A 136887-nucleotide genomic window follows, 5' to 3' on the forward strand; every position below is an offset into this window, starting at 1 on the left:
AATTGTAATTTTATTATTATTGGTAGCCTTTGTTAGTTTTTAAAAGCTTTAAGCTCATGTGGTTTACTTCTTGGGTGTTTGGTTTCTCTTGGCTTTTTAGTTATATTTTTATACTTCCAACTAAGCTCTTGATGCTTGGTTTTTCTTTTACTGTATCTTTTGGGCCTTGAGCCTCTCTTAATATTAACCTTTCATTTCTATCGATCAACATCAAAAGGAATAAAAATTAAGTCTCTATTAGATTAAATTGAAAATTAAAGTATTAAATTAACTAATTAATATAAATTTGAGGACATAAGTATGCATTTGTTATTTTAAGTGCTAAATCCTTATTCTTGTCATGCATGTTAACTAATCAAATAAAAATGGCTGGTGATAGGCTAAATTGTGTTAGCTACAATCTAAAGCAGTGTACCTATCGATGCAGTCTAGCACTAATGGCGAGTATCAAGGTCGTATTCCTCGGAAAAGTGAAAGCCAGAGTTACTTCTTTGTTCTTTGTAATATTAACCTAAAATGAATGATGAATAATTTCTAAACTAACTAATAGCTACAAGCTAAGTTCTAAGGGAGATGCAGGAATGAATGGATAAATGAAATAACCAAGACAAGAAAGCAAATCCAAAGGGAACCTAAACTAGTTGGTGATCAAACAAAAGATAAAGGATTGATGAATCCAATTATGCTACCCGTGGAAGAATTCTTAACTGAATTCGATTTCTCTCTCGAGATAACCAAATTCCTAAACCTAATAACCTAAAGTTGGAATCTCTTCCTAACGATTGATTCTTAAATTAGCATTAAACTTTAATCCGCCTCTATTAAGCTTTGTTAATTCTTAATCCGGCTAGTTAATTATCCTTATCTCTAAGTGATTATTAACCAGTTCTTGCTATTCAAAATTTCAATTGCCAAATGGACTTCTCAATCACACAAAGCAATCTAAACACCACAATTCACAACGTCTCATGAATAATGTTATCTTATTAATACTGAAAGCAAGAAGAATACAAAACCAACTCAAACAATCCAACAATATAATATTAAGCCAACATAGTAAAGAAATCCCAATGGATTTAATCAGTCTAGCTAAACATGTTCATGTTTAAAACAATCTAGGAAATCAATTACAATGAAAGAATAATGAAAATAAAACATGTACACCATTTTCTCTCAAATTGGATGAACAGCTCCAAATCTGGATCTACACTTTGATTAATCTCCCAAATTGCCTCTTGAATTGCTCCACTACTATTATGCACTCGGAACCTTGCGATTCCGGGATTCTTCCTCCCTGCAACTCTCTCTTGCACTCAATACTGTGCAGAAACCGAACCAGCCGCCAAGGCTCTATGTCACTCCTTTCCCCTCTTTTTAAAAAATACGTTTTCCTTGTATATTTAATTCAGCACGGCCTGGTCAATACCATCTTTGGTAAGCACTACCGAGTCCAGGAATCTCACACAACTAGGGTTTCACCACGGTGTTGCCCGTCTTTGGCCACCGCCGGAGGCCGTGGTGGCTACGTAAACCGTGCTCAAACCATTGTTTTGAAGACCAAGTTTCGATGGTTGGTAACGGCCGAGTCTAGGCCGTGATGGTCGATCGGCCTTGACTCGTGCCGTGCTCAATGTGTGCAACGCGGGCTCTTGTCCGATCTTGATGAATTCTCGTCCGTTTCCGCACGTATTGATCTATAATTGCTTAAACACCGATGACGGTCCTATAAATGTTCTTGAAATGCAAAAGAACACAAAACATGGATAATCTAGGAATAAAAGTACAATAATTACTAAAAACATATGCAATAATATGCAAGCAAATATGTGTAAAACTATGCACATCAGCTGGCCATAAATTGTCATGGCTACATTAATATAGAAGGGAGAAACTGCACAAATCCATTGAGAGAAAAATCATTCACATATTAATTACTTTAGATTGCAAAGTTTAGAAGCCTATACACATCATCATTTATTTATTCAACAAGGTGATTTGTTTTTGTTGATTGGAGATTATGTATTTGAGATTATTGTTTGGCATTAATAAGATATATTTGAATTTTTTTTTATTTAATATATTAATCTTTTTAATTTTTATAAACTGCTTTTCAAAATAAGAATAGTTAATTTATTTTTTTTCAGATGTAATTTTTAGTTTATAAAAAATTAAATTTTGACAAATTAAATGTTGAAAAATGCCAAACGATCCCAAAATTATTATTTTTTTCCTTTTTGCTTAAGGTGTCTTTATCAGTTTGTTTGCATGAAAAATGATTGAATTAACAAAACAAAACATTACAAAGCAAATTGTCCAGTTCAAGCGGGGGGAGAGGAAATCCAGATAAAAGGAAGACTTCCAGTGTTATGCTTACAAGCTAAACTATCTAGCAATTTTATCACCAGAGAACTAATACGATAAAGGAGCAGTTCCATTACAACAAAAATGTATCTCCCCCCTGCTTAAGGAATTGAGTAAAAGATATCCAAGGAATCTGACTGTTAAAATAGGCTTTAACAGATTAGGATTTTTAAAATATAAAACAAAACTTTAATGGCCATCTTAGAGGAAACATACGTAAAGCAAGTTGCTCCATCAGCAATAGCACTAGATCTACTCCTGGAAAATAACAACAACGGCTGGCTTTTATCGGACCAGGGATCCCATTAAATGACCATAAACATAGAAATCAAATGAGAGTTCACGCCAACAGTGGACATGGCAGCAGGGCGAGGGGAAGAAGAGATGGGTAGATATTTTGTTGTCGACCCTTGTTTAACCCTAGCATATTCATCATCAACAGCTTGATTGGGCAGATTGTATAGTCTCATAATCTTCTTTTTCCATTTTTGTTTTGAGAACATCGTATTTCTGCACTTCCAAATTGTCTAAAGCTATTATTATTTTACACGAGTCGATAAAATCAGGGAATGGCATTAAGAACAGAACTTACAAAAATCTCTCTCCCACCATAATAAGTAAAGGAAATTCATCTTCCAGTTCTCAATCTTGCTAGCTAACCTTGAGAGTCTTTCTCTTTTATATTTTCCTAACAAAAATTGGCACCCAAAGATACTAGTCATCCTCTTGAAACTCTTAATTTTCAAATGCCAAGTTTATAGACTTTTCAATAATAAAATTATGTTTAGCAATGAAATTCAGTGTTGAAAAAACAGATTTATAATTTTTTTATTTGATATATTAATTATTATGCTTCTGAAAAAAATATCAATTTTTACATATTTTTTATAAATTTTTTTGAGTAAAATAAAATGAAAATTAAGGTTACTGCCAAAGACACCAAAGGCCATTTTTCAATTTAATTCCAATACACAATCGCAAATTGCACGATAAAAGTTATAACTTTGGTTACAATTGACTAGTAGAATAATTTTCATAACCCAAGATGCACAAAACGCGAAATATGCGGTGTCTGAGCAAATTGGTCGGGCAGAGCCATTCAAATGTTGTTCAAGATTAATACCAATGACCGGTCCCGCAACAAAAATTCACAAAAGTTGACGTGGACCCGCTACCCAGGTTACGTGCCAAAGAAGAAGATGACGTTTGCCTCTCACATAACACAGTGTCTAGCTAACGCAGAACTAAGTCCGGCGTATGATTGGCCAACTCACTCCACAGTCAAAACCAAATTATTCGACTTCAACTCTCAAGCGAATAACTTCCATTTCTTTCTTCGAGTTCAAATGGTACCGACCTTATTTGATGACCGCCTTCAAAAAGCGCCAGAGGGAAAGAAACTAGTATTAGTCACACCAATTTCTCAGTGCTACTTCTTGCTTAAGGCTTTAGACTTGGAGCAATACCAGAGCGACAATGGCGGAATCATCTTCTTCTACGTCTTCATGTAGTTCTTCGCGTTCTTCTCCATTTCTGCAACGCGAGTTCGCGTCTCTACCAATAATGTCGCTTAGACAGAAAATCGTCGAGAAAGTCCTCGAGAATCGCGTCACTCTTATTGTTGGCGATACTGGCTGTGGTACTCTCTTTGACCATCGTGTTTCAGTTTTTATTTCTTTTTTGGTTTTGGTTGTTCACGATTAATTTTGAGGCAGTGTTTGGCTGCGGAAATACTGAAAGGGAAATGAATTCTGTTTCGCGCCTTGCCGTCTCAATAATCTTGACATTTAAACCGTCGTGTGCTTTTTCTTTTGTGTTTATTTTTATGTTAAATGCCTTTTTAAGTGATTATTCTTCTAAAATAAAAGTGATTAACAGAACTAAATAACTTGTCGTTTCTATTTTTCATCTACTGTACTGATATGACGCGGTTTTATTTTTTCTTTTGAGAAAGAGTTTTTAGATGTTAATTGCAGAGAAAGTTAGTTTCTCGGACTTTATAACTTGGCCTCTCTGTTTGTGGCTTTGCAAAATGTTAAAGAAAAAATAAATCGCTATTTGAGATTTCTCTTTAGAGTTAACCAAATAAAAACCTATAGAAGTTGAAGTGCTCACTCAACTGGATGGCTGAATACATGTCGTTCTTGGACATTTGAATTTTTTCAAAAATCAGATATTAACTGTAAACTGCATGCTTTATTATCCTTTTCTATATCTCTTTTTCCTTTCCTCTCTAGTCAAGTAGAATTGTGAAATGAGTTTAGAAATGTATAGAGTAGGATTTTCATTTTCTTGTTTAGTTCACAAGGCAAAACCCAAATGTCTTATGATATTTCATATTTGAATGACTTGAGTTTTATGGCAATGACATCTAGTTTTCCTTTCTTTTTTTAGAGTAACAATGGCATCTACTTTTGAGTATTAATAACCGGTGTAAACTTTGGAGTATTAATGGGTGTAGACATTCATTTCCAATGCAAATCAAATATTGTCGCTTTACTTGGAAAAATGTACTTTTGAATTTGCAACTTGCAGAACATTACTTCGATATTTGTTTGATGATCCAAGCATTTGTATTCACGGAAGAAATTCTTTTTCCCCTTTATACGTCTTCCAATTTTAAGGATGGTTGATCACTTTGTTTAACCTATGCTGCAAAAGCCCCTGAATAATCATTTCTTTGTCTCTTATATTTTCTGAATCTGTCTCTGCCTGATATTCATCCATTGCTTTCTAATTCTGCTTTCAAGGAAAGAGCTCTCAAGTGCCACAGTTTCTTTTGGAAGAAAACATGGAACCCATTCTCTGCACACAACCTCGGAGATTTGCTGTTGTTGCTGTTGCTAAAATGGTAGCTAAAGCTCGTAACTGTGAACTAGGAGGAGAGGTTGGATATCATATAGGCCATTTAAAGCACTTGTCAGAAAGGTACTTATTATGAACTAAATTAGTTTACATGTTTATTCATCATTATTTTTTAGCTCTAGATCATTTCTTCTCACTTGCGGTACTCTTGTCTATTACGTTGCTTCTTTTGTCTATTTCCTTGAGCCATCTTCCTTATCTACATTCTGTACTTGATATTCGATTTTGAGTTGAATTTAGGGAGTCACCTGATGCTGGAGCTTGTACATAAATTTGTTTTGACTTTTGTTTTCTTCATTTTTCAATTTTTTCCAATCTCTCCCCCCTCCCCAGTTTCCCATTCAGGCTGAAGACTGAAGATGCAAAGACATTTGCCTCATTTTTTCTTGGCTTCCTTTATTTTCTTGCTGGCACATTTTTCTAGAAATTTATGTATAAATCACTACATGTCTTTATGCAAGTTTCTTTTATTTAATTTTGCAGGTCAAAGATTGTCTTCAAAACAGCTGGTGTCTTATCAGATGAAATGAGAGAGAAAGGGTTGAATGCGCTCAAATACAAAGTTATCATTCTTGATGAAGTACATGAAAGATCTATTGAATCTGATCTTGTTCTTGTCTGTGTCAAGCAGTTTCTGTTAAGGAACAATGACCTGAGGTGGATCTACTACTTTGTTTATGTGCAGTTTATTTTCCCCCTTTATCTGTGAATGCACGACATTATCTCTTATCTTTCTATGGTCAGTTCTGTGTATCCATGCCATCTGATGGTTTGATGAACTTTGATTTCTTCAGGGTAGTATTGATGTCTGCAACTGCTGATTTTGGAAGATATCGAGATTACTTTAAAGATCTTGGTAGGGGTGAAAGAGTTGAAGTGCTTGCAATCCCTAGCTCCAACCAGCAAGCACTTTTTCAGAGAAGAGTTTCATATCTTGAACAGGAAATCACTTGTTCCCGTGGCATTGTTTGACTAGATTTAATTCTTTATACTCCTATTGATTTTCACTATACTGGCTTTCTGCCTGTGAGAGTTCTTCTAACACGGCAATTTAAATTCTGCTAACATAAATGTCTTCTGCTCTAACTGTTTTTATGATTCTCATGGTTTTGATACAGTAAAACTATACTGAATCAAGTGCTCCAACTCATTTTCTTTACCATATGGGACTGCAAATAATATTTGATTTGTATAACACAAGTATAAGATTTGTGACATTCTGAACCTGAATATTGGAAAATTGAAATAATTAGTTTAGCAAAAACCATTTACAAGTTACTAGGTTGCTGCGTATGCATGTTATGATGGTGGTAGTGGAGACCTTTTTTTTCCTAAATAAAAATTTAAAGTCACTACTTAAATGTAATTGATGATATATATATATATACATTATTTTTTTTTGTGAACAGATGACTGAGTTTCTTGGAATAAGTTCAGAGGTACTGGCTACTAAATATTGTTCAGGACCAAGCCCTGCTATGGTATCTGCTGATATTAAACCAGAAGTGCACAAACTTATTCATGATTTGGTAATGCACATTCATGACAATGAACCAGACATTGAAAAGGGCATATTGGTTTTCCTTCCTACGTACCATGACCTGTTGCAACAGTGGTACCTTCTGAAGCCACTCGGTTCATGTTTTAAAGTTCACATTTTACATGGAAGCATCGACACTGAACAAGCTCTTTTGGCCATGAAAATCTGGAAATCACATCGTAAGGTATGCCTTTAATTGTTTCAGTCTTGTGGAAAGTTGTATTCTTGGTATTTGCACTAAGATTGGAGTATGGGAAAGTGAATTTCTTTTTCACATATAATAATGGTTGAAATTTGTTTCATATGTTGTTCTCTTTATGTCATAACATGGCCGAATCCTTTAATATATTCCCTCAATGATGGAAGCTCAATATGAGGTGCATGATTCCTGAAGCAACTTTCATACATGAGATGCTGGAAATTGATTTGGATAAATGTGCAAGAGTTTGACTCTTCGCTTGGTCTTTTTTAGTTAATATTTAACACATTACTCTCTTAGTCAACTGTGGCAATTAAAGATTATATCCTGGTTGTAGCTGTTAACTTGAAAGTACTTTGCATAGGTGATATTGGCCACAAATATTGCAGAATCTTCTGTTACAATACCAAAGGTCGCATACGTGATTGATTCATGTCGTTCTTTGCAAGTATTTTGGGACGGCACTAGAAAAAAGGATTATGCAGAGCTAGTATGGGTGTCTAAATCTCAGGTATTTAGAGGATTTTACAGTTTGATATTGATCGTTTATTACATTATTCTTTCACTCTTTCAGTTCATGCTTTAGGCTGACCAGCGGAAAGGGAGAACTGGTAGAACTTGTGATGGCCAGATATATCGATTGGTGACAAGATCATTTTTCAACAAGCTTCAGGAATATGAGTCTCCAGCTATACTCAGGTTGTCATTGCGGCAACAAGTCCTTATGGTTTGCTGTGCTGAATCAAAAGCCATTAATGATCCCAGGGGTATGATTATAGACTCTAAGTTTGGTTTGAACTATATTGCTCAGCAATTCTGCTTAATTGAATTGCTAGAATATCCTTTCCAAATCAGACACTATTAGTTAACTTCCATGCCACTGGGAAATGGGTACTTTAAATTTTATTTATACTTCTGAAGAAGCATGAGGCATAGATCATTCTATTTGAATGAGGCTATGTGGAAAAATCCTTATTCAACGCAGGGCTTTGGTATTCTATTAACTTATTGGACTGGACCACATCTCTACTAATAATGCCATTTATATCAGTTTCTTGTTAGAACTTGTTCTAATGCTTCTAACGCACTGTATGCAAATCCATTTCTTGGTTCTAATGGAATAGAATGGCATAAGTCAAGCTAGTTAGACCATGCTTCCAAACCTTGTTATTAGACTGAGTCTGCTGGAATCACTCTTTGAGTTGAGCACACTCCTTGTACCTGCTTTAGGATAACTGCTGCACGGGCCTCTTCAACCCTGTGGTTGACTTTTAGCAGTTCCTGTGCACTATTTCTGTGCCCAATCAGCTGGAATTGCATTTTGAGTTAATCTCGCTCCTGAAACTGTCACGAGTTTTTGCAATTTCTGCACAACTTTGGCTTTTAATTTTAGCTGGCCTGTACTAGTTGTGCATCTTGAATTGAGCACAAGCTGAATTCTGGTAGGTTTGTGTAACTGCTGCATGGGCATACTTTATCTGGTGGGTTGAATTTAGCTGGTCTTTGCACTAGCTTTTGTAGCTGACTTCTGTAATAATGACCTTATTTAGCTTCTGTTACTCTCACTCACTTTCTCAGTTGAGGCGGTTCTTTTAATAGGATGATAATTTTAGCTACAATGTTTATTTGGTTATATCTTTAAGGTTTAAATGTCCAATTGGTTGCTTGTCAGCAACTAATGTAAATTAGTGATACGGTTAATGATTAGGCTACTGTATTTGGACTGAACTCTAATTATTTAGGATAAATATCTGAAAATTGAGTGGGATCCTAATTTATGGAACTTTGATTTAGTTTTGTTACAGAAGACTCTGGACCCTCCTGATCCTCGAGTTATTGAAGATGCATTAAACTTGCTTGTTCACATAAAAGCATTGGATAGAACCTCTGCAAGAGGCCGTTATGAGCCAACATTTTATGGACGGTTGCTTGCAAGTTTCCCATTGTCTTTCGATGCTTCTTTTATTGTACTCAAGTTTGGAGATGTTGGATTGTTGCGTGAAGGCATTCTGATTGGTATATTGATGGATATACAACCTCAACCAATTCTTCATCCTTTTGGAGAAGAACATTTGGTATTGCCTTGTTTTGAAGTTATTTAAATGCTTGCTGGTCTGAAGCATTCTGTCTGTCTCATAAGTCAATGTTGTACTTCAGTTTGCAGAGTACGCTTATCATTACTACGGTGGTGATTGTAACAACATGGTACGAATTGGTCGAAAGGAGATGATATTAATGGGAAACTTATGTGCATATAAGTTTTGGCAACGTGTATTCAAGGTGTGGTAGCATGTTTGGAAGAAGGTTTGTTGCATAGATTTTTAATGGATGATTTCAGCGTTCTTTTTCTTTTTTTCTCTATGCAGGATAGGCACCGTCTTGAACACCTAAAGCGACTTTCTACATTTGATGAAATGAAAGCTGTAACTTCACTGCTGCCGAAGATTGAAGAGGAATGGTGCTCGTTCCATAATCTTGTCTGGTCATCTCTACATCAAGTGTCTGAGATATGTATGGATTTAAATGTGTTTTTATTTTTCTTCAAGTGGTTTTACCTTATTGTGGCTGGAAACTTCTGTGGATCTTCCAACTTGATTATATTAGATTAGCACTCTTCTTTTTCTCTGTCCTTTTTTGTTTTAAAGAAGAATGCAAATAGTACCATGCTACCCTAAAATTTTATTCCCTTGCCTATTAGATGAAGATATACTAAGTTCTCTGCACCGGTTTCGGCCCAGATTTCTTGGTAAATGTGATGGCCTACCTACTTATTACGATCCTTATGAATTTGGGCATGTCTGTCTTCTGAAAAGTCAGCAAAATGAAGATATAGTTGTTGTTGCTGCGGATGATGAGCACCACGAGCCATCTTCTGAAATAAAAAAATGTTGTGCTGTACCTTTTGTTGATTCTGGTCACTTTCAGACCATTAATGTGGCTGAGAAGTTGTTAACTATCGTGAAAGAGGTAAATAAGCTTTGCAGTCTTGTTTTTTAATTCAGATAGTTATAAACAGGCTAATTGGTATTTCATTTAATTGTTATGCTGGACAGATAAGATCTCAATTGACAGATGATGCAGCTGGCAATGATTCTAGCTATGTTAATGGCGATCCATCTGGAAATGATGCTGGCTATGTTAATGAGGACGTGTCTCATGTCAATGAGGAGGCTCCGTTATGTGTATATTTTGTTAATGGATCCTGCAATAAGGGCAGTCAATGCTCATTTTCTCATTCACTTCAAGCGAAAAAACCTGCATGCAGATACTTTTTTACTTTACAGGTATTTTACTTCTGTAGGTCTAATTATATTCTATATTGCTTTAAACCATTTAAATGTCTTCATTTATGGTAATTAGCTTACTAGTATATCACACTGCTCGCTTAGAAGCTTTGGTCATTTTGCTACTTTATGACTTTAACTACCATCCAAAAGGTCTTAATTTACTATAATTGTTGTTATTTTTGTCAAACGTTAGGAGTACAAGTAGAAGTATGGATGAAAATACAGCTGTACTCCAGGCAGCAAGTACAAATCTGAAATTATACTCTTTAACTGAGTTTAGAATGACATAAACAACTGAAAAAGAATGCAAATCACAATTTTCAAATTACAAATGATCCCGTTAGAAGTTGTATTTATCCCATATCGCTTAGTTACTAGGCTGTTATGATGTATGTATTTGGATTGGGCATCTTCTTTCTTTGAGCTAGCTTTTGGGAATGAATTCTATCCAAGATATGGTATCAGAGTCAGCCTTTTGTCTGCGATGTTGGGTTTGGACCTGGCCCGTTTGTATGTCACGCTAAGCGTGAGGGAGGGTGTTAGAAATTGTATTTATCCCATATTGCTTAATTATGGGCTGTTATGGTGTATATATGTGGATTGGGCACCCTCTTCTTTTGAGCTAGCTTTTGAGAATGAGTTCTATCCAAACCCATTTATCAAATCCAAACAAAAAAATACCAGCTACAGACAGATCCAAAATGTCACCTGGTAAAATGCAGGGTGGAAATACATCAATTCATGGGGAGGTTGGGGAGACTAGAGCCCACCCTTGAAGGGGCATGATCAATTGAACCATGGGCATGACCAACTGAATCTAGCTAGGCCAGTGGATACCTACCACCATCCGAAGGTTTGGTTTAAAATCTATGTTTTTTGCGTGGTGATTGGTAAAATAGATTGTCTCAGCTGGACCATTGGTACTTGTTGAACATTGTAGAAAGCTTCGATTCAAATGTAGAACCTTTCACAAAATAAGAAAGGATTAGTGCAGCTAACACTGAATAAGATTGGGAATCAACTCTTAGTTGAGTTGCTTGATGATGAAATTTACTCTTTTTTGTTCGGCACTATCATTAATCCATAAGAATTGGAAGCATAAATCATTTGATTTTTTGGTAATGTATGATTGAAGTCTTCCATAATTATATTCAACAATCTGTGAACTTGTCTCATCATAGACTTTTTGCTATATCACCTCTTATTTTGATCAACCATGTGGGTGAAATATACCTTTTCTTTTCTTTTCCCCTTGTTCTTAATATGGGAACCTGTAGTTAGATAGCGGATATTGTAATCGCCTGGTTTACTTACAATGATAGCATGGATTAATTTGGCAGGTTAACAATGTAGCATAATTTATCATACAATAGGTGAGTAGAACTTTCCATTTTGAAGCATTTTGGATCTCCTTGTATGTCTCAATTATCAATTAGGGCCTCTTTGAGAATGTTGTGTTAGTGTTATAAATACCTTGCTCTCCGAAGTTCATTAAAAAACTTAAATTCTAATTGCTGATTGATCTTATGCCAGTTTTGTTTGCAAAATTGTTACGGTTGTGAAAGTGGATATGCAGGGCTGTAGAAATGGAGAATCATGTTCCTTTTCCCATGATATTGGTTCATCGGTATCATCATGTAGCCCAGCTCCCTGTCCCCCAGAAGATGATGATGTAAATGCTGTATCCCTTCTACAATTGTTTCCAACATCTTCGGATGGATGCATTCTCTTATTAGAAGACAGTGACTTACATTTTTCCTTGAATTTTGCTTGCTTCTATGATCCGTCTAAAATAATATCCACAACCTGCATGTCTGAGACCTCCTTAAATGATCCATCGTTAAACGGTGTCCGAATCCTGTGGGAGTTCCGTGACCCATGCCGGACAATAATTTCCAAAGCAGGGAGGAATCTGATTCCGTGGAGTGAAGTTAAGTGCATACTATGGTTCCCTAGTTTTGCTAGCCAGAGTGAAAATTTGGAGGGACAGAAAATTCTTGTGCAGAATTTCTTTGACTATTTGGCCAGCAGAATTATAGCTGATTCCTTGTATGAGCTGCGAATTATCATCACCATGAACAATGTTAGATTTGCGCAATTACAGGTAATTGTTTTTCCATGGATCGATCATTTTCTGCTGTTTCTAACACTTACATTAGCAAAGTTTAAAATATGCATTTTCTATTTGCAAATACCAGCATGGCATATTTGTGCAGAGTTGCACGTTTCTTTGTTTTTTTAACTACCAGTATTATTTTATGTTATTGTGTCTTAATAACATAATGGTCTTTAGTATGCATGGCAGAAGAAGTTGTTGGCACTGATATTATTATATATGATGATGTTTATGATGTCAATGTGATTTGATGCATGCATGATATTGTGGATTTAGGTGGAAAAGTTGGGCAGAGAAAGCTTTTTTTTCCTGGGAGAATCCTTTCCATTTGATGAAGCAAGCTTTGGGGAGTTGGCAGATGGAGTCAGGACTAGAAAGCCAATGCCGGCATCAAAGGCTATATCATATGTTTTTGACTTGCAGCCACCTACTGATATTCAGTTTGATGACTATGCAGCCACACTTCACAAATGTCTGCATGATGTCAACGGATGAAGGGAGAGGATTTCCTGCTGCTTTATTCATAATTTCACCTCTTATATATTTTCTTAATCTAAGATTGTAACTATCAGAAACTGCTGCATAGTGCTGCAGTAGCATTATGACTTGAAGATATACATGAAAGCATTCTGAAATCAGAGATGCTATAAGTAGGGGTGAATCATGTTTTGAACTTGGTCGGTCCATAGCAGGACAAAAATGGAAAAAGGAAAATTTGACTGGAAAGAATTACTTATTTAATTAATCTAAACTGAAAAGAAAAATACGAAATAGTTAACTCTATTGTGGATTATAAACCTTGTCTATAAGTAAAGAATATCTATTAGTATCCCATTAGCTTCTGATAAAAAATAGTACAAAAATTCATTTTCAAGAGGCTATGAGTTTATGTCCAATAGTTAAATATATTTAATTTTTATTTTTTTTCATAAATAGGGTTTTGAATTTGTACTCATTTAATTTTAAATTTTTCTAAAATCAAATAATTAAAAATAATCTATTTGTATTAAATTTTAATTTTAAATTTTACCACATTCTTATATAGCATGTTATTAGATTTTATATAATAAATAAATAAAATAAATATTATTTTTAAATATATTTAATTCTTATACATAAGTTCAAATAATATTTAGTATAAAATAGATGTATTTGACTTTTAAATATAAATTTTAAAAATTATTTATTGAAAATTTTAAATTATGTATATTTAATTTTAGATGTAAAATTAATAATTATAAAATTAAAAGTTAGTCGTAATTTAAAATGATAAATTAATAGAAATTTTTGAGAAGTATTTTAAAATTAATGAAAAAATATCAATTTTTATTATATATATGTTTTCAAAAGTATTGTATTTTTAATTTTTTAAATAAGGTACGACTTTTTTATTTTCTTTTCTGTTCCTCAAAAAACAACTAAAAAAAATAAAAAAATAAAAATATTTTTATAATCTTTTCGAATAGAGAAGATGGAGAATAAAAAGCCGAAAGAAAAAAAATCTGAGACGACAAAAAGATACATCATACATCTGTATTCACAAGGGGGATTGATGAGGTATGGAAGTGGGACCGACACACTGTGTCCAGAATCATCATCCTCTACCTCCTTTTTTTATTTTATTTTTTTGGTTTTCTTACTGTCTCTCAACTCCAAAAACTCAACCAAAACCATTTCTTCTTTTACTTTCCAGCACTTCTTCTTCTTCTTCCTTAATATCTCTCTATCAATCAACTGAGGATCAAAGCTAACTTAAGTGTAAATTTCCTTTTAATTCCAATCTTAAATCCCCAAAACCTCGCATTCTAAATGTCACACCGATCCCTAGATTCCCGCCATTCAATTGACTCTTGCACTTTCCAGCTCCACTCCTGGAGACCATTCCATCTCCAAACCCTAGACTCTGACCCACCAAAACCTTACTCCTCCACCACTAAACGCCCTTGTCTCTCCGATCGCACCACCTCCTTTCCCATCGATTCTATCGACATTTCCAAACTCTCTATCATCGACGACGACAAGCCGATTTCCGTCTCCGCCGCGACTGCCTACAACAGTCGCGGCAGCTTACGTCTTATCGCCCGTAAACGCCGGCGTCGGGGGTCCCGCTCGGTGTCCGGTAGGAGCTCCGATCGAAGTGGGACCCGACGGTGTTGCTCTGTCGGAGCTCATGGAACTTGCTCTGATTTCCCAGTGGCGGTTGGGACCGATTCTAGCGGCGAGCTTTTCGGAAATGGGGACAGTAATTGGGGGTCAGATGTGAGTGAAGCGAAGAATTCAATAAAGAGGGAAAAGGATAGGGAAAGAGAAGAGAAGGAGAATATGGGGTACGGACAGTTTGGTACTTTTGAAAATCAAGGGAATGAGTCCGGGTATGGGAGTGAACCTGGTTATAGAGGGGATGCGGAGTTTGGGTATGAAGATGAGATTGATGAAGAGGAAGATGATGCTAAATTGTTGTTTTGGGGTGATCATTTTGGAGGTAATCTTTTTCTTTCTTTTTTCTCTGTACCTTGCTTGTTTTGTGCTTTTATAGCAACAGCAATCCATATTAAATTATAATGCTCTGTTCCATGCCTCCTTGCGTGCTGGATCTCAGCACCCTTTTGCTTTATGTGATTGTCACCGTTGAAACACTTAGAACATCTTCAAATTTCATAGTTTATGCTGTTGCATATCTGTATTTCTGGATACTTGTACTGATATAATTGGTAGAAAGTCTATTACTATTTTCATTTATTCAACTGAGTTTCATGAATTTCATTTTATTCCACAAAATGGAAATAGTTTTGGTAAGAAATTAACAAATGGGAAAAGCCTGATAAGAAAAAGAATTTAGCGGAATCTTAAAAAGAGTGTATATAGTGTTTACGCTGAATTCTAATATGCTGACTGTTGTGTCCCTTCATTGCTATAGGTACAGGTCCTAAAATGGAGATGGTTGGGGAGAACTCATTCTCCGATCAGAAGTCCCATCACAGATGCCGCCGGAAGAAGCATGATAACAGGATGCTGGATTCAGTGAGATAAGTAATAGCAGTATACAATTTGTGTCGCCCAGTTATAGAGATTTGCAACTCAAACATTCAGAGGGATGTGCTGTACATCGAACAACAAATTTATTAAAGAAAATGGTATTAAAAATGTAAAACTGATGCAGTTGTTTGTTTTGTGACTTCTGGTTGCCGAGTTCTAACTATACTAAATCAGTCATCCTCGTATCTAACAACATTGAAAAATCAACATGTAATTTATCTATTTGTTTTGTTTTATTAGTTTTAAACAAAGATTCAATATAAATAAAAAATAAATTAAATTTAAAAAAAAAAACAGAATGTTTCACCAAATTCCTATAAGCTATTTGAAACCAAATTCTTATGCTTTTGATCTAATAAATAATAAATAAATAATTTTGCAGGCCAGTATATAAATATGAGAAATAAAAGGAAAAAATTCAAATATAGGAACGGCAACGTAGGATTGGCAATTTGGCTGATTTGGCCTTTTTCCATTCCAGTCCTACTACGGACCAGATATGTGATAAAAAAAAATATATTTTTAAAGCAGGATCCAATCAGGTTCAAATAACACTCAATATTATTTATTTTATATATTATTATCATATGTTAAAAATATATTTTTATTAGAATCTTAAATATATTTATTTAGTATTTTAATTATTATTAAGTATGATTGAAGAAATAAAATCTAAATTTAAATAATATTTAATATAATGTTTAAAAAATTATATTTTTACTTATATTTTATAAATAGTGTATATATTTCGGATATAATTCAGAATAGGTTATAAAGTAGAGTAGTTTAAATCCATCTTTATCCCATCGCAGCAAAGCTAATATTACTCGTCGAGTTATGCTAATATTACTCGTCGAGTTATTTATGAGTATGGAATAAATTGCTATTTTTATAAAAATATAATTAAATAATTTCATATGATATTTATAATTATCATGTCTTCTACATCTCTTTGTTTCCTAAAATTGAGTTAGGGTAGCTAGATTTTAGCGGATTCATTTAAAAAATAAATAAAAAATATATAAACTAAACAATATCATATTTTTTTTAGTATTTATTATTAATCATATGCGTATCAAGTTGAAGTGAGCAAAGGCGGTATTAATAAAGAATCGTTGAGAAAGTTAAAGAGAAATAGTGAGAGGTGAAGCACTGATAGCATACAGATCATTGATGCGAGCAACTCGTAAATCTATTTTGATAAATGAGTAATGATAATAATGCCTTTTGTATATATTAATTCAATCAATTTTTTTGTAATAAGTCTTTTGAAATGGGGCAAAAGGTGTCGGAACTAAAACCAAAGGTAGAATTAGGAGTTAGAATCTTGATGAATATAATAATATATGAACTTCATTTATTTACCAAGTCTAAGGATAAACAAGGAGCCACAAAGGTGAGTCTTAAGTGTAGTGATTCGGATAATAACGACATTTATTAACTCGCTCTGTTACTCTTTGTCAAATGTCAAAAGGCTTTAGTACACGAGTAGTTCATTTATTTTCCAACTTAGCCTTGCCACTCTCTTGCTTATTAAGCTGTAATTTGAGCTCTCTTTTTATTTTATTTTAACTGTTACTTTTTAATAATTTATTTAAATTAAAAAATATTTAATAAGTTTAATTATAAAAAAAAACTAACTAAATTAGACTATGTTGTAAAATTATTACACCTATTCAAATGTAAGAATAAAATATAAAAAAATATTAATATTACATTAGATATATAAAAGTTACTAGATAATTAAAATTTTTTATTTGAAAAAAATAACAGTTAATATGGAATAAAAAAAAAAAGCAACATTCAATTAGTCAAGTAATATATTACATTTTAATTTTTATATAATTGTCTTGAAGTTCCGGAGTTTTTCCACATATTATTGAGTTGTCTAAAATAATCTATATTTCAGATGTATTTAAGTAGTATATTTATTTTATTATATAAAATTAAAAATAATAACAGCTTTATTATATATATATATATAAAAAAATGATTCCTTGCAAATATCTAAGCTACCTTAGCATCTCTAAGGATTAGTTTAAAAGTTTAGCGCATATTAGGAAGGTATTAAGCATCCCAATTTATACTAAGTTTAGTCGTAAGTACAGTAATTGCCGGTGAAGTCAACAAAAATCGTTAGACTTTGGTTCTTTTATTATTTTTAATTGGTAATAAAAATAATCATTACATTAGGTAACTAAAGATCAGTCCGTTAACCGAAACATCTATCCTAAAAATTCTACAATATATAAACCTAGTTATTTAAAAAATTATGCAATAAATAAAACTTTAGTAATTAAGCAATTGTAGAAAGATAAAAATTATTAAAAAAAATTACTAATTCTATTGCCTATTAATAACTATGCATAAAATATGTATATTGGTAATATTAATCTGAGCGGAGTAAAAAAATTCAAATAACTCAAATTAATGATAAATCATTATATAAATTATATTTGAATAAATATTTCTGAGAAATTAAAAGAATCAGACCAGCATATTAAAATGAAAACTTGTTTCACTTTAGTTATATCGAAATAATATATTATTTTATATAAATAAAAAATATTTAATTAAAAATTATAATTAATCTTATAAATTTAATTATATTAAATTCTAGATAATTTTTAATTTATTATATATTTAAAAGTTGTAATAAAAATAAATAAATAAATAAATAAATATAAATATAAACAAAAATATTTTTATAGAATGTGCGCATGAAATTGAGATGGCACAAAGTTGAACACAATTAAACATCAATAGGTCACAAGTTAATTATTTCTCAATTATGGGTTAATTATTTCTCAAAAAAAAAGAGAAGAAAACTCAAAATTCAAATGGGAAATGGCGATGGTATATAGCTTAAACAAAACCGAAAAGGAATAATTGAATTTACTCACACTTTGAACACGAGCCATCTTCTTCAAAGACCAGCGAGAGAAAGCTTTTGAGTCTTTCTGGTTAATAGCTATTGGAAATTAACCAGCAATAAACACGAGTACAATAGCGTTAGGGTTTTAACTGGATTGAGGTTTTTGGGATTTTTCTTTTGTTTTTTGAGGGGATGGGTTTTTTTTTTTTTTTTTTGTTTAACTTGGGTTGGCACTTGGCGGAAAATAAATAAAAATATATAAATTAAACGATGTCGTTTTTTTCTTAGCATTTATTATTAATCGTATGCGTATCGAGCTGAAGCGAGCGAAGGCGGTACCAAGAAAGAATCGTCGAGAAAGTTGAAGAGAAATGGTGAGAGGTGAAGCATTGACCGCATACAGATCGTTGCTGCGAGCAACTCGTAAATCTTTCGCTGGAGATACAATGATGCTTAACGCATCTGCATCTGAGGTCAGGAAGAAATTCGAGGAGAATCGTCACGTGACCTCCGACACTCAGATCCAAAAGCTCCTCGAGGAAGCACGCGAAGCCTCCGAATTCATCTCTACCATGATTGTCCAAGCCAAGCTTAATGATCGAGGCGGCTATGGTATAATATCATTACTCTTAACCCTTCCTTTTTTCCTCTCTTATTTTGTTTTATACCTATGACACTCCTGATATATAACGCACACCGCGTGCTCGTTAAATTGCTTTTGTTCCAAATATGATTTTTCTGCATTAGCAATTAACAAACCAAGAAATTTAAAATATACAATAACAAAAGATTGATCTGTTAATTAGGAATGAATACTAATCTAATTGGGAATGCCAATGCTGATTGCTACAGAGGTGAAGCTTGATAAAGAGCACGCTGGAGCAACACTTGAGGTTCCGTCCGAAGAGATTCTTAAGAAGTCGGTATAAACTAAGCAAGAATGGCTGCTTATACATAAGCTTTTAACGAACATTCTGTTAGGAGCTACTTGAGAAAGATTTGTCAATTTTTTTGAGTTATTGAGGTCTACCATTGAATCTAGTAAAGTTCCATTTGTATGCCATTTGTCTTCTGCACTAGAAATGTTGTTACGAATAACCTTTTCATTAAGAGTTTTAGCTTTTGCCTTGTGTTCAGCTACTTCCTGTTTGTGGTACTACCTGTTGCACTTTGCAACCCTCGCCATTGACATTCGCTAAAGGCAGTTGGTTTAGGTCCAATTCAGTGCACGCCTCTGCGTTCATCTCTACCATACCCAGCGCGTAATGCCTTTATGACCCTCCCCGCTCCGTCTCTATTCTGCTTTTCCGAGCATTGATCACTAGGACCATTCTTCCGTATATTTGGCCTCAATAACTACAGAAGCATTTTTCCTAATTTTATTATCAAAAAAATAACAGATCATGTTTGCAAATTATATAAGAATCGAACTTAAATTTAATTTTTTAAGAAATATATAATTTTTAATAAATAATAAATCTCGACTATTAATTTTGAATCAATAATCAAGGTTAGTATATAAAAATGAACCATCAAACTTAAATTGGAAACTTGAGAGATGCCTATCAATTTTCAATTTGCATACAGCACTTGGCGACCAAGAAAGTATGTTTTTCCTATGCTTTTTTCTGGGCATTTCAAATTACAAAAGGTTACAGCTTTCTCAGTACCATCGAGAAAGATATCCCGAGGCCAAGCATCTTTTCGCAAAGTAATTAATCTATGTAAACAAGATTATATATGATACCGCAGCTCTATTACTATTTCAAAACCTTAACGAAAAAAAATATATCCCTCTGCACGACAACTGCTCATCTGGGCACATTCATCTTCTGACCACATTTTTCAAAACCACCAACATTGACGTCATTTATGTGCATGCTCTGGAAAATAATTTTCTTTAGTCCCTGTGTTCCTCGTTTTCTTCAAGATCCTCATCCTCATTATCATCACTGTGATTCTCTTCAGAGTCCTCTTGATTTTTATTTTCATCTTGCTGCTTTGTCTTGTCACTGGTAGTGCCTGAATAAGTCAAATGAAATAAAGACCCCAGCTTGATAACCAATTCTTGGTAGAAATAGTTTCAACAGCAGGAAAAAAATATTTAAGATAAACTATGGCTACAATTTAACAGGAAAGGAACCAGTATTCTCAAGTAGAACCTAGTAGCTAACCAGCAAATGCAACCTCTTCCAGCTATCTTAAGTAAGTCACTAATTACCTAGTGCATGTGAGGCCATAGACTTTACTATTTCAGGAAAGTAGATGGAAGATAAAAGGGCTCCAGACATCTCAGTAGACATAGAAGAAGAAAGTAAAACCAGAGAACTGGGAGTGAGATGGAAACTCAAAAACTGGAGGAAGATGAGCAATGATAATGGAATGGAGCTAGAAGTAACTTTATCAATATGAAGCAGAAAAAGTAGAAATAGCATTCTACTGGATGAAAATTAAGAAGAGTAATTAAATCTCATTCACTGAAGTTCAGAAGCATGCCAGTGGAACTCATACGTGAGACGTATTTTGACTTAAATCACATCTATGTACTCTGTTGAGCATACTTATATAAAGAGATAGTAATGCTCAAGAATGGGGATAATTAACGTGGTTTAATATTCAGGATAGCTGAGTTCTGAGAAAGAACGAGCAGTATAATGCACACACCCACTAAAGAAAGAAAGAGCTGAAGGAACGGTAAGCCAAAGAATGTCGAAAGAGGCACGCATAATTAATATCATCTCAACAAATAGGTATCTGATAGATAGCCTATCGCTGATCACAGCAGAAACTATTTTCCAAATACCCAGCTGTAATACAATGCAACAGGCTGCAAAGTAAACATACCATATTCATTAAAGATGAGAGCACCAGAACACAATCCTTCCTCAACCTTAATGAGTTGCAGAGTCATTCTGGGTCCGAGTTCCTGAAGTTTGACAGCACTTTTTGTAGAGGCTCTATTAACTCTACTAAGATCATTAGCCAGGGTCACTGTTGCTGCTTCCTCATCTGCTTCACTTTCTGATCCATAACCAGACCTGGAAAGAACATACCAAAATCAACAAAGAAAAATGACAATCCAGAGTTGCCAATGATCACAAGCATCACCAACTATGAGCAGTTTACATCCTTGTTTACCCTGTTCTTTTTTTTCTACCAGTTTGATTATCAGTAGATTATAGAGATACAAGGTTATAGTTAATCAACAACAGTTCACCCATCACTTAAAATCTAAAATACGAAAAAGTTCACAGCAATCAAGGGCTCCCAACTTTTGAAATCCTTGTTTCCATTTATCACATAATGGCAACGACAACTGTAGTGACAAAGGGAAAAGAATGCAGTTTGATATCTTAGTCAAAAACTTGTGGAGGAAATATCACCTCTTACTTTGCTTACTTATTCTAGTTAAGCTGATACAGGGCAGTTCATGATCATTGTCCATATCAAATATAAACTACAAAAATAAGTAATTTTAGAGGTTGTTATGCTCTATTCTATATGTTGCTTTATGCCTCAACTCCATAAAATAAATAAATCAATAAGCATCCTTACTTGGTGATAAAGTCGCTCACATCTTGGTGACCACTGAGATTAGGGACTTCGTGGTTCTGCACAAACTTTCTGATTCTTCGGGTGACACCCACAGGTTGGAGTCTAATGGAATAATGCCGGAAATCAGTATGTTTTGTATCCTTGTTATACGTAAGTAAAACAATTCTCTGGCAAGAGGAAAGTTTGACCTGATACATCCCGAAAAAATAAGCTATGAGAAATAGAAATATTTAACTGAATTTAACAATTACATGTAACTTGTTTAGGCACTTACAGTGTTAACATCAATGGCTGGGAAGATATTCTGAAACATTATAGCTGTGAGCTTCAAATGTTGTTCTGAACCAAAACCAGAAAGAACAATCTGCAAAAAGAAAATAAAAGTCAAGTTTGGAACTAAACCCATTTACAACGTGAGCAACTATGTAGATTACAAAAATAAAAGTAAGAACGAGAACTAGATCTTCTGAATTGAAATCTATGGGATTTCTAGAAAAATCACTTTGATGGCAAGTTAAAGTTGGTCTTAGATTGTGTTGTCATCAGAATTTATCACTAATACTCAGATATAGAATCAGGAAAACCACAATCTCCAGCAAACAAAGCCAATCACAAATAATATTGCTTACAATAGAGTATCTCAATTTTCAAATGGAAGAACATATACCAAGGGAGGATTTTTAAAAAGATCCTGAGGGCATCGAGGGCGCAGTTGTGACTGAGCAACATCAAGTGCTGTTGAGTACTCAAGTATCTTAAATGTAAGAGTTGGCCCCTGCGGGGTCCTTGCAACCCTCAGATAAGGTGCAGTGGCAGTTTTTGACAACATAAGAAAATGTGTGACGCCCATAGGCCCTGCAACATTTAAAAAGTCTCTCAGAGTATTTCGCTTCTTCTCCTGCAACCAAATTAGAAAAAGGAAAAAAAGAATCAGATATCAACAGTAACAATAAAGTAGATAATGGTGACGGAGAACTTCGAACTTCCGGCGCTCTTTTTCGATACAAATAGTCTGCACTAAAGTCAGATACTTGTTTCTGATCAGTTGTATCTAATAAATAAATGGGGAAAATGACAAGGAAACTATGCGTTACCTTAAGGTTGAGAGCTGTATAGGGAAGCATGAGTTTTCTTAGGTCCATCTGAAGTTGCCTGAGAGGACCAGGTAACTTCCCTCTGGCAAATACAAAGCTCTTTGGGATCTTATCACCAGTAATATGATCCACATTGCCATGTTCCTTTTTCACAATTGGCTTCGCAGCAAACTTCCTCTTCTTCTGTATTCAAAAATAACCACAATCAATCATGCGCGAGTGAACATATTTGCAAGCCTAACAACATTCGCTGTTAGTTTCAGCTCATTTGGACCAAGAAAATTAAGGTTTCAATAAGTAATTCAAACCTAACAGATGAGACAAAATCTTGAAGAAATTAAATTTCAATTAAACAAAAAAAAATCGACATGAAGAATTAGTCAGTAGGATTTGTTTTACTAAGAACCATTCATGCTGCAGTACCTATTTACTTATCTTCTTTACAGAACCAGAACTTTAAAGGAATAAAATTACTAAGCTATATGTAAATTAGGATCAAATGCAGAGCAAAAACGAGAAACCGTGTGTTTTGGACATGTGCTCTAAATTTCTCTTCTGTAATTTGAAGAAAAGAAAAACAGGAAACTCAAAATTCAAATGGGAAATGGCGATGGTATATAGCTTAAACAAAACCGAAAAGGAATAATTGAATTTACTCACACTTTGAACACGAGCCATCTTCTTTAGAGACCAGCGAGAGAAAGCTTTTGAGTCTTTCTGGTTAATAGCTATTGGAAATTAACCAGCAATAAACACAAGTACAAAAGCGTTAGGGTTTAGCTGGATTGAGGGTTTTGGGGTTTTTCTTTTGTTTTCTGAGGGGATGGGTTTTTCCATTTTTTGGTTAACTTGGGTTGGATTATTATTTGCTCTATTTGGGTTAAGCCCAGCAGAGTATTTTGGTATTGATATATCAATCAGCCCAAAAGCTACTATTAACCAATCCTTTTTTTAATCAAAATATTAAGTAATCCTTTTATTTCTATTTTATTTATTTATCTGAGAAATTATTCTACTTTAAGGTTCGCTATGGCCTCAATTAAACAGAAATTTTATATTTTAATTTTATTTGTTAACTGTGATTGAAAACTCTAACTTCAAAATCTGAAATCATTTTAATGCTACTGAGCCAAAAAAATGAATGAGTGGTTGTTTTAAGGAAAAATATAAAAATAAATACTCATCTTTTTAATTTTATTGTGTTAAAATATAAAAATATAATTTTTTAACTTCTTTATTATATTTGGGTAACACAATTGAAAAATAACTAAAAAATAATTGAAAAACAATCGCTGTAAATTTTTTAAAAAGTTAAAATATTATTTAAAAAAAAATATATATATATATATATATATATATATACAGAAAAAATAATTATTTTTTATTTTTTTTGTTAATTTTATTAATATTTTTGAAAATTCTTTTATTTTAAAGATAATTAAAATCAAATAAATTGATTTTAGGCTTTTCTTTGATGGACCTGATATCTGACCCATTCACTTTTTCCTTTACTGTAAATTTATTAAAAACAAGATTCGCATCAGACTTATAGCCCAATTGCCAACAGATCGGATCACCTCCATAAAACCAGTTAGCAATATTCTTTTCTCAAATTATATAGCTAGTCATCAATGATTCATAGTGCCTCTAAACCAATCCTTTCCTCCTCACAATTCTAATGATGGCAATCAAATAAGAATGTGTTTGATCTTGCTGGGTATAAGGTTAGTCCTTCAAGGGTTACATTTGTATTAACTTTCTTCAGATGGTCTCCCTGGTATTTTATAGGGGTAGCATTGATCTCTGTTATAACTGAGGTGGTCCTAAACTATAGGAAGTTGTGGGAACCAATTTTGTAGGGGTCGTGTGTCATGGACGATGGAAGTAGAAGTTCACATCGTTTGGCTACAGCCGAATTCTCAATTTGTCTAGAGAGTCATCTCTAGACTAGTTCCCACGAGCAAACAAAAAAAATATTTATTTCAAAAGTATACCTCTATTTATACATTAAATATAATTACTTAAACATTTACATATTATCTAGTATTGAATTATAGAACAATAATACATATGTATTATTTATTTATTCAATTGCAATATATAGATTTAAAATATGTATGAGTAATCTTCTAACTAAATTTTTCATTTATTATCAAAGATAAAATTATATTTCCTGCATTGTAAACTTAGTTTGATGATAACTGCATATTTCAACTTAAGTAAAGTCTCAAACTCGCATTCGTAACTTAAAAGAAGAAGTTTAAAAATTGTTCAATTGTAATTATATAATTTAAATTTGTTTGTCTATAACTTTTTTTAAAAATTATAGTTAGATATTAATTCTCACTTTAAAATGCAGTTTTGGTATAAAGTATAGTTAGAAAACCTTAAGCTAATTTTTTGGACAATCAATCTTTTGGAAAGATATCCTTCTTAAGAAGATTTCATCACCAAGCAAATTGCTAAAAGATAGTGTATTATAATATTATATGCCTAATCAAGAAGAGGGCCACTGGTGCAGAAGTTGGTGAAATGATTTATTATCTTCATGTGGAGTAAATGATTTAACAGAATCATGTGATTTCGAACCTAAATGGATATGATTACGATCTTCCTTTTTTTCCTGTAGACTCAATAAAGTAAGGATTTTTGGCCCAAATCCAATTTTAGAAACCCGGCAACAAGAAAACCACTTCACCTGACGGCACCCTGTGACACAATAATCTTTCTTCCCCGTTACCACACTCTTCGTCGGTTTTTTTCCTATTGGGTACCAGTCTCGTCATTATTAATTATGTTTTGCTATAAGTCTTTACATTCCTTCAGCAATTAGCATCCCCATACCATTAATTAGAGTTTGCTTATTATATCTTCAATGCTCCTACCATGACATTTGAGATGGATGCCCATTGTAATAAGAATTGCTATAATTATCCTTCATTTCTTTTTGTTTTTTTTTTTTTTCTAAAAAATAAACATGACAATTCACATGATGCATTTGCTGGTTTATTTGTAATCAAGAATCATATAAAATAAAAATGAATCTTTAGAAATTACTACTAAAGATGTCAGTAGCTTAAATTAAAGACACGGGTCTTATTTTGTGAATATATTAAAATAGGAGATAAAGAGTTATAATTCTCTTAAAACCTTTTGTTAAAATCTCAATTTCTATTTGTATTTCATCAAAAATAGTTTTTTTTATTCAAATATATCTTTTTTTTAAAGCTTCATGATTTTTTATTTATAAAAAGTCCAATAAATTATGAATTACATATTAAGAGATGATCATTATTCTATATTTACTGTAAAAATAATAGCTCACCTAATAAAGAAATAAAGATTTAAATTTAAGACATTTTATTTTAAAAATAAATATTTTTATCAATTAGCTAGGTGTCAAGTGTGGACTATGAATTATTTTTTATATTCAAATTAATTGAAATGTAATTTTTTTTCATGTAAAAGGGATATCTAAACATATATTTCCTCATCCTAAATCTATGACGAACTCACCTGCCTATTCACATGTTATTCACCATCCAAACCTAAATATTTCATCCCACAGCCCCACTCAAATCCCCCCCTTCTTTATGACACTCACCAGCCTCTTGCTTTTCTATCAAATTCTACAGTTAAAAAGTTCTCACCCTTCCAGATCAGCCTTAGATCGACCTTCCTTATAAAGCCCACCCTACAGAGAAAATCTTAACTCTACTCTTTGAACAGCACATAGAAAAGCAAAGAAAATGTCCCTCTCCTCTACTTCTCCTATCATTCTTTAAGATCATTTGCATAGGTACCTATACGATCTCAATCAATTAGGACCTCATTTTATTCTTCATTTCTCTCCAACTATTTTCAATACTTCTCCTATCAGCCCTTTCTTTTTCAAATCCTTCATTGCATATATAGGTGCTGAAATGAGGCCTGCCTATGTTTTCTTTGTCTTGCTATTCCTTTCATGGGCAGCAAATGCAATAAGCTGGGGTTCCAAAACTAATGGTGACACTTATGTTAGAGATGCATGTAGTGTGACTAGGTATCAGGACCTCTGCCTTCACTCACTATCATCATTTTCACAAGTGGCTAAAAGAAGTCCTAGCATATGGGCAAGGGCGGGTGTCTCAGTCACAATAGGTGAGGCTAAAAACATTACCCAGTACTTGAACATATTGAAGAGAAATAAGATCATGAAAGGCAGAAACAGAATTGCCCTATCAGATTGCATCGAGTCTTTCAGTGACACCATTGACAATCTTCACAAATCACTTGGGATTCTCAGAAAGCTTGATGCTGCCAGCTTTGATGTTCAAATGGGTGATGTAATTACTTGGATGAGTGCTGCACTTACAGATGAAGAGACTTGCTTGGATGGTTTTCAGGAGCAAAAGACCATCAGTAGGCAAGCTAGAGTCCTTCTGAATAGGGTTTCAAGAATCACTTACCTCACTAGCAATGCACTGGCTCTTGTAAACAAACTTGCATCCACTGGTTTGGGTAGCCTTACTAATTAGTATTCCCATAAGTATTAGGAGGAAAATTATTTGGTCATAAGATCATATAATGTTAATGGAATAAGCAAGATAATTAAACCAAGCTATATATATACACTGCAGGTGTTTTTGTTTGGTTGTTAATTAACAGTTATGAGCACGTTCTGTTTCTCTGTACATATTTATATATGTAGCCAATTCTAATCCCTTTGTTTGTCCTTAATGTTTTTACAAATTTCATCGTGGACAAAATTTCCACCTGGAAAATGATTCAGTAAGCTCATGCACATGTAATCAAGGGATTAATTTCATGTACAAGTTTTATATCAGAGCCAGCGACAGACAAGAAATATCCAAAGAAATGGAATAAAAAAATAATCAAATTGGATGAATAGGCTGGCGGTCACTAATTATCTAATAATATATGGCTGTATCTTGCATCTGTTCATCTTACTCGCGCACTATACTAGACTAGAATGGCCATTTAATAATCAAGAGAAATAATTTTGACTTTCTTCTTTGTCCTTTCTCAAAAGAAACTTTCTTCTTTGACGATATTAGTGATATATGATTTCAACTGAGTAAGTAAATTTATTTGACCTGGTAACTTTTGTATCTATACTATACCAAATGCTTTGTAATTTGCAGCCTCTTCAGCTGTTTCAGTAAGCAGCATTTGCTAGGGGACCATGTCCATGATTCATGGTTGCCATCAAACAAAATGATATATGCCTGCTGTATCATTGTACTGCAACCATACTCAAATTCATGCCCACACAAAAGTGTCTACTGTGAACCACAAGAAGCTCCGCCTGATACCTAAGCTGGAGAGATGTAGCACTATTTTTGTACTATAACTTAAAACTGATATCTACAACAAGGTGTGCAGATTAAGTTTCTATATATATGTACTCGTCTTTTTCCTCTTCATCCCATATTACAGCATTTTCGTGTATTTGGAAAATCTAAGAAAGTTTCTCCATTCTGTTGCCACGAGAACTGCCCCAAATGCCAATTTTATCTCGAGGAACGTACGTTTGGGGAGGTTGCCAAGCCCTTTGGGTTAAGCTTAAGCTGACCATCAAAGCCCATTACGTATCTGACCAAACACTCGCCTATCTTGTGGTGGTACCAACTCTATCTATAACATTTCAAACTAAAAACAAAAAGGAAAGGGAAAAGGCGAAGAGAGTCATCTTTGTCCGCATATAATTTTGGGAATTTTTTTCTGAAATTTTGAAAATAATAAAAAATATTATTTTTATTGTATTGTTCTTTTAGAAAAATTATTATATTTCTATTTGTTAAAATATTGCACTCTGATTATTTTCGATTACTTTTTAATTGTTTTTCAACTATTTTTATTATTTTTCAGTTATTTCTTAATTATGTTTTAATTTTTTTTATATATTTTATTCAAGAATAACTAACAGGTAAAAAAATTAAAAATGTTAAGAATTATTTTTGAATATATTAATACAATAAAAATAGAAAAATAAAAAAAATCGTAAACTTTATAAGAATAAGAAAATAATAGCTAATTATGATATTTTTCCTGTCTTTGTGATGATCTCCAACCCACTTGTCAAACATGCTACATTCAAACACTCTAATTCATGTGTACAAGAAAGAAGAAATTTCACGGCCATTATTTTCTTAAACTTAAAATTCTATTTATATAGTTTTTTACATTTCATCAAAAATACCACTAGGATACCTAAAACATGCTGAAATAATATTTTTTCTAACTGAGATCAATGTAAAGTCATATTTTATTTTATATTTTTATTATTTTTTAAAATTTTATCAGAAAAAAATACTAAAAATTTATTTATTTTGGCTTATATTATTATAATTTTTCTAAAAATCTTATATAAAATAATATACTAAAAATATATTTAAAAGATATTGAAAGAATATTATTTTTAAGTTGTACTATTGTAAATTTAGTTTCTATTTTATATTTTTTTTATTCTTTTAGAGTTTCATTAAAAAAAATAATAAAATCATATCTAAAAATATCAAAAATTTATTATTTTAATTGTGTTATTATAAATTTTCTTTCTAGAATCTCGGCAAAGGAAATATACTAAAAAAATATTATTTTATCTTTCAAAGCAACTAAATGAAATAAATTTATAATTTTTATTTTATATTATATTTGGTATTTATGAATTAAATTATTTTATATATTTTTATAGTAACTAGTGTGTTTATAAAAATATATTAACTACACTTTAAAATATATAAAAATATATAATTAAAATAAAATTTAAAAATTATTTAACTGTGATAAAAATATATTAAAAATATTAATAGAATATAAAAAAAGAAAGTATAAGACAGTTCCAAAAGAATATATACATAAATTTCGTTTAAAAAATTAGCCATAAAAATAAAATTTTACCGCGGTTTCCTGTAAATATGTAAAAGTTGTCAATTGCTTGGTTAACCAAAATCCTCCACTACCCATTTTCATTGCCAACGTCTTACTACATACGCTCTTGGCACAACATAAAATATCCACATTGTTGATCAAAAGAAAAAAAAAAAAAAAGGGAGGGGGCTACGATTGGATGATCCAAGCAGCCACTGCATGACATTTGTCAAGTGAAGATATAAGCAGTTTAAATAGACATATAAATGCAGCAACAAATTAAAATCGTCCAATATATAATTTTACCTATGCTTTACCACTTTAAGCTTTAATATCTTTTAACTATTATTTTAATTTACCGTATTTTTAAATTTTGCTTTTTCACCTTTTCTATCTTTCAACTTTTTTCACTTTTTTATGTATATATATACATATACTTTTTATATTTTTATTTACTTGAATGATGCAACATTAAATAAAATTAAAAATAGATGCATAATCATAAAAAATTAAAAATATCAAAATTGAATCAGCAAAATTTGATGATGAAGTCATATATTTTAACCGAATTAAAAATGATTGGTTAATGGGTAGGTGTATTACGGGCCTCTTGTTGATGCTGTCATTATTGTCCATTGACCTCGGAAGCCAACTTCACGAGCCGTGCAAGTGTAACGTGGACCATTTTGCATTTCTTTTTTTTTTTTTTAACTTTTTTGACAAATAAGAAAATGATATTTTTAAAATATTCTAATGCAGTGTATGGTTAAAATTTATATGTTAAATAAAGTAAAAATCAATAAAATTGTGTAATTATTTAGTAGGAAAGTTAAAATTAGATCTATTTCAATTCATGATACAAGTTGGGGAGGATAAAGAGGGCCTTTGCCCAAAAGATTTATCTCACTGGTGCAAGAGGACAATTTAGTTAGCGGACTGATTGACAAGCGTGGACCGTCTTTAAAAGAAAACATTTTTCTAGAGGTAGTAAATATAATATGGTGGAGAGATCTTTCATCTTTTCTTTTTCTTTTGATAAAGGGTCAAGTATCCCCATTATTTGTAGCTCGTGATTAAATAATTTTAATTTTACTATTTTAATAAATAAATTTATAATTTCTAAAAATATATTTATCATATTCGTTATTTAAATTAGTTAAATAAGTAAAATTTAAATAAATTTTAATTTTAATTAAATTTTATACATATTTTATCAAAAAAATCAAATTAATAATTATTATCTTTATTATTTCCGTCGATTTTATTAATCAATTATTAATACTATTGCTATTAGTTTTATTTATTTAATCAAAATTTAAATTTATTTAGTCTTCAAATAAAATTTATATATTTATTTATTAAAATATTTAAAATTAAATTTACTTAGCCCTGAATTATAAGTCCAAGGATATCTTTTGCCCTTTGTTTTTTTTTATTATTAAAAATCGTTATAGTTTTTATTCAATCGTGCCATTAACTTTAGCGCCATTGGCATTATGATTTTGCACACATAAAATTAAAAATATATTATTTTCATTTGTACCCCTTTTTTCTTTTGCACACCCTTGACATATGCTCAAGAGATTCAGATTCTTTTATGGAAGTATTTAAATAATTATATGCCATTTCTCTATATTCATTTTCTTGCTACTAAAATACAAAATGAATAGATTGATAAAATGTGATTATTATTATACTAATTTAAATTTTAAATAACAAATATTTTCGCTTTCATAAAAGAGAGAAATTAGTTTTTAAGAGATTAAAATAGATTATTTCTACAATTTAATATGTACCTGAAATTTTTATAAGAAGTTTGATATATGAAACTTAATTAATATAAAATATAAGTTATTTTAAAATTTCTATACAAAAGATATGCGATCTAGATTGATATGAATACAAGTTATAAAATCCAATAAACAGGATTAGGTGACAAACAAAAACAATACAATAATTATTAGAGAAAGTAATGCATATTTAAAAAATGGATGTTGGTGAAGGTTGGTGTCCGAGCCGGCGGCAATGAGAAAAAGAAAAGGGCGTGGAGAAACGTGGGAAATGAGTAATGGAAGACGACACGTGTAAGGCAGAGGGTCAACGTTGCTTAAGAACGAATGCTGTTACGACGTGCAATTGAAGAAGTCCTATCGTTGGGGCCCCATGCATCAACGATCTCACTGTCTCCATGCAAGTTCGCACTAGTCATTGTCGTACTATATTGAGCCAACGACCAGGAAAGCGCAGCCCTTCTTCTTCTTCTTCCCCCCCCCCCTCCCCTCTCTTCCTTAAGGGACCCGATAAAACTATTTTTAATATAAACTAATGTCTTCCAAATCAAATAGTGACCCAATCAGTAGAAGTGTGATTTATCGGTTTATTTGATTGAATTAGTTGAATCATTAATCTAATAAAAACTGATTTATTATTATTATTATTATTATTATTATATTACAAAATAGTAAATTGATATAATAATTTATTAATTAGTAAAAGTAAATGATTAATTAATTGATAGAATTAAGAGTCACTAGCGATTAAAATGTAAATGAGAGCATAAAACTATTTAGCATCAAGATAGCCACTACTTGAAAAATAATTATCAAGATAACAATTATTTAGGGCTTTTATTGCTGGGAAAAATGTAAAAATTATTTTTTGGGACATAATTAAATTGAAAATTTCTATAAAAGACTTAAAGATGGCAACGCAATTTACCAATTTAAAAAAGCATTCAACAGATTTTTCAATAGATCAAACATTTATTTTTTTAAGTCGGTTGTCAATCTATATTCAAAGTATTTATTATTCATATATTTTTTTTAAAATATCAACTTATTTATATATCTTTCAATGTATTTATTTTTACAATTGAGCAATAACTATTTAGTATTTTAAAAATTTAAATAAATATTTACATTGTATTTAGTTAAAATCTATAAAATATATAAAATTCATTTTTAAGTATAAAATTTATGTGTTTCGAATTAAATAAAAGTTAATTTAAAATTTTATATAATTAAATTTATGTGAAAATAATTATAGCTAAATTAAATTCTAATAAAATATGTAAAATTTTTAAATAAATTTTATATTAAATTATTTATATATTTCATAATACTAAAATATTTTTTTTAATTTTATTTATTTTTTACATATATTCTTTTAATAAAATAAATTATTCAATAAATCACAACTGTATACAACGTTAAAAAGTTTAAAAATGTCCAGATAAATCTAATTAAGAAGATAATAAGACATGGAAAATTGGTTCATGTACTTTATACATCTGGCAACCTCAACAACAAACAACATCCAATGGAGGATTCTTTTACTTTTAAAATCTTTATATATCAATCTTCTTTTACTGTTTACAAAGCAAATTAAAATATTTATTGTATTTATGACACTACTAATCAATTACTAATAACACAAATAATCAAATTTATTATAATATTGTCAATATTAAAAAATAGATTTTGGTGAGTGTTTAACGATGAAAAATTCACCTTCGCTTTTCAAGTTATGCACAAGAGCTGATTCTCCTCGTTAATTTTTTTTTACTTGGGAAAGTAATAATAACAGGCAACAATGAAATATTTGCTATCACTAAAAAGTTAAAATGGTATATAATACTTTCACTAAAATACCCTTTAACATTTTAAGATTAAAATGGTTAGTAAAAGTATTATACACCATATTAGATGGGCAAGAATTGATAAAATGTGAGATGTTTAATATTTTCCTAATAAATAATGATATAAAATTTTGTATAATTACTTTTATTTATGGATGACATGATACACGTCTAAATTTAAAATAAAAAAATATTTATTTTTTTTATAAAATTTAAAATATCCATGGCATTTATGAGACTACCAATCAGACACAAATAATCATTTATGGTAAAGTATCAGTATTAGATCTAGAATTTATGTTGTAAAATAACCAAAATCCAAAACTTGGTCAACAAGAGGAAGAAGCAAATCTGTGTTTACATGGAAAGAAACATAAGTGTTTGCACCCAACCGGTCATCCCTTAAACGTGAACCTCTCTTGTGGCTTAAGCTAATTGCACTTTTTAATTTTATTTAAATTGAGAGCATTATTTGTGGCTGCCTTCATCATGAAAAAGATGTCCATATTCAGGAAAGGTTATAGTAACGTAAAGTGGGTTTTGGCTTTAAAAGAATTGATGCACACTATAATATAAAAATTGTCTGATCGAGGAAACAAAAAGGAAAAAAGAAACGAAGTGCTATTGGCTGCAAGAATGCAAGTAACAGCAGAAACATATAATAAGAAGAAGAAGAAGTAGAAGCGGTTACATGTTAGGTTAGCCATAAAATGAGCTTCCAAATCACTCCAATGCTTCCACCAAATTGCCTCTGAGTAGCAGTTGCCCTCTCATTGACTTTTCATAGCTCATATGTGGGACGATTACACACCTCATGTTAATTCTTATTCGGACAATAGTTTTATAAATAATAAAATTATTTTTAATACGTGTTAAATTAGTGATTTTTAACTAGAAATTGTCATAAAATATAATCGACCAATATTTAATTTAATTGAATTTCTTTAAGCTATAAGTTTATTTTTTTCATTTTAAAAATATAGATAAAACACTTTATTTTTCAGGTGTTGTACAATTTATTGCATTTCAGGGACATAAGAGTACAAGCACCATTATTGGCATAATATAGGTAATGGCGCAACCAAAGAGTATATAATAATTTAATATAATTCAAAAAATTTATATCTGCAATCTCTTGTTGCGCGGAAGAAAAGCCATTTTTGAACAATAACTTTTATATAAATTATAATTTTCAAAAGGAGCACTGGTTCGAAGACTGAGATACTCACATTTTACATATTTAGCCATTAAATTTACATCTAATGGTCGAGATTTTATCATACGGAAAGAAATAGAAACACTTACAGAGGTAATGCATTTAAAAAGAAAAAAAAAGTGGCAAAATCTTTTCCTCTGTCCACGAAGGGATGGGAAAGAGAAGTTATGTTGGGGAGAAAGGCATGGTGTTAACAACTAACGAGATAAATAAAATAAAGCAAAGTGACTTCTTCTTCTTCTTCTTCTTATTCCATACATAAAGGGATGAAAAAGATAATTAGGCACGGTTGATAATACCAATTATTTCACCTTAATTTAATTTATTAAAATATTTTCATTTGATCGACCATATTTTAATTAAAAAAAAAACTTAAAACAATTCGAGATCTGCACTTAAAATATTTATCAATTTTGGAAGTCGAGATACTAATTAAAAGAAAAATCATCTGCTTAAATACTGTTTTATTGCACTCTAACAATTGCCAAACTAAAGATTAAAAATTCTAAACCCTTCACTCTACTTTCTTAGGGTCAAATCATTAACAAAAATATTAATCTGGACCAAATTGTTTTATTTATTTATTATTATTTCTGAAATCATATGGACCCAGTTGTTATTAACTGCAGTGGGCTAGTCAACAAAAGTGAGGTAAAAAAAATAGTGTGGTCGTATACTATTGGTTAAGCAGGGGACAAATAGTAAAGGTATTAGGCAACTGTACTAACATAAACATCAAATCCAGTCACCAAAGACCAAAATATTTTATGGACGATGACTTGTAACTAAAGCGACCACTAATAATAAAAGGAGGTATTGAAAAAATTAACAATAGAGTGACAATTTGACACGAATAGGAAATATAATCCGTATTGATGGAGCTAAATATTTAAATTGAGGGGGACCGACAGAGAAAAGTCCTCCAGAAGAAAACCAAAGAAGAATAATTAAATTTTTTAGAATTAGTTACAGTTACTAAATTTAAAAAGAATAAATAAATTTTTTAGATTAATACATGCAATATTTTCTAAACAAATTTATTATTTTTAATATTTTATTTTTAAAATTTATGTGTTTTAAATAAAGTAAAATCTAATCTAAAATTTTATATAATTAAATTTTTTAAAATTAGTTACAGTTACTAAATTTAAAAAAAAAATAATTTTTTGAATAAATTGTATATTAATAAATTAATACATACAATATTCTTTTTAAAAATTTTATTATTTTTATTTTTAAATTTTAATTAAATAAAGTATAAAATTTAATTAATAGATCTATTTATTTATTATTTTAATATTAATAATTTACTTTTTGCATTAATAGCGAGTGATGATGTGGTTAAAAATAAAGTTTAGTATATACAAAAATAGAAGATATTCCTTGAGACTTAATTCAGATGATGCGAGATTTGTGTCTGTTTTAGAAAGTGGAAACATTAAACTTAGACATTCAGTTCTGCATTAAGTAGATTATCACCTTATATCTTAATATAAATAAATAATTACGGCTTATCATGTTGTCCAGAGGCCTTGGTCTTCCATAAATAAATAAAAAAAATACCGTTCAAGCTTTTTAAATTAAAATAAAAATAAAAAAGAAGACAAAAACGGGCGTTTCTTTCTTTTATGGAAAAAAAGGTGATATTTCTATTCCTCAAGTGAGAGGGATGAATTTGGATCTATAGGCCAACAATTATTACCATTTAGCCCCTGAGTATTCTAATTTTGACCTAGTGAAAGCTGTACTTAATAAATAACAAAAATTAAATAAAAATAAAAGTCAAATTCGCCAACGTAGAAAAACGAATAAATGCAAAGTAATATAGTTGAATTAAAATAAAATTAGCACAAAGTTTTCTGCTTCAATTCGAATTAATTATGGCCAACCAAATTACCTAATATTCGAATCCCACCTAATGACAATTATTTACTTTTCAGAACAAAAGAAAAAACTAAAACGAAAAAAGAAAAAAAAAAAAGAGCATGGCGTTTTCGTAATTAACAGGCGAAGGAAACCTTCTTTAACTGTCTAACTCTCTTTAAATAACGAAGCGCCACCTCTGCCTCAACCGCACCAAGCCCGGTGTTGAGACGAGCGAGTCCATCTGAGCTCTAAACAAACAAACAAACAAGAGAAAAAGAGGAGGGAACGAAGAGAAAAAGAAAAGGAAAAAAGAGTTATCGTTGTTGATCTGATAATTTGAGTTTTCTATGGCGTCCGAATTGATTTTCAGAGGGCACGATGACGAGGGACATCATATGGCAGATGAGTACTCACCAAAACCACCGAAACGGTGGCTATCTGTGACTCGTCCGATTCGCTACGTCCTTCGTGAACAGCGTCTCGTCTTTGTCCTTGTCGGCATTGCTATCGCTACACTTTTCTTCACCGTCATCCCTTCGTCATCACCACCACCTAGGTCAACATACATCAACTACGACAAATACGACCCGATCTCTAACCCGCTCTCTCATTTCGACTCAGTGCCAGCTAGGCACAGATACTACGAGCCACTAGTGACTGGGTCAATGAATTCGGGCGGTAAGATTCCGTTAGGTCTAAAACGGAAAGGATTAAGAATCGTGGTAACGGGTGGGGCAGGGTTCGTTGGGTCCCATTTAGTGGACCGTTTAATTGAGAGAGGTGATAGTGTGATGGTGGTAGACAATTTCTTCACGGGAAGAAAAGAGAACGTGATGCATCATTTTAAGAACCCGAGATTTGAGTTAATCCGACATGACGTCGTTGAACCTCTTCTGTTAGAGGTTGACCAGATCTATCACTTAGCTTGCCCTGCATCGCCTGTGCATTATAAGCATAATCCGGTCAAAACTATTAAGACCAATGTAGTTGGGACTTTGAATATGTTGGGGTTGGCTAAAAGAGTCGGTGCTAGATTCTTGCTTACAAGTACTAGTGAGGTTTATGGCGATCCACTTCAACACCCTCAGGTCGAGACTTACTGGGGCAACGTTAATCCAATCGGTGCGTCCATTTTCGTTTTTCGTTCTTTCATTGCATTTCTGTTTTTCAATTATTTGCCGTGATCGCGCACGTTAGCTGGCCGTGATGCGTCTGGCTAACATGCGCTAGCCACTGTTTTGTTTTAGTGCTGGTGGCCGGTTAGAAGAATTCAGATGCTTGACCTCAGATCCGAGGGCGGAGAGTGCGGTCAAACAAGACGCGCAATTGGCGCGTCAAAAAGGGCGAAGGGTGCTCTAATAGTATACAGCTACTGTCTAGATCTGACAAAGTACTAAGGCTTGGGGTCCTTTTGTTTGAAAATGTGACAGGTGTCCGAAGTTGTTACGATGAGGGAAAGAGGACAGCTGAGACTTTGACAATGGATTACCACAGAGGAGCAGATGTTGAGGTTAGTCATTTTAATTTATAGCTTAATCTAAAAAAGCAAAAACTTTAATATATATATATATTTTATATTTACATTTAAATTTTATTTTTGTTGTTTTTTATATTTGTTCCAGGTCAGGATTGCCAGAATTTTCAATACCTATGGGCCCCGAATGTGCATTGACGACGGCCGTGTCGTCAGTAATTTTGTTGCTCAGGTGGGTTTTGTGAATTTTTTTTTTTCTTTTTACTTTTTATATTTTTAAATATTCACTCTTTTGATGATAGAAGTAGTGAGTAACTAGGGACATTGAGTGCAGGCATTGAGGAAGGAGCCTTTGACTGTTTATGGTGATGGGAAGCAGACAAGGAGTTTCCAATATGTTTCTGATTTGGTAAAACTTTATTCTTAATTTTAGAATGGTCGTTTCTCGTATGCTTTATTATTATTGCCTTTTTCTTTTGATTTTACTTTATCATTTGTATACATTAGTCCATTACTTAATTTTGATTTTGATTGAATTTGAGTACTTTAAATTCTTTCTTTTATATAGCATATCCCTGATGTGATATAGTATGATACCATTCAAAATCAAATGCAACTTTGCCCAAGCGCACGTGATCTATGACAAAGCAATAATGAAAAATTCTTAGGTTCAAATATTACCCCATATGCCCCAAGTTTTCCTGCTGTAACTTTTAAGCAAAGAATCAGATACCACATGCCATGTATCCATTTAAAGCCCTAACTGAGCTTGCGGGGTAGGTAATGTATAGTTTATTTCTGCATTATATAATCAAGACAATTCTTTTCCCCATATCATGTTGCTAACTGTTCATACTCTGCTTCAAAGTGGAATCCTCATGCCCTCCTGTGGATTTAATTGACGTTTATTTATTTTTATTTTCCCAAAGTAAATTGACTATGGAGTGATGGAACCTCTTTTTTAGTAGAAACATTGCACTTTCTTCGTACTAAAGCATATGTTGATTAGATTCAGTCCATATGCACTTAGGTATCCACGGTATCTCTTTGACTTTACTTGCTTATATTATACTGGCTGCTGCTTTGGATTTATTTAGACGTCCTGTTAAATTTGTATTTGATATTAGGTCGAAGGTCTGATGCGCCTTATGGAAGGGGAACATGTGGGGCCTTTCAATCTTGGTAATCCTGGTGAATTCACCATGCTTGAGCTTGCCCAGGTAAGTTTGTTTCTTTTCTGGTTCATATCCTATTTTTCTGTTGCTGGTTTCCTGGTGATTCTCATCATTTATTTTTATTGAAACAAAAACAATTCTTCATTGTTTCCCACATTGTCCTCCTACCTTAGGTCAGCACAACATATGGTGATCCTAACCTTTCTTTCTAATATTTAATTTTGTTGCATTGGGAACTGTAATTATGAGGAGTGGCTTCTGAATTGGGAACTCCTCCTTGTCAGTTGAATTTTTTTGTGTTGCCATTTCTTTGCGTCCTCTTCACTTGGTAGGCAAGCACCAGAGTTACGCCACAACATTAGTCTTTTAAATAGAGCAGTTTAAGAGAAGTTAGCTATTTTTGGAGATGCATTGCTTAATGGCCTCTAACTGGCATTGAGACAAGTTCATCTCCTATAATGTGTAACAAATTGGTTAGGATGAGTTTCGTGTTTCACATACAGAAAGACCACAGACTTATTATAGGATCTCTCTCATGGTTCAGTAATTTCGTTACCTTCCACAGAAAACTAAGTGGTCTCCTTTATATGTTTGTTTAGGTGGTCCAAGAAACCATTGATCCAAATGCAAGAATAGAGTTCAGGCCTAACACAGAAGATGACCCACACAAGAGGAAGCCTGACATTACAAGAGCAAAGGAACAACTTGGTTGGGAACCCAAGATATCCCTTAGGAAGGGTCTTCCACTAATGGTATCAGATTTCAGGCAACGCATATTTGGTGACCACAAGGACGATAGCAGCACCAGCACTGTGTCAACAGCTTAAGTTGGCATATTTCTTTTTCTTGTATTGAGCAGCAGCAGCAGCAGAAAGATAATTATTTGGCAGATAACCAATTTGTCTGTGGGCTTATGGCAGCAACAATATAGCGCAATGGTGGCAACAGCAGTAGCAGCAAATGACCTCCTTTATTCTATAAGAATGAACATGATGTTTCACAGTCAGCTTCTTAATATCCACATCTTTAATTTTTTGTTTTTTCTTTCTGTAACTTTTTCCTTCAAAGGGTAATAGACGGCGAACCTTGCAATTGAAACTACTTTTACTCTAATTTTGATGCCATTGATATATCTATATACTGCTCCAATGTATCAGTTTATATCAAATATATACTACGAATTTTCATGCATCACGAGCAACTTCGACTTTCTATTTCCAATCAGGAATTTAGAATTTTCACTGGGTTGTGGATTCTAAACATATATGTTAAACATAAAGTAGCAATCTAGACTGAGGGGACAGTTTTAATGATAACTTGAAATATGCAATTTTATGATTGCTGGGCGCTTCTATTGTCTTGCGAAAAATAGGGTCCCTAATTCTGATTAACAAATAGCGGGCACGGCTTTTGATTAGGCGGCCGACTGTTATTCAATACAAGCTCTGCCATTCATCAGAAGATTTTGAAGTTTCCAATGGCATCTAACCACAACGGAGACCAATAGCTTTGGCCGCCCAACCAACACTCAAACAAGGCCAGTGACCATTTTATGTTCCCCACCTGACACCTAAAAGTTATCCCAGCTTAAATAATTGACACCATGATGCTACGCTGTGTAATGCTTAACCAGCTTCCACGTCTACCAACATATCATTGGAAAGGTTTCGAGATAGGGCACTGTAACTAAAGGGACTACAATTTTGTAAAAGTTCTACCAGATGATTGCCTTCCTAAATTCCCCTAAACTAGAAGAAAACATGGCAGTGTAATGAAGTTTCATAGTCTACACTCCAGCAATCAATTCCAGTATAAACTAATAAACCTATGTTTATTTAGAAGATATTTAATTCTTTTTAAAGATTAATAGTAATTTAAATCTGATCCCCGGTACATAATCATTAGTGGTGGTTTAAACTTTAAAGTGTTGAAATTATTATTAAAAAATAAATGTAAATATGTTATAATCAATCATAATTTTATATAGTTTTTGGTGTATTAAATATTATCACAATATATTACCATATAAAATAGTAAAATATGTAATATAATAATACTTCTACATGTCCTTCATTGCAGCATATTCTAAACAGTCTAAAAGTATGACATGGTAAACCATATAGAAGATAAAAGTGCAGTCAATGGAGCAACAAACAAACCTAGGCAATCCGGCCAACACGTGTACATTGGAATTCACATTGATAAGCAAGAAGCAACAATAAAGACAAACACATAAATCCTCCGCCACTAAACATAAACTGTGCCAAAAGAAATAAGATCAGTGTCCAAAACCCAACTATTAAGCAAAAAAAAGGTCAGTAATTTTATAATTCTTCAACACAACACAGCTTAGCCTCATAAAGATCCATTAAGACCACATGATTCGCACACCTCCTCGAAAGGAGACGAAGCAAGCAAGAAGGCAAAAAGTTGAGCAAGATCACAAAAGTCAGCACGTCTCATTCTGGATTCCTCAGGACAATGATAACAGAGTCTCCTCGGAGGAACATTTTACTGATGAATCTATCTTTGTTTACTGGCTGAGCTTTCTTCTTGCCTTTCCCAGTTTTTGGCACCCAAATGAAAAGAGTATAGTTATATACCTGCATAAAAGTTCTACCATCTGATTAAGAAATTCAATGGACTAATCTCTCTATAAATAAACTAACCTCAGTCCACATCTTCCTGACATTTTCCAGAACCATGTTGCAGTGTCGATCAAATGTCCTCACACGTCCAAGAAGCTTCTTGTTGTTACGGCAGTTGATGGAGCACCTAATTGCACAAGAAATATATATTAGAAAAAGACTAACTAACAAGACCAGTAGCAGTCGAGCTGGAAGACATACCCATGTCAACCTCGTTGATTTCACCAGCCAAGCCAAGAACTTAGGGCCATATATAAGGGGAGTGTTTGGACTATTGCACCCAGACTCATAGCTACCTAGTTCTGATAAGAAACCGAGAAAACAATGATTTAAAAGCATCTATTTAAGCGCATGAAAGACAGAGAGAGAGAGAGAGAGCTATACTACAACAAACTTACCTGTTACAATCCGTTCAGCCAAATCAGGTTATCCCAGCTAAACAGACTTAAGTTTCCCAAACAGCCCGACAATTGTCGCACTTGCTAAGACAACACTCAATTTCAAGTGAAACATAGCTAGTATTTTAATTTAATGGTTTTATGAGAAAGTAACACTAGGAAAAACAGAATTTGCAAAAGGTACCTGTGTTATTCCTAACACTCATCATGAGAACAGAAAGTGACCCAGTGCTGAATTCCTCCGACTTGTTCTTAACCTGAACAAAAGGTGATATCAAATTCAAATGAGTCCCCTACAGATTAAATAACTAAGCTTGTAAGTAATCAATGCATAAACATAGCTCATTTCTAGTAGAACTGTGAAAAGGATAATTAAACGAAATTGTAATCCGTCCTCTGAAAAGGTTAACCCACATTATACGACAAAACTAAAGAATCATTTCGTGCAAATTTCAGTAGTGATGACAAAAGAAGGCAAAAACTAGACTTCATTAGTGAGATAACCATCAAAACAGCAGCCATATTGGTCCACAGGGTACCATAATAGCAGGCAAATAATATTACTTAATCAAGCTAGCATATAACCAGATTGAAGTATATCTACTAATAATTTTGTAAAACACCAAAAAAGAATAAAGAAACGCAGCGGGAAGAAGGTAAATATGTAAATTTAAGAAGTTGTAAGGAATAATTTCGTCTTCTTCGTCACTCTCATTTGTAACTAGAGGCGAGTATAAGTTGTTGGCTTAAATTATATTTCACTACCTCTAATGTTTTTTATAATAAAACCATAGAAATATACATTTTATAGAGAAAGACCAATCTTTTAAAGAGATTCTACGATTGTAAGAGCTATAATGTAAGTTAAATAAAGAATAAGAAGTGGTTTTCTTTTCGTCACGTGATGTAGGCGTGACTTTAAAATATTTAGAGCAGTTATTATTCATGCTTTCAAATAATGAGATTCTTACACTTAATGATATTTTGGACGCTCTTAATATTAGGAGTTAATTAAACTCTTTATAAAAATTAATGAATTTAATTGACTAAAAAAAATGATGAAAACTTAATTTAACCTTTTATAAAAATTAATGAGTTTAATTGAGAAAAAAAAAATTTAATAATAGCCATATTTGAAAGTACATTCAGAAACAAAATATTAATAGTAGTGAATTGGGTATTCGGCTTAATCGGAAGCTATAAGTCTGTTCCACTAAGTGGTTGTTAGTAATTGATAATTAATATATAGTTGAAAGATTAATGTATACATCATCCTCCTACCGGGCTGATGATTAATGATACTGTTGATGTCTCTTGGCACATAATGGTTTGGATGTAGGCTTTTGCTTGGCTTTCTTTTTTTTTTGGGGGGGGGTTGGGTTTAGCCCTCCTTTTTATACGTACATACATGTAAACATCAAATAGTTCTATCACATAAATTGATACATCAAAATAGCTATAACATATATAAGACATCTATTAGTCAGTATAGTCACATATATCATCAATCATATAATTATAAATTTCTAACTATTAAATGTCAAATGAAAATAGTAGCACATACACAATCAAGAAAAAAACTTTTTATATAAGCATCTGTTTGATTCAACTGAGCAATACAGCTGGTAGCTGATGGCTGATAAATTAAATTGTTTAGTAGAATTTTATTAGCAGTTACTATTAGTATATTAAATGACCATTGAAAATATAATTTATTGTTAAATATATTTTATTTTACTATATTATATTTAATAATATAAATTAATAAAAATAACTTATAATAATTGAAAATTTTATGGTTAATTTTCTTTAGTTCAATTATATTTATTATTAAAAGTATTTATATAAGTTGTTTTAAAAGTAGAAACTTAAATTTAAATTCTACTAATAAAATTTTTTAATTTCAAATACCATAATTTTAAATATTATAATTATTTAACTATTAAAAATAATTTCAAAATAATCAAATAAGCTATCAGCTGATAAGAAAAAGTTCTAAAATAGAGATGATACAATCAACAGTTGATTAAGACTAAGTCAACTATCAGCTGTTGTTTCTTTAGTCTTTAGTAAATATTTTAATTTGAGAAACAACAATCAGCTGCATCAAACTTCTAAATCAAATACTCTCTAAATATTATTAGAAAAGACAAAGAAAGCGTGATAAGTGAAGCATGTTCGCGACGTGATGTCAATGACAAAAAAAGTGCATTTTATTTTGAAAAAATAATAAAAATACTAATATTTTTAATTTTTTTCAAATTTATAGTATTAGATTTTCTTTTTTATTTTTACCATATGAAAATATTAAAAATACAATTTTAATTTTTTTTTAACATAAGATTTTAGTTGTTTTTTTAAATAAAATAACAAAAGAAAAATAAAAAAGCAACCACACCATATTTTTGAAAAAAAAATAAAAAAAAAGTATTTAAAAAAAATTTACACAGTAAAAATAATATTTATTGTTAATATAAGAATATTTCTAAAAAGGTAATTGATGAGTTAATTAAACATTTGTACAGAAAAAAGAAAAAAAGAAAGAAGGAAATCTCGAGATTCTGTCTCCTAAAGATAATTCACATACGTTTGTAATTATATATGATAGGATGTGATGTTGTAATTACTTTAAATCAACATTCAATAAATGGAAGTTTGTACGACTCAACTAAAATACGAAAATATATCTTATATCTCAATAATATTTCAGCATAGATTTTTATTAAAATTAAACAGTTGAGATTATATTAAAATTTTTAAAAGAGAAATAACTTTTTATTAAATAACAAATCTCAACTATTAATTTACTCAACAGTAAAAATTATATAAACATTACCAATCAGTTTTAACTTGAATATTTGAAGAAATTAATCCCTTCAAAATGCCATATTAAATTATTAAATGTACCTAATTAGAAGTTGTATTCAAGTGTTGAATTCATAACTCTGCCATAAATTATATAATATATGTCGATTAGTTGAACAAATATCAATTGCTATCTCTTTCCCTTTTTTTGTTTTTTCTTATTCAGAATTCTCCCAAATGAATTGAGATTCCACTTCGATCAGGTAAGCTATAATGTAAATGCAGAAACTTATCTTTATTTCATTTCCTTTATAAACAGAAATCATTTTTAACATTTGAACGAAGGAGAATAAAACTGCTGGCTGTGATATGTAACTAATTGACTGCTACATAGCTGAGTGGAGGGTGCAAGGTTCCTTAAACCCACAGAGATAACTGCGATTCGATTGTTTTCTTTGAGACAGGTTTTCAGTTTCTGGCCATTCAAGTTTCTCTATACCATTGCTGAAAGGTTCAAGAATCGGAACAGGGACGAGATAATCGGTATGCTTGTCAAGCCAACCTATGATATCCTCAAAAACTATATCGACATTTCCATCTATCTCTCCTGCAGTCAATCCATGCCACATTCCAGGGTACAGTTTCATGGTTTTGTCTACACTGCCAGCTTGTTCATATAAGGCTTTGCTTATTTCTGGGTCTGTGACTATATCCGCATCACCATGTAGCACCAAGAATGGCAGTGTCACCTGCCAAGAACAGCCCAACAAAATCAGTGTAAATAGAACGATACTACATGGTGTCCTGCTCAAAGTTGAGGAGATCAGAGGTTCAAAATGATTTCTATGGAAAAAGGAAAGTGACTGGTCATGGCTTCTCAAATTGCATAATTAATTGAGCTAAAAAAAAGAAGAGAGAATTAACCCCGTCACCTGGTTTAAACTCTTTTCGAGGCTCAGGCTAGTTCTGAGCATCTCCAGGGCTGTTTTCAGTCTAGGCTTATCTTGGTATATCAGCTTATTATTCCTTATCTACATATATTATATTCGGAGATAAATCATTCTCTTCCATGAAATAATGTGTTGGCTAAACAAGAAGTAATGAAATTAGCTCACCTCTTCTCGCTTAACAGGGTCTCTAAATGCAGAATCAATGACATCTTTAGTTGGGACAATCTTCCATTTTGGTATAATCTCTTCAAGGCTAGTCAATATGTTAACAACCACTGGATGCGGTTTCAACTTCTCTGATATCTACCATAAATTAATTACCGTCGCCATCACCATCACATGTAATTATAAAAAAAAAAGATCCATTTCAACTACCGCATTACCTTACACATGGGGGCAACAAGAACAGCACCATTATAAAAAGATGGTTCCTTCCTGTGGAGTAACAGAGCCACTGCTCCTCCCATGGACTCTCCATACAGGAACCTGCCCTTGTCTCTGTAATCTTTCTCCACTGAAAAAATTAGAACATCAGAAATAAAGTTAACCGCCTTGTCTATAGAATTTATGTAAACAAGTTGATAAATGCGAAAGGGGCTTCTCATGCACATACCACAAACTGACTTGAAAAACTCATTGCAATCTTTCACAATGTTTTCAAACTTCTTTATATAGCAACGAGAACCAGGGGACTTTCCATGGCCTTCATAGTCAATTCCAAAAACTGCATAGCTTGCACTTGCTAGCCTGATTCCACATTCTATTCAAGACATACACATTAGTATTGAGTTGGGTGAGTTAAGCATAGTAAGTGAATAAGTTGGTATTATTTTTCTGTTTCCCTTATTTCTAAAATTTAGGTCAACTGCTCTAATCTATAAACACTATAGAAGGATATAAATGTGCTGATGGGTGTTGACCGGAGGATGGACTAGAGTCCATTCACAATGATGTCAATTCAGTACCATCTGACCTGGAGGACACGTGGTTTAAAATATAAAAGTTTTAGGAATCGCTAACTGCTTGTTAGAAAAATCGAATGCCAAAATCATATGATCTTGGACCCATTAAAATTCTAGACGGTAGGATTCGAACAAGAAGTAGAAATTTCATTAAAGATTAAGTCTTTGATTAAAAATGAGACTCATCTCTAATTGGGTTCCGAGCCATTTCTCTTTTCATTTTTAAAATAAAAACAAACTCTATCTTTATCTATTAAGAGACAAACTAGAGATGATCTTATAGAAGAATAGGGAATTCTTGAAAATGGCATGTGACGCGCAGTGCACTACACAAATTTGGAAACTACGCTTAAAAGCAAAAGGAAAACGCCATATCAATAAGATATGGCATGTGACGTGGCCATTAGTTCCTTGCCATGATAGTTCTGGAAGGTGACAGAGAAGAAGACAGGCTTAAAAGAAGATAAGGAATATGGGATGATAATATTATTATTAGCATATGCTAAATAAGTATATATTATCCATCTCACTGGCAGTGTGGCAATAATTGCACAACTTTTATCAGTTTTAGATTACAACTATTTTATCTTAAAATCACTAATTAATTAAGGTAGTGCTATACAGCAAAAGCTAATACTGAAACTGAATATAGTAATTAAAATGAATAAGACTCCGAATTCAGATTACAGGTGTTCCCACAGTAGTTAACAACCATTGTCAAATATATCACAATAGCATAGAAAAATTGACTGATCATGTGTTCAAAAGTCATACCATTGTTCATAATCATCGATGACATCTTAGAAAATAACATTTTTGAATAGTTAAGCAAACTGTAAAGCTATTAGTCAACTGTAATATAATATAACAGTTCGGTGATTATATAATTAGTATTTAATTGCTCGACTTCTTCAATTATAACAGAAATTTTGATACGTGCAAGTAAAGACTTTTAGATAAATATAAAATCTAGAAGCATGTAAATATATTTTCTGTTTGTTGGTCCGGTTTAGATTTTCTGGGTCCAAATCCAATATATACTATATGTAAGAAATTAGTGACTGGTTTTCAAAACTAATTAGAAACCATTGAAATGATAAAAGCTCATTGGATGAGGTCAAATCAGAAGAAAAATATGGCAAACATTAAAGGGCGTAAGCTAGACATTGGGACTTTCAAGTACAGAGAAATATAACAAAATGGAGAAGCAGCCATTAAAGAGGAATTTATTACCTTTCATGTAACCGCTGCATTCCATGCCGTACCCTGCAAAACCCATTAATGAATAAAATAATTACACCCAACCCACAAAATCAAAGAGACACGAGAGGAAGAGAAAGGGTATGTACCGTGGCAGAGAAAAACAAGAGCTTTTGGAGGAGATGTAGGCAACCATCTACAAGTAAATAGCTTCACTCCTCTTGAATTCCTTATATATTCCTATACATACAGAAAAAGAAAAACAAAAAAAGAAACAAGTTCTGTAAAAAATATACGAACCAAATAATATTGAACCCAAGAAAGTAAAGATTACAAAAATTCACCTCCTGATATTGACACTGAAACTCCATAATTTATGCAAAGCACAGGAACAGAACCGACAATGTTGACCCGCAAAGAAACTGGAACATTAGTTTCGGCAATGAAGAGCGAGAGCAGATCCTTGAAAACAAAAAGAGATGAGGATGTGGTTGCAATGAAAGCGAGGCGTAAGGTTAAGTTAGATTTTGTAGGAGTGAGAAGAAGATGAAGTTAACGAAGAAAGTGGAAACTTTTTGAGCGAGAAAAGGATACGATCTGATTTGTTTACTTATACGGTTTAGGATTACATTTATTTTAGGACGCCTTTTTTATAAGTTTCTTCATGACGTGGCACAACGCCAATGCGCCCGGCTCATGTTTCCTTTTCTTTTTACATATATTATATAATTCGATTGTTTTTTTGCCTCTTCTCTTTTATTTAATAAAAGAAAGGCTGCAAAGGAAAAAAAAAAAAAAGTCCAAAGTATGGTACGGGGTCGTTGGCTTAAAGTCGCATCCAATTTAATAATCTCTCTGTTTTAAATATTCTCTTTATTTATTTCTAAATTTTTAGTTATTAATTTAACAAATAATTATCAAATTTATTTTTAGTAACTAGCATAGTTATATAATTGATTTATAATGAGAGATTTAATACAAATAATTTAAAAAATAATAATTAACGATATTAATTAAAAAACTTACATTTTATATTTTATATATAAACTAAAAATAGGGTATTAGATTAAGATAGAGAGAACGACGTGGTAAAAAAAATAGTGGTACGTAAGATTTTGCACCGGGGCCGGAACCCTACTCTTCTTTATTTGACATATTTAAGTCTTTTTCTTTTGATTTGTAATTTAGAAAAATAAAGTACTAAGATTGTAGATGAGTGATGTGTCTTTTCTAGTAATCGCAAGTGCACAAATCGTTCCTATAGTAAGGGTAAATTCACCACGAGGTCGATCTCTCAAGGAACTATGATGCCACTTATTATAAAGACTAATTATCAACACAAAACAATAAAAGTAAATCTAAACACTCCAAATCAATATGTTTGAGAGATTAATGTTCATAAAATAAAGTAACTAAACAATAAATTAATATGCAATGCAAATGCAAATATTTATGATCTAAAACTATATGCTAAAGATAGTATTTAATCTAGCCATTTATTTAGTAATCTCCTTGTTTTACTTTAAGTCCAGATCTAATTAATGAGATGGTGATGTGCCTTTTTTCCTAAGTCACTCAAGCTAATGGTGCAACCTAAGTTTCTTATACCAACATAAATTAAAGTAAAGATAATGTTTCTAATACTTTTAAACCTAAAGATTTTCATAACAATTACTATTGCTAAATTAAAATGATGGTTAACTAACAATAATAACTGAAACTAATAAAGATATGAAGGTAAAAAAATCATTTATTAAATAAATAAATAACAAGGTTCATACAAAAGTAAAAAGACTAAACTAAACACTTATAAAAACTAGCCTAACATATTTAACCCAATGATCATGGTATTAAATAGAAAGACATAAAAAAGTAAAAATTCCCTATAGATTAAGAATTTCTTCAAGTAGGAAGAAGATTGGTCCTCAGTCTCCACTTCTTGAAAAGCTCCTTAGATCCTCAAAAGAATAATGAAAACTAAAACTATATGTTTATGAAAAACTGTAGAAAATTATGAAGAAAATAATGGTGGCAAGTGTAGAGAGCAAGTAGAAGAAAACTCTCATCCTCCTTTTCTTTTAATTAGGTTTGCAGAAATTTATATAGAGAAGAGTTCTCCTCAAAATAAATCTCTCTAGAGATAAGTATACTAATATAAGTCTATCTAATAGATAATACTTTAAGTATTTTTATCTCCACCAAATACTATCCCATAAATAACTCTTAATATAAACCTTAATAATTATACAAAATGACTAAAGTGTCCATTGGGCCTTGTAATTAGCAGTCCATGCATCTTAATCTTGGCTTTGACACGAACATGTCCTATTAAACTTCTTTTAGCTCCATATTTTTTTATTTTTGCTAATATTCCTGAAAATAGACAATTAAGTTTATGTGAGGTAAAAACACATATTTTCACCATATTATATATAGAAATATGTCATTAAAGCTCTAAAACTTTAAATATCTATTCGTAATTTGACCGACCAAATACCCCCACACTTAAACATTTACTTGTCCTCAAGTAAAAAGCAAATGAGAATTAACTTTTGCAAAAATCATGAAGAACATCCATACTCAGCTTAAAGATATTATTAAAAAAAATCTCACTAATACAAAAATCATATCAACCCAAGAAGACTTGAATCATAATAATTTTCTTTAAGAAATATAAACTCAATCATTGTTAATCAAAAGACTCAAGTATCAAATCCTTCACACCTATTTCACAACAAATAGTCTAACTCATCTTCAAAGAATATAACTATGATGCATAATCCAAATTATTATAACCCTATTCAAAAAGGCAAAAGTTTTATTAAAAAATAAAAGATCAATAGGCATTTATTACTTGCTTTTGAAGCTCTTATACTTTTTTTTTCTTTTCTTTATACCCCTTGGATTTTAATTTTTGATACTTGGGGTATTTGTTTCTTTCTTGAGATGTTATGCCTTTTTACACAAATACAAACATGGATGACGAATGCACCTGGTTACTCAACAAACATATATCAAGATGCTTTGCATACTCATAATCTCAATTGCCTTTTTACGTGAAAATCGACATTGGGCATGAAGATCCCCGGTTACTAAGCAACTACAATTAGCGAAGTAAAATTATTAAACTTAGAGTTTTAAACTTGCCCATATCATATCTCACAAACTTAGGCAAGCTAATTAAATAACAAGGAAATAATAATATAAATCATATACTTCTAATCATACCCATATTTCTAAACTACTTATCATGTCCATATGCAAAAGATGAACACTTGATCATTTAAGTGCAAATTACTCATGAGTTCACATTTATACATGTTAAAAACTAACTCAAGAGTTCAAGAATCTTAACAAAATAACATTCTTTCATCGACTCTTATTTAGAATAATAAGAAAAAACTGAATAGGAAAATTTAAAATTTTGCAAAAGATTAATCAAAGTTGCTAATTCTCATGGCATATGACGTATAAAATTTAATAGAGTAAATACTCTATTTTCCTCCCCCACACTTAAATTTGACATGTCCTCAATGTCATTGCATATATAAAAATAAAGAACAAGAAGAGAGGAAAAAGATAGAATACTCCCATGGAATTTTACAATGTATAGTAAGCCATGAACTTGAATTCCAATCTCCATCATCCAAATCTTAGAAGCACACTTAAACACAAATCATTGATAATTATAAAAGAAGTAAAGAAATAAATAATTAAAAAAAATAATAATTAAAAATAATAAACTATCCTAAATATACTAGAAAGATTAAATCCTAAGATAATTAAAAATTAGGTCCTAAAAAATAAATATAAATTTTATAATAAAATTTAAAATAAAATTCTAAATCAATGATATGATTATTTATGTGGAGGAGATGAATATATATTTAATTTTTAAAGAGGGTATTTTAATTTAAAAATAACTAATTTTTTATGATAATCAATCCCCAATTTCTTGGATTTAATTATTTTAACTTTTGCTCAAAAATAACTTTTTTTTTCAGTGATCGCTCCGCGGACTACGTCGTTAAGCTACTGCCGCGTCTGCTTATACTGTGGGCCCGTCCGTGCTCACTGCGTGCCTCCGGCTTGCCTGCCTTGGGCATGTGGCCTGGCCAGCAGCACCGCGGAAGCGCCGCGACCCACGCCGGCCACCGCCACGCCCATGTCGCTCGCCATACCTCGCCACGGCCCGTGTCGCTGCCATGCCTCCGCCACGGCCCGTGCCTCTGCCAAAAATTCACGCCACAACGTGGCTCGCTCAGTTTTTTTTTGAGTTTTAATTACTTTTCATTGAGACATATTGCCTTTTAGGAATCAAACATAATCCTACAAGGTAAACATAAAACGAATAAAAAATAGAAAAATAATAATTGAAAAATTAAAAAAATAACTTAAATGCATAAAAATAAAAATACAATTGCTAAGTTTATTATCTATAGCTAAACATTCCTGATTATGCTTATGGTGGACGTTCATCCGCGCACTCCACCTCTTGGTCATAAGCCATTCCTTTTAAGTATAGCTTTATACTTTTAATACGAATATCTAAAGTGTCACGAAAGCTCTTGTCAATTAAGAATGAAATATCATCATATAATTGTTCATAAACAAGAGAATCTAAATAATTATATGAACACTTATTGATAGTACATTTAGGAGAGAAAGTTAGAGAATCAAACACTTTAAATTCCACAGTTTCTCCTAAAACTATCATGGTAAGTTTTTCATCATGCACATCAATCACAGTTCTAGTAGTTGCCATGAAAGGTCTACCAAGGAGTATGGTTTGCTCTTTATCCCTTACTGGTGTATTTTCTATGTCAAGCACTACAAAATCAACATGAATTATTAACTTACTTACTTGTACTAGCAAATCTTTCATTATACCTCTAGGATATTTTATCGATCTATCAACAAATTATAGAGACATAGTGATAGGCTTCAACTCTCCCGAGCCAAGTCGTTCATACATCGAATATGGCATCAAGTTGATGCTTGCTCCCAAATCTAACATGGCTTTTCTATCCTCTTTGTCACCTATTGTAATATCAATGGTGAAGCTAACAGGATCCTTCATCTTAAGGGGCAATTGATGTTGAAGCATTACACTTGCTACTTATACTTTTTCATTGTTCACATATCGCCTTTTGTTGGTGTTCAACTCTTCAAATTTTCTTGCATAAGTTGGCTTATTCCTGATAACATCCAACAAAGGTAAATTAGTATTAACTTTGGAGAGCATCTCAATACTTTCAATTTTTTTTATCCTTTTTGCTCTCTTTGGGTTAGTTTAGAAAAGGAATAGGGGGTTTATAAGGCTGAGCTGCCTTATGAAATTCAGGTCCGCAAAATGCTTTCTTTTCTTTCTTCTCAAGCTTAAGATTAGGTTCTAATTTTTCTTCCTTTTGCATGCTTTCCTTATTGATTTTCACTAATCCATCATTTTCAAGTGTACCTGCATAAGAAGAAGAATTCCTTTCAGCTTCTATAGAAATATTATCGATAACCTCACCTCTTCTAATAGTAATAATGGAATTGGCTTGTTTAGGTTGACTTGATAGTTCATCTTTATTGAGCTCTTCAACAATTTGTCCTATTTGAGCTTCTAAATGTTTAAGTGAACCCTCAATGAAATCTGTCTTTTTCTCATTCCTCTCCATCCTATCATGAGAAGCCATCATAAATGATTGAAGTGTTGTTTCCAAACTTGGCTTCCTCTGTTCATTAGATCAAAAAATTTATTCTTGATCTTGAAAGAAAGGATTGAAGTCCCTTTGGAATTGAGAATATTGATCTTGGTAATGAGGTTGATTTTGATTTCTCAATAATTACGGTGGGTTTTGGTCATTGTATTTTCAAGAAAAATTTGGATGGTTTCTCCAACTTGTATTATATGTGTTGGAATAAGGGTCATTCACAGGATACATGGGTTGGTAAGAATCCTTCAAATTTGTTTGGTCATACATATTTCCTTTGTAATTATCAAAAGATGAACAAATATTAGCACATGACTATAAATACTACAAATACCACATACCTTTAGTGAGTTTTTTGTTGAAGTAAGCATACTTGCTTAGTTATTTCAGCCAATTGCATGGCCATCTCACTATTAGCTACCACTTCATTTACTTCTACTCTTTTTGTCCTCACACTCTTTTGTTAAGAATTGGCTCTTAACATCTTAAAGATGTCATAAACCTCATTAGGTACCCTTTCTAACATAGCACCCCAGCTGCATTATCAACCATACATTGATATTGGTGTGTCAACCCATCATAAAATAATTGGTTAGTTATTGGGAGTGAGAATCCATGGTATGCGCATTGCAATAAAAGTGATTTGAAGCGATCCTATGCTTCATGAAAAGATTCAACATTCTTTTGATAAAAATTAAAAATTTCACCTCTTAATAATTTAGTCTTTTGTTGTGAGTAAAATCTACTCATAAACTTTTGATGAACTTCATCCCAATTTCTCAAAGAATTATGAGGCAAGGTCATTAACCAAATCTTTGCTCTTTCTTTCAATGAATAAGGGAAACACCTCATTCTTAGTTGATATTCATTTAGTCCAGATAATGGAAAAGTATGAATTATAGCATAAAATTCTCTAATGAATGTTAATGCATCCTCACTAGGCATACCATAAAATGAAGGAAGCATATTAAAATGAATGCCCTTAAATTCATAATTTTTAGATGCATCACTTAGAACTATGCATGAAGTTATGTTACAATTGTAGGCCATGCATAATCTTTCATAGCCATTCGCCTTTTAGCTCATTTTTCTCTTGGTGGGTTTGCCATGATATCTATTTCTAGTTGTTTCCTGCTAGGCATACAAAATAAAAAGAAATAAAAACTTTATATCTAAAAAAAACTTAAAAATAAAATTTACAAACAAAATAAAAATACATAAACAAAATAAATCACAAAACACAAAATAAATAACCAAAACAAAAATAGATGAACAAAATAAAATACGAAACACGAAAAGAAAACTAACAAACACAAGACACTTTTGATAATCAATCAATATAATAAATTTGAACACAGTTCCACGGCAACGGCGCCAAAACTTGATGTGTATTTTTTAGTACTCGTAAGTGCACGTACCGTTCCTATAATAAGGGTAAGTTCACCACGAGGTCGATATCTCAAGGAACTATGAGGCCACTTATTATAGAGACTAATTATCAACACAAAACAATAAAAGTAAATCTAGACACTCTAAATCAGTATGTTTGAGAGAATAATGTTCATAAAGTAAAGTAACTAAATAATAAATAAATATGTAATGCAAATGCAAATGTTTATGATCTCAAACTATTTGCTAAAGATAGTATTTAATTTAGCCATTTACTTAGTAATCTCCTTGTTTTACTTTAAGCATAGATCTAATGAATAAGATAGTGATATGCCTTTTTCCCTAAGTCACTCAAGCTAATGATGCAATATAGGTTTCTTATACCAACATAGATTAAAGTAAAGATGATGTTTCTAATACTTTTAAATCTAAAGATTTCCATAACAATTACTATTGCTAAATTAATATGATGGTTAACTAACAATAATTACTGAAACTAATAAAGATATGAAGGTAAAGAATTAATTTATTAAATAAATAAATAACAAGGTCCATACATAAGTAAAAATACTAAACTAAACACTTATGAAAACTAGCATAACATATTTAACCCAATGATTATGGTGTTAAATAGAAAGACATAAAAAAGTAAAAACTCCCTCTAGATCAAGAATTTCTTCAAGTAGAAAGAAGATTAATCCTCAGTCTCCACTTCTTGAAAAGCTCCTTAGATCCTCAAAACAATAATGAAAACTAAAACTATATGTTTATGAAAAACTGTAGAGAATTATGGAGAAAATAATGGTAGCAGGTGTAGAGAGCAGGTAGGAGAAAACTCCCCTCCTCCTTTCCTTTTAATTAAGTTTTGTAGAGATTTATATAGAGAAGAGTTCTCCTCTAAATAAATATCTCTAAAGATAAATATACTAATATAAGTCTATCTAATAGATAAGACTTTAAGTATTTTTATCTTCACCAAATACTATCCCATAAATAACTCTTAATATAAACCCCAACAACTATACAAAATGACTAAAATATCCATTGGACCTTGTAATTAGCAATACATGCATCTTAATTTTGGGGCTTGACATGAACATGTTCCATTAAGCTTCTTTTAACTCCATATTTTTCTCTTTTTGCTTATATTCTTAAAACTAGATAATTAAGCTTACGTGAGGTAAAAACACATATTTTTACCATTTTATATATAGAAATATATCATTAAAGCTCTAAAATACCGTTAAATATCTATACATAATTTGGACCGATCAATGAGTTACTAGATTGTGAGCTATTTGAGATTGAATTAACAAAAGAAACTCAATATTAGTCAAATTTAACTCAGTTGAGCTTGGACTCGAGAACTTCGCAAAGCGAGTTGAACTTTTGTTATTTTATTTATTATATTAAATATATTTTATAATTTTTTGAAATTTAATGTTAAAATTAAAATTCTATTTGTAAAATGTATTGAGTCAAATTTAAATTTTAAAAATAAATTTACATAAAATTTGTTAAATTTTAATTTTGTAATCAGTTTTGCCTCAAATCATTTTCATTTATATTTCTAATCACTTTAAATTTCTTTTTTTTATAGTTATATTCTCAATTTATTATTATCTCAAAGAGTTTATTAATACGAAACTCTACTGCACTGTCTTTCTAATCTATCATGGTAGAAATTGAATACTGTCACACATTACACTTTTATTTATCTCAATTCTTATTTATATGACGTGACATTTAATTATAAAAATATGTTATATGCCGTATCAAGTGAGTAGTAGTTGAAAGATATTTAATATTTTTATAAAAATTTATTAAGAATTAGTAAAACTACCAGTCATGTCAAGTGTCAAATAGTGAAGAGTAGGGTTTTGGGCCCGGTGCAACACAAATCTGGGTTTTTGAAAAGAGGAGCTTTAAAGAATTGATACACTATAAATATTTATAACTGTAAATGGAAATTATGAAGCTAAGATTTAAATTCCAGCAAGGAACGTGAAGATTACCCTCTCGATATGGACTAGAGAGCTACCACTAGTTGCTGCCCATAAGAGTTTAGGATATAAACGATGGATAATGTTAGAAAAACAAACGTGGATTTTTTTATAGGGAGTCTGGTCCTAAAGTCGGTGGAAATGACATCTTGATGATGGGGATGGTTCCCACCACAAACCTCAGATCAATATTACAGCATCGGTAGTTGCAGTCCATCACTCCCATTCAGTAATCTCCACTGACCTTCCTTTTTCATTCTTTGCAAGTTGCATCATTACAACCCTTTTGTCGTCTTCAAGCAATTTTTTTCCTTTCTCCCAATAGGCAGTTTCATCCAAAGGGCCAAGCCCAGAAAAGAAGAAAAAAGAGGATCCATATCATTGTAATAGTAATTTCCATTCATGTATGTATCCAAAACTCAGTTTTGACACAACTCAATGCACATAAAATTGAGAAGCAAAATTACAACTGCTGGGGCAAAGCTACATTTCTCAGCTTTGTTGCAAGTAGCAATTCTAAATGTCTTGCTTCTGTGCATGGCTGCCAATGTCAAAACTAATAAATAGAGTTACAGCTACCTGCAACAACTTAATAAGCTATGATTCTAGAGCTAAATGCATTTAACAAGCACACAGCGTAGAGCAAAGTATTAGTTTGGCAATTCTACCGCAAAGAAAACAACTAACTTTTTCGGCACTCTTTTAATATATCATTTTAGCCTGCTCATTTATAAAAGGCAGTTGTCCCCATATCAACCATTTATTAGAAATCGATGCATTGTAGATCCACAAAACTCTCCCATTCTTTGGTCCTATTTCCAATGAATTATGCTTTTTGCATAGGTTGGTAGGTATAACGTAGCAATATTACTTGTTAATCTCGAATTGCATATTGTACATGGCTGAGCAACGTACTTTAGCTTGTTAAGAAGGTAAATAAATTGGAAATGAGCTTTGCCTATTTTAAATTTCATCAGAGTATCAGATGACAATATTTCAGTAACCTGAAAAGATCAAAAGAAAGGCATGAACAGACGACTATTGCCTGTAGTATGTCATGCAGAAAACTGCAGATCACCTTGCTTCTCCATAGTAGTTTCAGCAACAGATACTTTAAGATGTTTTAGAATAGTCAGCAGCAACACTGAAGGCAGAAACCAGACCAGCCATCCCAACAACCTGTGTCCAATTACGTGTCCCAGCTGCGACAGCTGCCCCTGCCACAGCACCAGCAATTAAAGCATTCACCTGTAAGAAGAAAAAGGACCAATGGCATTCATCAATAAGGCTTCAAAATACAAGATGATAGCATTTGATAAATGAGCCTCTTTATATGGAGTTCAAGAACTTCTAAAACTCCAGACTGTGTATGTATCCAAATGGTAACGATTCCCATTATTCTTCTCTAGGCACTTGTCTTGTCAAAAGTATTTGATAGTTTTTCAGGAGGAAAGAATTAAGTCTGAGCTTTCTTCCTAGCTTTGCAATAATTGCAGTTACACATGTTAGCTGTGAAAATTTTGTATCCCATCAACTAATGAAAGTTAAATGCGAGCTGCATAACAGTAGAATGATTTGAGCACGAACTATAAAAAGGCAAGCTATGCAAAGTTATTTCCTGTTACAGTAAAGATCCTCAGCGTAATGGATATGCTGCAAAACAGGATCACATTTAAAAGAAAACTGAAATTATGTTATGGAATGATATCAATACTGAATTTTTCTTTCTTAATCAGAGCTAGTCTCAAAAAAAAAGAAGGCCCATATTGTCATGCTGATAAGCTAGAACTTTTAATAATCTCAAACTAGCCACAAAGGCAAGGAAGATATGTAACTAACCCAATCGTTCTTTCTCCTATATCTTCGAATTCCACAATGAGTAAAAGTAAAAACTCCAGCAACAAGTCCTGAAGAATATGAGTGATAGGCATGCGGGCAAGTGAGACTAAATTAAGTGAAAAATGAAACAACTGGTAGGCATTCCAACAAGCATCAAATAGTCACTCAGATGATCAAGTAGTAATAAGCATGGAAAACTAGTGGATAAAAAATATATAAAAGAAAATCAACCAAAAAACTTTAAGCAAAAAATGATATTGGGTTGATTGAGGATGAGTTGCAATCAAGCAGCAATGATGTAATCAGTGGATCACGAAATGAATACTGCAAAATTAATATCCTAGAAGTTGAGTAACTCTAAGAAATGTTCCAGCAAAGCAAAAGGAGGGCATCAGGCTATAATAATTTTCAAGTTGAGAGGAAATTGAATTCAAGATGTAAGAGATAGTATCTAAGAGTGTAGAAAAAGAGAAGGAAAATTCTAGATATATCTCTGGTTCCAACAATAAGTAAGCATTAGGTTTAAGGACTTCATGATTTTCTGTGCATAGCAAATAAACTCCCTACTTGTACAGGAATCGTTCTCTTATATGTATTTACTTAATGCTAAAGAGAAAGAAAGAAAGAAATAAAGCTTGGGAATAAATAGCAAAAGCATATACTATGCTGTACGCATGTACAGAATCAAGTGCAATGTAAAGGAAAAATATTTATTGATCATCAGATTTTACCACACTGAAAGCTGAATTTTCCTACTGACTTTGCCTGCAAATGACAAATTAAAAAAAAAAAGCACTAAATAAAAATTACATCCACACAAGCAATTACCGAACCAACAAACACTTAATTGGAGATATCATATACCACAAAGGAAGCCTGAGAAGCGCCGGTCAGTCCTGTGGATAAGAGTAGAGAAAAATTAATATTAATATCATTAAAAAATGACAAGTAGGAATTCAGAAAAGAATTTAAATTACCTCTTTTTCGAGCATTATGAGGTCCTATACATAGCCCCCAGATTGCACCTGCCTGAAAAATAGATACCGCATCTTTTTTTCTATTTTGAGTGACTAAAAGGAATTAAGGATTTCTATGAATGTATAGGGATTAAATTTGTTGTTACCGTTCCCACACGGAGGATGGAATCAACGGCATAAGAAGAGCACGGAATATCGCCGTAAAGCTCGTCCTCCATTGTCTGTTTCCGGCTTCTCTTCTCTATTTTTCTTTCACAGTTGCTAAGGTCAAAAAAAGACAAGAAAACGTCGTCGTTTGAATAATTTTTATTTAATTACTGACCCCACAAAATACAACTTGCAGAGTGGAAAATATTATTGGCAGCAACAAGCACCTTCAGTAAAACGACGTCGATCAAAGAAATGAACTTAAACGACGCCGTTAGGTAATTGAGCTTAAACGGCGTCGTTAAAGTCATCCAAGCAAAAACCCTAGATAGTCTCATGACAATACGATATATTCTCTCACACGGCGCAACCTTACGCTTCTTAAATGCTCTGTCACACTGGTCTTTCTATCAATATTGAATCCAGCCAGTAGCGGACCAGAAACGGGAAAGATGAGTCGCGGGGCGGCAGCTGGAGGAGCAAAGGGTGGGAAGAAGAGGGGAGCGACCTTCACTATTGACTGCGCAAAGCCAGTGGAGGATAAGATCATGGACATTGCCTCTCTGGAGAAATTTCTCCAAGAAAGGATTAAGGTTGGCGGCAAGGCCGGTGCTCTTGGCGACACCGTTTCCGTCTCTCGTGAGAAGACCAAGATTACCGTTACCTCTGACAGTAACTTCTCTAAAAGGTAATAACTCGTTATTATGTGAAATATTATTGGGGTTCTATGGCTTTTATTTTTCCTGGTGTTTAGGTGAACTAGATCGATCCGTTTAGTGGAAATGGAATCTAATATGGAATTGTTTCTTTCAAGTACTAGCAATCCTTTTTGTTACTTCGACAACAGCAAACTGAACAGACTTGCTAATAACAAATTAATTCATTTTGCCTCTCAAACTGACTGCTCTCTGTATTCCTTGGTGTGAATGTAATTGATTGGTTCGTTATGTATCAAGTTTCATCTCTAAACCAGTTCATGTAATATTGTTTGGCTTTATGAATTAGGTAAGTGGTAGGATTTGTCATTCTCAGTTTCTGCTTAACAAATCAAAGTTTCTTAGCTAGCTTGGATGTGGAATTAATTTCTATAATCTAAGACAGTTGATGCTATTGACTTGAAAGGATTAAAAAGGATACGCAGCAGGGTGACTCCATACTGCATTTTTGTTTAGTTTCTCTTTTTGTTTATGACCTCTTTTACCTCATTTAAACTATGAATGTGCTTAACAGTTCCTATCACCTGTATTTATGGCCTTTCTTAGGTATCTTAAGTACTTGACCAAGAAATACTTGAAGAAACACAATGTGCGAGATTGGCTTCGTGTGATTGCTTCCAACAAAGATAGGAATGTTTATGAACTCCGTTACTTCAACATTGCTGAGAATGAGGGAGAGGAGGAGGATTGAAGATCTGGTTCAGTTTATCTTCAAATTATATATGCTTTTAGAGTCTTGTTTTTCTTTTGAGCTGTTAGATCTGTAATACTTGTTGGGGGTGTTTTGTGATCCTTCTGAGTTTGTTGAAATTTTGGCTATTTATCAACTAGATATCTACTTTTTTTTAAAAAAAATGTATTAGATGCTTTTAATACAATGCTGATTTCTTGCTCCACTTTGGTTATGCTGATCCCTGTCTGGAGTTCATTGATTTCCACCTTATTTATCTTATGGTTAAATTTATGTTACGGCACTTATAGTCAGTGCCTTGAAATAGCTGGCACTTTCTCTGTGAAGTGGTTCTGCCTTGTTGTCTGGATTAACCCCAGGGAGGCTGAGCATGTGATGCCAGTGGTAGCATGTTATTTAGCAGTCATGATTTATCAAGTTACTGGGAGTGGTATTTGCAAAATTTCCACAATGAGATTCGAAGATGATAATTTATAATGCAATGAGCAAGAGGAATATGAAGCCGTTGCTAGAATATGTATGGAGGTGGCTGCACAGTGAGCTTAAATTCAAGTTTGGTATCATAAGTTTTGTGCCTTGACGCCTTTAGGCTATAGCTTACCGGATAGCTCATGAATGGTTTTTTAATCAATTCATCATTTATTGGACCCTTATGATCGTATTATTGGCCTCTAATAATATTTCAATCTCAATTATAGTTGTTCGACAATTCTTTTTCTTTTTTTCCTTTCTATTGCAAAAGAAAAAAAGAAGAAGTAAAGTGTGCTACCTCAAATTTACGTAGATGAAATCGATTGCTGACATCTGTATAATTATTTACCTCAAGTGTTTTCAACATCCAGCTTGGAACAAAGTCCCGCCAATCAGCCATAATGCGCGCTTCTACAAAGCTCATATCCTCAGCGCATCCTACACTTAATTTTGCTCACCAAACGCTTGAATCTTTCACATGGAACACCATCTTAAGATTCCACGTCCAAGCCTCCGTCCGGACGCATCCCCCAATATCCGTCTACCTCCGCATGCGCTACCATGGCGTCAAGCCCGATTTCCACACCTTTCCGTTCCTTCTCCAGTCTTTCCATTCCCAACCGCACCTCGTATCAGGAAAACAAATCCACACCCAAATTCATCACTTCGGCCTCGTCCATGACTCCTTTGTCCAAACGTCTCTCATCAACATGTACTCTTCTTGTGGTAATTTCTCTTTTGCCCGTCAAATATTTGATGAGATTGCCCAGCCGGACTTGCCATCTTGGAATTCTATCATTAATGCGAGTGTTAAAGTTGGGCTAGTCGATGTTGCACGAGGGTTGTTTGATGTAATGCCTGAGAGAAATGTGATAACTTGGAGTTGTATGATAAATGGGTTTGTGAAGTGCGGGGAATATAAAGAAGCGCTAGCCTTGTTTCGAGAGATGCAGATGTTGGAAGTGAGAGATGTTAAGCCGAATGAGTTTACTATGTCTAGCGTGCTTTCAGCTTGTGGGCGACTAGGTGCACTTGAGCATGGAAAATGGGCTCATGCTTATATTGAGAAGTGTGAGATGAAAATTGATATTGTTTTAGGAACTTCATTGATAGATATGTATGCAAAATGTGGAAGCATTGACAGGGCGCGATTGGTATTCGACAATTTGGGTTCTAATAAAGATGTTATGGCTTGGAGTGCTATGATTTCAGGCTTGGCTATGCATGGTTATGGTGAGGAAGGCCTTGAATTGTTTTCCAAGATGGTAAATCAAGGGTTAAGACCTAACAATGTGACATTCTTGGCTGTTCTTTATGCATGTGTGCATGGAGGTTTGGTTAGTGAAGGAAAGGAATATTTCAGGAGGATGAGCGAGGACTTTGGTGTTATTCCTTCAATCCAACACTATGGTTGCATGGTTGACCTTTATGCCAGAGCCGGTCTTATTGAACAAGCATGGGATATGGTGAAGTCCATGCCTATGACACCTGATGTGCTTGTATGGGGAGCTCTATTGAGTGGATCTAGGACCTATGGAGACATTGAAACATGTGAAATTGCACTCGAGAAACTGATTGAGTTGGAACCCACTAATAGCAGTGCCTATGTCCTTCTATCTAATGTCCATGCAAAAAGGGGTAAATGGAATGAAGTGAGGTATGTGAGAGATCTGATGGAGGAAAAGGGGATCAAGAAAGTTCCTGGCTGCAGTTTGGTTGAGGTAGGAGGCATCCTTCATGAGTTTTTAGTTGGAGATGATTCTCATCCTGAAAGTAAAGAAATATATTTGATGCTGGATAAGATTATGAATAGACTGAAGATGGAGGGTTATGTGGGAAATACAAGAGAAGTGCTGCTTGACTTGGATGATGAAGGCAAGGAGTTGGCATTATCCCTTCATAGTGAGGGCAGTTGCCTTCTGCTTTTTAAAGATAAGACCAGGTACTCTAATACGGATTGTTAAGAATCTTAGAATATGTAGTGATTGCCATGTCACCATGAAGATGATTTCTAGAGTGTTTGATCGAGAGATTGTCGTCAGAGATTGCAAACGTTTTCACCATTTTAGAGACGGTCTATGTTCCTGTAATGATTACTGGTAAACAGTTTACTTTCTTCTGGACTTTGCTCAATGCAAAAATAAAGGCAGGCTACCTTCTATGCTAGTCAAACTTCTGGTGACTAAGAAAAAGGCACTTCACTACTTGGAGGAGCAAAAGTTTTTTAAGGATTAAGCCAATTCTCTATGTGGCTTCCCTATATATTGTGCGTGGGATATCACTAAGACCCAGAAAAGGAATAAGGAAAACAAAATGTGCCAAGATTGATTACTCGAGATAGTTTGCACATTGCGAATAGGATTATATGTGGTCTCAGCCGTTAATTGTCCCTGATGTCGAACTTCCGAGAAAATCATGTATCACCTCTTGCGGGATTTTTCGCATGTCCAACAATATTGGAATTTGTTGCTCCAATTTGAAGCTTCCTGCATGTTATGTGATGGATTATAAGTTATGGGTCTCGACAAGTTATTATTATGAGACAGTGGTGGAAGGTGCTCCTTGGAATATCGCGTTCTTAACATGCAGAAGCCATAAAAGGTGGGCTTGATGACAGAGAAACGACAAAATATTCGATGAAGAGACTATTTTTCTTAAGCATGGAGATTACTATTTTCTAAGGTGATGGAATGAAATTTATATATTGTTTGATTAAATTTTATAAAATTTATAGAATTTATGTGCTTTGAAAGAAGGAAAAATTAATTTAAACTCTATATAATTAAATTTGTATGAAATTGGTTCCAGTTAAATTAAATTTAAAAAAAATAAATAAATTTAATATTGATAATCAATAGATTTCATAACATTAAAATATTTATTTTAATTTTATTATTTATATTTTATATCTTTTATATATATTTTTAAATAAAATAATATTTGTTATAAATTTAAACTAAACATAGAATTAAAAATTTCACTGATTTTGGTGGAATTGATTAGCTGGAGAGTTATTTGGAAAGAAAGTGTAATTTGATCATATTGCGTCAGGCAATCCGATTACATTTGGCCCAAGTTCCAACAATATTATGTTAGTCAAGATATTTTCTGCCTTTTGCCTTTCTGTTTACACATTATCATTAATCAAAAAGTTCATTTGGTTGCTAAATGTACATTTTATATTAAATCTTTCCCATTTCAAGGGAAAAGGACTAGTACTCTTTTTGCGCAACAAAAGGATAATCTTTTCCATTATTTAATCTCTTTTTTTTTTTTTTTCCTTTTACAGAGATTATTTAATTCTCTGCTTAGTGTAATGTCGTTGTGTTACAGTGCATTAAATATTTTTCTAAAAATTGGATTTTGCTTAAAAGGAACTGTACAATAAAATAATGATATTGAATCAAAAAATATCTGCTTATAAAGAAAAAAAAGATTGACAGGCATAAAATAATGGTTGAAACTTTCACGTGATTCTTGTTTAATTCACGTTAATTTTCAGTCGGCGATCAAGCAATTTTCTCTTTCAACAACTCAACTCAATCAAGCAATTATCTGTGGTGATTTTTAGGGGATTAATCTGGTGATGTATCTCTAGCGCTAATTCATGGAAACTAAAACATGTCGTCCTTAAGGTGAAAAATATAACACGTCTTGTACGTGTACGGAATCATTCTATTACATTTTTCCGGATCCTAACGTTTTTGCCTTCCTGCTTTACATTAATTATAATGCGGCTTTAAAAGTCGACCACGTTTTACTATCCACGTTTGGATCCTTATATATACCAAACTGAATCTCCTTGTATCTTTAAGCCCGGAAAATTCAGAGAACAAGAAAAAACAAAAACGCACGCAAGGTTCCGTCGGAACTCCGCCTATCGTCGGCGAATCTCCGGTGAATTCTCTTGGTCAGTTCTTATTGTTTATACTTTTGAATCTTTTATGTTAACCGTGTTGGTTACTTAAGTTTCTATTTGCTTTGAAATTTATACTTATAGGTTTATTGATAGGGACACGTTTACAGATTTGTTTGATGCTATTTCAATCCAGCTTAGTTACTGTTGACCAAACTGATAATGATCCTATTCTTCCAGGAAAAAAGCCGATGGCCTTGGAAACAAATTATCAAAGCGGTTGGAGCAGATTTGGACTTCTGAACATTTTAGCAAGTGAAAAATGTGAAAGTTACTTGGTTTTTCGGGGTGAAACAGGTCTTAGTGTTGGATTTAGGACATTCTTGTATTTTCTTGGTCTGGCTTATTGCTTCATTGGATTATCAGCTATAACTGGTCGTTTTTTCCGGTCTATGGAGAATGTAGTGAAGCATTCGCGTAAGGTTGTGGAGATAGATCCTTATAGTAATACTGAAGTTATTAGATACGAGAAGGTCTGGAATTATACAATTGCAGATATCTCTTTGTTGGCTTTTGGAACTAGTTTCCCTCAGATATCTTTAGCTACTATTGATGCTATACGCAACATTGGGAACTTGTATGCTGGAGGTATATACAATTTGTCCATGTTTTTTATTGCTGCTATTTGTGCAAGTTCCTTTTTTCTTTTTCTGGCACATGTCATTGACTTTCTTTAAAAGCAACTTAATAGGATTGGGTCCTGGAACGCTTGTTGGTTCTGCTGCATTTGACCTTTTCCCCATCCACGCTGTTTGTGTGGTGGTTCCTAAAGCTGGAGAATTGAAAAAGATATCTGATTTAGGAGTTTGGCTTGTGGAGCTCTTTTGGTCTTTCTGGGCTTATGTTTGGCTCTACATAATTTTAGAGGTGACTTAGTGAATGCAGTGCCTTATCTTGTCAATTTTGTATCATATGTGGTGTATATGTATTTATTTATATATGAGGATGGGACTCTTCATCTTAGCATTTTAGGTCCCTGAATTCTTCAAATTCTGTGGGGACTTCTTACATTGCCTCTTCTATTTTTATGTTCTAGGTTCTCGACTCCAGCTACCTATGCCCATATGCATTAGACATCATTCTTTGATTTCAAATGCGCCATACTGGGATAATGTCATCCTCATTATCCCTATTTGTATTTCTTGATATATTAACTGAATTGAATCTATTTCACATTTTCCTTTTTCTGTTCTTCTTAGTTGTAAAATCAGTATTTGACTGCATTGCAAGTATGCATTACCACCTTGCTTATATTTGCATGTATACAGGACCTCGTCAGCAATAATGTCTTACATTTTCTTACTTATGTTGCAGGTATGGACTCCCAATGTAATTACACTGTGGGAGGCCTTACTGACAGTGCTGCAATATGGTTTGCTGCTTACACATGCTTATGCTCAAGATAAGCGTTGGCCTTACTTATCTCTTCCAATGTATTTTAGTTTTTCCCTAAATTTCCTTGTCTTTTAAATCAACTGAAAATTTATGTTTTAATTGGCATTCCATGCTCATGTTGTTTCTCATGTTATTTGTAATCCGAAGTGAAAGAACTGAGAGGCCTGAGGAGTGGGTGCCAGAAGAGGCTACTTCAGATAAACATCAGCACAATGCTTATGAAGAGTACTCTGAGATAGTTCAAGTTAGTGAAGAAGATAGCCGGAATATTGTTGATATTTTTTCTATCCATTCACCAGTTGGGACAGGTATTTATCTATTGCTGCATTTTTTTTTCTTAACCAGCAGTAGTTTGATAGCTATCACATTTCAGAAATGCATTCCTTTTAGGTTCATAGAAATGTACAAAGTGGGTTTTAACTCTACCATTCACAATGATGCCATGACTCCTCTAATTGCATTTATCAGTACTCAGTACTATAGTTAGAACTGATCTTTCTCGTAAATCATCTTATTAGATTTAACCTTGAATCGATGTTTAATTTTAAAATAATGCAACAGAGGGCAACTAAAGCAAGTGCTCTCACAAATGATATGTAAGAAGGGAAATTGGAAGTACTTTGGGTTGGATTTTTAGTTTAAGAAAGACAGTTGTAATCTAAAAAAACCTTCACTTATTAGGAATTCTTAAACTCGTAATATCTGCTGAAGAGTAGGCATGCAATTTGATGCATCAACTAGTCATTACATTGTACATTGTGTAATTTGTTTCTGAACAATATATTAGCAGATGTGCGTCAGATGATGTCTAGACTGGCATATACTTCATCTCACTTTAATGAACACTAAAGTGAGGTTTCAAGGTGGAAGGAAAGATGAAGAAACACGGCAGTTTGATTTTATCTTATGACCAATGACATATTACTTTTGACCTTGAATCTTAAATACTAAGTCTGGAAGTGCCAGTTTATCGGAAAGTGACTGACCTTGACATATTATATTTTCTATATCAAAACCTTTACTTTGCAGATCCAGTGTATCAGAAAGTGCCTGAAACAGACGAAGCAGCTGAATCCTCCAACAATTATTCTCTCAGTGAGAAAGATCTTGATGTGGTTGCTCTTTGGAAACAGCAATTTGTGGACGCAATCATGGTTAGTAATGTAAATTTTTGTTGTATTGTTTTTGGGTTAAGAGGAAGTTTCCTAATATATTTATGCTGAGCAATCATTCTCTCTCTCTCTCTCTCTCCCACTCACTGGCACACTCATATAGATACAGCTCAAGGATTGGAGTGTGAGATTGTGAACATGAGTAATCCTTGCTGAGGAAAAATTTTGCTAGGAATCATTATTCTCTCTGGCACACTCATAAGAGAACTACAGCTCAAGGATTGGAGTGTGGAATTATAATTTCTCCACAATCATTTCTCGTTTTTTATTATTCTCTGCCTGTCAATCCATATGAGCTGGGGCATCATCCTTTGATTGCACAAAAAGCAAAAGCATCATTTATGCATTTGTTGTTTTAAAAAATTCCCACACTTTTGGTTTCTCTTCATTTATTCTTGGTGAATAAATCATTTCTTTTGTAGCATATACTGGTGACTAAAATCTATTTCCATAAGCAGTTGGAAAGGCCGGAATCAAGAAAATTAATCAATTCTCATTTGCGGCTGGCAAGAATTTCCTGGCAATTATTCCTTGTACCTTGGAGACTTCTGTTTGCTTTCGTGCCCCCTTATCACATAGCTCATGGATGGATTGCCTTTATCTGCTCTCTACTTTTCATCAGTGGGATAGCCTACATTGTAACGCAGCTCACTGATCTTATTAGCTGCGTAACAGGTTTTCCTCCTCTTACAAATGAAATTGGCAAATTGCAAATTCCTTTCTATAGCTAATAGTTATTACTGTTAAGTCTTATAACTGCCTGATGACATCTGCCCCTCAACGACATCACTCACAATATATTTTTCTTCAGGAATAAATGCTTATGTCATTGCTTTTACGGCATTAGCTGCTGGTACTTCATGGCCAGACTTGGTGGCGAGTAAGATTGCCGCCGAACGCCAAATAACCGCAGATTCTGCGATTGCGAACATCACTTGCAGGTCTGTCACAAGTTTACTTTCTTATGGCTTGGTTATGTAGCTGGGTTAAGGTCCAGTCGTCTACCTAAATCTTTCCATCAGGAAGTTTTGTATGAAGATATTGGGAAACATCATTAACGTGAGCATTAAACCAGGCTTATATTAGCCTGGTGATCAGGGTTGTCATGGTTAGGAGTTTTAATGTTAGAGATTGATGTTGAATTAGGCTGACTCCCTGTATTCAAATTTTAGGCTGAAATGGAAACATTATTTGTAAATGCAAGCAATTGTAAACCTGAAAATTCCTTTTCTTGCATGAGAAAGCCAAAGTTCGCTCTACTCACAGTGAAACGGTGATGAGGGATAATATGCAGCCAAAGAGTTTTGTCCTTTGGGATCTGTAACTATACCAAGGCAGAGTTGATCCTCTGATCCTCTATTACGCTCACATGTGAGTTTTGAAGGTGTAGGATTTGAGATGTAATTTCAGAAATTTTGGTTCTCTCTTTTTTACTTTGTGGCCTACCAATTATATTTTCTGAGATCGCCTCTATCATCTGCTGGTCTTTCCTATTTATTTAATTTGAACCTTTTTGATCTGGGGTATACAAGCGGGATAATTTTTTATTATATAGAAGTGTGATTACAAAGAGAATTAATTATTTGTTTGCCCTTTGTTTTTGCAGCAATTCCGTGAACATATATGTGGGCATAGGTGTTCCATGGCTGATAGATACTGCCTACAATTTCTTTGCATACAGAGAACCCTTGCGGGTTCAGGATGCCGCGGGACTCAGCTTCTCATTGCTTGTTTTCTTCTCTACTTCTGTGGGTTGTATTGCCGTTCTTGTGTATAGGCGTTTGACACTAGGTGCAGAACTTGGAGGACCAAGGATTTGGGCCTGGGTAACAAGCGTATATTTTATGTTTCTATGGCTTATTTTTGTTGTGCTGTCCTCCCTCAGAGTTTCTGGCATCATTTGATAGGATATATATTGTTCATTAGTATTATTTTTTCCTGTCTCTTTCCTGGCCCATATTATATTTTTAGGTTATATGATCTATTCAATTGTATCATTTATACATTGCATTTTAAGAGATGTTAGAACTCCCTTTGTATTTTCCATCATGTAAATGCTACAGAATTCCTACTTCACCCATAAACATTGTATACTATGTTTATTCTATCCGCTACTTGAACACTCGTGAGGCAATCCATTTTGTAAGAAATAGAACTTTAAAGAACTTGACACAGACAGATACAGGCTTTCAACAAGGCAATTGTATTTCATTTCATTCACTTGGTGATAATGATGAGCTATATAAAGGGCGTAAATCATGCAATACAATATTCAGTTTTTCTTTTGCATCTTCGGAAAAGTATAAAAAAGATAAATCCGTTTTTAACTTTAAGAATGTAATTTATTTTGACAAATCAATATATGTAAGTTTAATTCATCAATAAAATTAATTAATTTGCTATAACGCTATTAGTTTGATGTGGCACTAACATGAAAGGAAAAATATCACTTCAGTAAAAATGAACAATATCATGGTAACTGATGTATTAGAAAAAGGTTACATATTTAATGTAAGATATACATCAAAGCACAGAGCATTTCTTTGGGAAAAAATTCCCCATTTGTACAAAGAACCCCTTTATAAATGCTAAAGCCCAAACCCTCAGTACCAGGTGAAGTGGGGAGTGCTGAATCCTATGCAAGCTACAGTCAGACAAGACATCAACAGTAGGTATCAAACCTAGTCGGTGGAATGAGTACTGCAGCTCCCTAGAATCCCAACAATTTTGGTATCGAATATTCTAGGCAGTTAGTTTGCACAAGGGTTGGGGTGAGCCAACAGGTGGAGATCAGGGTGCCTGTGATGAAATAATAATATGAAATTTCTATTGGCTAAATCTGGACAGATACTGCAAGACATCCTGGGTTCACCCGTTCGTTCACATTTCTCTTTGCATTTCTTCTCTTTTCTTCCATGTAACCTTTTCCATATAACTCTCACATAGCAACTTAATTTTGAGCTAGATAGAGAGAGCTACAGCTTCGAGTAGTCAAACTACCTGCGGTCTGTCAAGGAAATTGATCCTGCGTTCACCTCCATACAAAGTCTGTATTATAGTCCATAAAAAAGGTTGTACTAACTTTCAAAGCCAAATTTATTCCAGACAAACAAAAGAAATGCAGATACTTCATTTCAGCCATATTATCAAACAATATAAAGCTGTGATAACAGATAAAATCCAGAACGAACCAGGATTATGAGATCTGTTATTCACAAGAGGGATGCAAAAATAGAAGATATTTCTTAAATATAGAAATGACAAAATTCAATAAACTTATTTGACAGGGAGAAACTAAAGTTTGACAGGGGATAACTCCCGTTACTCAACACTGCTACAACATCTACTTGCTACGCTGTCGAAACTCGAAAATGATTACTATAGATCGCAATCCATGTAGTGAGCAAACTTCCTTTTTGACCACCAAAATAAAATTCTTGCTTAAGCAAGGGCACCCGTGCAAGCTGTGGCAGGAGTAGCTTCAAGCTGTTTCTTTGGAGAACTATACTTCTTGGTGATAAATCTGCAAAAACCAATGGCATCAGATATTACCATAGTAGTACCATAATACCTCTACAATTTCTACTAGTAGAAAATATAAATAAATAACTCTTCGAAAATTGACAGATAAACTTATATTTAGCATTTCATCATCTTCAAGCAAAAATTACATATATACTTGACTTCTCAAAGAAACAGCAAGGACAAATAGTAGATTTAACAAGCTACCTGAAAAAATCCCTCCATAACAACTCAAACATCAACCAGTTCATTCCAGTGTCTGGAGGGCTGCCACCATCATTGCCTTTTGAGGCAGCAGAAATGGTTCTGTCAATCAAATCATTTTCAAATGTGAGCACATACCTTGTAAATATATAATAACATCAGACATGGTATGAGAAAGAAAAGAAAGGAAACATCAATTAGAGGAACACCTAGTAGCAGTTTTCTTTAGCTCATCAAACATTGAACGGGGAGAGATGCATCCCATTGTTAGCCATGGAGAAATTTTGCAGGAGAAGTTTGCACCATAAATGCTATCCTGGCTGCCTCCTTTAGGTGGTTGTGCTTGGCATTCTGCTGCAAATTTTTTAAGCCTCTGCAGTGCTTCAGTCTCCCCTCCCACCATAGAAGCAGTAGCAGCTGGCTTTCCACCCTGCATTATAATATTATACAGTATTGTTACTGCATTGATAAAAATTAAGAGAAGCTCCACAAGTATATTCTTTCAGATAAGCAATTTGTTTAGAAACTGATAAACAACTGAAGGCTGCTGCTCACGAATCTACTTAGCATATCAACTCTGAGAAATGAAATTCATGTTCAGGCCAACTATTCACCAAACAATCTAATGTCACTGACTCATATTGTATAATCGAAAATGTTATGAAGCCATACAGATTCACTACAAAGTCACATTTTAATACACTAATTGTACCACCCATCTACCTATAAGAACATCATCTTCTTGGCATACGTTAAAAATCTTTACTTTTTCTAATTTTAACTGTAACCCTTTAGCCAACCATATATTTCTACGCAGTCCCTCTCACTACTAACGTGAACGCATCATAATTGCAATTCTGTGAATAAAAATTAAACTAAAATACAATAAAATATTAAAATAGCAACATCTTCAATACATAATTCAAGAACAAAAGACTACCAATCAAATAGAAACTACATTTCTATACTTTACTCATACCAACATCAAACTCATATCAAGAGGGACATCAACTCCTTAGTATGCATAAATGATGTCTACTTTTGTCGTTTCAATTAGCTAGCCATTCATCCGTATTCAAATTCTAGCAACCAACAATATTTTATTGCAACATTCCAAATGACAATTAAAGCAAGCATCTTCAACATATAATCCAAGCACTAAAGGAAATAGCAAATGTTATACCTGTGTTGGGTTGAGGCCTAAATCCAGCAAAGAAGGGATCTCTCCGGGTTCCACATCACCTCTTGATGGCTTCCCTTTCAATTGATCCAATGCAGCAATAGTCTTCCTAACCTCCAAACCGTGAACTTTCTCTCTGAATCCACCATAATTTGAAGGCATATCTTCCAACTTAAAAGGAAGATCATCAACATGATACAGAGTACTGCCCCAGAAGTACTTAACCTCAACTCCCTCATCTTTCATAGCAGCCTCAATCTTGTCCTCAGCTTTAACCTCATCATGAGAAACCTCTTTATGAGCATAAACAGCATCAGCGCCAATAGCCTTTGCCAATTCAACCAATACAGTTTCAGGTTTCCCAACTCTAACAACAAGATCAGAACCTCTATCCTGCAAATTCTTACGAAGGTCAGTAACAGACTCGATCAAGAAAGATGCACGATAAGGCCCTGTTTTATCAAACCCAGAGGAGGATTTGCCATATTCTCTTGGGTCAAAGCAATAAACAGGTAAAACAGACATAGACTCATTGTTAGCAGAGTTAAGACACTCGTTATCATGGACACGCAAGTCATTGCGAAACCAAACAATGGAAGCTCGACGAATACCAGCAGCATTTGAAGGGTCAGAAGGTCGGCGTGGGCCTAAGGAGAGAGTGTTGTGTAAAGGGTTAGCAGAAATGGTGGATTTGAATGAGAGTCTTGGATGGTGAAGCGTCTGTGAAGAGAGAGAAAGGTGGGTTAAAGCAGAAGCTTGAGAAGGGATTCTGGCTTTGGTTGGTGCAGAGGAGAATAAAGACGTTATTTTGGGTTGGTTAAAAAAGTGGGTAGGAAGAATTGTGGAGAGAGATAGAGAAAGAGAAGCAGTGGCAAACGGAGGGGACGATTGAGGAGGAACAATGGCAAGTAATTGCTGCTGCTGTTCTGGGCTGGATTCTTGGATTTCTTGGGGTAGGGTTTGATGAGTGGAATCCATTTTTGAAAAGAAAAGATTGAGTTTGTGATAAGTAGTTGGTGTGTGTGTGTCTGTTTTCTTGTATGTTTCTTATTCTCTGGTTTGGTTGGGTTGGGTTGGGTTTGCTCTGTGGAGAAGTCTCTCTCTGGCTTTGTATAAAAGGGGGGATTAAGAGCGTCGTTTGTATAAATAGGCTTTGCCTTTCTTCCTCTTCTCTTCAACGCCTGCACCTAACCTCTGCCACTAAACTTTCAGCATTTGTAATTTGCCTCCACATCTTCAACTAGTTTGCAGGGGTAATTTGGAGATCTTCTCTCGGTTAGGTAGGAATTATAGCAATTCTATTTTCTACATTTTTTCATTAGCATTTTGGAAACAATTAGTATTTAATTGATTTCTTTTGTTCCAAGCAGACCATAGGCTACTTCTATCCAGTATCATAATTTTTATCACTATTGGTCAGGAGTCCCCAAATTTAAGAGCTTTAAAATTTTTATAAATATAAATAAAAACTAAATTACTCCTAATCTATAATTATATTTAAAAGCTTACAATCAGAAACAGATTAATAACTTGCAAACATGAAGTCTAATAAAGGTCAGTAACTTAATTTCTTTGAAAATGTGGAAATTGTCATAATACATATGTGTTTGATACAAAAAACTGTGTCTTTATTTTCTAACTCAAATTTTAGGTAAAGACACTTACTTTATTATTTTTATTGTTTGGAAATTAGATGGGAGGTCCAAATTGATATTGGCAGTTACAGAAGTGGACCTACAGATGTTGAGGAATTTGAGGCCATATATATTATTCTTGCAAAACGCATATCCGAAAGCTGATAATTCGGTGGTGTCAAAATAAAAGAATTAGTTGGGAGTGATTCTATCAAAGTGTGCTTTTTGCTGAAAGTTATGTATTACAATAGTTTCCCTGGCGGACCTATTGATGATGTTGTTGCCTGATAAATAATTTGAAACAAATCTCTATTTATTTATGCTCAGCTAAAATTAATCATCTCCTTTCCTTTCCTTTCCATTGGAAAAGCAGATACCGAGACTTCATATTTTACAAAACCAATAGCCAATTGATTTTCTGGCTTTCATTTTTTGAACTACAAGTAGACTCAGATTCACTAGTTAAGGAAAAACAAGAAGATTTAATGGTAAATTTGTCTCTGAATCAATGGTCAATTTATTCAGATTTTAATTTTTGTACTGATTTCACCTATTAACTTGATTAAAACATATAATTTAATTTAAATTTTTATAAAATAAAAAAATTTAGATTCCACATGTCATCAAAAATAAGTGAATGAAGAACTTAATAAATAAATAAAGTTTAAATGAATTTTATATTATATATTAAACTTAGTATATTAATTATTTATTAGATTTTTTTTATTAAATCTTTACTTATTTTGCATGACGCAATTAATTTAGACCGCTTTTATTAAAATGATAAATAAAATTGACTAAAAATTTAAAATCCTAGTATACTGGCATCGCCCCCAAAGATATACTAAATAAAATACATGGCAAAGTGATGACTGGGAAGTCTGAAGTTTGCATGCAGTTGCGATAAATATGCCTAAGACTTGCAATAGCCAGAACTATTTAATATCTTCTGATTTTAGTTTTAAAAAATCACTATTTTTGCGGTGCTTTTCTTTTCTTTTTTTTTTTAAAAAAAAAAAAATCCCAATTTCTTAAGTAAACTAAAGCTCAGTATAAAAGAGAAATTTGAGTATAAAATCAAAACAAAATATTTTTTCTACCAAAAAATTTAATATGTAAATTATCGAATACTCAATTACCAATTTTCGTTTTAGATTGACAGCTTTCATCTTCTCCGATCAGTGGCCACCGTAATCTTGGATTGATGCTAGCTGCCCACAGTGGCAGTCTAAAAGAGCTCTCATCTATCAAACAGTAATATGTGTTTATTGGGAGTTGTATATTCGTTACCCACACCTATTGTGCGTCCACCTACTATATACGCCTCTTCAAATGCCAGGAAAAATAGCTGGTTAAGAGCAAAAATCAATGGTGAAGCTGACCCATTACTCCAAGCTGCCACAAGTGCAGCTTCTTTGCGTTTTCAGGAGACCCATCGGCCAGGCAAATTCCTTCCTTCTGTTTTTCTTATCTTGACAGAATTTCTTTTCGTTAAGGCATTTTATCGAATAATTAACTGAGAATAAATCAAGCTTTTGGTGAATTCCAATGGTTACAAGGTTTTAAGATTTTAGACATAACCCAGTATAAGCTTACCTGAGATTTCGGTGTTTTTTTCTTTAAAGTATTAAAGTCTGTAATTTAACATGTAAGTGAGCAAAATATGTAGTTTTTTTTGTGTTAAATAAATTTAGGAATTTCTGATATGTAGATAGATATATATAACCAGATGAGGACTAATGGCTTGGTTTAAAGTATGTTGGTGATATGAATACAAAGAGTGTGTTTTTATACAAACCCAATTTCTTTAGTCTCTCCTCTAATTACATCCTGATTCTTCAGAGAGGTACTGATATAATGTGTATAAATGCTGCAACTCGCAGAGCCACTTTTTCTTGATCCATACGCCGGTTGCTTGACTGATCCAACTATGCAGATGGATTTGAAGAAGTACTCGCATCATTATTGCCTTGCAACAAAGTTCATTGATGATAAATTACTGCGTACCGTGAGCCATATTGATGGACTCAAGCAGGTTTCTTACATGTGTGATTTAGAATAAATTGACCATTTCTCACCTTTTTTTGCTGTATTTAGCCTTGTTTCATTTATTTCCTGGTACAGGTTGTTCTGTTAACAGATGGGATGGACACTCGACCGTATAGGCTTAATTGGCCAACTTCATCTATAATATTTGATATATCTCCTGAAAGGATATTTAAGAAATCAGCAGAGAGGCTCAAAGGTGTTCAATTTTGACTAATTTCTAGTCGTTCGTGATCTTTTAAGTGCATAAGTTTGCTATAATTGGTGATCTTTTAGTAGTTTTGATCATATCAATGATTTTGAGTTTGGTCTTCAATATTTGCTTAGTGTAGTAAAATCATGTTGCATTCATTTGAATAAAAATCTTGTTCATTGCTTATGGTATTGCAAGTAATCTCATAATTGTATGTGGTCTTGTGTGTGCTTTCAAAAATTGGATATGTAACTCTGCTTTAATTCTAAATTTCACTTTTAGTTCAAAAAGTACTTGTTATGACGGTATATTGTTGAAGATATTAGGTGTTGGGGCTAAAATTCCAAGAAGTTGTATGTTTCTTCATATTCCATTAGAGTTCTCTAATATACAACAAAGTCTGCACAGCAAAGGCTTCAACGGTAATCGACCAAGCATATGGGCCATGCAGGTGATTGAGGCTTCCAATAACTGTAATAGCAACTTTTAACTTGTTTATTTAATAAAGGAGTACTTTGTATGGATTATCTTGCAGGGATTGTCCATTAAGACTTTGGCCAGTTTTGAGGAAATTTTGCTCATTGTTGGTAGTTTGGCTATGAATGGATCTCTGTTCGTGGGAGAACTGCCTGCTTGGTTGGCAGAAACTGAAATTGGAAGCAAGGTCTAATAAGCTCTCCTCTAGTTTTAACAATGATATTATTTCTTTAACGAATTTAATTGTAGGAATCACCTGCTTTATGGCCTCTTTCACAGCCAAGCATGGAAAAATGGATGGAAAAAATTTTCATGAACAATGGCTTCCGCGTGGATCTGATTAACTATAATGAAGTTGCAAGGAGTATGGGCAAGGAATTAGCTCTGGAAGACTACAAGAATATACTCTTTGTTGCAGAACAATTGCGGTTTTCGGATGATCAGGTGTGACGTGTTTCTAATTCTGAACATGAAGCTATTGTGGTTTGCTTGATTGGATTAGTTAGATAAGTGAGGAACTAAAACCTATTACTCTTTCTGTTTTTTTTTTTTTTCTTTTCACACCAAGCCTCCTACTCTAGTGGCAAGAAATAATTAGAAAATCCTTTTGCAATAGAAATCTCCTAGTGCCATGGATAAGCTTCTTTTCCAATCAAAATGAAATTTTATTTGGATAAATTACAAGGAAATAGAATGACTAGTTTGTACTTAATTGCTGGAAGTTTCGAGTTTTTCATAGATATCTTCTGTTTATGCTTCTAATTCAACGATTTCGATTTATTTATTGTTGTCTTTTAATGTGTGGTCAGATGGAGACCTGGAGGAGAGAATTCCACAGGATAGAGGAGGATGGGGATGAAGAAGGGTTCGAGGAGCTCTGATTGTATATAGGGTTTTGCATTTGAATGACATTTTTGTTCTTTCTCCTTTGGTGGATATACTCTTTGCTAATCCACCTGTGTACATTTAATAATGCATGTCAAATTCTATATGAGGGTGCCAAAGACTCCATGAAAGAAGACTAAACATGGATAATTGGTACTCCTCCAATCTTTTTTTTTCCTGCTCTAATCAGATTCAGTTCAAGCTTTTCTATAGAAAAAACAATTATCAGCACCTCTTTTTTCTGGGGCACAAGCAAAGATGATAACGTTCCGCTCTAGAATATCTTCAGCTTAAACGGAAGGCCTGAATCTGGGAGTGTATAAGGTGCAACGAATAATTGTCCAGTCCTTTGAATATAAGGATTATCATACATTGGGCCACCAATTTAAAAATATATATATTATTAATATATATATATATATTTTGAAACCCTAGTATTTACTATTGAGGGAATTGCAGGCAAAGATTTACTATTGAGGGAATATGCTCCAATTGCAGGCAAAGCCGAACTAAAAGGAGGTTCTTTTGCAAGCCTACAAGCACCGTCAATTTTATGATCAGATATGAGAAATGTTTTGAGCCCATAAATATTTGGAATTACTATTTACCTAGTAGTTATTTCTTAGGATTGGTTTTATTCTCTTCTTTCTTCATCTTTTATTCAATATATAAATTGATCTTTATAGTTTATTTATTATATTAAAACTTTTCATTTAATTTCTATGTAAAAGCTAAAATTTTTTATATTTATAAAAATAATTAACTATTATTCTTTAATTACTTAAATTCTAGCATAATTAAATTTTAATAAAATTTAAATATTTTTAAAGTATTTATATTCATCAAAATATTTAAAATCTATATAATTTAATTTTAATTATCAAATTAAAATAAAAATTATTTTATTATTAATTGTCATTTTAAAATTTAATTTCTATAAAAAATTTAATAATCAAATTATATTTTTTTATCGATTGCATTAATTTTTAAAATGTAAGAAAATTTTAATTCAATAAATAAAGTATAAAAAATAATTTATATATTACGTAAAGGAAGTTAAAAAATAAATAGGATAAAATCAAATATAGACAATAATTGTTTAATAAAAATTCTGAAATTTTTTTTAATATTAAATTATAAAAGAGTATAATTTTTAAATACTAAAGAATAAATAGTGTAATATGAAAAACACAATGGATATATTATAATTACCCCTAAATATTTCAGGTGGCAATGCTTTACAGTTTACATGTTTAAAGATGTCTCTACAAACAAATGCAAGTCAAAACATTAAAGCTTATACATCTAACGTAATCATTGGCGAGTCAAAAGACAACCGCAGCAAGAAGCACCAGCCAATCTAACAAACATCCTTAATTCCCTAGTGCTTCCTCAGTCAACTGTGCACAAGCGAAAGTGGGCTAACCACAAATGCCATCTCACTTTCAAAGGGATAATCACTTGTTGGTCAACAAAAGAAGGCAAACAGAGCAGACTAACCCACAGATTCAACCACCCGGCTTTCTGCAGAGAAACCTAATAAGAGTGGTCCCAGAAGATCATCAAGCTGAGGAAACATGCACCCGCCAACAAAACCAACAACTAATAGTCCAAGTTATTACTCTTTACTATCTGTTGCGAAACCATTCTTAAATATTTCTTTTCCTCAACTCAAGCGACTGCATGCAATAAGTTATGAGAATCATCAAGCTGATTTGGACTTTTGCAAATTACATATTGCTACTGTTAAACTTATACAGGAAGTGTTGGAGACGGTCTAACAACATTCAGCACCCCTCTTGCAGTTGCCTGTCAAATTAAGCAAAAGATGCCTGTTGAAATACTGAGGCTAACATAAGAGGATGTTTTACAGGCAACATTCTTTGACTCACCTCAAAAAATGCATTATAATTAAGACGCAAAAGAAATCTCCTAAGAAAAGGGGCTCGCTGACTCCCTGCTAGCCTACTGCTGCGCAGTATAGTGTACAAGGAGTTGGATTTCTTATTAAATTCCTGAGGAAACAGATAAAAAGAAGGAAAACTTTACATATAACTGGCACTATAATTGCTTATATATTCCAGTAAATCATGAAGAAAATAACTAAAACAAAACGTGGAAAAAGAATTTAAAGGCATGCATATAAGATGCTTAAAAGAAATGATTTTAGCAACACAAACTGCATAAAAATTCAAAAGATAAACGTTATTATAAAACCTCTGTTATGTGGTCAAGTTCAGAAGTATTTGGATTGCTTTCTTGGTTCTCAATGCTCCAGCAGAATTGCAGGCAAAGTCTCATTATGCTGTCTAATATCCTTGAGACAGAGCCAATGTCCAAGAATGACTGTGAAACTAAAGCTGATAAATACCTGTAGGTAAATGTAGTAATGTATGAGCATTCAGTTTCAAATACAGTGCAACAGATTGCGACCTTGCCAAACAGAACCACTAGCCACAGCAATGAACATAGGTGCTCAATAAGATAATGGAGTAATAGGCAATGAGGAGCAATTTGTTTACTTACTCTTGATGGAAACCCACAAGTTCAGTGAAGTCATGAGAGTCTTGAATATGAGCTTGCAAAACATTCCATTGAGATTCTATCACATCCACCTAAAACAGAAAGACATGTTATGAAAATATGATCTGAGAAATACTCGGCAAACTTATAAAATAATGGTGAAATAATAACAACGCATATGTTTTAATGAAGTAAACAAAAAAGGCAGAGTTTATAAGAGTCTATTATTCCTATGGTCATCCTTCTTTTTATTGATGTGAGCATCATATTATGGTTCTTAGTAGTTTAACTCAGCAGAAAAATAAGTCATGACACACTGGTTGGCCTTGCTAGTGTAAAGACCTGTAGCACTTCTCATTTTCCATCCTTTTCTTGGATCCATCTCCAAAAAGTTAAGAAAAAATATATATATATATAACAACAATACCTGTATATAAAACTGAAGATTTCTGATCAAGAATGCCATATGCTCTCTAACACGCCACATTGGCCTAAAACGTTGCCGTCGCTGCTGAGAAATTGAGCAGTTACGGTCATTATGGCGCTTCGCAAAATCAGTGTGATCTTGATGCATCACAGAGGCCCATGATTTCTCCAATTCCATTTGTGTTCTTTTGAGCCGCAGCAAATACTGGAAGACCCTAAGGTACCTGCAGCATGCTTGATATTAATATGGATAAAACACAAGAGGACAACCATTCCGCAACTGGTGAGTGGTAAATTGCAATAGTTTCTTGTTTTGAGAAACAATTGGTTAGGTGCATTCAACTTCACCAGTAGAAACAGCAAAGGAAGATATGATCACATGAACAAGAGCATCTGGAATTAGCAGCATCTTACTTAGACAGAACTTCTTGGGTGAAGAACAATTGTAAAGGCCAATCCACAGCATATTCAAGAGCAATACCGTCCCATCCATCAATGAACATCTCCGAAGCAGCATTAGACAAAGCAGCACCAGAGTTTGAGTCAGAGTGAGCTTTTGATTTGGGTAAATCCACTTGGGAGGACTTAACTGTGATCCCAAATGAAGGCATCCTAGTGGATGTAAAGAGAATATAAAAAAAAATTTCAAGAAAGGGAAGAACTCAGTAATGTTTAAGCTTGTGATTAGCAACTTAGGATCTAACCGCAAGGATACTCTAGAAAAGTATTTATCTTCCTCTCCTATTGTCTTGATAGCTGCCTGCATTGCAAGTAGTCCCAATTAAATTACAAATCACTAGTTGACTCGGAATTGAATATCACGATGTTTTATCTTTAAAAAAAAAAGGAACAAAAGCATATCCATTAGGTGTACCAGCTGAAATGGGACCATAAGATCAGCTTCAGCAGTTGACTGGCGTGGAGGTAGACGCATCAATTGCCGACTCTCCTCAAGAAAACACTGGCATAATGAATCAACCATGTTAAAGTCAAGTTAAATTGTTCACTTAAGGCTACATGGAATGATCTGGATTTCGACGAAATCTGAATGCTTCTCATCTTTTACCTGGAAAAAATCTCCTTTTGCTAAAAGGAAATAGTCTTTAAGGGCCTTCAGGTGCCCATTCAAATCTGCACGCACAACCACAAGCTGCCAAGATGAAAGGAAAGTGGTAAAATTAGGTGCTGAGATAGGTTGAGATATAAAACTGCCACATGCAGTACCTGCCAAAGATGACTAGCCGCAATAGCCCGAATAGAATCAACAGCGCTCTCAAATGACCTTTTGTGAAATTCAGATGATTCCTGCATATAATGAAACCAAAACTGTCATCATCGTCTTACAGTTCAAGGAAAAAGGTTTTGTTTTTAGGAAAGCATACAGGACGCTTGTCCAATCTGTGTGAAATACATATAAGTTTAGATTATTTTACAATTTAAGTAGAATAAAAATTTTACCATCACCCAGTAATGAAAGGACTGGTGCAAAATGTTAGTTATAACAACAAAGATTGAGAAAGTGCACCTTTAGGCCTTGAAGCAAAGCTTCAATCTTATCAGCCTCAGACTGTGGAAGTAATTCTTCTCCAATCAGGTTTGAATCTACAAAAGGCTCCTTTTGGACAGGAAAACGCCCTACAAACCCTTGAATGTTCTGGCCACCTTTTGGTACCTGCTGATTATGTAGGGAGTCTTTACACTGAAAGGCTGGGCTAGGATTCCGGAGAACCCTGATGGCTTTACCAGCAAAAAGAACCGATTCAGCAACACACATGTGGATATACTCCGGCAGCATATCCTGCAAAATAGCATGGAAAGAGTACATGACTTGCAAGAAAACTAAACTAGAACATTTTGCTTGAAGAGGTGAGCTGAAAACACTTGGTTTCTAAATATGTTTCAAACTTAGCAGTAAAGCAATGTTACACAATTAACTACATATTTTTCTGAGAATTGGAGGGAGAACATCTTCTCATACATGTCTAGAAGACCACATTACATATTTTTAGTTCTTCTAAGATTTTCATCTAACACTCTTACCCATATAACTGTCCAATTTAGTAAAACAATGACCACAAGTAAAACTAAGGGAAAAAAGAAAAAGGAACCGGTGTTGATTATTAACAAAAAGGAACATAAACATAAAATGAATGAATTAAAAGATACCAAAAATATATGAAATCCTAAATGCCAATCTGTCAAAGATATATCATCAGTTGACAAGCGTGCCAATTTCTCTGACATGTCTGGTTGAGCTGAGCTATTTACTAGATCCCTGTCTTCCTGCCTGAAAGATAATGCAACCAGTTTCAGATGTGTAAAATCCAGAAATAAACACATAATCGAGTTGCATAAATTAAAGAGTGAAAAAGGCAACCAATGATTACAAATGCTTTCAAATGAGGAGAACATAAACAGTAAAATTGTCATCCAACAACATCCACATTGTTAATGAAACATTCATTACACATGCACTTCAGTTTTAACTCATCAAGTTCTCAAAGTATGCTGGAGTTCAAAAGAATAAAAATTAGATCAGTACAAGGAAACTTTGTTGACAACCTTGTGATAAAAAATTCACCATGCTGATCTTGAAGAATCCCATAAACCATCCATGAGGCAAGTTGGTTATACATGACTTGATGACCATGCCAAAGAAGCCTATTCTTTTGGACACAGGAGCAATCAATCATTAAAAAACATTGTCTAGAAATAAAAGTGCAATGTCATAGAAAAACCGTGACTTAACTACTCAGAACAAAAAATGTAACAAACAAACCTTTGAATGTAGAAAAACTGTGACTTAACTACTCAGAACAAAAACATGTAACAAACAAACCTTTGAATGCAAGTTTGCAATTCAGGAACCCCACAATGAGAACGCTTATGCAAAAGGTTAAGAAGCTGTCCTCCACGAATATCATCACGCTCAATCTCTAGAACAAGCTCATAAAGAGGAGGCAAAAGGACAAAAAACTAGAACATAAAACAAACAAAATATTTTAGCAATTAAAAAAGATAGAATCCTTAACGTTGTTCAACTGAAAATCTAACCTTATTGAGGCCTTGAGTGACAGTAGCCAAAATAGGTACAGTTTCGGAGAGCAGTTTCTGCTCAATATGGAGAACAGCAGACCTATAGACAGATAAAATCTCGACAATACCATTAGCAATTGCTCTCCTATACACGCTTTGTTTTTGCGTGTTATTATTAGATGACAATTCATTAGCTCTGCTCAAAGGAGACACATTTGTTGACCTTATCCAACTCAAATTCCGCGACTTAGTTGCAAACCGATCAAGCTCTCTGTAGTAAAACCCTAATGTGATTATTCTCTCAATTAGATCCCTGCAATCATCATGGAAATTTGGATTTTTTATCGAATGATTCATAATTGAAACCCTAAAAGAAATCAGGGAAAGACGTCAAGAGAACCTATCGCTGGGATCGATGAAGGAAATGTCAGGAGCGAGTTTAAAGGAGCGTTCATCGGAGATGGAAGCGTCGGGAGATAAGTGAACACCGATAGACTTTTGATGCCCTCTCTCGTCTATTATGAGATCTCCAGTGTAGCCTAATAGAGCAAGTAAGAGCTCGTGTAACATTTCCTTTTTAATACTCGTCGGCAGTGAGAGTGCAGTGGCAAGTGTAGCTTAGAGAAGTACAGAATTTGTGGGTGATGAAGAGGCTGAAATGAAAAGGAAAAATAACATGTGGAATTTTGAATTTTGCCGGCTCCCTTGGCTTTCGCGGTGGGAAAGCACCTAATAAAATTATGAAACTTTTAAATACTAGTCTTTTTGAAAAATAAAAACCAGCCTCGTTCTGTATTAAAGTTACCAAAATCTCGACATACAATTTGTGATTGTGCCCTAAATGACCAGAGTATTCTCTAGTGTCTTTCTGCAACTCAAGTTTCAATGATGATAAAAAGAATAAATTGTCTTTGGTCAAATCTATTAAGGGTGAAGAGTTCATAAAATTAAATCCAACAATATCAAAATGATCAATCATTTTTTTAAGAAAATTACTTCGTCAATCCATGAGTTTTATGCCACTAAAAGAGTGAAGTTTCTAAATCCGTTGATTTCATCATCGTATCGACGAAGCCATATATAATTCCTGCTACCCATGACCATTGAGATGACGAGATGCTCCTCTAAATAGTTGTAGTTATAACTTTGTGCTTTAGAATAAAACATTGGACATGCTTAGCAGACGTAATGGAGTATAGAAAAATAAGAACATAATGAATAATGAACAATTATATCATTGCTATTCAATCGCATTTCATAATACAATCTATAAAAAGCAAATATGAAACCTGGAAATGTGACTAAAATTCAGTTAAAAAATATAAATAAATGAGACCGGAAAGCCTTCAACATAATAAACAAGTCCAAACACTGAGCATAAACAGGAATAAGATGATATTGGGCCACGCGGGCATTTGCTCGATAGTAAACAGATTACAGCTAACTCGCCTCACCGGTCAAGTCTTCATAATTCTCAACAAGACCTCTACCTCGAGCATACTCGACAATAATTAATAACATAGCATTATGCTTCCCAGAAAGGCAAAAATCTGGGTTTTCTAAACTCCAAAGGGGAGAAAAGAAGATATAATAAATTGAAGGTGCCATACATTAGTTTGAACTCTCATGATTTAGTCACCACTGGCTTTATTCCATGCTGACTCCTTGTTCTTGGCTTCTGCTTCTGCTTCTGCTTCTGTACACCTGTTTTGTGCTCTTCTCTTTCATATGGATCCACGTCTTCATATCTAATTGGTTTAATAATCAGCCCTGTCTTTTTCACCACCTGCACAAAGGAAATTCAAGGTGGCATATAAGAAACATATGCAGGAAAAAAAAACAATAACAACAACAATTAAGCATATCCATTGCAAGTAGTTTTTGCAATAGGCTATTGCTCATTTAACATTCTCATGGCATGAGTTTCTTCTACAGATGTCCTAAAGTTATAAATAGAAAATTCAATGCTACGGGCTGTTAATTTTTTATGAGTCACTCACTTCAGGCCGATTAAGAGCTCCAACTGCTGTTACAGGATTGGATTCAGGTCCAATAGGCATGCGCATGCTCTGCTCGAAAACATCCTTAGACGTGAAAGGATATGGCAATGTTTTTGTATGCAATTTTTCAGCCTACAAGAAATGAACAGATTATTAGCCACCATAACCACCAGTGCTAACAATAATCTCTCCTTTCTTTCTCCCCTACTCTGGGTGTTTGAGTGATGGTGCTGCAGGTGATAACTTTTGTACTTTTTTTCATTTCCCTCCCCTTTCCCTTGTTTTCCGCCTCATCTTTTTCCACCCTCACTTTCTCTCTCATTGCCAGACAAAGGGTTAAACTAATTTCATTGCCTACAAATAATGGCAATGTGAATTCAATCAAATCAAAATTGCTGTAAAGATACCCAGCAGAACCGCACAGTTACCTTTTTATCCAATTTCTCTGAGATAATGACATGTTTAAGATGAGCATCCTTCCTTTTCTTAAGAGCCTCTTCTCGTTTTTTCTTTGCAATTTCATGCTCTTCCTGCATCCAGGAAGGGACACCTTTCTTCCTCTGTACATGAGTCCACTGACCCCAACCAGGGAGTAAGATGGGCTTTTCAGGTTCAGGATTTTCCTCATTCAGAAGTTCCTCTTTATCCTTTGTAAACTCTTCTACCACGTCATCCCCAGCAAAAGCTTCACGAATAAGCTCTTCTTGAGAAGGAAGTCGATAAGATGATTTAGGGCCTGAAGATAAAGTTCCATCAACCATCTGCCCTTCACCATCCATATCACTTTCCTCACTCCCTTCCTTCACAATTCCCAAGAATAGAATGTCAGAGCAAGCAGCCAGAACAAAATTAATACCTAAACAAATGCAGGCAGAGGACACAATACCTCTTTGTCTTCACTTTGCATGACAGGTGCAGCAAGCTTTGGGGACCTTTTCATATTGGTGTCCACTTCTTTATGGCCTTTCATCTGCACATTAACCAGAGGGAGTTCATATGTAAAGTTTAAATTCTACATATGCATGAACAAATATAAATGTAAAATGAAGTCAGCTTTAAACCTTTTTCCAATTGCCAGATGCAAATATGGCTACTTCATATGTTGTCTTGGGACCTTTGTCTTCCACCATATCCAAATTCTGTGTGTGGAAATATGTTATTCTTTTGTCATGGAGGTAAACAAAAGATATTAAGAAAGCCAGAAACAAGAATTCCAATTACCTTATGGGTTGAATCTCTTCGAGCTTCAGAATCCTCACTAAGCTTAACAGAACTGAAGTTAACATCCTTCTGCACATCATTTTTCCTGCTCAAGCCAATATCATCTTCTACGTTTCCAAATTCATTTTCGCTATCACTATTACCGTTAATATTTTCTGATCTGATTTTATGATTAGGTTCTGGACCCTGCATTTTAGGTGCACCAAACACTCTTCTACCACTCACCGTACCCACTTTTGTATTTTCAGTCCCACCTGTATCTTCCAGTTGCTTTATTGACGATTCATACTCTTGAAGAGCCAGTTTAGCTTCTTCAACAGCTTCTTCCTTTCTCTTTTTCAGTCCCCGTACCTATGCCCAGTAAATAAAATAACAAATAGAGATCAACTTTATGTCTGAACCAAAAAAAAGAATTTGAGTGAGAACAAAAAAGCATATGTAACTCCTTATTGCTGAAGCCTAAACCTCACATTCCCTGCAACAACCCCCAAACAAAACAAAGAAAAGGAAGCACTCTCTTCCCAACAAAAAAAGAAAAGGAGGGAAAGAGAGAGAGAGAACAAATCAAGCACAAAAATAGTTGCATATAATTTTACAAGAAATAAGCAGACAAACACTCAACAAACATTACCATAAAAGGTAAAGACAGCACTCCTGAATCTGGAACTTCATCATCTTCTTCTAATATTTTCACTGTCTTCTCTTTTCCTTTTGATAAAATTTTTAACTGCTCATCATGGTCTGAACCACCAGAATCTTCATCATCTTCATCACTGCTGTCATCGCTGCTACTGTTCTTCATAGATTTCATTTTCCTCGTCAAAAGAGCATGTTGTTGGAGTTGTTCAGATATAGCTTCTCTGGTACCATCATCTTGGACACTCAAACCACGCTCTAGAATACGTCTTGCCCACTTTGAACGATTTTTGTGCTTCAATGTCATGCGTTCCTACGTCATATATAATAGATAAAGAATAAATTCAATAGTTCCATCATTAGTTCAGCTATTTGAAAGAGGAAAAACAACTAATCTTTGGAATAATTAATCACCTCTGCTCGTTGTCTCTCTTGCTTCATAGCTTGTTCCTTAGCCTCTTCTGGGTCCAAATACAGTCCATCAGATGATGCTTTTAGTCTATCTTTCTTCAATAGACGACGATAAATTTTGGATTTTATTTTTTTTACACGTTTCATCTTCACTTCATGACGGAAAAGAAGGCTGCGCATTTTAGCAATATGATTCCATTTGTCTTTAATATCTTCAGCTGATATCTGCCAACAATCATTTAACACAAGAAAAATTCAATAACTCTCTGGTGAAAAATAGGAAAAGGAAGAGAATTAAGGCAAAGTCTGATGCCACATAAAATTTGCAGACACAGGGCAAAATAAACCTTATGACAGGTTCAATGCAAGTAGAGATCCATCTATGTTTGCTTAAAAGCAGGAAGTTGAAAATCCAGCTGACATTTTTCAGAGGCTGTAACATTAACAAATCATACTTCACTTGAATTTAACAGCAAGTTTGCAACATCAAAATTTTATCTATATGAAGGCCCAATTTAACAGCTAATCTGCTCCTTGTGAGATTAAACTGTATAACTCTTATTCAGATTCTAATAGGAAGAAGATGCGGGGAAGGGCAGTACACTACGGCCCCCTTTCTATGCAGAGAAACTTAGCAGCAGAAGGTAACACAAAGTGACCAGAACTTTCAAGCCCTTTAAGAGGTGACATTCAGATATCAATGACAATTCTTTGAAGAAGTGCCTCACAGCATTTCAGGAAATAGTCGAAGATAAGCAATCCATCCCTGATCCAATGAGCAGTACAATCAGTTGTATCATCTGGCTCTGTATAGTAAGCGGAAAAGCAAAGGCTAAATGAGGGAGAACTGTTTTCTACTGGCTGGTTTCCTTAAATTAGGAGGTGTTTTTCGAGCTGTAATTAACTGCTAATTCATGTCTCCTTGATTTTCATTTTATCATTTTTCACTATCTTAGACAGATGTTTGATTTCTCAAATGGGTTAAATACTCCCTTAAGCAATTAACATATTGGCAGTGCTTTGGATCACAACAGTATCATCTCACAACTTCTGTTTGAATGATGATTTAATTTACCAAATATTTACCAACTATTACTTGGCGCACAGAAACTTTCTATACACCAAGCATCAAAGAGAGCATAAGTCCATTTTTACAGGCAATTGCAGACAGCTTTGCAAATCATACATTACTATTATGAGCATGTGTTTGGATAAGCACTCATTTGAAATGAAAGAATTTGAATTGGATGCGCAGGTATTGCTACTTAAAACATATATTGCCTTTAATTGTATAGATTCATTAAATACATAATGGATTCATGACTTTAGATTATGATTATTGGTGTCTGAACTTAATGCAAACTATAGATAGGTAATTTGAAATGCATTACTTAAATTTTGTTTATAGATAATGATTGTGTTATTCGCATGTGTGAATCTTAAATTATACAAATTAAACCAAAACCTCAAAATAATCTTCATTTTATCCAAACGGGCCGTAACATGAAATGCAAGCACGACTAGTTTCAAAAATCTCATTTCTTTAATTTCAAAGTTGAAACAATCACAGGAAACTTCTTCTTAATTATCAAAATCTACAAATCAAAAAGTTCCTTTCACATTAATGTATTTGTAGCAACAATATAGCAAGCAAATGGGGGAAAAGAAAGAGCTCATAACCAGAGCAAGTCAAGAAGTATATGTGAACCACATAAGATGCATGCTAAATGCGTTGAATTTGGTGAACAAGGATAACTGCAGCTCCCATACCTTATTTAACTCCAGAAGTCTGGCACCATCTTCTTTGTGAGCCTCCATAACCTTGTCATCATAAACTAATGAAGCCATCTTCTTCTCAAACTCTGTTCTAGGCTCAAATTCAGAAGCTATTGCTCCCACAGTTGAAAATCCCAAATCTATATCCCTGTCAAAAATAATAGTGGGAGCCTCCCTATTCCTTTTAACTAAGGGCTCCCACTTTGTAATATCTTTCTTTGCTAGTTGATAGGCTTCTTGCCTCCCCAACTTGTCTCGAACTCCCTTAGGAAGTGGAGCATGTAGAGGAGCAGACTTTTTCTCCATCTGATGAGTTCTCTTGCGAAGTTGGCTATACTCAGATGTTCCATGAAGACTTTCAAGAAGATCTTCAATAGATATCCGGCCATCACCATCTAGAACATCACGACTAGGATTGTATTCAGATTCAGGATATGCCTCAGATATAACAACATTCTTCTTCTTCTTGCCTGACAATGTCATATATTTGAGAGGCGAGTCATGCTACTGACAGATATAACTATCATATTCAATTTCTATTACCTACTTAACACCTTATTTCAAAAGTCTAAAAAGGCAAGAATTCTAATTGGTAATGTCTCATGTTTGGAAACCTCATAGCTACTTACTAGCATTATATTCTTTCAACTTAAAGAGGACAGGGAATTATGAAATAAATGAAATGATTTTGCAGGAATTCAATTCAAAAGAAATCTTGCACGTGAAAAAATGGTACCATCAAAAGCCTGAGTTGGCATTCCAGTAATTCCTTGCAACATCCTCAAATGCCTTTCATCATCTTCCTCATCCACCTCATCATCATCAAGTCGGTCTAACTTTTTTCTCTTAACATTAGAACCCTTAGTCCTGTAATCGTTGTCCAGGTCGTCGTCGTCATCATCATCCGATTGCACATTTTCATCCTGCATTAGAAATGTTCATAAACAATTATAATGAAGAACTTTAAGTTCTTAACAATCCAAAATCTTAACAAAGAGCAGCATACCTTAAATTCCTTGGGCAACTGGTACTCGTAGTTCTCAACAGGATCGTAACGGCGGTTTTTCTTTGATTCCTCCTCAGCCAATCCTTCCTCATACTCGTAAACATCATCGTTTACCTCCTCGTCGGAGAGGATATCTTCGTCTTCTTTAGGGTTTATGCGGTCGAGCTCTCTTCGCAGCGCGTTCGGCAAGCGAGGACCGGTTCTCTTCTTATTTCTCGTATCTGTTTTTTTGTTGTTGACTGATTTGGTTTTCCACTTTTTATTTGTTTTCTGCTTATTGTCGTCTCTGGATTTTCTCTTCTTTTCTATCATTGCCATGGTGCGGTGGAAGAGCCAAGTTCTTTTAGCAGCCAACGCTCTGCAGGCAGGGAGACAGTAGGAATACCCTGCCTGAACTTAATAGTTATGCATGGATCGATTAACGGGTCGGTAAGGAGTATCTTAGGTTAATCCGAATTCATACACATGTCCAGGTTCTTTTGCCTCGAGCTGGAGTGGGCTTGGGGCCCAAATTTTAGGACTGATAAAATCTCAGGAGAGGCTCGTTGATATGCAGCATCAAGCACGGCCCGGATCTTATTTATTAAGTAGTCCTCTTTTTAATAAAAAAAAAATCACGGGTTAGGATTTTAAAAAAAAATATTCTTAACGGTTTTTAAAAAGAATATTATATATTTATACAGCCATTTTTAAATTTCATTATAAAAAGATATTAAAAATAAATCTATAATATATTTCAAAAATAATTTTAAAAAATTTGTAAGTTTTTATTTTATTTATTTTATTTTTTTATTTTCTTAAAAATCTCGTCAGATAAAATATATTAAAAATATATCTAAAATATACTAAAATTTTATTAATTTTAACTTATATTATTATAAATTTTTATTTTAAAATCTCATACAAAATAATATAGTAAAAATATACTTAAAAGATATTATTTTAAATTTGTATTATTGTGAATACAGTTTTTATTTTATATTTTTTAACTCCTTTTAGAATTTTATAAAAAAATATGCTAAAAGTATATCTAAGAAATACTAAAATTCTATTTATTTTAACTTGTATTATTATAAATTTTTCTTTTAGAATTTCGTTCGAAAAAAAGTCTAAAAATATACTAATAAAATATTAAAAGAATATTATTTTAACTTATATTACTGTGAAACCAGACAAATAAGATAGATTTATTATTTTTATTTTTTAATTAAATGATGCTACATTTTTTTATAATAAATAGTGTGTTTTTTATGACATACAAATATAAATTTCAAAAAATATACCATAATATACTAAATACAATTTAAAATATATGAAAATATAAGTAAGATAAAATTAAATGTGAAAAATTCCCTTTTTCTCTTAAGCATATGCCACTTTCAATTAAAAGGAACAAAACAACTCAACATTTTTTGTCACAGAGCCCAACTGACTAATCTAAAAAAATAATAGTAAGAAATAATTTTGATGTCCCAATATTTGGTGTCACTTTGGTTTTATGGTATAGACTGGTACAACTTAATTGGCATTGAATAATCAAGTGTACTGTCCCTAAATAAAAATATAAAAATTTGATAAATTACAAGGATATGGGTGCATTCTAGCTTCATGGGATCATCTACACTAAACACAAATTCCGAAAATATTATATACAATTTACTTGTAAATTATAATTTTATTTATTTGGTTTTAAATTAAAATTTTATATTATTAAATTTATATATTAATTATAACTAAATCAATTTTTACTAAAATATATAAAAATAATTTAAACATATAGATAATACGTTTTATATGAGATTAAAATACTTTTCGATTTTACTATTTTATTTTATATTTTCTATTTTAATATGCTATCCATTTTATTTGAAATAAATCTATAATTTATTTACAAATTATAAATTCATGACATTTATATAAAACTGCGATGATTGTTTACGGTGCTTTTTTACTTTTTCATTTTACTAGAAAAGTTAAAATTGCAATGCAAGCAGGTCCAGTTTTGGCATTTCGTTTTAAAATTAAAGTTGATGATATGATTTTCTTTTATTATTTCCATTTACAATTGTTTTAGCTAAAATTCTGACGTGTACATAGCTTCATTTTATTGATATTTGATAATGTTATTGTTGAACTCATTATTTTTACAAAATTGACTATTTTCTTTATGATACTTTATTTTACGATTTTATAAATTTTGATTTTTTTTTTAATTTTAATTACTAAGTAATTATTATAAAATAAGATATATTATTTTTAAGTAAAACTATCACTAATTATTATGTGATAATTAGAATATTATCTTTTTCTTATTCATGATAATTAAAAAAATCATCTATTTTTATTTTATATTTAGCCATTTAGAATTTTATGTTTACTAAATAATCAAATTTACGTGCTTTGTAATAGGATATCAACAAATAATTTATTTATTTTTATATTTTTTATCTATCAAACTTTTATAGTTATTTGATTTCGATAATCATATTAGTAATTTGGTTAGTGTTGCAACTTGGTTTCATCGATTTTTCAATGAAATCAAAGGCTGTTCTTGAATTCAATTATCCGGGGTGACATATTCAGGATCTCATAACTTGATCTTTCTATTAACTACACGTTAATAGATAAATGTCCTTTTTTATTTTTTGTAAAAACAAAGATATATATATTCTTGATTTCTTATAGGTGAACTGTACGAACTCATTTTTATTAAAATCAAGGTCGATCTCTATTTTTCGATTTTGTGATTGTTTTCTTCTTCTGGTAAACAATTATTAATGTGTTATAAACTAGTTGTCTTTCTTATCTAAAAGAATTTAATTTTATCATAATAGTTTGTAGCACAATTCTAAAATATTGAAAGTTTTATTAGGTAAAGATTCTTTTTACTAATCTATTATATAAATTTTTATTATTTTTAAAATATTAAAATTCTATTAGATTAAAAAATTATTAATTTATTTTAAATCGTTTATTTAATTGTCTAAAATCTTCATTTATAGAAGCTAAACTCATAAAAAAAATACCAATTTGGCGATTAAATGGAAAAATTAATGAAAAGATATTTTTGATGGATTAAGATCTTTTAATGTTCAACTTGAATATAATAGATCGTGTTTGTATAATTTTGATCATTAGTCCAAATAGATGGTTGAGATTATTATCTAATTAAAACCTTTATATTTTTAAATTCTTAATTAAATATCGACCATTCAATTTCAAATTGGAAAATATAAATTTAAATTAAATCTCGATCATTCAATTTCAAATTAGAAAATATAGATTATGAACGTGACCTATCATGTTCAATTTGAATATGAAAGAATATCAATCCATTTAAATATCCGCTCTATTAAAACTAGGTTACAGCCATATAAAGATAGTTTTTATTTTGATTGTTGTATGAGACACTCACTAAAAGTAATCGTAGCTCCATTAGAATATAATTCTTGAAACAATGAAACTCTCTTTAGATATTTGAATTTATAAAAAAAGAAATAGACAATTGTATCTAGTGTTTGAAGAAAAGGTCAGTATAAATGTGATGCAAAGATAACATTAAAATCACATCTTAAATTAAATTGGGATTAAAATTAACTACAAGGTCTTCCCTATGTTTGAGCATAAAATGCAGATTTAGAAATGACTGAAGTCAAATGGTTAGTTCACTAATAGGCTTTCTCAGTTTAATCAATTTGATCCATTGTGATTAATTAGGTAGTGGCATCAGGGCAAATGTTCCCTGCGAAGAAACACACTTAATGAAGAAATACGAGTCACAAGTTGAAGGGTGCAAAAGACTTCCTATGTCATATATTCACTAAACTAAACACCCCATCCATCTAATAGTTTGTTATTGGTTTTGAGAACATCGATTATGTAGTTAAAAGGTCAAAAGAAATTTCCTGAAACCTTCAATATATTGAGAGTTTTTGAATATGCGCGGATGCATGAATATCCCTCTCAGCTCAGTATACTTCCCAAAACATTGGGAAGAATCTTGCTCAACTTGGCGGGCTCTTCGAAGAAGGGGTATATAAATGCATGTGACGTGAGAGTAGAAGCAGTGTTCATGTTTCAGGATAATATCAAGATACCCAGATATTTCTTCCTTTATATGTAATGATCTTTTTGATAACGGGAATTTAATCCTGCAACAGAGAGGGAGAAGTAAGTCATGAGCAGAAAGGGCGAGATATATACTACCTGATGATCAAAGAACACCATACACCAGTAATACCAGACTGGACGAGAGAGAAGGGTGAGGAGACCATGTTGGAGAAGGGGAGCACGTGCAAAAGAGTATAGTTTCCATTGGCATTCAAGAAACCAAGGAGTGTTGGGGTTTGCACGTGCCCTGCTTCTCCAGCAGGAACTATCCACCCATTTAAATCAATGGCATTGCTTAGAGTGCTAATTAAGTAAGTATTGGTGGTTTGAAGTGGATGGGATAGATGCTCAAGAAATCCCATGTATTTATAGGGGAGGGGAAGCAGTGAAGAAAGAGAAGGAAATAAGGGTTATTTAAAGCAAAGGAAAGAGGGTTTTTAGTATAGCAATTAGTAAATTTCCAAGTGTAGGAGTAAAAGCAAAGTGGCAAAAAGCCCAAGCCAAAAGCCACATCATGCATGCAATCATAGTGGACAGGGTAAAAAAGAAAAAATTCAAAGTAGAGATGTCTAAGGAAGAGGAAAGCAGGGTGTCATGTCTGCCTTAAATTCACAAAAGCACACCAAGGCCTTTGTTCTCTCTGCACAAATATCTAATCACAGTGAGACAAAGGCTTAAAAACCCTTCTGATCACCCACCATGTCCACAGAAGATCAGATCATAACCTTTTGCCCAGTAAATCTTGACCTTTGGATCAAGAATCTCGGGGTCCCACTCCCTGTATAGGTGGGGTTCCAACTTACAACCCTCAAAATTTCCTTCATTTCTTATGGAAGAACTTTCCTTCTTTCTTTGTTTGTTGGATGAAGAACTAGTAGTAGTGGAAGAGGAGAAGAATAATGTAAAGAGTGCACGTAGGCTTTGCGTGTTGGCCCAAAGGTTTTTGAGTACATGGAGTGCGTGTATGTTGAGTTTTTTATTTTGGTTGAGAGCTGGGAGCCTCCCTAGGAAGATATGATTCCCTATATAGAGTAGGCTCCAGCTTTCCCTCCCCCAGAATTTATGGTGGGTTTCATAGATTGCAGACTCCAAAGAATTACTACATCTAATTTGCTTCTAGTTAGCAGAGTAATTGAGCTACAGAAAACATTCGGAATTCTTAGCTTGCAGCTACTATCTAAATGAACTTGCATGATAGCAAGTAAAGAAGCCAGTATTGTAGATCAGTTTTAGCATTGCATCATATAATAGCCATTCGATCACTGAGTTATTATTAGTGAATGGTTCAAACTTTTATAGATCAACTTATTATTTGGATTGCAAATTAAACTGTCACAGAAAGCTTTACCCTAAGATGATATTGCTACAGTTGTTGTTTTAATGAGATGATCAAGTGCTTTATATAATCTCCTTGTATTCTATTTTGTTTTTGCGTAATCTTTGCTTCAGCCTAAGATCCCAGTCCACTTGCCAAACCTTGGAGTTAAATAGCCTAGCAGAAAATAGAAATTGGGTGATCAAAGGAAGCAAAAAGACTAGAAATGCAGAGATGGCCTGCCAATACATTTAAAGACTTGGGTAAGGTAAATGTAAGGTGGGAGATCTGCAATATAAAATTGAAAAAAGAAAATGGATGGATTGGGTTGGGTGTGAGCCTTAAATCACCATTTTTGTCTTGTGGAGGAAGAACATAGATTCTGGCATGAGGTCATCATCAAATCTAGAGATATAAATGCTAGCGTGTGCACCCTGCACTTGTAGTGCTGCAGTAAATGCTTTATTTGGTCACACACTCATATCTATTCAATAAGCTTTTGAAACTCACTCATACTCCCAACAAGCTAAATTCCACCACACTTGATTCATCTTTGACTCTGCCTCTGGAACCAAAACAAAAGGAAAGAAAAAAAAAAAAGATTGAAAGCTGGGTGACGTACCAAAGAAGAGGCAATAGGAATTGAATTACCTCACTCAGTTGTGAATTAAAGCTGAGCATACATACGTATACATAGTGCAACTCAATAATAAGAGTAGATTTTTTTTTCCAAAAAACAGATTGAAATTTGGAGCAGAGATGTGTTCTTTGTAGCCATGATGGAGTTATAATCTTCTTCGACTCCTCTAAAGAAAAGGTTGACAGTGTTATCTTATAAGCACTATGCCACAAGGGAAAAAGAAACACATATGAGTTACTCGGGTAAGTTAACATAACACGTAAGCTTTTATGGTTGAAGAGCAGACAATTTTGTACAAGCATTCATTTCTAGTATGGCAATAGATTCTTCTTGTTGAGCTCAAATTTTTGAACTTTTCCATATGTACAGCATAAATACTATAAACAATACGCGACATTGTCATATGACGATTTTTCCTAAGCCAAAACAGCCCCCTGAAGCTCTCCTATTTTGCAAAAAGAAACAACTCAGAATTGAAATTTACATGGTTGATGATGCAATGAGTACAATTCTGCAACTGCAAATTCTTTCCATGTAGATGCAGAACTTCAATAGGAAAATCTGAGACGAAATTTGGAAGATTAGACGCTGATCACTTCCTGTACTTGAAATCCACTCCAACTACATATCGCATCCTAATCTGATCCACATTGTAAACTATGTACTCATTGTACAATAAAGCACCCCCAAATTAGCATTCACAAGAAGTATTAGCACATCCAATTCGTATAAATTATGCATCACATTCCCCAAGGAAAGGATAAAACAGGATTCAAGGTTTTCTTTTTGCAATGAGCTGATTTCAGCCATATATGATATATCAACATATAATCGCAATTTGCACACCTTAGAGCCTTTTTGCTCTTTTGGTTTGCCCAAAGGAACAATAACACCATCCTCTAGTGTTTTGGAGCCTGAGAGATCAGGAGCAGTTGCACCAACTCCTTTTGTGCTGCAGTAAACAATTTTAGCTTTGCATCAATTCACAAAATTCTAAAATACTTCAGACCGATCTGTTGTATTTTGTGGAAAACCGGCAAAAAGAAAGAGAATGGGACAAATTATGAACAATCATTACTCATGGCACCATAAAAACAGCCATATCTTATTTCAGTTTGTAGAATGTTTGACCTCAACAAGCAAAAGCAACAACCAATATTTTGGTGCAAATTTTGGAAGGTTGGAGGCAGGCGTGCATGCATATATTAAAAGACTTGTTACAAGATTGTAACAATACTAAAACACTTATTACAAGATTGTAACAATTCTGGCACTTCAGTACCTCACTTCATTACAATCAGCAACAAGTGTGTGAACTAAATGCTTCATGATAATATGGAAACAAACCTTAGCTTTCCGGGAGGCAACTTATCAGCATCATAGTTTGCACTTAAATGCTCATCCATTTCCCCCCAGCGCAAACTAAAATATATGCAGTTCAACAGTTCTATGAGTAACGTTCAACTATGAAACAAAATACACGACGCACCAAGAGAGATAAACCGGTCAGTCACAACTCACTATTGTTGTGGAAATCGGGTTAGTTTCCACCAATAAATAAGCTATTAAAAAACAATAAGAAAAGAAAAATCAGAACTTTAACGAGGTTCGGTAAAAATTATGCTTACTTCCTCGGACACTATCAAAATAATATTTCTTAATTCAATATAATTACAAAGAAATATTAATAAGAACAAAAAGAATAGAAGTACAATTTAGCCTATAAAAATATAAGACCCATTGTTTTTCTTGACACTTGGAAAATGAGAGAAGATCCACTATTTATAGCCTTGGGACCACTTCTTCCTTTTCTTAGCTTTTCAATGTAGGATAAAGGAGCCAAAAATAACAAATCTCCACCTTGGCGACTTCCTAAGCCTAATCAAATATTTTCTGTTTTTTCTCATCACAAATTTAGCAATGCCTCTAAATGCGTCCATCTTTAAATTTTTAAAACATTTATCAAGTTCAAACAATATTAGAACTTGACACCAGTTACTACTTTCGTAGTCATATCTGTAGGATTTTCAACAGTTGGAATCTTCTGAAGAAGTATCTCACATTCTTCAAGAATTTTTCTCACGTAGTGATAACGAACATTGATATGCTTTGTCCTTAAATGATAGACTTGGTTTTTAGCTAAACAGATAGTACTCTGACTATCACAATGCACTTTGACGTGCTTCTAATCAATTCCCAAGTCTTTCACCAACCCTTGAAGCTAAATTGCCTCCTTTATAGCATCTGTAACTGCCATATACTGTGCCTCTGTTGTAGACAAAGTAATCGTTGACTGCAAACTAGACTTCCAACTAACTGGTGCTTTTACAACTGTAAACACATAACCAGTAGTTGACCGACGTTTATCCAAATCACCTGCGTAGTTAGAATCACAATATCCAACCACACTCAGACCAAACTTCTCATCCTGCTCAAACATTAATCCAACATCCACAGTATTTTGAATATACCTTAGGATCTATTTCACAGCTTGCCAATGTCCTTTTCCAGGATCATGCATGTACCTACTTACAACTCCGACTGCTTGTAAAATGTCAGGCCTTGTGCATACCATAGCATACATCAAGCTACCAATTGCATTGCATATGGAACATTCGACATATATTCTCGGTCTTCATCATTCTTTGGAGATTGAGAAGCACTGAGTTTAAAATGAGGAGCAAGTGGTGTACTGACAGGTTTTGTCGTTTCATCAATTCCAAACCGATTCAGTACCTTTCTTAGATATTCCTTCTCAGTTAAACAAAGTCTCCCCAATTTTCTGTCTCTGCTTATCTCCATACCAAGAATCTTTCTAGCTTCATCTAAATCCTTCATTTCAAACTCTTGATTTAGTTGAGCCTTTAACTGTTCAATTTCTCCTCTATTCTTTGATGCAATAAGCATATCATCAACATAAAGGAGAAGATAGATAAAAGATCCATCCTGTAGCCTTTTCAAGAATACACAATGATCATATTTGCTTCTTGTGTACCTTTGTCTTATCATAAACTTATCGAATCGTTTGTACCATTGCCTCGATGACTGTTTCAAACCATACAACGATCTGTTCAATTTGCATACCAAATTTTCTTTTCCGGCAATCCTAAATCTTTCAGGCTGATCCATGTAGATTTCCTTTTCCAGATTACCATGCAAGAATGCAGTTTTTACATCTATTTGAAATAGTTCCAAATTCAATTATGCTACCAAGGCCAACAATATTCTAATGGAGGAATGCTTCACCACTAGAGAAAAAACTTCATTGTAGTCAATTCCTTCCTTCTGAGCATAGCCCTTAGCTACCAATCTTGCCTTGTAGCGAACATCATTCTTGTTAGGAAATCCATCCTTCTTTGCAAATGCCCATTTGCAACCAATTGCCTTCTTTCCCTTAGACAGACTAGCTAGCTTCCACGTCTGGTTTTTCTCAAGGGATTGCATTTCTTCCTCCATAGCCATTTTCCACTTATCTGCCTTAGAGCTCTGTAAAGCTTCAATATAAGTGGTTGGAACATTAACATTTGAAGATACAAAGGTTGCAAAATCTTCAAAATGAGGAAGTTTTCTAATGTTCCTCTTTGGCTTACTCAATGCAATTGACTTATATTGCCGTGGAGATTCTTGTGCTGGAACCTCTACTTCATCACCTGATTCATCTTCTAACTCCCCTTCTTCTATAGGAGTAGATTTATCAGACTGATCTACTGTTGGTTCAGTACTTCTACTACCATCAAACTGCACCTGTTTTGGAGAATGTTCCACGGGCAACCGATCACATGACCTGGGATCCAAAACACCTAACCAACCTCAATTTGGTTTCTCCATCTCACCATGTGACTGTTGCCAATGGAGAGAAAGTCAAAATTCAGGGATATGGCACTTCAAATTTATTTAACTCACATATTGAAAATATTTTATATTTGCCTGCATTTAAATCCAATCTATTATCTATAGGTAAAATTACTTGTGATTTAAACTGCAATGTTATTTTCTCACCTACTTCAGACATTTTTTAGGATCGAATCTCCGGGAAAACGATTGGTGAGGGAAAACTAGAAAATGGCCTCTACTACCTTTATGCACCTCCTAAGAAATGTTTTTTGTCAACAAACCCTAACCAAGGCATACTAATGCATCAGCGGTTAGGGCATCCATCCGACAATGTTTTGAATAAATTATTTCACTATAACCTAAGTTCCCACAATTGCGATGTGTGTAAATTTTCTAAACACACTCGTTTACCTTTTTCCTTATCCTCCAGTGTATCGGAAAAAGCTTTTGACTTAATTCACTCTGATGTTTGGGGACTTGCCCCTGTAACTTCCTATAATCATTTTAAATATTTTGTCACTTTCATTGACGATTATTCTCGTACTACCTGGGTGTATTTGCTAAAAGGAAAAAATGAAGTCTTTTCTCGTTTCCAAGAATTCTATAATTTCATACAAAACCAATATAATGCTACTTTAAAAAAATTTCGATCCGACAATGGCACAGAATACATAAATCAAAAATTTTCTACATTCTTTAAACAAAAAGGGATTGTTCATCAAACCACTTGTATCAATACTCCTGAACAAAATGGTATTTCTGAACGAAAAAATAGACATCTTCTCAATGTCGTTCGGACTCTCCTTTTTTAAAATAATGTTCCATCGACTTTTTGGTCTGATGGCCTTTTAACTGCTGCTTACCTGATTAATAGACTCCCCACTGTTGTTTTAAAACATTTAAGTCCCCTAGAGGTTCTGAAAGGTAGGAAAATTGATTTAAGTCACCTCCGGGTCTTTGGCTGTGTTTGTTATGTTTACATAAACTGCCAACACAAACTCGATAAGAGTTCTTTCAAGACCCTGTTTTTGGGATACTCCTCCACTAAAAAGGGATATAAATGTTATGACCCCTATACTCATAAAACCTACATCTCTCGTGATGTTTCATTTCTCGAGACAGTCCCTTATTACACCACCCAAACTCATGATAATCCTCATGGGCCTTGCCCGCTAGTTTTTCCGCCTAACTCTGATTTTTCTCTTAGCAGTCCTACTCAGGATTTCCACAGGGGGAGCCGACCATTGTCTCAAGATCAATTCCTTCAGGGGGAGACAATACAATTGGAGATACAACATCTGAAAGCCAACCTCAACCTCAGGAGGAAGCAATTGCCTTGAGAAGGTCCACTCGTCAAACTCGCCCCCCTGAAATTAAGAGATTATGTATCTCATTCGGTATCGTATCCTATCCAAAGCTTTATTTCCTATGATACCATAGCAAGTCAATATTGTAGCTACTTAAGCCAGATCTCATCCCATCCTGAGCCAACCAACTTCTACGAAGCCAACACCAGTCCAAAATGGTGTAAAGCTATGGAAGATGAACTTCAAGCGCTAGAAAAAAATGACACTTGGGATATTGTTCCTCTTCCTGCAAAAATGACACTTGGGATATGTTCCTCTTCCTGCAAAGTCCACTAAAGGTTTATTCCTATGTCAAAGGAAATACACTCTTGATCTATTGAAAGAAACCGAAAAATTAGGGGCTAAACCAACCCACACCCCTATGGAAACTAAAGTCAAACTCAACCTTGAAGATGGAAAACCTCTAGCCAACATAGGAAATTATCAACGTTTGGTAGGAAATTTAATATACCTCACTGTCACTAGACCTGACATTTCATTCGTAGTAAGTATGGTAAGCCAATTTATGCATGCCCCTCGCACTTGTCACCTAGAAGCTATAGATAGGATTCTCAGATACCTAAAGGGAACCCCAGGACAGGGAATATGGATGAAAAATAACAATTCTAACTCTATAATTGGATTCTCTGATGTAGAGTGGGCAGGAAGCAGTGACAGGAAGTCAACCACTGATTTTTGTGTCTTTGTGGGAGGAAACTTAGTAACATAGAAAAGCAAGAAACAGAACGTGGTTGCTAGATCCGAGCAATGGCATCTACAGCTAGCGAACTCATCTGGATCAAGCAAGTCTTCAAAGATATGAAGGTTGAAATCAACGGACCTATGACGATGCATTGTGATAACCAAGCCGCCCGTCACATCGCATCTAACCCTGTGTTTCATGAACGAACTAAACATATTGAAGTGGATTGCCACTTCATCAGAGAAAAAGTTCAAAAAGGAGAAATTGAAACTCCGTATATCAAAAACCAGGACCAACTAGCTGACATCCTTACAAAGGCACTCGATAAACAGACGCATCACTCAATTTTAAGCAAGATGGGTTCGATCAACCTCTATGAACCCAACTTGAGGGGGAGTGTTGAAAGAGGAAATAAAGAAAGCATGGCCTCGAGACACGCGGTCACAGCCCCGAGAAAGGAGCAACCATCCGCAGCGGGGAAAGGCCGCTCCAACCTTTCCCAGAAAAAGAAAGAGTCGTTGGACAGTAATGCAAAGGCAACAGAGTAGAATAGGCTACCGTTAGACATATACATGTATATATATCAATAGATTCAATTGTAAAAGATCAAAATCATAAAATCAATAAACTCATCATTTCTATTTTTCACAGTTGCATTGTTCGACTTGTTGCGCTCAATCATGACATCTTAGTGTCCTTTTTAAACGGGTTGGGGTTCAAGTTCTGATATTGCATAATGAACAGGTCCTACCCATGAACACCCTGCACCCACATATATATGTAGTTGATAAACAATAAGAACACATGGAAAACCTTGGGATAGAATGCCAGTCCAGTTTGTGAGACGAGAACCATGCTATAAGAGCATTCTGTTTGTCGCAGAGAAGAACTGTTCATAAAATATACAAGGCAATCATAAAACAATAGATTATAAATTCTTGGAAGAGCAAAACTAGTTCAAGAGGAAACTGCTTTTCCAATCGCTAAATTATCCAGCAACAGAATCTATTCACAATATGTCAATAAGAAATGCAATATCACCTTTCTGAAGCGCTGAGATTCATCCTTTCTTGAGACCTTGAATATTTGAATAATATCAACTGTGTACTGTGACTGTGTTTTTGCATGTGTATTCTTCATATACTTTGCAATCTTATAATGGAAAAAGAAGTGTTGGTTAATGAATCTATATAGAAGGCAAAAATATCAGTTAAATAATTAAATTCAAGGCACGGTTTCAAACATTTTTTAGTTGCAATTTTAGATTTGCTTTTCTAGATAGAAAAATTAAAAGGCTTAAGCACTAGAATACCTAAAATGCTCCAATAGCAGCTTTTCCACCCAAAAAGCATTAAAACACACATATAAATAAATATAAAAGAAAAACTATGAAATGCTCAAGTTAAATAAGTTCCAGAAAATACCAAAGAGAATTCTTCAGAATCAACTTCAAGTGGTGCCAGTTCACAACGCAGGCGACTGTAATGAGAATACAAGGGATCTTCGTAGAACAGCATCAGAAACGTGAATTAAAAAAAATAACAAGGCAAGATTGAGAGGAAAATTAAAGAACAGAAAAGATCTGCAAGGAAAACTAGCCAACCATTAGTAAACAAGACCAAAACCAGCATTCCTAACAGAGGATCAGAATCAAGAATAGAAGCTAAGGATCAAAAATCAAGAATACAAGCTGGTTATGTTTATAGAAATCAGTTAGTTTGTTAGAGTAAGTTAGTTAGTTATAAACATAATTCTAAGTAGTTAAGATTCTGTTATAACAGAGTATTAACTTTGTTAACTTAGCTTAGCTGGCAATATAGCCGTTAGTGAAGGAGCGTATGTCATTTCTTATATAAAAGGATTGTACAGAACTCATTTAAGATTAATGAGAATTTACTCATTTCACAGCAACAATTCTCTTTTTCATCTTCTCAATTCTTATATGGTATCAAAGCTTAACAACAAGATATAAAGAAAATTCTTAAAGATCAAGCTTTTCTTAATTCTCATTAAATGATTCATCATTTTATTCTTTTGCTTTAAAGATTGTGCTAATTTTTCTTTCAAATCTTTCTCTTTGTCATTTTATTTTCTTTACAAGATTATTTGAACTTCTTGTTCTCTGGTTTTTCTTTAAAACTCTAAATTTCTTATAACAATGTCTTACCCAAGTTCAGAGGATCAAAATCCTTCAAGTCCTTTTTATTTACATCCAAGTGAAAATCCCTCTTTAATTTTGGTTTCACCATTGTTAAATGGGCAAAATTATAATTCTTGGACAAGATCTATGAGGATGTGTCTATTATCTAAAAACAAATTGAAATTTATTGATGGCAATATCCCTGTTCCATCAAAAGAAGATCAAATTCATCCTATCTGGGAGTGTTGTAACACAATGGTTCTTTCTTGGATTATCATATCATTATCTCCATCGATTACTCAAAGTATTTTGTGGATTGATTCAGATTTGGAAGTTTGGAAAGATTTATTTGACATATTTTCTCAAGGTAATGTTGTTCGAATGTCAGATTTACAAGAAGAAATGTATGCTTTCAAACAAAATACTTTATACATTTAAAGACTTTATGAGATGAGCATTTAAACTTAAGAATAGTTCCAGTTTGTAAGTATAATCCTCAATGCAGCTGTGATGTTTTAAAGACTATTAAAAATCAACAAGATGCAGATTATATAATTCGGTTTTTAAAAGGTTTAAATGAGAGTTATGCAACAATAAGAACACAAGTACTGATGATTGATCCTTTACCTAAGATCAATAAAGTTTTTTCTTTGGTGTTACAATATGAAAGGCAAATGGGGATAGGATTTACAGATTCAAACACTCAGATTGTTGAGCTAGCAGTCTTTGCAACTCAAGCAAATTCCTCATATCAAAGAAAAGTTCCTGCTTATGGTGTTTTTAATGGTAACAAATCTTTTGGAGTTAATAGACCACCTGTTGGTAATTCAAATGGTTTTAGATCTCAAGGAGGACAAAGGAGGTTCTATAATTCTAATAGTAATGATAAACCAATGTGTACTTTCTGTGGTTTTTCTGGACACACAGTAGAAATTTACTTTAAGAAGCATGGTTATCCACTAAGGTATACACCTAAGTCTAGAACACAAGCTTATGTCAATCAAGTGGGAGAATTCTTGACAGAAAATGATCAAGAAAGTTACTATATTGATCAAGAACAGATGTTTTAAGGTGCTTATACTGATAATAATAAAGCTGGAAGAGTTTTTAATACAGGACATGTACATGAATCAAAAGATTCTGTACCAATGATAACACATGATTAATATAAACAACTTATGAGTATGTTGTAGTAGAATGCATCATCAAATTCACCAAAGATCAATACAGTTTCTACAAACTTTACTTCTGCTATAGCAGACTCTCGTATGCATTTTTCAGCCTGCACTTTTATTCAGAAATCTACTTATAAATCTTGGGTTATAAATTCTGGTGCAACTGATCATATTGCTTGTTCTTTAGACTCTTTTACTTCTTACAAATCTGTTTTAAATGTGCATGTTACTTTGCCAAATTCACAGAAAATAATTGTTACACACATAGGCACAGTCATGTTTAGTCAACAATTTATATTACATGATGTGTTATATGTTCCTAACTTCTTTTTCAATCTAATTTCAACTAGTAAACTGACTGCATATTATTCTTATTGCTTGATTCTTTATAAAAATATTTATATAATATAGGATCCTATCAATTGGAAGATGATTGGATTAGTTAGAAAGATCCAAGGGCTTTATTAACTTGACAAATCACAATTTGAGATTAATAAAACTGTTGTTTCTCGTTCTAGGTTAGGTCATTTAGCTACTTCAAGATTGAAATTTCTGCAAACTAGATATTCTGAAATCAAATTACCTACTGATTCACATTGTAAAACATGTCATTTGGCTAAATAAAAGAAAATTTCTTTTCCTATAAGTAATTCTGTAGTTGAGAAATGTTTTGATCTTGTGCATGTTAATATTTGGGGGCCAATAAGAACAGTTTCTATTTATGGACATAGATATTTCTTAACTATTGTAGATGACAAGAGTAGGTATACTTGGCTTTATTTGTTGAAAGCAAAATCAAAAGCTAGGATACTTATTCAGAACTTTTATACATATATTAAAACTCAGTTTTCTGTTAGAATAAAATGTATTAGGTCTGACAATGGTCAAGAGTTTAACATGTCTAATTTTTATGATTCAAAGGGAATTAAGCATCAAACAACATGTATTTATACCCCTTAACAGAATTCTGTTGTGGAAAGAAAACATCAACATATATTGAATGTTGCAAGAGCTTTAAAATTTCAATTATCTGTTCCATTATCTTTTTGGTCTGATTGTGTTTCACATGCAACTTTTCTTATTAACCATGTACCGTCTCCTGTAATTGAAGATAAAACTCCATATGAGATTCTTTTTAATACTTTTCCTGACTTCAACAACTTGAAAGTATTTGGTTGTTACTTGGCTTATGCATCTACTTTAGTTCATACCAGATATAAATTCACACCTAGGGCAATTGAATGCATCTTCTTAGGTTATCCAGCAAATACTAAGGGTTTTAGACTTTACAATCTTCAAACTAGACAAATTTTCATATCTAGAGATGTTAGATTTTATGAAAATTTGTTTCCCTTTCAAAGTTTGTTAGTCTTATCACAACATGATTCTTCATTAGTATTACCTAAGCAGATAGATGTTCCTGTTTCTGATCATCATTTACCATTTGTGACACATATACCTGTTTTAGAAATTCCTGAGGTAACAACTAATTCTGTTAATCCTATTAATCGAGAAATAGTAAATGATACATTAGAAGTCTCTCGGGTTACAACTAATCCTATTAGAAGGTCATCTAAAAAAATAATTGAGCCAACACATTTAAAGGATTATGTGTGCCATGCTGTTTTAAATCATAAAAATAAAACTACTCCACATTTAATATCTAAGGTTCTAAGTTATGAACATTTAGGTAAATCTCATAAAGTGTTTGCTGTTAACACTGATATAACAGTAGAACAAACAACATATAACCAGGCCATAAAATATTCTTGTTGGCAAGAAGCTATGCAAAAAGAACTTGATGCATTAGAGCATAATCATACATGGATTCTGACAGATTTACCTTCTAACAAGATCCCTATTGGATGCAAATGGGTGTTTAAAGTAAAATATAACAGTGATGATACAATAGAGAGGCACAAGGCAAGGCTTGTTGCCAAAGGATAAACTCAACAGATTGGCATAGACTATACTGACACATTCTCACCAGTAGCTAAAATAACAACAATCAAAGTTTTATTAGCAACAGCAGCAGTAAACAACTAGATTCTGCAGCAACTTGACATCAACAATGCTTTTTTGCATGGAGACCTTCATGAGGAAGTGTACATGGAAGTTCCTCCAGGTTTGTCTTATTCTAAACCTAATAAAGTCTGTAAACTAATAAAGTCCCTGTATAGATTGAAACAGGCTAGTAGATAGTGGAATATGAAGTTAATTGATAACATCTCAAGGATTTGTTCAAGAACATTCAGATTCTTCATTATTCATAAAGCACCATGACAAGTCTTTTACAGCACTGCTAGTGTATGTAGATGATGTCATACTGGCAGGGAATGATAAATAGCAAATTCAAAGTGTCAAAGCCTATCTTGACAAAGTTTTCAAGATCAAAGATTTAGGGTCTTTAAAGTTTTTCTTAAGGCTTGAGGTTGCCATATCAAGTTCAGAAATTAACTTATCTCAGAGAAAATACACAATGGACCTTCTTCAAGAAACACGATATGATGGTTCTAAACCAACTTCAACACCTATGACAGCATTAACAAGATTAATCAAAGAAGATGGATCACCTCCTTATTCAGATATCAAAGGTTATAGGAGATTGGTAGGCAAGCTGATCTATTTGTGTAGCACAAGACCAGACATATCATTTCTTGTGCAACAGTTATCTAAGTTTTTAGACTGTCCAACTAAGATTCACTTTGCTGCTATATCCAGAATATTAAGATATCTGAAGAAATCACCAGGGCAGGGCTTGTTTTTTCTAGCAAAGAACACACTGAACTTGAAAGCTTTTTCAGATTCTGATTGGGCTACTTGCTCTGATTCCAGAAGATCAATTTTTGGATTTTGCATATTTCTTGGAGAAGCTCTAGTATCTTGGAAGACAAAGAAGCAAGTAACAGTCTTAAAATCAAGTGCAGAAGATGAGTATAGGGCCTTGGCAAACACCACATGTGAGCTTCAATGGATCAAATACTTGTTGAATGATTTACAGACTCAACAAAAAAATCCAGCAAAAGTATACTGTGATAACCAATCTGCCTGCCACATAGCACATAATCCAGTCTTACATGAGCGTACCAAGCACATAGAGATAGATTGCTACATTGTAAGGGAAAAAATTCAAGATGGTTTAATACATCTCTTTCCCATTTCTGGTGATCAACAGATAGCAGATTTCTTCACCAAACCATTACCACCTTCTACTTTTCAAAATATGCTTCACAAGCTGGGTGTACATGATATATAGACTCCACCTTGAGGGGGGATAACAGAGGATCAAAATCAAGAATAAAAGCTGAGGATCAAAAATCAAGAATACAAGCTGGTTATGTTTATAGAAATAAGTTAGTTTGTTAGAGTAAGTTAGTTAGTTAGTTATAAACAAAATTCTAAGTAGTTAAGATTCTGTTATAACAGAGTATTAACTCTGTTAACTTGGCTCAGCTGACAATATAGCCGTTAGTGAAGAAGCGTAGCTTAACTGCCATGTGTCAATCTTCAGATAAATAAAAGTAGCTTAGCAATGCTTTATGAATTAATACAACCAAATTAATTTCCATGCATATCTTGCTCTTACTCAATTTAAAGAAAAAGAATATGTGGAAAGGTGATATGAAGAAAATCTTTTTAAGAACAGCTCATTAAGGAATCTGCAGGCATACAACAAAATCCTAGTAACCCTGCTGCTGAAAAGAAACAAAACATTCTTCTTTAAGTAGAAAGGGTATAAATTGAATAAAAGGAAAATAGAATTACCATTTCTAGTTTTATTTTAGCTTTTGAGGAGTGTCAATGATAAATTCACCTGATAAAATCACATAAATGAACCCTTAAAGAAAGAAGACATAGAACCATGAATTATTGTGTCCTAAAGATTTCTCTGTCTGAGAAAGAGAGAGTACAAAGAGAGAGACAAAAAGAAATGCTATAGTAAACAGACTTTCGCGTCTTTTTAAACCCAAAGTCATGGGGTATAATAGTGTTAAGAACCTCCAAGGATTAGAACCACGAACCCTAATGATTATGAACCCGTGAATTACTATCTTAGAAACCCAAGAACAAATTGAGTTTCAAAACCCAAGAACCGCTTAAATCAGATTGCAAGGTATGGTTGATCAAGATCAGAACCTAAAGAAAACTAAGTTCTTTAAACCCTAACCCTTAACACGCCACAAGGATAGATCAATTCCTTGATAAGTGGTTTATGCATTTAACAAGAATTCAAGAATTCAAGCAAATATGCAAAGGAAACAACTACTATAATTTTATCAAAATTCGAATCCCCTCAAAACACAACTTAAGGGGCGTTTTTATAGCCACCTAACATAAGAAACCCTAGTAAAACTATTAACCCTAGCTGCCACATAAGAAAAATAGGCAATAACATTGTTCTGAACTTAAATAAGAGATTTCAGCCCAAATATTAGCCCACATTAGTCTTAATGTATTTGGACTTGCAAAATATTAAATAAAGCCCATTTAGATGTGTCTTTACTTGGGCCTATCCTAGCATGACCAATTGAGCTTCCTTGACTAGCCCAATCTTGCATATAGCCAATTAAGGCTTCTTGTAGCTTCTCGGACCTTGACCTTGTAATTGGGCCTTGTAGCATGCTCAATAGATCCTTAGCTTTATCTTTGGTTTTCTTGTTGTCCTCTCCATCAAGTCCATCTTTAAGCTTGGCCATATCCATATCATTCCCTCCTTCTTTAGGATGATTCGTCCTCGAATCAAGTTCATCACCTACATCAAAAGGACTCAAATCAGCTACATTAAATGTACCACTCACATTATACTCACCTTTCAAATCAATCTTGTAGGCATTGTCATTGATCCTCTCAAGGACTTGAAATGGACCATCGCCCCTCGGACTTAGTTTAGACTTTCTTTGATTTGGGAACCTTTCTTTGCGAAAATGCACTTAAACCCAATCTCCAGGTTGGAATACCATTGGAATTCGTCCTTTATTAACCCTCTCGGCCACTTTTGCATTTTGCTTCTCAATTCTCTCTTTAACTTGTTTGTGTAGCTTTTTAACCAAATCTGCCTTAGAAGAACCTTCAACACTAACAAGCTTGTTAAGAGGCAAAGGAATCAAATCAATAGGAGTTAAAGGATTAAAGCCATATACAATTTCAAATGGTGAAGTGTGTGTAGTGCTATGAACAGCTCTATTATATGCAAATTCAACATATGGCAACAAATCCTCCCAAGAATTTAAATTCCTAGAAATCAACGCACGAAGCAATTGAATCAAAGTTCTATTCACAACTTCAGTTTGTCTATCTGTCTGTGGATGGCAAGTAGTAGAAAAAAGCAATTTAGTTCCTAACTTACTCCATAGCACACGCCAAAAGTGACTTAGAAATTTAACATCTCTATCACTAACAATGGTCCTAGGTACTCCATGCAAACGCACAACTTCTCTAAAAAACAAATCAGCAATATGGACAGCATCATCACTTTTATGGCAAGGGATAAAGTGAGCCATTTTACTAAACCTATCCACAACAACAAATATACTATCTCTACCTTTCCTAGATCTCGGCAAACCAAGTACAAAGTCCATAGACAAATCTGTCCAAGGAACATCAGGAATAGGTAAAGGTGTATATAACCCATGGGGTTGCAATTTGGACTTAGCTTTCAAACACACAATGCATTGACCACAAATTTTATGCACATCACATTTCATGCATGGCCAATAAAAATGCTCAATCAGAATATCATAAGTCTTTTGCACCCCAAAATGACCTATTAAACCGCCCCCATGTGCTTCCCTAACCAATACAAACGAAAGAACAATAAGGAATACAAAGGCAATTTTTCTTGAAAAGAAATCCCTCAAACACATAAAATCAGCGAAACAGCCCATTAGCACAAGTTGTAAACATGCCACGAAATCATTATCACTCACATACAACTCTTTTATGAACTCGGAAGCCCAAAGAATTTAGAATCAAGAGTAGTAAGTAAAGCATACCTTCGAGATAGTGCTTCAAAGAACTACATTCTCCTTACCTTTCTTGTATTTGATCACATATAGGAATGTCTCAATGAACTCCATCCACTTAGCATGTCTTCGGTTCAGTTTGTCTTGCCCTTGAGATGCTTCAAACTCTCATAATCCGTGTGGATGACAAATTCTTTGGGCCATAAATAGTGTTGCCATGTTTGCAAGGCCCGAACCAAAGCATAGAGTTCTTTGTCATAGGTTGGGTACCGAAGGGCTGCTCCATTTAGTTTTTCACTAAAATAGCATATAGGTCTACCTTCTTGCATCAAAACAGCCTCAATCCCAATGCCACTAGCATCACACTCAATCTCAAAGGTTTTGTCAAAGTTAGGTAAAACCAACAAAGGAGCAGCACACAACTTATCTTTAAGCATATTAAAAGCGTGTTCTTGTGCATCACCCCAAGTAAACCCAACGTTTTTCTTGACAATTTCATTCAAAGGTGCAGCTATACTACTAAAGTCCTTAATGAACCTCTTATAGAAACTAGCCAAGCCATGAAAACTCCTAACTTGGCTAATATTTTTAGGTGTTGGCCACTCCCTAATTGCTTTCACTTTCTCCACATCAACCTCGAGCCCCTTTGAACTAACAACAAAACCAAGGAAATTAACTTTATCCATGCAAAAAGCACACTTTTTCAAATTGGCATACAATTTTTCTACCCTAAGAATGTCTAGAACCCTACGCACATGCATGACATGATCATCAATGGACTTGGAATAAACTAAGATATCATCAAAATACACAACCACAAATTTACCAAGACACTCACGCAAGACATGGTTCATCAACCTCATAAAAGTACTAGGTGCATTTGTAAGCCCAAACGGCATAACTAACCACTCATATAGACCATATTTAGTCTTAAAAGCCGTTTTCCACTCATCACCAGTTTTCATGCAAATTTGATAATAACCAGAACACAAATCAATCTTAGTAAACAAACATGCACCATGCAACTCATCAAGCATATCATCTAACCTAGGAATGGGATGACGATACTTTCACCGTTATTTTATTGATTGCACGTAGTCCACACACATTCTCCATGTGCCATCCTTCTTTGGAACCAAAATCACCGGAACCGCGACAAGGACTTAAGCTTTCACGCACATACCCCTTTGACATCAGTTCTTCCACTTGCCTTTGGAAGCTCCTTTGTCTCCTCCTGGATTACTTCTATAGGCTGGTCTATTTGGTATGGAAGCCCCGGGTATGAAGTCTATTTGATGTTCTATCCCTCTTTGAGGAGGTAATCCACTTGGCATTTCCTGGAAAGACATCAGCAAATTCCCTGCAAAAGATTAGTAAACACACTCGGCAAGGAAAGATCAAGTTCAGTAGTGTTCAAATATACATCTTTATAAGTAACAACAAATAACATCCGACTTGAATGAAATGCATGCCTAACTTCACTTTCCCTAGCCAAAAAACTATCCTTTGCCTTTGTTTTCTCTTTAGGCTGAATCTCACCCTTTGGGTTTTCATGCTCCTTTTTGTTATTTTCAGCCTCACGCCTCTCTCTTTCCAACTTACATTGGTCATCATACACTTCCTTAGGAGAAAGAGGTGTCAAAGTAACTTTTCTCCCATCCTTCACAAATGAGTACCTATTTAGAAAGCCATCATGGAAGGCCCTTATATTAAATTCCCATGGCCTACCTAACAAGATATGGCCAGCATGCATTGGCACTACATCACATAGCGCCTCATCTGAATATCTACCAATTGTGAAAGGTACAACAACTTGCTTATTCACTTTGATCTCACCACAATTATTTAACCATAATAATTTATAAGGTCTAGGATGTGGAATTAGATTTAAACCCAATTTTTCAACCATTAAAGTGCTAGCAACATTTGTACAACTACCACCATCAATAATAACAAGACAAGTCTTACCTTGTACATGGCATCTTGTGTGGAAAATGTTGTCTCTTTCAAGGTATCATCTTCCTTCATTTGAACACTTAGTGTGCGCCTAGCCACCAAGAGCTTACCTCCCATAGGACCCTCAATGCAATCATCACTGTCGTCTTTCAATTGTGGTATCTCATCATCATTATCACTCTCTTCACTTGCTGTTTTAATCTCCACATGGTCTCTAGCCACCATTGCCCGCTTGTTTGGACATTGTGAAGCAATATGGCCACGCCCCAAGCATTTGAAACACTTGATGTCTCTATTCTTTTCTTTGTTAATTTCGGGTTTAGATGTGTCTTTGTTGCCTGAAATGCTTTTCCCTTTGTTGTCATTGGGAATAACCTTATCATCACCTTTCTTACCTCCTTTCCAAGAATTAGACCAATGTGGCCTCCCATTCGAAGTGCCCTTATATTCAAACCTTGCTGTCCCTCTAGGTTTTAGTTGCTTTTCCACCTTAATTGCAAGGTGAACTAACTCCTCAAGCTCCACATAATGTTGCAACTCTACCCTATCAGCAATCTCCTTATTAAGCCCACCAATGAATCGTGCGATGGTAGCTTCTCTATCCTCATCCAAATCAGCCCTAGTCATGAGCATTTCCATCTCCTTATAAAAATCCTCAACACTCCCTTGTACTGCAAAGATTGGAGTCTTTGATGTAACTCCCTATGGTAATGTCTGGGTACAAAATGCCTTCTCATGATAGTTTTGAGCGCAATCCAACTACCAATAGGCTCTTCCATGTTCCTCCTCCTACTAACCACCAACTGATCCCACCAAACTATAGCATAGTCATTAAATTGGGTAACCACCAATTTCACCTTTTTCTCCTCTGAAAAGTTATGGCAATCAAAGATAAGGTCAACTTGCTTTTCCCACTCCAAATATGCCTCCGGATCAGTTTTTCCCAAGAAGGTAGGAATACTAAGTTTGATACTACCTAAGTTCCTATCAACATCATCATAGTTCCCATAACCACCAAACTCACCACCAAAGTGTCCTCTACCTCTACCAAGATTTTGGTATCTCCTAGCTCCTCTACCCATGCCTCTACCAACCCCACCATAGGCTGCATTATCATACTCCTCAAAACCTTCATCAAAGTCATCCTCATTCACCCCAATTGGTTGCCCATGATTACCTTGCACATTCCCCCGTTCATCAAGCCTATTTTCCAGACCTCGGGCAAGTGCATTAATTTGGTCCATAATGGCTTGTTGATTGGTTGCCATTTCCCTTCGTTGGGATGCCATGTCAAGTTGCAACCTCTCCATTTGCACATTCATATTTCTTATGCTTCGTTGCACCCTCTCATTTTCATGCATTTGTGTTGTGGGTATGCCGGTAGTTGGCATATTATTACCTCCACTAGAACCACTTGACATGCTGCAATAAGAGTTAGTATGCAATAAAAAAAATAAATCGAAGGAAATTAAGGACCTCACCAACACTCCCTCGCGTGTTTACTCTCAATTAATGGGGATGGTCACTCGTGTTTTGCACAATCAAGAATGATCACACAAGGCTGAAAACTCACACCACTCAGCTTGTTTTCAAGGATTCTTATGTGAATCAATAACCACACATCAAGTTATTTCACTATGCTTGCAATGCACCAAGAATTATGATCTAAAAAGCTTAGTTGAGGCAAAACGCAAAAGTCAAGAAAATTAAACAATTAGTCACGCTTTCAATAAAATTAGGACTACAAACAAGCGAAAACTTCAAACGGATGCAAATGACATATGAAGAAACAATCTAGATGTAAGAAACAAGAAAGATGCGATTCGACTTGAAATAGGAAAAGAAGGAACAGGATTTAGGAAGCAAAAATCACAAAGAAGGTTGATCAAGAAGGAAGGTTACCTCTTTATGCTTTAAATGTGTCAAATCTGCCCAAACTCAAAAGACACACAAAGAGGAGAATAAATGAAGGACAAAAATGAATTTAGAGCTGAATCAATTCAAATAAGATGGTATGTATAGGGCTCAGGTCATTGGAATTTAATGTCCCTTTGAATCTTCCCAAACAGCCACCTAATCCTTATTTATGTAGGATTGTGAAAATCTCCCTAATTTCCTTTTAATTTTAGGAAACCTTTAAGACCAGCTGTAATAGGAACCTTTTAACAACCCTAATATCTATATAATCACCCCAAGAACAATGATTTCAACACCAAACACGTTTTTCCACTAACGAAGACAATCAAACCAATCAGACCTATTCTTTTTTTTTTTTGCTAATTCAGATCTGATATTTTTTTTCTTGTTTCGTTTTTTTTTTTAATCAGAATCAAAAACTACAAGAATCAAGAACTAAACAATGTAAATTTCAAGAATACCAAGAATACTTCAAGAACAAAATCAAGAATTCAAGGAAAACAAACAATAACTTAAAGAGAATGGATAAATAACCTGATTTAAGAGCCAAAGCTCTGATACCAAATGTTAAGGACCTCCAAGGATTAGAACCACGAACCCTAATGATTATGAACCCGTGAATTACTATCTTAGAAACCCAAGAACAAATTGAGTTTCAAAACCCAAGAACCGCTTAAATCAGATTGCAAGGTATGGTTGATCAAGATCAGAACCTAAAGAAAACTAAGTTCTTTAAACCCTAACCCTTAACACGCCACAAGGATAGATCAATTCCTTGATAAGTGGTTTATGCATTCAACAAGAATTCAAGAATTCAAGCAAATATGCAAAGGAAACAACTACTATAATTTTATCAAAATTTGAATCCCCTCAAAACACAACTTAAGGGGCGTTTTTATAGCCACCTAACATAAGAAACCCTAGTAAAACTATTAACCCTAGATGCCACATAAGAAAAATAGGCAATAACATTGTTCTGAACTTAAATAAGAGATTTGACCCCAAATATTAGCCCACATTAGTCTTAATGTATTTGGACTGCAAAACATTAAATAAAAGCCCATTCGGATGTGTCTTTACTTGGGCCTATCCTAGCATGGCCAATTGAAGCCTTCAAATTTAATCTTGCATATAGCCAATTAAGGCTTCTTGTAGCTTCTCGGACCTTGACCTTGTAATTGGGCCTTGTAGCATGCTCAATAGATCCTTAGCTTTATCTTTGGTTTTCTTGTTGTCCTCTCCATCAAGTCCATCTTTAAGCTTGGTCATATCCATATCAAATAGTGTCGAAGTGTCTGCAATGAAAAACTTATATCAAAATTAAACTTTCATAAATTTCTTTTATATACAATCAAACAACTCAAAGTAAAAGCAAACGAGGAGGAAAAAAATAGTCCATGCAGTGTCAGTTACATGCTAATTCTTACCCACTCAATTGCTCAAGTTGAAGCCTGTTTGCAATGCCAATTACATCGGGAATCTTCTTCAAGATATCATATCCCTGCACAATTCAAACAAAATTGATAAAAGAGGTGTTTCAAGCAGTTAGGAAAAGACATTAATCTGCACCATAAAACTGCAACCTGCACACATAAAACAGCTAGCAATTGCATTATGAGTTTATTTTTGTTGGTTTGAACCTTAAATAAGGTCTTGTCTGGCCCAGTTTTACATGCACTTCAACTAATCCACCTCGGCAGGCGATGGCAAGGAGCAGCCGATGCTTGGCTGTGAATCTGGAAATCATCTCCTAGGTCTTGGCCACATCAATCGAACCTTAGGTGATAGAGTGGAGAGCAAGCCCACCTAACACTCGGATTAACCCTGGTGGTTTAAACTTTTTGATCTCAACTAGAGAGTTCTGTGTAGTATAATAATTGCCTTGTACTGATACATAAGATATGCAAATCCTAGCTAGGGCGTTCGGTAGAACCAATATACGACCAAAAAGCCATATGCTAATATCTGTAGCACCAACACAGTTTTTCTTGCTGATCATGAGCTTGCAGCTGAAAGCACCACTTCCAGTGTTTTGTTTATGTTGAGAAAATGACACCGGAGCAATAAAGGACCTAAAGTGCCTTATAACATTAAAATTTAGAGCAAGAACTGTAGCCAAACAACTATATGACAACTATATCAACAATCTTAAAGGTAAAGGCTTACATTTTCATATGTATGTTTCTCAGTTTTTGTTAATGCTTTTGTGTGTTACCGGATGAATATTACAACAAACAAATAGGATAATAACATTTATACCCAAGTGTTTTATACTTTATCGTTGAATGACCGATACATATTTTATTATTTAATTTAATAAATATCTTAATTATTTATAAATTTAGCATACATTTTACCTATGTTGCTTAAAAATATAATTTCTAAGTAAACGAGGATATATGATGTCCTGAGAAGAATTTCTGATATTATTCACAAATAAGATAGATTAAAGCTTGAGCAACTAATTGGATAAGAATTTGTGCTTTATGGTGCCAGGTTCATGCTTCTTGGCTATAGTTGAAATTTAAGATTTATTGTCCATTATCAAAGCCTGAAGAAAGAGTGCGAAGGAAAAATAAAACTTTTGACCTTTTTTTTAACTAATCATGATGACTCATTGCAGGGAATTTTATACAATATAATACCTCAGGACTTTGGGTTAAGGAAATGCAAATCAGCTCCGTGACATATGCTAAACCCATAACATGGGTACATTGTTGTGTAAGATTCACGTAAACATTACAGGTTAATGCACCGAATGCTTAGCCCAGCCCTATATGCATATCTCAATCTGAATAAGATTTCAAGTTCCTTCCCATTTGTAATAGAGAAAATAAAAGAGAAAGATTTTTAATGTTGAGTTATTGACATTTGCAGGTGATTTTATAGTTGATGCGCATTACAAATTAGAATATAAGCTGGAAATGGTAATTCAGCTGTTCACTTGCCCTATTCGATACTTCCTTTCTATGAATCTGGAACATAATTTGCTTCTCTTTATACTTTTTTTGCCATTCATTTATCTGACTCTACGTTATAAATGAAAGTTTCTTTAGATTGCTTTCAACTTTCATGTAAGTTTCTTTTGACAAAATAATTAATGTTACCTTATCAGGTTGAAGCTCTTGGTGAAATTGAAGTAGCAGCTACTTTGTTCAAGGATGACATCTATTCGAAGGTGCTGCATTCTTTTTCTCCCTGGTCTCTTTCCTCTCGCTTCATTTCGATGCAGTTCCCCACAATGTCAAATTATTTTTGCATTGAGATTCATTTTCATTGCCTTGTGCTGCCTTGCTCGTCTTATACTAACCTCTATCTTGATTTCAAGAAGACCCGTAATCAGTGCCATCATCGCAAATTAGCACCACTTGATGCTGGTTCCACCGAATTTTCTAGGGTACCTTCATCGTCATGAACAAATTTTACCTTAAAAAATTTTTTGCAAATAATTGTAGATGTCTTCAAATTTACAGATTGACAGATATATACGCAGTACTGTTGATGAAACACATAATGAGATTCCTTATGTCAATTATATTTTAAGGCTTCCAGGGAAAGAGAGTATGAACGGTTAAAGAAGATAAAAAATGCATATGCACCATGAAAGAAGAGAATGAATGGTAGTTTTCGAGGGCATTTCACTAATTTTAGCCTACCTCTGGAAACTTTTTTGCAGTTTTCTCATACCAGAAATAGAATGCTCTTCTGGCATGGTTCTCAGTTTATAAACTGTACTAGCATTTTATCACAAGGTTATCCCAACTTCATGCTGTGTTCATTTTAGTCTGTCAAGTTGAGTTTTTAGGAGCTTACACAATTTAAAAACGTGATTATCAGTGAAACTGACAGAATAGCTAGTTTTAGAGATCGGGTTTAAAACGAACTATGGATTGACACTTCCTTTGATACCAAAACATAGAAATGAGTCCTTTGTTTTCTACCTTCAGTGACAACACCACAGAGATGAAGTGGTTTCTATGATCTATTTTACCATAAACTATCCAGTCCACAGCCTCATTTCACAACAATAACACTGCAAGCCGCTAGCGTTGACATCTATGATCCATCTTTACCAATCTACATTAGCAAAAGTCTTCTCATTACTTCTGGGAAGGGCTTTATTTTGCTGATATGTTTGCGAAAAGTTCACCTTACTGTGGTGGAGACTGGATAAACTCTAATGCATGCTGGTTTTAATATTAGGTAAAGTTTGTTCTTTATCCTGCACTGTGATATCGTTTTTGTGTGTGTAGCTTTTTTCCTTTTTTTTTCTCTTAATCTGCTGATAGTTCTCCTGCAGTTGCTCTATCTGCTCTATATATGTAATACTGCTTTCCTCTTCTACAATTGTTCTTAATAAACAAATGTTTTAAGCAGCAAAAGGAAGTATTATAGGCATCTTTTATCTATAAGTTGCACCAGGTGACATTAATGCGATTCAAGTTCTTTTGGCCACAATCTCTACCACTTGCCGAAGGGAAAAGCTAAGGTAGTAAGATGCTTCACTTCAAATTCTATATTCTGTTTTAATGTGCATCAAAGCAATATTTTTTTCATGAAGAGCGATCAGTATGCCAGGTGAAGACTCTAGTTGTTCTGGTGACTATTTTAGTAGCTGGTCCTTCTACCTACAGCTCATTTAGATGCAGAAAAGAAATATTAAAGAGCTTGCTAGAGAAGCGAAAATCAATCAATAAAATAAAGGAAGAAGAATTCAAAAATCACAGGCAACCAACTAATAGCAAAAATCACAGTTTGCAAGACAGTTAAGAAGCAAAGATTCTGTAGCTACATAAAAACTGAAAAAAAAAAAAAAAGTTTTCCTTAGTGGTTACTTATACCTGAAATGGAATTTGCCACTGGGGAAACAATCAGAAAGAATAGAAAAGGCAATCCAGTATAAAAACAGAGGTTGTCATCATATAATCAGAAGAAGGAAGAGAAGTGAGGCTAGACAGGGATTGCCAACTGGTACTGAGTGATAAAGGAGAAATAAAAATAGTAAACTTACATTATCAATAATGTAGCATAAGCAAATTTGAAAAAAAAGAAAATAAAATGCATAGGGTAACTTTAGAACAAATCAAAATGATGGTTTTTGTTCTCGTTCTATGCTTTATTATTATTGTCTCCTTCGGCTTCAGTGGCAAGGCAAACCAATATGGAACATATACTTCATTTTGATTTTATTACTTGGCCCCAGTGACAAATCAATAATTTGGGACAAAATGCACTCTGCTTCAGTATTTGTCTGTTTAAGCGTTTACTCACATTAACCTCTAACAGGCCTCTTAGTTCGAATAGTTTGGGCTATAGGCCCAGATAAATATTTACCCCTAGGTATTTTCGGTTTCTTTAAAGCAAACCACGGTGCGGGAAGAGAGCCGAGGGAGAATGGCAGAGAGGCAAGCGATGGATCAGCAGCAGCTACAGTCACCATCGCAACAACATCAGGCAGCAACGGAAGACATGATAGAGTGCGTTATGGCTTTAGAGGCGGCTTTGCTTCCTTGCTTACCTGCTAGAGAGCTCCAAGCCATTGACCGCTCTCCTCACCCTTCTCATCAGAGTTAGTTACCTCCTCCTCTGCTCATGTTTCTTGGTATTTGCAAAATGAACCACTTGATGCGTAATTTCTTGTTAACTTTCAGAGTACATCTTTTCCAGTTTTTTGTTGATGTGCATTTAGGAGAATTCTTATCTAGCAGTAGAGTTTCTTTCTTCTTTGCATAGATTTTAGATTTTTGTTCTTTGATGCTTAATTAGGTACACAGAAATGGAAAAAAAAAAGAAAATAGAATCCATCTTTTTTAGAATTTTAATTAGAATAAGAGGAGCTCTAACACAGTAATTCACCCAAACAGGTAAGAATAACAGTAGTGCACTGCTGCTCTCTAGCAGGATAGCCATCGCAATTGTTGAATTGATTATGGATAGAGGAAAAACGGGCGTGGTCAGAAATAATTATCATTTCTCAATTTAACTGTTAAAAATTCATTTCTTTTTGTATCTAAGGTGTTCATCTGGAATGTCTTCACTATATAGTCTTTTCTTAAACTCAGTACTTTTCCATTCCCAACCTTGAACCAAACGGGTCCTACAGGTTTTCGCTTGTCCTTGATGCTTGGAACCAGTGGCATCTTCGCTACTCTTTGTATGATAATATATATGGCTAATTAAGGATGTAAAAAGACTAGTATGATGCGGAACCAAAACTAAATAGCAACAAGTGCTAAAGAAAATCTTTATTTGGGTACTCTTTCAGTTGATGTTGAGAGGCATGCCAGGGATTTCATGGAGGCCGCCAAGAAACTTCAACTCTATTTTATTGGTCTCCAACGTGAAGATCAGCCCACTGCGGCAGAAACACTGAGAAAGGTGAACTTTATTTCGCTCATAGATTGCAATAGACACCTTATATTGTTTTTTAAACCACTTCCCAATATTATTGGGACTTTAGACTAAATTATATTGTGTTGGGCTTTAACAGGAGATTGCTGTGATGAAAGAAGAGTTAAAAATAAAGGATGAGATTATTAAGAAGCAAGAGCGACTGATACAAGAGTGGAGAAAGGAGTTGACAGACCAATTGCAAAAACACAAAACTGAATTGGAAAGGGTGTAATGGGGAAGTTAAGGCTATAATCTAACAATTATGATGCCAGTAGCATTCCTGTAGCTTATATATTAGATCATAACTGTAAAAACAGTAGCGGGAATTGAGGTACTGGTTTATCTGTCAGCATCGCACGCAATGATACAAATGAGTATATAAATTGGTCCTGCATTTGCCTCTTTTCCCGACGATAATTTGTAAATATTGGCTATGGCATGTTTTGGTTCATAAGAGATACTATTAATTTGGTACATCCTAGCTTTGAATTCGCCAGCCTAATTCACTTGGTGCTGCTACATGATCAATGCTCCGCACTGAGCACACTATTTCCTTGTGCCTGTAAGGATGAATCGTTAATAATGAATAGAAGCCGCTTTACTTGGTGTTTCATAAATTCTAGGAAGCTAAATACACATGAATTCACCAATTTACTACACTAGTAAGTACTTCCAAAAGATAACATTGAGCAGAAGAAAGTCGCTCACTCATCTATAATAGTACACAAGTCTCCTGTCAACAGATACAGTAAATAAGCAGTTACAAGTTTGAAACATTCTACTTCATTGCAGTTTCTCCTATCAAGGCAAAAATCAGAAGCACCCTTGACTATTTCTTGGCGTAGGTAATTAACATTGGATTTTGCTGTATCTTCAAACCCTGAAGTCCTTGCATTGCAACTGTCGACTGCATCTCATCAGCATACTCTACAAAGGCAATCCCTGGCTTTGACTCCACCATCCTAACCTCTTTAAAACCAGCATAATGTTGGAATAACATTTGAAGTACCATTGTAGTTGTATCATTGGGAAGATTTTGAATAAAGAGTATGTTATTTGGTGGAGCTGGGGCCTCAGGAACCATAGATTTTGCACCTCCTGGATAGGGAATTTGTGATAACTGCACCATTTTGAAGAGAGGTAAGAAAATTAGCTTCAGAAGTAAAGGAAAATGACACTCAACTCAACTATACCTTAGACCCAACTTCCAAGCTAGTTGGGGTCAGCTTAGAGATTAATTTTCTCTACTCTGCAACTTTGAAATAAAGGAAAATGACAAAAAGCTTGGAATATAGATTATACCTAAGCTTCATTATGTTTCAGAAAACAGGCTCAATGTTTTCTTATCCCACAATGTAAACTTCTATTTCTTAGCTAGGGAAAGATCTCTCACGCATGCCTCTCATCAGAAGAGGTGTACAAAAGGCAGATTATTCTGTCTTCTCATCCCTCTGACTGGACAGTTCCATAACTTTTTTAAGATAATCAAGTTTGAGAAAGCAAATGACTTTTAATAGGCAAAATGATTTTCTTTTTTTTTTCCCCCTATCACTGAAAAAATGAAATTTCTTAACTTGAGCAATCCACTTTTGGCAACTTGAGGTCCATTTTTTCTAAATTGCGCATACTATCCATCTTCTGTACATCGTACTTATTAATTATTTGAAGGAAAAATCAATGATCCAACTCCAATAGTAAATACTTTAAAGAACCAAAAAGCATTGTAAAAGAAGCCACCAAATGTGCTCACCGGAGGCGTTGCACCATAAGCACCAGCATAAGCAGGAGCCATTCCAATCCCAGCTTGATTAGCATCATGCTGCTCTTTCTTCCTTTTTCCTATCACATAGTAGAAATAAAAAAATAATAATGATTTTCCAGGAAGATAGTTTAAATGCAAGGAGATCTAATCTAGCAAATTTAAGAAATTAATTGAAAGAAAAAAAGAACATATCAAACAAGATTAACTAACATCTAGCATATGATTGTAGTTGTACTCTATCTCATCCATAAGTTTAAAACAGCAACTCTAAGTTGCACACTGTTGCTTCTGGTTAATGTCTACATCAAATGAAAAATATAACAGAACTTAACAGTTCCAGAAATGACACCATCTTTCTGAACACTACAAGGTCGTGAACTTACCTTTTTCCTCATGCCTCTTTCGCTTTTCCCTTGGAACAAAAGTCCCATCAGCCTTTGCGATGACGTCTGATTTAGTTTTTGCAAAATGTATTCTCTGCATTGAACACATTTTCAACATGAAAACATTAATCTGAGGCCAAAAGGGAGTGACCCATACTCAAAACAATTATTTGTTTATCATATGTATAGTTAGACTAAGAAACCTAACCGCAAATAATTGCACAAAGTGAAGGCTGAAAAATAAAATGTACTACAGATGCACCAATCCCAAATGGCAGTAAAACAAACTCTGATCCCCTCCATTAAAATGTAAAGGGACACTTCAATGTAAGCTAACTGTGAAGCAATTTTGCAAAAGGTACCCCAGGTTTAAAGAATAATTGAATTCTTGGAAAAATTAATAATCCCTAAAGAATAAGAGTATAATAAAAACACACCATTGGCTTATCATAAAAGGGAAAAGACTGCATTTGCCTAATAGCATTAGTAGCAGATTGAACATCCTCGAAAACAACCCAAGCTTGCCCTTTGTGTTTCAGCGTTTTAAACGCCAGTATCTCTATTATCTTCCCAAATTGCGAGAACACCGCGTGCAGCGATTTTTTCAATTCTAGAACAGCAAATTATGGGATCAAAAATAGCACACTAAAATGAAACTGATATTTAGATAAGAATAACTGAGAAGAGAAGGGCAATTAGCTGTTACCATCGAGTTTAATTTTCTCGTTGAGGTTGTTGATGTAAATGGTCATGTTTGGAGAGATTTCATTGCCGGTATTCACATTATTCACATCTGCTACGTTCTTTTGCTCTATTAACGCCATTATTACCTAAGTCAGCAGCAGAAGCGGAGAGTGGAAAAGGGTTTTAGAGGGATATTCACTGGATTTGAGTTTCTTTTTTCTTCTTCTTTTTCTCGGATGCAAAATAGTGGCCGGGTAAAGCCCTAACTGCGCCAAGAGAGAGGAAACAGAAGTGAAGGAAGACGATAGAGAAGTAAGACTTGGGCCAGGATTTCGTATTGGACTTAGAAATGGCAGTAGGCTCTTTTATTGGGCTTCGTCGACATTGGGCCTGTGATTTACTTTCCAAAATCCAACTGAATTTGCATTTTCTTCGCATGAAGAATCTTCGAATGAATGGAATTGCTAATTGATTAAGAGTCTTGAAGTTCAAATAAAGTTGGTGTCCAATTAAGAAACAAAATCAGCTAAACTCTAAATATTATTATAGGGATTTTTTCAGAAATATCCTTTAAAAATTAAAAAATATTATTTTCATTGTCAGTTTTTTTTTTCAAAAATATTATAAATTGAAATTTGCTTTAAAAAAATTACAGTGGTATGTATTAAGTATATTATTTTTATAAAATAATATATGTTATTAGTAATTTGGTATATATTTTCATATTTTTTTGCTACTGAATTATTTGGTATATGTTTAGTCTGTGTTTGATATATATTTAGTATCTATTCAATAATATTTAATATACATATCTAATATCTGAAATTGGTATCTGAATTTTTTTATATTTTCATATATAGTTAGTATGCATTTAGCATTTATTAGTATTTAGCTTGTACTTTAAATATCTATTTTATAAATTTTAATATTTAGTTAGTATATATTTAATATATACTTAGTTATTTGATATATTTAACAGATAATTAGTATTTGAAATATTTGGTATACATAACTAATAATTAATATATGAATTTGATATCGAAACTATTTTTGGTATATGTTTCGTATATATTTAGTACACATTTAATATTTGAAATTATTTTTTAATATTTATTTCGTACTTTTGATATTCATGTCACATATTTTAATATATAGTTATTATATATCTGATATATATTTTTTTATTTGATATATAATTATTATATTTAACACCCACTAAAACAACAAGCGCTCTCGCTTATAAAACCAAATAAGATGTGAGAGTTTTTTTTATGTTAATATTATTGTATTTTACTAATATTAGAGAGATGATGGATGCATCAAGCCAAAGAAAATTAAAATGCACAAGAAACAAGACAGTCAAAATTATAAAAGAAGGAAATTATTTTACTAAACAACTTAAATACAAACTAAAAATTGCTCAAGTTTCAAAAAGAACACCCATGCATTAATCATAGCAGTACTAAGAAAAAATGTGACAATATCCACTCTAATTAGAGAGAGCAATGGGTAAACTCTTGTATTACAAACACATACATCATCAGAAAATTACAAATGCATTGGATAAAAAGAGATTAGGACCTAGTCCCTGTTCATAAAACATAAAGAGTCATAACATGAGAAAAGAATTTGCAGTTAATTAAGATAAGCAGCCATAAGCAAACGTCACCTAGAAAACTTCTGGAAACTTTACTCTTTTTTAGGCTTTAAGAGCTTTATTCTTAGCATGAGGGAGCGGATGAAGCTACTGATCATTTTCTTTGGGAGTGCTATAAACAATCGACATATAATATTGATTCAAGCCACTACTAGTGCAAGTGCTAGCTTCCCTATCTCCCTCTTAACAAAGTGAAATAAAATCTAGCAAGTAGCAGCAAGGCCTTTAATAGAGGAATGGAACAATGAAGTCAGTAGAGACATGAATTGGAATAGTGTTTGCTGGGTCTGGAAACTTCTCCAACACATTCTTTGCAAACTCATCATCATCTTCTTCAGAGAACATAACTCGAACCACACTCTTATCTAAAATCTTTAAATTAGGAGATCCAAAACTTTCATGCTCTTTTTGTCCCTAATATCTAGAAGCTAAGCATCCCTATCTTTATTTAAGTTTTCTGGATGCATTAATGGCATATATAAATTTGTATTTCATCGAGTACCATTGAATATGATGTATAACAACAAACAAGATGAATGTATAATCAACAATAAAAAAATAGATTTCTGTTGTTGAAGGAAAATCGGTCTTCTTTTCCAAAACATTTCACTTGCAGGAATTGCATCTTTTCCTACAAAGCTAGTTTTGACAATGGCTTTTTGTTATGAGTCAACAGTTTAATACACCGGCGCAGCGGACCAGTGGAAAACTAATTTCTTTTGCCAACAATTACAGAAAACGTTTTCCAAAGAAGTTAATGATTAATTAGTGGCAGTAACCACTATCTTTATATTTTAATTCCATGTATTTTTCTTCAGTTACTTTCTTATTTATTTCCTTCAGTTACTTATCTTTTAATGTTGTCAGTTTCATCTTTTAGTATTCTATTGGCTGTGTCTTGAAAGAAGAGGCAAGAAATATTTTATCTTAAGCTTGGCTTTGAGATTGTTTGCTCTCTCACTAATTGAGCTTTCACTTTTCTTTATTTGTAAGTTTATGTTATTATCAAAATAGGTAGAGTTAAGAAGAACAAAGGGAAGAAACCAGTCTTGCCCAGAAGTGAAGGGTTTGATCCTTCCCTTGGTCCCATAACACGTTCGAGATCCCAGGCTTCTACCAACTTGGGATAGGCCTAATATCTCTTGGGCTAATTTTAAAGTTCAGTGTCAATTGCGTTTTGGGCCTCCAATTTGCAGCAGCAAATTGGGAGAACTCTCCAAACTTAAGCAATCCAGTACTGTTGAGGACTACTAACGCCAATTTGAGAGGCTTTCTGCTCAAACCACCACACTCACCTCTGAACAGGAAAAGGAGATTTTTATTAGTGGGTTACATGAAGCTCTAGCAGTGGAAGTTGAACTGCACAACCCCGCTGATTTGACAACAGCGATGAGCCTTGCTCGACTTTATGAATGGTGCAGTGAGAAGGGAAGGGTTGATTCGTTCCCTCCTCGTCGGCTCACCACAAAACCGACCAACAACAGCGGACCCAAGCCTTCATTCATCAAACGTCTTTCTCGACCTGAGATGGAAGAAAAGCGAGCAAAAGGGTTATGCTTTAATTGTGATAAGAAATTTGAAATTGGGCACAGGTGTAAAAAATTATTTTGGCTTGAGGTCTTGGTTGAAGAAGATGAACCTGATGATGAGGAGCCTGCAATATCTTTTCATGCTATCTCCGGCACTCAGACTACACAAACTATGCAGGTGGAAGGCATCATCAATGGATTTCCTTTACTTGTTTTGATCGACTCGGGTTCGACTCACAGCTTCGTGAATGAAGCCCTTATCCACCAACTTCAGATTCAAGCTGAGGCCAAAAGTAATTTGCGGGTGATGGTAGCTAACGGCGAACAAGTGAAAAGTCCTGGCCTTTGTCGAAAGCTTCCAATTCAAATGGGTACTCAAATTTTTCCTTTTGATTTGTTTTTGCTTCCCTTATGTGGCTTTGGTGCTGTGTTAGGTGTAAATTGGCTCAAGACCTTGAGGACAATTTGTTGGGATTTTGCAACCATGAAGATGCAATTTAAATGGGAAGGCAGCCTTGTTGAATTGAATGGCTGCAAGAACTCCACACTTCCCAATACCCCATCTCTTTCCTCCATGAAACTCGAAGCTGAACAAGGTTTGCAATTACAGAAAGTTCACTCTGAATTCAACTCCATATTTAGCATTCCCGTTAGACTACCTCCGGCAAGAAGTTCTAACCATCGAATCTTCCTAGAGCCCGGAACAAAACCAGTAGTGGTGAGGCTTTACCGCTACCCTCATCTACAGAAGGATGAAATCGAAACCCAGTGTGCAGAAATGTTAAAACAAGGTGTGATCAGACCTAGCAATTCTCCTTTTTCTTCACCTGTTCTCTTAGTGAAAAAGGCAGATAACTCATGGCGCTTCTGTGTGGACTACCGGACCTTAAATGCAAAAACCATCAAGGACAAGTTTCCAATTCCGGTGATCGAAGAACTGTTGGAAGAACTCCATGGCGCAATATTTTTTTCCAAGCTTGACCTGTGATCAGGCTACCATCAGGTTAGGATGAACCCATATGATGTGGAAAAGATAGCCTTTCGCACCTATCATGGTCACTTTGAGTTTTTGGTCATGCCATTTGGTCTTACTAATGCTCCTTCCACTTTCCAAGCCCTGATGAATGACGTCTTCTAAAGATATTTACATAAATTTGTATTGGTCTACTTTGATGATATTTTGGTGTATAGCCAAACATGGGAAGACCATTTGCATAATTTACGTATAGTATTTTCTCTCTTACAACAACATCAACTCTTCCTCAAAGAATCTAAATGTTCCTTGGCATAGACACAAATATCCTATTTGGGCCATATAATCTCGGAAAAAGGAGTAATGGTAGATGCAGAAAAAATAGAATCTATGGTTCGCTGGCCTCAACCTACCACTCTCAAAGCACTTAAAGGTTTCCTTGGTCTCACCGGGTATTACAGAAAGTTCGTCCAAAATTATGGACTAATTGCTGCTCCGTTAACTAATATGTTACGAAAAGATTCTTATTGCTGCTCTGTTAACTAATATGTTACGAAAAGATTATTTTATTTAGAACAGGGAGTCACTTGCAGCTTTTGATCACCTTAAGAGAGCCATGACAACTACACCGGTACTAGCTTTGCTAGATTTTCAACAAGACTTTTTAGTGGAGTGTGATGCATCCGAATTTGGGATGGGAGCCGTGCTACAACAAGGTGACCGACCAATTGCCTTCTTCAGCAAGCCCATGGCTGCGAGGCACTTCAAACTTTCAGCTTATGAAAAAGAATTAATAGCATTAGCTCAAGCTATTCGGCATTGGAGACCATACTTATGGGGGCGCAAATTCCTGATTCGAATTGATCATTACAGTTTGAAATATCTCCTAGATCAGCGTATCACTACTTTACCGCAGCAGCAGTGGGTCAGTAAACTCTTGGGGTATGATTTTCAGGTGGAATATAAGGCTGGAAAGGAAAAAAAAGTCGCTGATGCACTATCACGCAGAGATGAGATGGGCCTACTTACTGCTATTTCAGGCCCACAATTAGACCTATTTCAATCAATTAAAGACGCAAATATGAACTCCAAAATAGGGCAGCAGCTTATTGCACAAATCGGAGCTAATTCTTCTCCACCAGGTTGGTCCTGTGATAAGGGATTAATTTTATACAAAACAAAGGTCTATGTTGATCCCAATTCATCTCTTCCCCAAGTCGTTCTCTCAGCAATACATAATCAACATCATGAAGGATACCAAAAGACCTTCACTCTAATTGCTGCTGATTTTTATTGGCCTCAAATGAAGAAATCCATTCAAGATTTCATCAAAAGTTGTGGGGTGTGTCAAAAAAGTAAAACTGAGACCCTCTAACCGGCAGATTTGCTCCAACCCCTTCCAGTGCCATCTCAGGTATGGTCTGATATTTCAATGGACTTTATTGACGCCCTCCCTCTTTCGAGTGGGAAATCAGTTTTGTTTGTTGTGGTAGATCGATTCTCCAAATACGCCCACTTCATCCCTATGTCTCACCCTTACTCAGTTGTTTCGGTAGCCAGAATTTTTTCGACAACATTTACAAACTTCATGGCTTACCTGAGACTATAGCAAGCGACCGTGATGTCATTTTTACAAGCGCTTTCTGGACTGAACTTTTCAAACTCAGCGGCACAAAGTTGGCCTTCAGCTCTGCATATTACCCGCAAAGCGACGGCCAAACTGAAGTCGTCAACAGAACCATAGAAGTCTACCTATGCTGCTTCACAAGTGATCAACCTCGATGTTGGATCTAATGGATTTCTTGGGCAAAATATTGCTACAATAAAGAGTATCATTCATCTTTCAAAACAACACCTTTCGAAGTGGTGTATGGTCGCCCTCCTCCTCGGTTATTAAATTATTGTCCTAGGTTGTCACGCTTTGAAGCTGTGGATCAAGAGCTGCAAACACGGGATAAGATGATTGCTGACATCAAAAAACGTCTTCTGCGAGCCCAAGATATTATGAAGACACATTTTGACAAACATCACAGAGCTTTGGACTTTGAAGTTGGAGATTAGGTATTACTGAAGCTTCAACCCTATAGACAACTCCCATTGGCTTGTCATCGGAATCGCAAGTTATCTCCTCACTTTTATGGCCCTTTTATGGTCGAAGCTAAAATTGGTAAAGTGGCTTATTGCCTCCAACTTCTTGCCCATGTGAAAATCCATCATGTTTTCCACGTCTCATGCTTAAAGAGGTTCCAAGGTACCATTGAAGAGACTACTCCAACATTTCCTAAAGTGCGCCAAGGAGAAGTTCTTCCAAATCCGAAAGCCATTCTTGACAAGCGGATTGTTGATAATAACATCCAAATTCTGATTCATCGGGATGGGTTATCTCCAGCGGATGCTTCATGGGAGTCATCTGCCATAATAGAACTACAATATCCTGAATTTGCATTTGAGGTCAAACGCCATGTGAAGGAGGGGACAGATGTTATGAGTCAACAGTCTAATACACCAGCTCAGCGGACATGTGGAAAACTAATTTCTTTTGCCAACACTTACAGAAGACGTTTTTCAAAGAAGTTAATGGTTAATTAGTGGCAATAACCACTATCTTTATGTTTTAATTCCATGTATTTTTCTTCAGTTACTTTCTTATTTATTTCCTTCAGTTACTTATCTTTTAATGTTGTCAGTTTCATCTTTTAGTATTCTATTGGCTGTGTATTTAAGGAAAGATTATTGAAAGAAGAGGCAAGAAATATTTTATCCTAAGCTTGGCTTTGAGATTGTTTGCTCTCTCACTAATTGAGCTTTTACTTTTCTTTATCTGCAAGTTTATGTTATTATCGAAATAGGTAGAGTTAAGAAGAACAAAGGAAAGAAACCAGTCCTGCCCAGAAGTGAAGGGTTTGATCCTTCCCTTGGTCCCATAACACGTTCGAGATCCCAGGCTTCTACCACTTTTCAATCAATTGATCAACTGGGTATCATCAAAATTATGAGATTTCAAGAGATGCTGGTTCATTTCAACAAGTTGTAACTTTCGAGAGACTGAAATTGCAGATTCTAAAGGAAACCCATACTAGTTCAATAGGTACTTAACTATAACTGATGAAGAGGAAATAGTGGGTAACTAAGCGGAAGACAAAATTACAGATGATGTGTAGAAATATTTGTATGTGTTTCTCCTCCTCTCTTTCCCGATCTCTTCCTCCTACATTATCCATATAGGTAAGCACACGAGTAAATATATGAAGAGAGATATTTAAGAGTGGGAACTGAAGAAGTGAATAGACGAAGAAGAAAAAAGATGAAGAGGAGAAGAATAATTAAAGAAAAAAATTAAAAGGAGATATAAACCATATAAAAGAAATCAAAATAAATAAAAAAGATAGAAATAAAGTAATTTACAGGTATAACTGTAAAACATTAAAATCTACAGCAAAAACGTTTTTTTTTTTTTCAAAAATACCGTAAACGGCATATAATTTCCTCATTATTATACAAATCAATATAATAATGTCACTTATTAGAGAGAAGATATTAAATGTTTACGAATCAAAATATTTGAAATATTTATATTTATCAATAATAAAAATTATATATTTTTAAAATATATATTTAAAACTACTAAAAAAAGTGAAATTATAAAATAATTTTTAATATATCTTTCGCTAAATAAAATTACATAACCTAACACTTTATTAAAATCATTAGTATTTTTAATACGAGATAATCAATAGAAAGGATAATTCTTTTAGCTAAAATATCAAGTGAGTTTGGCATTGAATTTAAAAAATATTTTTCTAACTTTATTTTTTTATTTTAAATAATTAAAAATTATTTTTTAGAAAAACATATGAATAGATGTTTTTCTTAAAAGCATGTTTGAGAAAAATGATTTATAAATAAATTTAAAAAATTAATATATTAAATAAAAAATTCTCAAACCTGGTGTTTGAACATCCCCAGATCCACTATAAATTGAGTTCATAGTATCACACTGAAGCAGATCTCTATATTCTTGAGCGGAATGTTATATGTTATGTATTAAAGCACAGTTGTCTCTTTTGTATGCAATAACAAAAAGTCTGACTAGATGCGAATTGTAAATTAATAGTAATACTTGTCCCTTCAGTATATAAAATAAAACAACATAGTGAATATAAAAACAACAACAACATAGAATCTGACTAGATAAGAATTGTCACCATGCCCTGTCAACAGGAAAATGAAAATTGTCATGAGGATAAGCTCTTATTTTTTAATGTTAAACCTATGGTGGTTCTTACCAATTCCAAACATTGACAAGACATATCTAAACAATTCCTTCTTCTTTTCTTTTAAGAAAAACAATTTTTTTAAGTCTGACTAATTTTGATGCCATATAATAAGTGATTGACATAATTAATATCCACGGCTGACATCCTTTTGAGTATCTGAAGTCTTACCAATTTGGCTACTCAAGCAGAAGAAAAAAAATAAATAAATAGAAGAAGAAGAAGGAAATTATAGAACAAAGTACAAAGTACTATTTTCAAAAAGTTAAGCCTAGTCATAGATACCCTTAATGATGACAGATATTAACTAATATTGATTTATAAGTCAATACACATCTGTTTTCAACATATTGCAATTTGCCATACTATTAGCAGGTAATCACTTATTTATACACAAAACCTAAAAAATAAAAAAAGAGAGGAAGAGATTCACATTTTACAGTAAGGAAAAAGAGCGAAGATTGTGTCAGCTTCATTCACGTGCACATATCGTGCGAAGCATGCATGCAGATCGATGCAAGCTGTAGAAGATAGTGAACTGTAAAGGTGCAAGTTGGCTGAAGAAGGGCAATGAATGTCAGGCCAAATTGAAGGCAGCTAGATGTAGCTTGCTTTCACTGAATCCTAACTTTAACCACTAAATGACAGACAGGTGCGGACATAATGAATGAAAGATGAAGAAAGAGTGTGGCAGGAGCAAGCTCTGCTGCTATATAGTATGGCAAATGAACAGACGTCGCTTATAATAAGAAAGTGCAAAAAGAGAGCTCTGCATCTCGAAGATAAGATAATGAGAGTGAGACCATACCGTTACTTGCGGCTTGCAAGATCCCGCATGCTGTCAGTGTCTCCCCATTTGATGCCGCGGTTTTCTTTTCAGATTTACCATGGGCAGCACCTTTGGAAATATAGTGGTCTCATTCCACCTAAATTTGAAAGTTAATTAAGTAGGTTTATATGCGTCTCAATTAGTTTTCCTCAAAATGAAAGGTAAATTCCTTTTTTTCTAAAAAAAAAAAAAAAAGGAAAAAACCATTATAAATTTATATAATGAATTATGAATTATATTCGTTTATAGATATTTATAAATAAATTCAAAATTTAAAATAAAAATTTGATAATTTAAATATAAATTATTTGAATAGATTTTTTCTCATAATTTCTACTCCTTTTCTTTTCTAAAAAGGGTGAATCATATTAAATCATTTTATTTAAATTGGAATGAATATATGTTTCAGACTATAAGATACTCAAAGAAAACATTGAATATTTAAGGAATGTCAACAAATAATAATTAAATGATTAAAAATATATATAAAAAATCAATAAAGCATCAATCAAAGATAATAACATAAAAGCGCATATCTTAATAAACAAATAGAGCTAAATTTAGGCACCATCCATTGAATAGAAGGAAGAAATGTAAAGATAAATACATTGTGTGGGCGAAAGCGAAACAGGCCAGGCTGTGGATGCTTAACTAACTAGACAAATGCCACTAATATATAATTATTTGATATTTTCCTAAAATTGTCAAATATTATAAAGTCCAGAACAGAAGTAAATAAAATAAAATAAAAGGAAATCAAAGGAGGAGGCCTCTCTCTCTGGGGTCATCAAAAAAGAAAAAGTAGAGATGCTCATTTCTTGACCCTTGACTCACCTGGAACTCTCCCGGACCCTTCACACGCCTAATGGTCAGGCTTTCAAGGACACAATTTATAGCATTAAATAAATAAAAGAACCAAATAGTATAAAAGCACCGTTCCGCCGCCTCTTTTCATTCAAAGAATGATTGCCAAGTGGACGGCTGATGTCACTTAGTTTTGCATCATCAGCGGCTGTGAACCTTTCACTTGTTAACTTAACACGCCGCGCTAACGTCGACGTTTCTTTCTTTCTTTAAAGCTTACTGTTTACTTTATTAATCACGTATACTTTTAAATTTATTGAAGGGAAAGTCCATACTCTTATCTCTTAACTCGCTATTTCAATTGTTTTTGTTTTTTTTATAATGAGGATGAACTGATAAACAAAGGAAATATTTTATATCTAATTTATCCATTGAAGCTGTCGTTTTCGGGTATTGACCAAAATAACAAGAGATTAATCTATTTAATTATGTTAAATTTAGTTATTAAATAATTGATCTGATTATATATTAATATATTTTTAATATTTAAATAATCGACCCAAAATATTCATGCAAATCAGCAAACAAATAAGAGATGATAATACCCGAACAATGAGAGAATGGTCACAAATAATTTTCGCCTCACCCAAAAAAGCAAAGCTCACGTGGCTAGTTTTCTTGCATGGCAGCCTGGACTGGACAGCCATTTCGGAGCGTGACATGATACATATGAAGCAAGTTCTCAAATCTTCAATAAGTAGGGACCTTGATTTATGG

General features: G+C 33.7%; 17 protein-coding genes, 2 long non-coding RNA genes and 1 other non-coding gene across 29 annotated transcripts; 11 read left to right on the top strand and 9 right to left on the bottom strand.

Annotated features, from left to right (window-relative positions):
* The first annotated feature begins 3670 nt into the window (after positions 1-3670).
* Positions 3671-13094, top strand: LOC8259866 (DExH-box ATP-dependent RNA helicase DExH8). Its single transcript, XM_015721747.3, has 14 exons — positions 3671-4000; positions 5112-5289; positions 5710-5883; positions 6021-6168; positions 6636-6950; positions 7330-7476; positions 7552-7732; positions 8760-9040; positions 9123-9245; positions 9332-9476; positions 9664-9932; positions 10019-10249; positions 11829-12356; positions 12645-13094. Exons 1-14 carry the CDS (start codon positions 3838-3840, stop codon positions 12861-12863), a joined length of 3102 nt encoding a protein of 1033 aa, XP_015577233.2. The 5' UTR covers positions 3671-3837; the 3' UTR covers positions 12864-13094.
* An 812-nt stretch (positions 13095-13906) lies between these two features.
* On the top strand, positions 13907-15543 carry LOC8259867. 2 transcript variants are annotated; one of them, XM_015721726.3, is made up of 2 exons: positions 13907-14850; positions 15292-15543. In XM_015721726.3, the coding sequence occupies exons 1-2, from the start codon at positions 14178-14180 to the stop codon at positions 15396-15398; spliced, it is 780 nt and encodes a 259-aa protein (XP_015577212.1). In that variant the 5' UTR covers positions 13907-14177; the 3' UTR covers positions 15399-15543. The 2 variants fall into 2 exon arrangements, with proteins under 2 accessions (XP_015577212.1, XP_002523082.1); XM_002523036.4 differs by having other exon boundaries at positions 13915-14850; positions 15286-15543.
* On the bottom strand, positions 15347-18482 carry LOC125370438. Its single transcript, XR_007216402.1, has 2 exons — positions 18308-18482; positions 15347-15467 (listed from the first exon to the last, which is right to left on the bottom strand). It is a non-coding gene; the product is annotated as an uncharacterized LOC125370438 (long non-coding RNA).
* An 88-nt stretch (positions 18483-18570) lies between these two features.
* LOC8259868 (mitochondrial zinc maintenance protein 1, mitochondrial) lies at positions 18571-19415 on the top strand. Its single transcript, XM_002523037.4, has 2 exons — positions 18571-18891; positions 19132-19415. The coding sequence occupies exons 1-2, from the start codon at positions 18651-18653 to the stop codon at positions 19206-19208; spliced, it is 318 nt and encodes a 105-aa protein (XP_002523083.1). The 5' UTR covers positions 18571-18650; the 3' UTR covers positions 19209-19415.
* A 383-nt stretch (positions 19416-19798) lies between these two features.
* On the bottom strand, positions 19799-23773 carry LOC8259869 (peter Pan-like protein). Its single transcript, XM_002523038.4, has 7 exons — positions 23589-23773; positions 22929-23111; positions 22502-22732; positions 22109-22198; positions 21835-22022; positions 21124-21317; positions 19799-20301 (listed from the first exon to the last, which is right to left on the bottom strand). The coding sequence occupies exons 1-7, from the start codon at positions 23604-23606 to the stop codon at positions 20180-20182; spliced, it is 1026 nt and encodes a 341-aa protein (XP_002523084.1). The 5' UTR covers positions 23607-23773; the 3' UTR covers positions 19799-20179.
* A 2849-nt stretch (positions 23774-26622) lies between these two features.
* On the top strand, positions 26623-27630 carry LOC8259870 (pectinesterase inhibitor 6). Its single transcript, XM_002523039.4, has one exon. The coding sequence runs from the start codon at positions 26852-26854 to the stop codon at positions 27443-27445; it is 594 nt and encodes a 197-aa protein (XP_002523085.1). The 5' UTR covers positions 26623-26851; the 3' UTR covers positions 27446-27630.
* A 9061-nt stretch (positions 27631-36691) lies between these two features.
* On the top strand, positions 36692-40360 carry LOC8259871 (UDP-glucuronic acid decarboxylase 2). The gene is made up of 6 exons (XM_048377026.1): positions 36692-37642; positions 37951-38030; positions 38143-38226; positions 38329-38403; positions 39122-39214; positions 39769-40360. The coding sequence occupies exons 1-6, from the start codon at positions 36868-36870 to the stop codon at positions 39994-39996; spliced, it is 1335 nt and encodes a 444-aa protein (XP_048232983.1). The 5' UTR covers positions 36692-36867; the 3' UTR covers positions 39997-40360.
* Positions 40361-41328: 968 nt separating this feature from the next.
* On the bottom strand, positions 41329-42930 carry LOC8259872. Of its 4 annotated transcripts, XR_007214871.1 has the most exons (6): positions 42630-42925; positions 42400-42472; positions 42216-42299; positions 42019-42119; positions 41839-41944; positions 41329-41772 (listed from the first exon to the last, which is right to left on the bottom strand). It is a non-coding gene; the product is annotated as an uncharacterized LOC8259872 (long non-coding RNA). The 4 variants fall into 4 exon arrangements; XR_007214870.1 differs by having other exon boundaries at positions 42216-42472; positions 42630-42930; XR_003079614.2 differs by having other exon boundaries at positions 42400-42919.
* Positions 42931-45296: 2366 nt separating this feature from the next.
* Positions 45297-48751, bottom strand: LOC8259873 (caffeoylshikimate esterase). Of its 2 annotated transcripts, XM_002523042.4 has the most exons (8): positions 48477-48750; positions 48282-48372; positions 48166-48198; positions 46584-46730; positions 46354-46484; positions 46136-46273; positions 45953-46051; positions 45297-45769 (listed from the first exon to the last, which is right to left on the bottom strand). In XM_002523042.4, the coding sequence occupies exons 1-8, from the start codon at positions 48501-48503 to the stop codon at positions 45407-45409; spliced, it is 1029 nt and encodes a 342-aa protein (XP_002523088.1). In that variant the 5' UTR covers positions 48504-48750; the 3' UTR covers positions 45297-45406. The 2 variants fall into 2 exon arrangements, with proteins under 2 accessions (XP_002523088.1, XP_015577213.1); XM_015721727.3 differs by lacking the exon at positions 45953-46051 and having other exon boundaries at positions 48477-48751.
* A 5690-nt stretch (positions 48752-54441) lies between these two features.
* LOC112535494 lies at positions 54442-54549 on the top strand. The gene has a single exon (XR_003079616.2). It is a non-coding gene; the product is annotated as a small nucleolar RNA R71 (small nucleolar RNA).
* A 3611-nt stretch (positions 54550-58160) lies between these two features.
* On the bottom strand, positions 58161-60348 carry LOC8259874 (outer envelope pore protein 16-4, chloroplastic). The gene is made up of 6 exons (XM_002523043.4): positions 60186-60348; positions 60040-60091; positions 59927-59958; positions 59794-59827; positions 59063-59130; positions 58161-58471 (listed from the first exon to the last, which is right to left on the bottom strand). The coding sequence occupies exons 1-6, from the start codon at positions 60255-60257 to the stop codon at positions 58337-58339; spliced, it is 393 nt and encodes a 130-aa protein (XP_002523089.1). The 5' UTR covers positions 60258-60348; the 3' UTR covers positions 58161-58336.
* Positions 60349-60533: 185 nt separating this feature from the next.
* Positions 60534-61798, top strand: LOC8259875 (60S ribosomal protein L22-3). The gene is made up of 2 exons (XM_002523044.4): positions 60534-60874; positions 61449-61798. Exons 1-2 carry the CDS (start codon positions 60639-60641, stop codon positions 61591-61593), a joined length of 381 nt encoding a protein of 126 aa, XP_002523090.1. The 5' UTR covers positions 60534-60638; the 3' UTR covers positions 61594-61798.
* Positions 61799-61933: 135 nt separating this feature from the next.
* LOC107261572 (pentatricopeptide repeat-containing protein At3g62890) lies at positions 61934-64836 on the top strand. The gene is given in 2 exon segments (XM_015721750.3): positions 61934-63970; positions 63972-64836. Coding segments are annotated over 2 exon segments (1701 nt in total). The 5' UTR covers positions 61934-62465; the 3' UTR covers positions 64168-64836.
* Positions 64837-65523: 687 nt separating this feature from the next.
* Positions 65524-70661, top strand: LOC8259876 (magnesium/proton exchanger). 3 transcript variants are annotated; one of them, XM_048379823.1, is made up of 9 exons: positions 65524-65961; positions 66161-66568; positions 66672-66847; positions 67295-67413; positions 67523-67683; positions 68405-68529; positions 68970-69222; positions 69359-69488; positions 70154-70661. In XM_048379823.1, exons 2-9 carry the CDS (start codon positions 66172-66174, stop codon positions 70449-70451), a joined length of 1659 nt encoding a protein of 552 aa, XP_048235780.1. In that variant the 5' UTR covers positions 65524-65961; positions 66161-66171; the 3' UTR covers positions 70452-70661. The 3 variants fall into 3 exon arrangements, with proteins under 3 accessions (XP_048235780.1, XP_048235777.1, XP_015577194.1); XM_048379820.1 differs by having other exon boundaries at positions 65526-65974; XM_015721708.3 differs by having other exon boundaries at positions 65535-65974; positions 69006-69222.
* Positions 70662-71655: 994 nt separating this feature from the next.
* Positions 71656-74634, bottom strand: LOC8259877 (blue-light photoreceptor PHR2). Its single transcript, XM_002523046.4, has 4 exons — positions 73457-74634; positions 72483-72703; positions 72277-72375; positions 71656-72070 (listed from the first exon to the last, which is right to left on the bottom strand). The coding sequence occupies exons 1-4, from the start codon at positions 74429-74431 to the stop codon at positions 71989-71991; spliced, it is 1377 nt and encodes a 458-aa protein (XP_002523092.1). The 5' UTR covers positions 74432-74634; the 3' UTR covers positions 71656-71988.
* A 1481-nt stretch (positions 74635-76115) lies between these two features.
* LOC8259878 (O-methyltransferase 1, chloroplastic) lies at positions 76116-78919 on the top strand. Of its 2 annotated transcripts, none has more exons than XM_002523047.4 (7): positions 76116-76530; positions 76971-77122; positions 77212-77332; positions 77653-77777; positions 77862-77990; positions 78083-78247; positions 78613-78919. In XM_002523047.4, the coding sequence occupies exons 1-7, from the start codon at positions 76347-76349 to the stop codon at positions 78682-78684; spliced, it is 948 nt and encodes a 315-aa protein (XP_002523093.2). In that variant the 5' UTR covers positions 76116-76346; the 3' UTR covers positions 78685-78919. The 2 variants fall into 2 exon arrangements, with proteins under 2 accessions (XP_002523093.2, XP_015577198.1); XM_015721712.3 differs by having other exon boundaries at positions 76117-76530; positions 77024-77122.
* Positions 78920-79865: 946 nt separating this feature from the next.
* Positions 79866-85903, bottom strand: LOC8259879 (gamma-tubulin complex component 4 homolog). Of its 2 annotated transcripts, XM_015721751.3 has the most exons (16): positions 85074-85636; positions 84692-84986; positions 84477-84613; positions 84200-84298; positions 83804-83924; positions 83163-83435; positions 82862-82942; positions 82704-82787; positions 82512-82598; positions 82342-82397; positions 82052-82249; positions 81639-81861; positions 81215-81303; positions 80906-81059; positions 80581-80703; positions 79866-80497 (listed from the first exon to the last, which is right to left on the bottom strand). In XM_015721751.3, the coding sequence occupies exons 1-16, from the start codon at positions 85241-85243 to the stop codon at positions 80441-80443; spliced, it is 2247 nt and encodes a 748-aa protein (XP_015577237.1). In that variant the 5' UTR covers positions 85244-85636; the 3' UTR covers positions 79866-80440. The 2 variants fall into 2 exon arrangements, with proteins under 2 accessions (XP_015577237.1, XP_015577238.1); XM_015721752.3 differs by lacking the exon at positions 84200-84298 and having other exon boundaries at positions 85074-85903.
* Positions 85904-86045: 142 nt separating this feature from the next.
* Positions 86046-92164, bottom strand: LOC8259880 (uncharacterized protein C57A7.06). The gene is made up of 11 exons (XM_002523049.4): positions 91724-92164; positions 91454-91640; positions 90712-91187; positions 88945-89166; positions 88526-88843; positions 87895-88245; positions 87735-87812; positions 87560-87643; positions 87102-87473; positions 86674-86805; positions 86046-86459 (listed from the first exon to the last, which is right to left on the bottom strand). Exons 1-11 carry the CDS (start codon positions 92039-92041, stop codon positions 86298-86300), a joined length of 2700 nt encoding a protein of 899 aa, XP_002523095.2. The 5' UTR covers positions 92042-92164; the 3' UTR covers positions 86046-86297.
* A 30007-nt stretch (positions 92165-122171) lies between these two features.
* LOC8259884 (mediator of RNA polymerase II transcription subunit 28) lies at positions 122172-123626 on the top strand. Its single transcript, XM_002523053.4, has 3 exons — positions 122172-122391; positions 123088-123200; positions 123313-123626. Exons 1-3 carry the CDS (start codon positions 122217-122219, stop codon positions 123445-123447), a joined length of 423 nt encoding a protein of 140 aa, XP_002523099.2. The 5' UTR covers positions 122172-122216; the 3' UTR covers positions 123448-123626.
* A 172-nt stretch (positions 123627-123798) lies between these two features.
* Positions 123799-126354, bottom strand: LOC8259885 (U1 small nuclear ribonucleoprotein A). Its single transcript, XM_002523054.4, has 5 exons — positions 126067-126354; positions 125798-125970; positions 125361-125454; positions 124966-125054; positions 123799-124335 (listed from the first exon to the last, which is right to left on the bottom strand). The coding sequence occupies exons 1-5, from the start codon at positions 126182-126184 to the stop codon at positions 124045-124047; spliced, it is 765 nt and encodes a 254-aa protein (XP_002523100.1). The 5' UTR covers positions 126185-126354; the 3' UTR covers positions 123799-124044.
* Between the last annotated feature and the right edge of the window lie 10533 nt (positions 126355-136887).

The sequence above is a fragment of the Ricinus communis genome, chromosome 1, assembly GCF_019578655.1.
Source record: "Ricinus communis isolate WT05 ecotype wild-type chromosome 1, ASM1957865v1, whole genome shotgun sequence".
In the NCBI taxonomy this organism is placed as follows: Eukaryota; Viridiplantae; Streptophyta; class Magnoliopsida; order Malpighiales; family Euphorbiaceae; genus Ricinus; species Ricinus communis.

Bases quoted from the DNA above. Each gene is read 5' to 3' on its own strand.
- LOC8259866 (XM_015721747.3), top strand. From the start codon at position 3,838: ATGGCGGAATCATCTTCTTCTACGTCTTCATGTAGTTCTTCGCGTTCT. The intron at 6,951-7,329 runs GTATGCCTTTAA...TACTTTGCATAG, and splicing joins TCTGGAAATCACATCGTAAG to GTGATATTGGCCACAAATAT. The intron at 12,357-12,644 runs GTAATTGTTTTT...TTGTGGATTTAG, and splicing joins TTAGATTTGCGCAATTACAG to GTGGAAAAGTTGGGCAGAGA.
- LOC8259867 (XM_002523036.4), top strand. From the start codon at position 14,178: ATGTCACACCGATCCCTAGATTCCCGCCATTCAATTGACTCTTGCACT. The intron at 14,851-15,285 runs GTAATCTTTTTC...TCATTGCTATAG, and splicing joins TTGGGGTGATCATTTTGGAG to GTACAGGTCCTAAAATGGAG.
- LOC8259868 (XM_002523037.4), top strand. From the start codon at position 18,651: ATGGTGAGAGGTGAAGCATTGACCGCATACAGATCGTTGCTGCGAGCA. The intron at 18,892-19,131 runs GTATAATATCAT...TGATTGCTACAG, and splicing joins TAATGATCGAGGCGGCTATG to AGGTGAAGCTTGATAAAGAG.
- LOC8259869 (XM_002523038.4), bottom strand. The intron at 22,199-22,501 runs GTATATGTTCTT...TTCTTTTTGCAG, and splicing joins TTTTTAAAAATCCTCCCTTG to ATTGTTCTTTCTGGTTTTGG. The intron at 21,318-21,834 runs GTAAGGATGCTT...TGTTCTTTCCAG, and splicing joins GTGAGCGACTTTATCACCAA to GTCTGGTTATGGATCAGAAA.
- LOC8259870 (XM_002523039.4), top strand. From the start codon at position 26,852: ATGAGGCCTGCCTATGTTTTCTTTGTCTTGCTATTCCTTTCATGGGCA.
- LOC8259871 (XM_048377026.1), top strand. From the start codon at position 36,868: ATGGCGTCCGAATTGATTTTCAGAGGGCACGATGACGAGGGACATCAT. The intron at 38,227-38,328 runs GTGGGTTTTGTG...CATTGAGTGCAG, and splicing joins TCAGTAATTTTGTTGCTCAG to GCATTGAGGAAGGAGCCTTT. The intron at 38,404-39,121 runs GTAAAACTTTAT...ATTTGATATTAG, and splicing joins TCCAATATGTTTCTGATTTG to GTCGAAGGTCTGATGCGCCT.
- LOC8259873 (XM_002523042.4), bottom strand. From the start codon at position 48,503: ATGGAGTTTCAGTGTCAATATCAGGAG. The intron at 48,373-48,476 runs GTGAATTTTTGT...CTGTATGTATAG, and splicing joins TTCAGTGTCAATATCAGGAG to GAATATATAAGGAATTCAAG. The intron at 46,731-48,165 runs GTAATAAATTCC...TGTCTTGAATAG, and splicing joins ATGCAGCGGTTACATGAAAG to AATGTGGAATCAGGCTAGCA.
- LOC8259874 (XM_002523043.4), bottom strand. From the start codon at position 60,257: ATGGAGGACGAGCTTTACGGCGATATTCCGTGCTCTTCTTATGCCGTT. The intron at 59,828-59,926 runs GTATATGATATC...TGTCATTTGCAG, and splicing joins CTTCTCAGGCTTCCTTTGTG to GCAAAGTCAGTAGGAAAATT. The intron at 59,131-59,793 runs GTAAAATCTGAT...CATATTCTTCAG, and splicing joins AAAATTCAGCTTTCAGTGTG to GACTTGTTGCTGGAGTTTTT.
- LOC8259875 (XM_002523044.4), top strand. From the start codon at position 60,639: ATGAGTCGCGGGGCGGCAGCTGGAGGAGCAAAGGGTGGGAAGAAGAGG. The intron at 60,875-61,448 runs GTAATAACTCGT...GGCCTTTCTTAG, and splicing joins GACAGTAACTTCTCTAAAAG to GTATCTTAAGTACTTGACCA.
- LOC8259876 (XM_048379823.1), top strand. From the start codon at position 66,172: ATGGCCTTGGAAACAAATTATCAAAGCGGTTGGAGCAGATTTGGACTT. The intron at 66,848-67,294 runs GTGACTTAGTGA...CTTATGTTGCAG, and splicing joins GGCTCTACATAATTTTAGAG to GTATGGACTCCCAATGTAAT. The intron at 69,489-70,153 runs GTCTGTCACAAG...TTGTTTTTGCAG, and splicing joins ATTGCGAACATCACTTGCAG to CAATTCCGTGAACATATATG.
- LOC8259877 (XM_002523046.4), bottom strand. From the start codon at position 74,431: ATGGATTCCACTCATCAAACCCTACCCCAAGAAATCCAAGAATCCAGC. The intron at 72,704-73,456 runs GTATAACATTTG...ATTATAATGCAG, and splicing joins TAGGCCTCAACCCAACACAG to GGTGGAAAGCCAGCTGCTAC. The intron at 72,376-72,482 runs GTGTTCCTCTAA...TTTGATTGACAG, and splicing joins CTAAAGAAAACTGCTACTAG to AACCATTTCTGCTGCCTCAA.
- LOC8259878 (XM_002523047.4), top strand. From the start codon at position 76,347: ATGTGTTTATTGGGAGTTGTATATTCGTTACCCACACCTATTGTGCGT. The intron at 76,531-76,970 runs GCAAATTCCTTC...TGCAACTCGCAG, and splicing joins TCAGGAGACCCATCGGCCAG to AGCCACTTTTTCTTGATCCA. The intron at 78,248-78,612 runs GTGTGACGTGTT...ATGTGTGGTCAG, and splicing joins TGCGGTTTTCGGATGATCAG to ATGGAGACCTGGAGGAGAGA.
- LOC8259879 (XM_015721751.3), bottom strand. From the start codon at position 85,243: ATGTTACACGAGCTCTTACTTGCTCTATTAGGCTACACTGGAGATCTC. The intron at 82,250-82,341 runs GTTAGATCCTAA...TACATCCACTAG, and splicing joins TTTTCTAGAGTATCCTTGCG to GATGCCTTCATTTGGGATCA. The intron at 80,498-80,580 runs GTGAGTCAAAGA...TTAATTTGACAG, and splicing joins ATTATAATGCATTTTTTGAG to GCAACTGCAAGAGGGGTGCT.
- LOC8259880 (XM_002523049.4), bottom strand. From the start codon at position 92,041: ATGGCAATGATAGAAAAGAAGAGAAAATCCAGAGACGACAATAAGCAG. The intron at 87,644-87,734 runs GTTTAAAGCTGA...GTTAATGTGCAG, and splicing joins CATCTGGCAATTGGAAAAAG to ATGAAAGGCCATAAAGAAGT. The intron at 87,474-87,559 runs GTATTGTGTCCT...GGAATTGTGAAG, and splicing joins TGCAAAGTGAAGACAAAGAG to GAAGGGAGTGAGGAAAGTGA.
- LOC8259884 (XM_002523053.4), top strand. From the start codon at position 122,217: ATGGCAGAGAGGCAAGCGATGGATCAGCAGCAGCTACAGTCACCATCG. The intron at 122,392-123,087 runs GTTAGTTACCTC...GTACTCTTTCAG, and splicing joins TCCTCACCCTTCTCATCAGA to TTGATGTTGAGAGGCATGCC. The intron at 123,201-123,312 runs GTGAACTTTATT...GGGCTTTAACAG, and splicing joins CGGCAGAAACACTGAGAAAG to GAGATTGCTGTGATGAAAGA.
- LOC8259885 (XM_002523054.4), bottom strand. From the start codon at position 126,184: ATGGCGTTAATAGAGCAAAAGAACGTAGCAGATGTGAATAATGTGAAT. The intron at 125,055-125,360 runs GTAAGTTCACGA...ACTATGTGATAG, and splicing joins AAAGAGGCATGAGGAAAAAG to GAAAAAGGAAGAAAGAGCAG. The intron at 124,336-124,965 runs GTGAGCACATTT...AAAATGGTGCAG, and splicing joins CTTATGGTGCAACGCCTCCG to TTATCACAAATTCCCTATCC.